At 47.2% G+C, this 144,179-nt stretch overlaps 4 protein-coding genes and 1 long non-coding RNA gene across 8 annotated transcripts; 3 read left to right on the top strand and 2 right to left on the bottom strand.

Moving 5' to 3' along the window:
* Positions 1-17,014: 17,014 nt before the first annotated feature.
* On the top strand, positions 17,015-18,002 carry LOC142456624 (olfactory receptor-like protein OLF3). Its single transcript, XM_075557775.1, has one exon. It carries the CDS (start codon positions 17,049-17,051, stop codon positions 18,000-18,002), a length of 954 nt encoding a protein of 317 aa, XP_075413890.1. The 5' UTR covers positions 17,015-17,048.
* Positions 18,003-30,714: 12,712 nt separating this feature from the next.
* Positions 30,715-31,721, bottom strand: LOC142456623 (olfactory receptor-like protein OLF3). Its single transcript, XM_075557774.1, has one exon. It carries the CDS (start codon positions 31,666-31,668, stop codon positions 30,715-30,717), a length of 954 nt encoding a protein of 317 aa, XP_075413889.1. The 5' UTR covers positions 31,669-31,721.
* Positions 31,722-49,660: 17,939 nt separating this feature from the next.
* On the top strand, positions 49,661-97,797 carry TCAF1 (TRPM8 channel associated factor 1). 3 transcript variants are annotated; one of them, XM_075558763.1, is made up of 10 exons: positions 49,699-49,816; positions 73,640-73,702; positions 83,030-83,662; positions 85,723-86,720; positions 86,954-87,051; positions 88,225-88,438; positions 88,602-88,841; positions 89,750-90,087; positions 90,545-90,795; positions 95,238-97,797. In XM_075558763.1, the coding sequence occupies exons 3-10, from the start codon at positions 83,043-83,045 to the stop codon at positions 95,245-95,247; spliced, it is 2,769 nt and encodes a 922-aa protein (XP_075414878.1). In that variant the 5' UTR covers positions 49,699-49,816; positions 73,640-73,702; positions 83,030-83,042; the 3' UTR covers positions 95,248-97,797. The 3 variants fall into 3 exon arrangements, with proteins under 3 accessions (XP_075414877.1, XP_075414878.1, XP_075414875.1); XM_075558762.1 differs by lacking the exon at positions 73,640-73,702 and having other exon boundaries at positions 49,661-49,816; XM_075558760.1 differs by lacking the exons at positions 49,699-49,816; positions 73,640-73,702 and adding an exon at positions 76,082-76,224.
* Positions 93,003-104,303, bottom strand: LOC142457366 (uncharacterized). The gene is made up of 3 exons (XR_012786135.1): positions 104,039-104,303; positions 101,519-101,661; positions 93,003-94,849 (listed from the first exon to the last, which is right to left on the bottom strand). It is a non-coding gene; the product is annotated as an uncharacterized LOC142457366 (long non-coding RNA).
* Positions 102,743-116,029, top strand: LOC142457365 (TRPM8 channel-associated factor 2-like). Of its 2 annotated transcripts, none has more exons than XM_075558764.1 (9): positions 102,743-102,895; positions 103,047-103,207; positions 104,950-105,580; positions 108,266-109,233; positions 109,445-109,542; positions 110,719-110,932; positions 111,647-111,886; positions 113,224-113,561; positions 115,085-116,029. In XM_075558764.1, exons 3-9 carry the CDS (start codon positions 104,961-104,963, stop codon positions 115,337-115,339), a joined length of 2,733 nt encoding a protein of 910 aa, XP_075414879.1. In that variant the 5' UTR covers positions 102,743-102,895; positions 103,047-103,207; positions 104,950-104,960; the 3' UTR covers positions 115,340-116,029. The 2 variants fall into 2 exon arrangements, with proteins under 2 accessions (XP_075414879.1, XP_075414880.1); XM_075558765.1 differs by having other exon boundaries at positions 104,947-105,580.
* Positions 116,030-144,179: the final 28,150 nt, after the last annotated feature.

Here is a 144,179-nt window from a genome sequence, read left to right as displayed (position 1 = left end):
CACGGTTCTGCCCATTAACAGAGGGGCCAACAGGCCATTTCCCAGCCTGTCATCAGCTATTACACACAGACAGCCCTGACGGCCAACTGGCACACCGACGTGCAGCAGGTCAATGTCCTGCCTGCCAGCCTGTTGCCCCTAGAAAGAGACACAGGTGTGCTTGGTCCAGTGACATATCAGGATGACTCCCAGGGCAGGCTGGTGTGCCAGTGAAGCAGCCTCTTCCCAGCCAGGACAGAGAAGGGACGGCTGCCGCCAGACACCTGATACACAACAGCTGGGGCAGGCCACAACTGGGGACACTGGTGCCCGTGCAAGCCTCCATGGATGTGACTTGCTCTCTGAGACTGCTCTGGCCGAAGCAGCCACTGGGCCCAACTTGAGGGCTGCATCCGTGATTATAACCCATGAGCCCTTGCCCTGAAAACTTTGTCTAGATACCTGTGTGTAGCCCCTGGATCCCCTGGGCTGGCCAACAGCACGAAGAGCAGTAGAAGAGAATGGACAAGGTTTGGGGGGAATCCTATAATAGGACACCTGGGCTGGCCTCAAACCTCAGAGGCTGATCTGTTTCTCAAGCAGCACCCTGCTTCCCTGCTTGGAAGCCTGGAAGTTGATGTGACAGCTCCCGTCAGAACAGGGTGACCAGAAGAGGAACCTGCTGCTGGATTCACCAGAAAAGCAGACACCGCAGGGCTCAGCTTGGTGGCGAATGAGCTGAGGAGGCAGGCAGGACAGCAAAGGATAGTGACGGGGTGACTCGTGTACAGCATAGCTCAGGATCTCATCAACTCAACGGCCATGGTATCTGCCCTGAGCTCCTGAATGGACACCCAAGGGGGTACAGCCAGTGATGAGCTGGCAGGCAATACTGGGTCAAAGGAATGCAGGGGGCTGCGGTGGATAAATTCACCTCCCCTGGAGCTTTCGTCTCCTCTATCCGATCGGGCCTAGAGCACGGAGGGACCCTCCTACCCCAACAGGAGACAAAGCAGAGACCCTGGAAGCTTATCTGTCCAAACAATGCAGCCCAGCCCCGCCCCAACACCTCAGGAACTGGCCCTGGGGATCAGAACTGTCTATGGGAACTGTGTGCGGGTCACCTGGCTCCCTCAACGCCTCAGGACCTGGCACCGGGAAGCAGAACCTGCTGTGGGCACTTGATGTGGGTAAGCTGGTTCTCGGCTCCTCAGCACCTAGCACCAGGAAGCATAGCCGTGTATAGGAGATTGATGGGGGCACTGCAGGAGTGTGTATTGGTAATGTCAATCCTCTGGGGGCAGAGCAATAGACCAGCTCACCATGGGGCCCACCGTCCTGATGCACGAGGCCCTATTAGTCACATGTCACCTGTCATGGGGTGTTGCCTGCACCTTGAGGCATGGGAATGGGTCTCCTCTATAGGACAGAAAGCTTCCTCTTTCTCCCGAGGAGTGCCTGGTGGTTCCACGCTACTGTCCTAGTGTAAAGTCACCAGATTTTAACATTGGTAAAGCGGGACACCATTGACCGGGAGGCAGGGGGGTTCTTGATTAAAAATTTGGTCTATAGGGAGCAACAAAAATTTTCATAGAATGCTAAAATAGTATTGTAATCTTTTTTTAATTTCAACATAAGTACAATTTACAAATATAATACATTTTTAAATTATGTATAGTATTATTTTATTCTTTGGCATATTTCTCATTTGAGTGAATTTTTTTAGTAGATGGCTGTCATTGTTTAAAAGGTCATGAAATTTTTCACAAAAATTTGTTAAATTATATGTCACACATAAAATGACTTTCAAAGTCTCAACACTTAATTGTGATTTTTCTGATGTCCACACTTTATTTACCATAGAAAAAAACGTGTTCAGTCTCAGCATTAGTTCCTGGTAAGGACAGCACGTATTCCACAATTTTTAGTGCATTATTGTATGGAACATGGTTTGTTTCAAAATGATGAAATAGTTCTAACCATTTGTTCTCTATTGTGATTTTTGTTGATGCCCAAGATTTAACCTTTCCTTATCAATATATATATATAAATAATGATACCTCATTAAATAGATCATTTTCGGAAATATTACTATTTGGGAAATTTTGAGTAATATGATCGAATGATTTTTGCACATCATTTCAATTAAATTATTGTTTTAATGTAACCCAATGAAAATGTTCAATATTATTGTAAAGTACTATCCACTCTTCTAAATAATCTATGCAGTTACTATAAAACTTTTCAACGTGAGTCATGATATCTGTATGATTTATTGCACCATATTCTTCTAGCTGGCTTATACTATCACAGATAGTTAATGGAAGAAAATTATTTTCTAATCGCTCTTGACACTGAAATTTTAAATTATTAACTTCATTTGCTACTTCGGTTACCGAAATTTTGTCACCTTCAATAAGTTTTATAGCATTTTGAAAAAGAGCTGCTTGATTGTGTACAAACTCTAGCCAAGTTTTTGAAGTTTCTTTTTCAAAAAACTCTTCTAAAATTACAGGACATTTATCTTGTGATAGAAAGTAGGATTTCAAAGGCTCGTATATTTTCAAAATTCTTTCGACAGCTGGCAAAAGAGCTAACCAGCCCTTTTTACTGTATCCAAGTATTTTCTGATATTCAACTTCCCCATTTTCACAAAATTCTTTAAGCATTTCAATGCACACAGTGTATATATTGAAATAAGAATATATTTTAATAACAATATTTTCCACATCTATGGGCAACAAATCAGCAGCTGTTTCAATGGCGTTACGTATTATGTGCGCTGCACAACCAACATCAATAATGTTTTGATTAAGGTTTTTGTTTAATTTATAAAAAATATTATTTGTACCTCTTCTCGTTTTTCCTCCAAAATTTGCATTCGTGTTGTCTGCACAATATGCAATCATTTTATGTTTTAAATTGTTTTTTCCAAAATAATAATAATGGAACTTAAAATTATTTCAGAAGTTTTGCTGGGCATAGAAAGGAAATCTAAAATTCTAATATTTATTCCAGTTTCCGAATAAAAAAACTAGTAATTGTTGGAAATAGCTTTATATCCTTATGATTACATGCATCAGAATATATAGATATAAAATTATTTTTTCTAGATTTTTTTTTTATTTCTGAAAATGCATATGGGGAAAGCACATTACACACAATTGCCTCAGATTTTGGTTGATTAACTTTTTGACAACTTGTGATGTACAGTCCATAGATGTGAAGGAAAGATTGTGATTAATAGTGTGAAAAGACATAAGTCCTTCTGCTAATGCTTATTTCTTTTCTTCATTTCCATAAGTTGTTTTCTGAAAAAATTCCTGTATTTTGGAGGAAGATGCAGCAGTATTTAAATATCATTATGTTTCTGTGTCTCCAAGTACTTTTAAATATTATTCTTCCCGCCTTGTGAAACAAAAATTCACCATTACATTTCTCACATTTTACCATGTAGTTGCTTTTGGTTTTTTAATAAAAAGAAATTCACTTCTTAGATCATTGCTGAATTTGCATCCTCTTTTATTACTCATTATGATAAAAATATAAAATGTTTAAAATTATATTATAAATTATTATATACATATTGCTTAAAAACACAGCAAGTAGGAACATAATTACATGAACATATTTTATTGTTAGTTTATAAATTAAATTAATTTGATTGCTATAAAGTAACTATATATTTTAAATTACCTTAATTTTAATCCTATATTTCTTTCTAAATAATAACAATATTAACTTGTATTATTTTTCTCTGAATTTGCCTCCACGTAAGTCATAAGTATCACTTTCAAGGCTGGTGCTAGGCTTTTTGCCACCACTATAAAATATAAATAATATGAGTACTGTCTGAAAAATTCAAGAAAATTTATGTATTTATGAAATAAATAAATAACAAATTATCTGAATAGCTGATTTGTTGACATCACTTGTTTAATTAGCATGCATTACGATGCGTATCGTCTGAGAGAAAGTTACAAAATGTTTTCGTCTTTGCCAATGCCCAAAAATGCCATTGTTCATGAAGTCCAAACAATGGTTGTCGAATTCTAACAACGGATCAACAATGTGAACTTTGATAAACAGTTCTCGATAATCAGTTCTCAACAATTATTTGTTATTACTAAAGTGTAACTTTATAAAATTAACAAAAATAATATAAAACTCATATCCTGGCAAAATAGCCACATGGCAGCCAAAAACCATAAACCATATATTCCCTTCCCGTTCTCCCGCCGGTCCCTAGCTTGTCGTGCATTCTTTCCAAAAATCGGGACTTTTTTAAAACGCCGCAGGATGCAGAACAAATTGTTCAAAAGCGGGACGTCTGGTCACGTTATCCTTGTGGTTAGTTGCCCAGTGTATTCGTCATTCACCACCAGGGCTCCTTAGAGCACATCAGAAGGTTCCAACGTAACAGGGAAGATTTTAGCCTTGTAGGTCTGCTTACACAGGTAAGCTGAGCTTACAAAAAAAAAAAAGTCTTAGTTTACATAGTTAACTCAGGGATATTTTTATTAAAAATAATAACTTTCTGGTGAAACAGTGCACAACGCGTTATAGATGGTCATTTGGGTGCCATCCCCTCAGACAGTACCCCCCACGCAGCCCTCACCACCCCAGGGCGGCCCTTGCTCACATGCAATGCCATCGTTGATCTGATGGTCTTTCACGAATGCCTTCTCCGCGGCTTTGGCGTCTTCCTTCAGGAGCACCACGTCTTGAAACCACGTCTCGATCACAGGTGACCTCTTGAGAGCGGTGACTGCCACCTAGCTCTTTCCACCGCAGGGACTCACTCGGTGCCTGCTCTCCATCCTCTTCTGCTGTTTCCTGCATCGCTCAATATCTTGTTTGTTCGTATTGGAATTTATAGCAGGGGTGTTATGTCATTGGAGGTGACCCTCAGGAAGTAGGGTTAGATATGTTTCTGTGCTTTGGTGTATGAAGCCCAGGATTGGTGAACCAATAGGGACAGCAGGTAGAATAAGGGTTTCAGGGGGCGGGAGGGTACAGTGGTTGGGGGAGGGGTGTAAAAGGGAGCCGATGTCAAGGAGTCCAGAAAGAAAAAGAATGTTTTGAAACTGATTGTGGTAGCAATTGTACAATTCTGCTTCATGTACTGAACTATGGAATGATATAATAGATGTATTTACTCCCAATTAATAATCAATTATGTATGTATATATTGTTCATAGCATCTTTTAATCCTGCAACTTGAGTCTTGAATTGTTTCCTTCGGTGCTTTCCGTCGAAGCTGCGTGTTCTGTTCTTTCCTTGTGGTTTCCTAACCGCGGGGCTTTGCAGGTTTTATGTATTTTACCTCATCTTCTCTAGAGTCCCTTGAAATGGTATTTTCGGCCCTTGACTTCACAATTGCTTCCATTTGCCTAGCTACTCTACAATCAAGAACAAGCTTCAGTCTCTTCTGACATCTACTTTGATCGGTTCTTTCTTTCCTGTCTCTTTAATGACCGCTTGCTTTCTTCGTGAATGTTGTTCTTCATGTCCTCCCATCCAGTCATCTGTCACCAGTGTCCAATGTGGCAAACCTCTTCTTGAGATGTTCTCAAAATCCAGGTAGGATAGGCTCAAGGTCGTGGTTTGAATCTAGTGAACTTACTTTAATTTTCTTCGTCTTCAACCTTAGCTTATGTATGAGGACATATGGGTACATATGTGCTTGCATATTCATGATCTGTTCCATAGTTCCGTAGCTAACCGAGTCAATGAGCAAGAAATCCTAGGGCAGGTTGGTGCCTCCACAGGTAGGCAGGCTATGAACACTGCCCTTCTGGACCTGAGCCCAGGAGGAAATGGAGGGAACCATGTAAGTCATTGGGACTTAGGCAACATTTTACCTGGGTTTAGGTGCTGAGATGGGATTTCTCCATCTTCTCTTTTCCCCACGGAGAATCCCCTTGATTTCTCCATCTAGAGAAGTCCACGTGTATATTGACCCATTGTGTTCTTGAAGAGTATTTTCAGTGAAGGAGTCCCTGGTCCTGCAAAATTCTATTCCGTGAACTTGAACTTCATGTCTTTTACCAGACCATCGTTTCCAGCTACTGCTCCTTCCTCTGTTTCCATCTTTACCATTCCAGGTGCCAATAATTATCAATACACTTTGGCTGCAGCTTTGATCCATTTCAGACTGGAGAAGTTGGTAACTTTCTTTTTTCCCCCATCACTAGCCTTTGTGGTCGGTGCACAAATTTGAATAATAGTTATATTGACTGAATATCTTTGTAGCAGATAGTTATTATCCTATCACATACAGCATTGTACTTCAAGAAAGATCTTGAAATGTCCTTTTTGATGAGGTGTGCAATGCCATTCCTATTGAACTTGTCATCCCTGGTGTAGTAAATCATGACTATCCAATTCAAAATGCCTAATGTCAGTCCATTAGCTCACTCATGCTTAAGGCTATCAATATTTATATGTTCCATTTCATGATTGATTGTTTCCAATTTTCCTAGATTCATACTTGATACATTCCACATTCTGATGATTTATTGAATTTTCCGCTGTTTCTCCTTATTTGGAGTCATGCCCATCAGGAAATGCGGGCCTAAAGGCTTCACTCCGTCCACATCATTGCGGTCAAGCCGACTTTGAGAAGGCAGCTCTTCCTCACTCTTATCGTGTGTGCCTTCCGACATGAAGAGCTCATCTTCCGCTCCTGTCTCTGACATATCCGGGTCCTGTTGATAAGGTGGCCAGTCCCTCCGGAGTGGACAGGCTATGCCTTCTGTTCTTTGTCTGGAGCCTCCACTGTAAACTGTTCACTTTGGGAGAGCCTTCTGGTATTTGAAGTCCTACTGACAGTGGGATTCTCAGGAGGAAACCCTGAGAGGGCGTATCGTTGTCCGTGGGGGCAGCAATTCCATGTTCCTGTGCACAAGCACTCAGCCTTTGCAAATGGAAACTTTTACTTAAATCCCACTGACTTACAGGATTTCCTCCATTTCCTCCTGGGTTCTGGTCCGGAGGGCAGTGCTCATAGCCTGCCTGCCTTGGAGGCACCTAACTGCCCTAAGATTTCTTGCTCATTGGCTTGGTTAGCTGGCCAAGGGGAGATGGTGAGAGTAACAGGTACCCAAATACAAAAGAGAGCTGAAGGCATGCTTCCCCCTGCCTCCCCAGCACACAGGAAGGTGAAGGGCGGATAGAGCACATTGCCTTTACAATGGTAGAGATGGAGATGGTGGAAAGATGTAGGTGGGGCAAGATGGAATGTTCTACATCCCCACGATGGCCGAATTAGAACCCAGCCTGGCGGCAAGGCACAGACTGAATTCTAGGGTTCAGGGTTGCACATACCTAGAAGGGGAGGTACATACACTAAACTACAGAAATCCAGCCTATCACAGAAGAGTCACTGGAAAAACCAGCCCATGGTAGAAGGTCCACCATTAGCACAGTAAAATCTCTAGTGCCTCATTCTGCCATGCCCTCAGATTATTGGGGGACCCTATGATGCATCATGCCAAAATCTCTCTCTCTCCCTCTCTCTCTCTGTCTCTCTCTCTCTCTCAATAAACTCACTCCTTTTAAGTCTTTTCTCTGACTCCTGTCCAAACGCTCTCCCTCGCCGGGATTCATTTTTGTCAGCAGGACAAGATTCAGGAGAGGAGACACTCCAACCCGTGAGTGTCCAGGTACGAGCTTCCACCACGCTCTCTGATGAATTCAAGGACATAGGACATCGCAGATTCTCCAGCTTTCATTTGTTTTAGATGGAAGCAGTGTTCTCTTCTGGATGAAAATGGGCTTAGTAGACAAAGGGTAAGAGGTGGCAACGTGCGTCACTTCTCACTAAGGCAATTCTATCTATGGCCAATAATGCTTTCTTAGACCAAGCAATAATGCTTTCTTAGACCAAAACCAACAAACAAAAAATCCTAATGATCTGAAGGCAGCTTACTCAGTTGTATACATACAGGGGAGGAAATAAAATTTTATATGCATGCTCTTCTTCCAAGCACAAGAACACAAGCCTGGATTGGGTATTTTTACATCTTTCGATGACAGCAGTTACCAACCTGTGGGTCGCAACCCCATTGGGGGTCAAACAACCCTTTAACAGGGATCGCCCAATTCATAACAGTAGCAAAAGTACAGTAATGAAGTATCAACGAAAATAATTTTATTGTTGGGGGGGGTCACAACAATATGAAGAACTGTATTAAAGGCCGTGGCATTCGGAAAGCTGAGAACCACTGTTCTATGCAGCGCTGTTATTTTGGAAGCTCGAGTACCACCAGGAGAAACCTACTACCACGTCCTTATGAACTTGCAACACTGCCAGCAGCCCATGAACTGCAGTTATCTCAAGAGAGAGAAGCACAAATCTGTCCCCAGGTGGAGAAGTAATGGCATCCTTGAAAGAAGCAGGGCATTGGGATGCAATAGCAGGAATGAAAGCAGGGGTACACACTACTCATGAGAACAGAGACACTCAGTGCTACAAGTTGGGTCTGGGCTACAGAAGAGCATCCCCAACCTCAGGACACTGGCTTCTCTGACATTTGAGAAGGGCCCGAGGCAGCAGGGCAGTGTTGGAGGGGAGGGCTGGAGGAGAACAGCTTTCTGCAGGGGAAGGAAGGGCAGCATCAGAGGCCCCACCCCTGAGGGCTGGAGTGGAGACAGCAATTAAGAAGGTAACGCATGAGGCTCCTAAGGGACTCTGCCAGCCCTGTGTTGCCCGTGCAGCCACTGAACACCTGATTAGCTCCGCGTTGGAGTCATTCTCAAGGCTCCTGTGAACTTCCTCCCAGCAGTGCTGCTAGCCATGAGAACTAGCCCACAGGGGTTCCTGAGCCCAGGGGCCCAGAGCCTGGATACCTAATCTCCATGGTCCAGCACTTTGCTGGAGGGGAATAGTCTTCAGAAACCAGTTCAATCCAAGAGTGAAGCAACATGTCCTTTTGTCAGTAATGAGCATTGGAGAGCTCATTGTAGAGGTGTCAGCAACAGGTGGGGGGGGGGGGGCCTCAGAGGGGGCAGAAATGAAACTGACTCAATTCCTTATGAGCTTTGGATCAGGAATGAGAAATATGAGTGGTGAAACCTTCTCACTCATACAAATTATATCAAATGTAGTAAAAATAACTGTTTTTCAGAAGCCTGAGGCTTGGGCTCAATTTTGTTCAGCAGTTTTCTTAATTCCAGGCTTAGTTTTGAGGGAGAAGGGAGGGAGGGAGGGAGACGGAAAACTTAATGATAGGAAGTGGAGCTATTAAGAAATGAATTCTGAATCTTTTTAGGGAAAGGCGCTGATCAGAGAAGTCCAGAATTTGAAAACATTTAGTTAGGTATTGATAAACAGGTACTGGAAGCATACTGCATCGTACAAAATACAAGTTGCCATTAATTTTAAATTTCTTATCTCAACTATTTCTCTAAGAATCTCTCTAGAAAGGATCTTGACACTCCTTTCAATGATATAAAGGTGGATTGGGAGTTGATCAGATGGTGTGCTCAGTCAGAGCAGGCAGGATGTGAAATGGGACGAGGGTTGAGATCTCCTGATTCTCATTTCAATGTTGCACCTCCAGCAGAGACTGTCACCGTTGTGCTGTGGCGAGTTGCCAGACTGAGAGAATCTTACTGCAGAATAAGAGGGGGGCCGTGTCTTACAGCTACAGAGGACAAGAGACATAAAGAAGAGGAGCATTTACAGAATGAAGTCATGATACCAGATGTCACGGAAGTTGGATTTCAAAGCTACGCAAGTGAGAGGAACTGATTCTCAATAATTACACTCCAATTGCATAAACGTCAAATAATCAAATTCAGACAGCAAGCAGATAACAAGACCCCAAAGAGGGAAACTAATTGCCCTCGCGGATAACAAGCCATCTTGGAGGCACCTCCCACCCAGGTGGCCCTAGAGCGTTGTCTCCAAACAGCATCCAGATGATGCAAAAGCTCCTGTGCATGATGGATGCTCTCAGTGTCTAATCGGCCCAGTCTTCCACCTTCAGTCGTTGGGCTTCTTCTCTAAACAAAGTTTCATGTCAATGACCACCTACATGTAAAGGTATGGAGAGGGGTGATTTTCATCTGTTTTCTGTTCCCAGGGTCAAGAGATATATCTGTCCTCCCAAAGGTCTTTGAGGGCCCTAACAAGAAAACTAACTGCGTGAGGTTGGAGGGGGGCTGTTAAAGATGACATACCAATATAGGCAAGCCTAGGCTTCTGTGTTCGTGCCTCTTAGCTGCAGGGTGTCCTCTTGTCACAGACGGTAGATCAGTTGGCAATGGCTTCAGCCTTAGTCAGACAATCAATGAATAGGTTTGCTTTATCTGGGATCATTATAATGATTCACTAAAACTCGGCTTTCAAATTAAATGTCTATGTTAAGTCAAAAGAACTTGTGTGGGAAATCTGAATCCCTATTTTTTTTTTGGTCTTTATTTGTCATAGAAAGAAGACTATTTCAGTCTTGATGATTGCCTTAACTTCTAATTACTAGGTAATCAGAGATGGCACATGGAGGTAGTCTTAACTAGGGCCAAGCAGAGGGGACACGGTTATGGAGAGGTGCTGGTTGTGCACACATCTTCCCTGTCTTCTCCGGAAATTTCAGTGTCATTCCAAACCTCACTCCCTCACAGGCTCTCTGTTCCGGTTCTCCCGTGACCTGTAGTAAAGAACCGGAGGGAGCTGAAAGAGTAGCTCGGAATCACTTTGGAACTTCATGGTTTCTATAGCATTCTTTCTCTCTCTCTTTAATCATTTTATTGGGGTCTCATACAACTCTTATCACAATCCATCCATCCATCCATTGTGTCCAGCGCATTTGTACATTTGTTGCCCTCATTATTCTCAAAACATTTGCTTTCTACTTGAGTCCTTGGTACCAGCTCCTCATTTTTCCCCTCCCTCCCTGCTCCCTACTCCCTCATGAGCCCTTGATAATTAATAAATTGTTATAGCTGACACTGTCTGACATCTCCCTTCACCCTCTTTGCTGTTGTCCATTCCCCCACAGAGGAGGTTATATGTAGATCCTTGTAATCGGTTCCCCCTCTTTCCCCACCTTCCCTCCACCCTCCCGGTAACACCACTCTCAGCACTGGTCCTGAAGGAATCAGTCACCCTGGATTCCCTGTGTTTCCAGCTCTTATCTGTACCAGTCTACATCCTTTGGTGTAGCCAGATATGTAAGGTAGAATTGGGATCATGATAGTAACGGGGAGGAAGCATTTAGGAACTCGAGGAAAGTTGTGTGTTTCATCATTGCTACCCTGCACGCTGACTGGCTCATCTCCTCCCTGCGGCCCTTCTGTAAGGGGGTGCCCGTTCCAATAGCATTATTTCATGTGTAAGCATTTCTCAAAAGGAACAATGAGCCTCAAAGTAGTCACGTAACATAAAAGTAACAAATTAGTCACATTGGAATTTGAGCTGGGCACAAAGAAGGGAGATCATTTTTCGTGGAATGTCCAAAGGCATTTTCCGTGTTGGAGCACAGCCTATTGCATAACTGTTCTGCGTGCACCACCATTCATAAACGCAGCCTGAGGCAGCCCCACCCTGAGTGCTCCTGCTGAGGAGGTGAGCCCCAGGTCGCTGTCTCTCCCCCTAGGATGTTCTGAGAGGGCAGCGTGACTGGTGCTTTTCTGCATGGATCTAGAGCTCTGAAGACAGAGATATAGAAGCGTGGCTTAAAGCGTGTTGAATATGAGAGAAAAGGGAGGGGTGATTGCTCAAAGGACTATGAAGTCTGAGGCAGAAAGATGGAGCCCTGAGGGAAGGGTGCCGACTCAGCTGAGTGCAGGAGGAAGACTCAAACAGGACTGACTCAACTGTTTCCACGACGCAACCACTGGTTGAAGCCTCAGTGGTGTGCCCGACCCTCTGCACCAGGAAGCTTTTGGTACTTGGTTTTGTAGTAGAATGAAGCCATTATGAAGGGATTCAAATGTTCTTGGAAAAATGAAACGAAATGCTCATTTTTCCCACACACTTTGTGAAGCACACTCGTATTCTCAAATAATTCTGAATCGTTTGACTTAGGTGAAGAGCACTGATGGAACAGGAAATGTAGATCTGACAGGTACGGTCGCCAACGCTAGAAAGACCAAGCTCTGACTCCCTAAGACGATGGTTAGACATGATACACGCTTAGTCCTTTCTGCATCCTGAACTCAAAACAGCCCCTCGGCTCAACTGAGCTGAAGCTGCGCGGAAGGTCATATAGAGACTATTCATTGTGGGTGTGGTGTCATCCAGCACACAAATGCTTCCCCTTAGCCTGACTTTGCAAATCCAAAGGCCATTTCTACATTCTCTATGTGCCTCAAAGGAGTCTCAAAGGGCTGTGGGAAAATAAAGCTGTTTTGAGAAAGGGTGGAAACGAATTAACGAACGGTCATCATGAGGAGGTTGACACCAATCACATGGGAGAGGTGCAAATGAAAGGAAGGGGGAATAAGCCAATAAGGAACAGCAAGGTTTCCTTCCCCAAACTGAGGAGTCTGCATATTTTTAATGCAGGAGAGGAAGCTACTCAGAAGCATGAGAGACCAGAGGATGATGGAGAGGGGGATCAAAGAAAGAGCAACATCCTGAAAGAGGAAGGTAACTTGAAATGAAAGGTTGGACGCACCATCGCCACTCCATCATGAGCACCTTCCCTGATCCAGCCGCACCTGTAGGAGAAGTCTTAGGTCTTCCTCTCATTCTATTTCACCGTAACCCTCAAAGGTGTGGCCCGGAGGGAGCCCTGAGGCTGCACACCTTACAGGTGACCAACTGTGAGGCTCTGAGAGAAGGAGCTGACTATGGACCACATGAGGCGGAGGGTGTGTGGTCAGAGCAGAGGCTGTTGGGTTCTGAAGCTCATGTTCCTTCTAGGAGGTGATATTGTCGCTTGTTTCTACTGAGACATGGACTGGCCCAGAGGTCTGTGTGGAGGGTGTGGGGGGAGGGGGAGAGGGATGGTTGTAGATAAGAGGTTAAGAGGGTCCCAGGAGTCATGGGCTTGCATGCTCTCAGGAGGCCTGCACAGTTCAGCAGAACACATGGAGTAGCAGGGATCTGTGCCTGGTTCTTCTTTCCATGAAACAGTGTCAGCTCTTGGAGCACAGGAAAGAGTAATATTCAGCCTGGAGATCTCTGTACACAGGTGGATTACCCAATAACTAAGCACAATCTTATTTCTTTTTACTAATCCAAGGTGAACGATGTCACATGCTTTTCTCCACATGTGCCTAACTTGCTACTGGTTACGCTATTCCTGTCAGGTACTGTCGTTTAAAAGGAGCCGTTAACCTGTTAAAAGGTGCTGTTGGTTTATGAGAGATGTCAAGTCAGCCAGACCTAGAAACAGGATCTTGGATAGGGTGGGAAAATATGGAATTGTTTACAACAGATTAGTAAAAGCAACTCAAGTGAGAACGGGCTTGCTTGCTTATTGAGCAAGCTTCCCTGTGCCCTGCACTTGGCAACAATGGCACCTTGCAGATGTGTGTTAAGGGAATGCAAATGCAATGGGATGTCTACTTTCTGATGCCTGTCTTTGTTCAAGGTTAATGAGTAATTTTATGAGATATTTTATGATGCTTCAGTATTTGAATTGGAGTTCTGCTTTGAGGCTAGTGTGCATTTTCTCAGGAGGGTCTCAGTTAATGGTGAGAAAGTGAGGGGGGGTGGTAGGGCTAGCATGCTCTGGTAGAAAGTGGGGAACTGATGAGAAGGGGGTCCAGCACAGAGGTGGACACTAGGAAAGGGTCCACAGGAAAGGCAGGTCACTATTGGAATCATGTATTAAATGGCCTTTCTGGAAAGAGATATTTTGTTTGGTCCTCATTGGGGCACAAGACGTGAACAACACTCTTCATTCTCCAGCTCAGACCCTCCAGCCTGACCTCTGTGCGGGATTTGGGGTGAACCAGGAAGCTCTAGTTCTGCTCCCTGCCCCAGCTGCCCCCCTTATCTCCCGCTTACCCCATGTGAGAGTTAGTCAGTAGGCAGGCATGGAGTCACCATAGGAATGAATCCTACAGAAAGGTTTGTTTGATGAATGCAAACTATGTCTGTTTATTTTTTATATATTTATTTCCTTTTCCTTTTATGTCTTCACCCTAGTTACTATGTGACCATTCTCTGCTTAGTGAGTCATCTCTGCTCTTCTCCGATCCTGGCACCCGTCTGAGAATGCTTCTGTTAGTGCAAAGACATTTTTTCTTTAAACTTTTTAGATCAGTGTTCTCATACCATATTGGTTCTTTGGTGAGTGATTTACTTCACTCAGCACAATGCCCTCCAGGTTCACCCACGTTATACAGCGTTTCCCAGAGCCAGCATTATTCTCTAAGGTGGCACCCTGCCACCTTGACCATATGCATTATAGTTTCTTCGCCACAGTGTCTGATTTGTGCTCCAAAGTAACAGTCTAACAAAGCTCTGCTGGACAAGCACTTGCTGACTGAGAGAAGACAAAGGGGAAGATACGCTTCAATGTACTCTACATAAACGCTTACCTCTCGCCCACCTGGGCCAATGGAGAAGGATGCGTAAGCATTGGATTTCTCTTCTCCAGTATCTAGAAAAGCTAAAGATTCATAGTTGGGTTGCTTGTTTGAGCCCAGGGTCAAAGAGTAATTTCTTAGCAGTAATGAGCAATAACCCTCTACACTGCTTCAGTGAAGGTTGAAGAAACAAGCAGATATCTAAAAGGCCAAAATTCTCCCCAAACCTGAAATCATTCAAGCTTGTCTCCAAGCCCTCAGGTCTATGAAAAGTAATCTCGAATTTTATTATGTATAAATTTTGGAAAGAAAATGAGGAGAAAGGATCACTCACTACTTGACTGCCAACAGCTTGGAGGTCCTTCCAGTTCTATTATGACCAATAACAGTTTCTCAAATACTTTTCCATAAAATTGCCTATGAGACCCAAGTGTAGTTGGAGTAACGTAAGATCTGGTATAATATAGTATTAACCACTTTACATATAAAGTGCTGTGTTCCTTATCCAAAACTAAGAAGACTTCTGGTGGTATAGTGGTTGCACACTGGACTGCAATCCACAAGGTCAGCAGTTCAAAACCGGCAGGGGCTCTGTGGGAGAAAGACCAGTTTCTACTCCTAGAAACAGTTATAGTCTTGGAAACTCACAGTGCAGTTCTACCCTGCCCTGTTGTGTTGCTAGGAGTTAGAATTGACTCAATGGCAGTGAGTTGACCCAAAACCATAGTGGAGGAGAAAAATCAGTTTGAAATTCAAGACATTTGTTCCAGATATTTTCATAAGACCACCCTCCTTCTCTGTGCCCCCCAAATTTGAAATGAATATTTTGTGTTTCATCATGCAGGTCTAGTTTACATATTTACGTGGTTCTTAACTTTTCAATCACATTTTTCTTTGTTGCATATCATTTTACCTACTATTGTTACTTGCCATCTTCTTCTTACTCTGGATTTTGAGCTAAGTGAATACATAGAGCTAATAACTTTTTAAAGTATTACTGACATATAATTCACACAGCATGCATAACTTAAAGATATTAGAGTTGTGCCTTCATCATTACATCAATGCTAGAACAATTTCTCCATTCCTTTAGCCATTATTATTAACTCCGCATGTCCCCCCAACCTTCCCTGTCATAAACCTAAGAAACTATTAATTTAATTGCTGTTTTGATAGAATTGCTTATTTCATATAAAGAAAATCCTAGAAAACAAACAAAAAACAATTATATAAAAGTGGGTCAAAAGAGAAAATAAATGATAAGAGTATGTTTTAATCTAACTCTATCTGCCATCTTCCATTTTCCAGTGCACTCTGTCTGGGGCAAGATGATTCATATCCTGGGGCCATGGATAGAGAGACATCAATGGAGGTTCAACACATGTGGAGGGTCTGTAAATGAACTTTGGGCTTTCACTGTCACTTATAGCCTCAGGAAAACCAGGTGTTCAGATTCTAAGCTCTAATACAATCTCCCCCTCTGATCTTGGGTTTTATTGTTAATCCTTGGATCACTCTGTGGTGTGTGTCATCCTTCTATGTGAATTTAGCTGCTTGTGAACTTAGCTGCTTGTTTGAAGACAAGCTTTTAAGACACCAGACATTATTCTTTCTGATAGTCATACACCAACTGACTTCTTTACCACACTTTTCTACAGTCCCATATCTTTAGTGATCACTTCATGAGACCAAATACTTAATAGGGCACATAATAAAAACTAATAGGTTAGGGCTTATAATTAAGTGCATAGAAGGTTCTCATTTTTGAAGTTTTATTGACCTATAATTCATGACCCACATAATTCAATGGTTTAAATATTAAATAAGAGTTGTGCAATCTTCACACAATCAACATTAGAATATTTTTTCTGTTTTTTACCCATTATTTTAGCTCACTATTTCCTCACAGTCTCCTCTGTCAAAAGCATAAGGAATTATTAATTTACTTATTGCTTCTATGGATTATCTATCCTAAATTTCATATCAAGAAAATTATACAAAAAGTCCCAGCAATAACAAAAAATAAAACACATAAAACCCTTAGTCTAAAAGAAAACATAAGGTAATAGAACCTATAACAAATTAGAAATAAGGAAAACAAATATTAATATGTTAAATGTTAACTATATCTATAGCAATCCTCTTTCAAATACACTCTGTCTGAGGGTAAGGATTTTCATCGCCCTAATGGGTGGTCTGAGGGAATTCAATGGATGCTTAATTCACTTGGGGACTTTGAAAATAGATTTGGGATTTTTTTCTCTCATATATAACTTTCTGCAAATAGGGTGTTGAGAATGAGCTCAGAAATATTTATTTCATTATCGGTAGGCATTCCCTAAGCCTCTGTAGGCATTCCCTAAGCCTCTCTGAAACCACATTAGGTCATTAGAAAGTCACTGGCCTGCCTCCCTAGTGCAAAGTAGATGAAAAGCATATTGGGAGTGAGCCCATAATCTAGCCCTGAGCCTTTGAATGAAATTAGGCTCTAGATACTCAACATGCATGTACATGATTTTCGGACTCATACCGTCTGTGTTTCTCACTCTCTCTATAGATGAACAATCTTCACATTTTAAATGGGAACGTATAACCAGACATGGGTGAGTGAATTTGTTCTCCTCGGCCTGTCCAGTGACTGGGACACTCAGGTGTCACTCTTTGTCCTGTTCCTGGTCATGTACCTGGTGACAGTGCTGGGGAACATCCTCATTGTTCTTCTGATCAGACTGGACGGCAGACTCCACACACCCATGTATTTCTTCCTCACCAACCTCTCCATCGTAGACGTCTCCTACGCCACCAGCATCGTCCCCCAGCTCTTGGTGCATTTTCTCTCAGAACATAAAGCCATCCCCTACCTGAGCTGTGCAGCCCAGCTCTTTTTCTCCCTGGGCCTGGGTGGGATTGAGTTTGTTTTACTGGCGGCGATGGCATATGACCGCTACGTGGCTGTGTGTGACCCCCTCCGGTACTCGGCCATCATGCACGGAGGCCTGTGCACTGGGCTGGCGGTGTCCTGCTGGATCAGTGGCTCCATCAACTCTATGTTGCAGACTGCCATTACCTTTCAGCTTCCCATGTGCACAAACCAGCTTATTGATCACATATCCTGTGAACTCCTAGCTGTGGTCAGGCTGGCCTGTGTGGACACGTCTTCCAATGAGGTCGCCATCATGGTTTCCAGCATCGTCCTCCTGATGACACCCTTCCTCCTGGTTCTCTTGTCCTACGTCCGGATCATCTCCACTATTCTGAAGATCCAGTCCACGGAGGGAAGGAAGAAGGCCTTCCACACATGTGCCTCTCATCTCACGGTGGTGGTCCTGTGCTATGGCATGGCCATTTTCACTTACATCCGGCCCCACTCCAGCCCCAACACCCTCCAGGAGAAGCTGATCTCACTGTTCTATGCCGTTTTGACACCCATGCTGAACCCCATGATCTACAGCCTGAGGAACAAGGAGGTGAAGGGGGCCTGGCAGAAGCTCTCAGGACAGTTCTCTGGGCTAAGATCAAAACTGGCAACTTGATGAATCACAAGCAGCACACAGAGAAAGGAGCTTTGCCTCTGTGTCCCCACCCAACTCCAACATGACAGTAGAGACTGCATCACCCTGGCAACATGAAGGAGATGACGTAACGGACACTGATGGTGCTTCACGGGAGGTGGAGGGATGGTGCTGGGGTGTGAGATGTGGGGAATGTTGTGTTTGATGCCAGAGCAGCGTGCTCTGTCAAGAAAAACACTGTGTTAGACCTTTGCTCTCTTACTCAAGTATTGAAGCAAATGAAACTCCTTTATTCGTTTGATTTATAATCATGGGTCTATTCAGGAACCTTATCTTGTACCACAAGTTTGTATTCATCCACATTTTGAAAAGATTCATGGCCTTTCCACTGGGAAGAGAATGCTTTCTCTTGTCTGAGACTCACTTAGAATACTCTGATTGCATGTATTCTTACCTGGTAATTGTATGGGTCATAATTTCTGGATAATATAAGGAGAGGGTTGTAAGTGTGGTTGATTAAAACATGTTGTTTTTTATTTTCTACAGGGTCTACTGTATGTACTCTTTTAATGTTATTTTTAACTCGGGTTTAAATTATTCCATCAATTCAATGGAAGACACCAGTGAAATGCCTTATTTGACCATTTGTGTACAACCAGAGATGGTCTGTACACGATGGTGGTGTTGGCCACCTGAGCACTGAGATTCAGTCACCGTTAGTAGCATATGTACAGTCTGAAAAGTAAAATATTGTAGCTAAGAGGTCCCGTCCAAGATGTTAAAGTTGAAAAATCTGTGAAATATCAGTAAACCCTTTTTCTGAATCTCTGGAAACGAAGTAAACAAAGGAACCAAGTCAATAGCATTTCAAAGTCTAGTCATTGAAATACTTGGATATGCTATTTTGAGGAATCAGGATGGAAGAGGCAGTGCACAGATCATCTCAGGTCTCTCTCTGCAGAGCTTTCTCGTGTCTTCTGGAAGCCCCGGTCATGCTGTGGTTAAGTGTTTGGCGGCTGGTCTAAAGTTGGAGGTTCATAACAACCAGCAGCTGATTGGGAGAAAGGCCTGGTGACCTGATCTCACAAAGATCGCAGCCAAGAGAACCCTAAGGAGTAGCTCCATTCTGCTGCAAGACTGGCAGTGATATAAAATCAACTTGATGTGACTTAGAACAATGACAGTATTTTCTATTACTGTCCCCTCCGCCGCCTTCCACACACTCCCTTCCACACTCAACCTATGTAAATCTATTTCTTTTTTTTTAGATTTTTTTAAACAATTTATTGGGGCTCATACAATTCTTATCACAGTTCATACATATACATACATTAATTGTATTAAGCACATCTGTACAGTTTTTGCCCTAATCATTTTTTTCTCCTCTTTTCTTTTTTTACATTTTATTAGGGACTCATACAACTCTTTTTTTTTAAATTTTTTTTTATTTTAACAATTTATTGGGGCTGATACAATTCTTTTCACAGTTCATACATACACATACATCAATTGTATAAAGCACATCTGTACAGTCTTTGCCCTAATCATTTTTTTCTCTTTTCTTCTTTTACATTTTATTAGGGACTCAAACAACTCTTACCACAATCCATACATATACATACATCAATTGTATAAAGCACATCCATACATTCCCTGCCCCAATCATTCTCAAGGCATTTGCTCTCCACTTAAGCCCTTTGCATCAGGTCCTTTTTTTTCCCCTCCCTCCCCTTTCCCCCCTCCCTCATGAGCCCTTGGTAATTTATACATCGTTATTTTGTCATATCTTGCTCTATCCAGAGTCTCCCTTCCCCCCTTCTCTGCTGTCCCTCTCCCAGGGAAGAGGTCACATGTGGATCCTTGTCATCAGTTCCCCCTTTCCAACCCACTCACCCTCCACTCTCCCAGCATCGTCCCTCACACCCTTGGTCCTGAAGGTATCATCCACCTTGGATTCCCTGTACCTTCAGCCCTCATATGTACCAGTGTACAGCCTCTGTCCTATCCAGCCCTGCAAGGTAGAATTCGGATCATGGTAGTTGGGGGGAGGAAGCATCCAGGATCTGGGGGATAGCTGTGTTCATCATCGGTACTACCTCACACCCTAATTAACCCATCTCCTCTCCTAAACCCCTCTATGAGGGGATCTCCATTGGCCGACACTTGGGCCTTGGGTCTCCACTCTGCACTTCCCCCTTCATTTAATATGGTATATATATACATATATACATATACATATATACATATACACATATATACACATACATAAGGCATCATGCAAAAAAAGATATAAGTATGTGTATAATCTATTTCTTTTTTAAGGCTAATTGAGGTACAGATGGAGAAGTAACTGTGGGACAAGGAATAAGTAAGGGAAAGGAGAAGAATAGATACGATACTAGCCCAACTTCTCACCCACTTAGAAAGTCTCTTCTTTAAGTCAACTGATGGGCTGGTTTGCTCTTTCTTAGAAGTCATGGTATCATGAAATATGAGTTCAAATTGACTTGAAGGCTCCTATAAACCAAATCCGTTGGGCAGATAGCTGATTCTAGGAGGCCATAGTCCCAGTCCAGCCAAACCTCTATTTTAGTACAGCTCATGAGTTAAGCATTTAAAAATATATATTTAAATAATCAAAAACAGAAAACGACATTTTCCAGCATGAGTTACCATGTGATAATATTTAAAATGTAGCGCACATGAGTGAAGTTGTATTGGTGCGCGTGCACACTCACTTGTTTACGTGTCATCTCTGCCTATGCTGTGGTCCCTGCGTGACACAGAACCCTTAGTACTCAACTGCAAGTGAAAGTGTTGGCAGTTCAAACACACCCAGGGGTTCCTTGGAAGACAGCTGTGGATCTGCTTCTTGAAGACGCTAAGGAGCACCTCTGGTGTAACGCCCGGGGGAACACCATGACCTGAGGTCAACTCAGCAGCAAGTGTTGCTGTGTTGTGTTGTGTTGTGGTTTACAACTGTCTTCACACTGCAGTGGCTAAACTGAGTGACAAGGACTGCACAGCCATAGACCCTAGAATATTTGTTATCTGATCTGTAACAAAAGCAAATTTCCAATCTTTGCTATCGACGCTGTATGCCCTGTATGCCATCTCTAGATACTGTGATGTTGGAAGCTATTTCCCTAGTATTCCAAATGCCAGAAGGTCACTCCAAAGTAAACAGGTTTCAGTGGAGCTTCCAGACTAAGAACAGACTATGAAGAAGCTATTGAAAACTGTATGATAATGAAGACCTAATGAAGAAATGGAAAACATTGCAAAAGACAGTGCCAGTTCATGGACCCCGAGGTTCAGAATGCACTTGAAATGTAACTGAAGAGGAGCTGGCTTTGGGAAGCAGAGATAACCGTGGTGATGTGAGTGGAGTATATCTTGTGGGAGAAAAGTCTTCAAGATATTCATTTACTGATGGGACAATTCAAAATGAGAAGAAACAGATGCAAAAAAATCTAATAATTGGAACTTAGAATGTGCAAAGCATATATCTAGGAAAACTGAAAGTCATCAAAAATGAAATGGAACATATACAGATCACTATCCTAGGCATTGGTGAGCAGAAATGAACTGGTACTGGCCATTTTGCATCAGAAAATTTTATGGTTTACTATAGGAAATCATACTCTTAAGAGGAATGGCTTGGCATTCATTATCAATCAGGAAATTTCAAGGTATATCTCGAAGAACGATGACAGGATTCTATCAAGGAAATCCAATCTATAAAAACATTATTCAAATTGATATATCAACTATTAAAGCTGTTAATGAAGATATTAAATTCTACAAACATCTTCAGTCTGAAATTGAAAAAAACTTGAATTCAAGATACATTGATAGTTATTGGTAATTGGATTGTGAAAGTGGGAAACAAAGATGAAGGAACGGTAGTTGGAAAATATGGTTTTGGTGATTGAAATGAAACTGTAGATTGTGTGATAGAATTGTATGAGACTATGTCTTGCTCATAGCAAATGCCTTTTTTCAACAACACAAAGGTACATAGGGAGTTCTTCATATGATATACACAGAAATCAAATTGACTACATCTGTGGGAAGAGAAGATAGAGAAGTTCAATCTCAGCAGCTAAAATCAGGCCAGAGGCTGACTATGAAACAGATCTATGTAAGTCCAGGTTGAAAATGAAGAAAATCTAAACAATCCCACGATAGTCAAGATACAATCTTGAGTCTATCCCAAATCAAATTCAAAAACATTTTTGATACGTTGAACATTAATGTCAGAAGACCTGATGAGGTGTGGGAGGACATCAGAAACATCATTCATGAAGAAAGTGAAAGGTCACTAAAAAGGCAAGAAAGAAAGAAAGGATTCCAGTGGATGTCAGAAGAGACTCTGAAACTTGTCCTTGCTTGTAGAGCAGCTGAAACAAATGAAAAAAAAGATGACATGAAAGAGCTGAACAGAAAATTTCAAAGGGAGGCGCAAATATTATGATGAAATATAGTATTAAAAAGTCAAATAGGATAATGAAATCTGCAAAAACCTAGAGTTGTTTTTAGGTGCCATTGAGTCCGTTCTGGCCCATAGAACCTTATGCACAACAGATTGGAATGTTGACCTACAGTTAGAAAAACAAAAAGGAAGAACATACTTATAATATCTTAAACTGAAAGAACTGAAGAGAGAATGTAAACCTTAGTTGAAATGTTGAAAGAACCTTTGGGTAAATTATAGAACTATGCAGGAAGCATCCAAATTAGATAGAAAGAATACACAGAATCACTGTACCAAAAAGAATTAGTCAACATTGCACCATTTAAGGTGGTAGTAAATAAGCAAGGACTAATGGCACTGAAGGAAGAAGTTGTAGCTGTCCTGAAAGCATTCGCCAAAAGCAAGGATCCAGGAAATGATGGAATGCTGATTAAAATGGTTCAACAGCCTGATGAAGCACTAGAAATATTTATGCATGTATGTAAGGTAATTTGGAAGACAGCTACTTGGCAACTGAATGACTGAGGTCCATATTTGTATGAATTCCAAAGACAGATGTCCCAAAAGAATGCCCAAATTATGCAATATCACTGTTACCACATGCAAGTAAATTGTTGGCAAAGATCATTCCTCAAGAGTTGCGGAAATACATTCACAGGGGATTTGCCAGAGGTACCCACGAGGGCGTGGAACAAGGGAGATCATTGCTGATTTCAGATGGAGCTGCTCAAGGCAGAAAATACCAGAAAGGTGTTTACTTCTATTTTATTGGCAATGTCAAGACATTCGTTTATGTGAACCATGAAAAGCTATAGACAGTCTCGAGAAGAATGAGCATCCCAGGACACTTTGTTGTGCTCCTGGGGAACGTGTCCACGCATCAAGAAGGAATTGTCCGGGCAGAACAAGAGCATCCTGCAGGATCTGAACCTCAGGAACGGTGTGCAGCAGGGTTCTACCTTCTCATGATAATTAATTTGTATATGCAGAGCAAATAATATGAGAAGCTGGATTATAAGAAGAATGGGCAACAAGATTAGAGGAAGGTATACTTACAACCCGAGATGTGCAGATGACATAATCTTGCTTCCTGAAAGTGAGGACTTAATCGCAGCCTTCAATACAGATTACGATTCAATGTGAAGAAGACCAAAGTCCTCACAGCTGGATCAATTGCTCCCATGATAAATGAAGAGAAGATTGAAGTTTTCAAGGATTTCACTTGGGTGGGATTGCAAAGTCTCTCTCTCCTGGCTAGATTCCAACCTCGGTCCTTGGCTCCGCACGAGAAAGAATTCATGCTGAAGCCTGGCTCATGATCTAAGTGAATTTAATGAGAGTTAAAAGAAGCTTCAGGTTTTATGCGGCACCCATAGGATTCCTCTGACCATGCAGCCTGGCAGAGACTGCTCAGGGTCACGCAAAGATCTCTCTCCCAAGTTTCCTCAGAAACAAGACGACCAGACCGGACAAGTCCCTCTCCCTCTCGGTTCCTGCCTTTTCAAGGATTCCCGAGGAGGTGTGGTAAACAACCCCAGGTCAATCCCATTGGCTGAGTTGCAATCACCTGGCCCAGGTGGGCTGATCCAGGTGTAATGCCCATCCGTTCCCACAAGGGGGTGGGGTGGGAATCCAGCTTTGTCCTATGCTGGCTCTCCTGGGCATGCGTTAATGGACATCCCAGTACCTAGGCTAAGCTACCTAACAGGATCCACAATCAATGATCACGGAGCAGGCAAATGACTCATAGCATTGGATAAATTTGCTGCACGTGACTGCTTTAAAGTGTTGAAGTACTCTGAGGACTAAGGTGAACCTGAGCATAGCATGGCATTTTCCAGTGCCTCATATGCATGCGTAAGTTGGACACTGAATAAGGAAGGTCAAAGAAGAATCATTATATTTGAACTGTGGTGCTGGAGAAGAATATGGAAAGTGTCATGGGCTTTCAAAAGGACAAAAAGACCTGTTTTGGGAAAAGGTACAACCAGAGTGCCCCTTAGAGGCGGGAATGGCAAGACTTCATCTTACATAGTTTGAATATGTTGTCAGGCAGACCAGTGTCTGGAGAATGGCATCATGCTTGGGAAAGGAGACGGGCAGCGAAAATGAAGAAGCCCTCCATTAGATGACCTGACCGCGGCTGAACACGTGCTCGTGCACAGGGACACTTGTGAGGAGGGCACGGACCGGGCAGGGTTTCCTCTGTTGTGCACAGGGTCGCTGTGGGTGGGAGCCAATTCTAAGACACCTAACAACAACAACAGGCACACAATCCAAAATAATCCTAAACATACAAAGCTAAAAGGACGGTTTTTAAAACCTTAAACCAGTGGAAGTGCATGTTTCCCAAAGACACGAATTCAGAACTGTAATTTCTCCCCAAATTAATTTTTTACATTCAGCAAAATCTCAGCAGATTTCCTCTCCTGAAAAATTTCAGACTAACTCAGTTCAGGCTAATCCAAATGGCCATGAACAGCAAAAATGCTTCTGAAGCAGTAGAGTCGATGTGGAGGCTTCAACCAATGAGGAAACGCTGCTTATTATGATGCTACTGTAATAATGACAATGGAGTATGGATGCAACGAGGGGTGAAATGACCCCTGGGAATCGGGAAACAAGCCACACTTACAAAGCGACCTTGAGTGTCATGGTCAAGGCAGCACACGAGGCCTGTGAGGGAAGAAGAATGGCTTCTCCACGAAACATGCTCAGCCAACTGAAGGTCCACACAGAAAAAAGAAACTAGACCCCTAACAGTGACATCAGACGCAGAACTAAATTCCAGGCAGATCAGATGCAGCAATACATTTCCTGAAAGATGACACTGAAGCCTGTCTCCAGGATTAGAGCTCTCTCACTCAGGACACAGAAAACAGTAACTACAAACGCACGACTGATACGTGGAACACCGTTCATATTAAGGACATCTGTACAATGGTATGTTACTCAGCTGCAGAGATGTGAAGCTCTGACACAGGCGACCACATAGACAAACCATGACAACATGATGTCGAGAGAAAGATCGGTCAGCACAGTGTTTGGGGAATAACGTATAACCCCACTGATAAGAGCTCTCTGGAACAGCCAGCCATATAGAGGTCAGCGGGCACTAGTGGTTATGAAGGGTAGGTGCGAGAAAGGGGAAAGAGGGAGTCAGTCTCCAGGGACATTTGGAATCTGGTAAAGGTTCTTGGACATTCTGGAAATCAATCATGGTGATGGTGGAGCAACATAACTGAACATAATTAATGCCCTGAACTGTACCTGTGAGGAGTGTTGAAATGGAAAATGTTTTCTAATACATATGTATATATAAGTATATATATATATATACATACATATATATCAGAGAAAATAGTTTATTTTCTTCACAGGCACCATTAAAAGAGTAAAATAAGAAGATGGCTCCGAGTTAGCCCCCCTTCACCTCTTCCCTCTCCCAACTCGCCAAACAAGAACTTGAATCTTCCAAGACGTCTCCAAACTGTGCCAGCCCAATTAGCATTGTATCTTGTAAGGCCTTGAATTAGTCTCTGCAGCCGTGCTACCCGACCCCAAACCCCATTATCCTGCCCACCTGATGAGAATGGAACTCCTAGCTGGAGACCCACGTGCAGGCCAGAGATTCTGAGCAGCCCAGAGACCCACGAGCAGGCAGGAGACACGTGAGCAGAGCGCATGTCTTCTCTTGGCTGTGGACACCGAGCTAAGTGAGTTTCTGAGGATATCCTCAGCTGATGGCAGCAGCGCAAACGCCCACTCTCGCATCCCCTTCCAACCCCAAACATCAGAAATACAACCAGTGTGACCCCAAACAAACAAAAAGAAACATACAAATTGTTTATAATTTCTCTCTACTGATCTTGAAAACAGCCAATAAAATATGTTACCAATGGAAAAGAAAAAGAAATAAATAAAAGCGTAAAATGAAAGCTACAGAGTAGGTGACTATATGTGAAACGCACATCTGAAAAATTATTTATTCAAAATACATAAAGAATTAAAATAGGCAAGAAAAAGAGCAGCTGCCCCACTAGAAAAATGGACCAAACTTTGCTCAGATGACCATTCGATGGAAAATGGAATGTCCCAATGGCCAATGGCGATGAGTAAAAAGCAAAGCTTCATCAGTCACCAGGGAAACAGAACCTAGCCTCTCAGTGAGGCTCCAGTACCACCATCATAGGGCTTAGCTAACAGACAGGCAGCACTGCGGAAAGAAAATCGGAGAGGGGGAGGAGCAACAGGGATCCTCAGACACAGGTACAGCTTCTTTGGCAAACTGTTTGACGAGGTCAGCTAAAGCTGAGCATGCCTGCCACCTGTGATGCAGCAATTCCACTCATGGACAGTGCAAGTGGATACATATGTGCTCCAAAGGTGTGTGTGTGTGTGTGTGTGTGTTTTCACAGCACTGCTGTTTTTAAAACCCCAAACTAGAAACAGCTCGGCTCTCTATTAACAGAGCACCAACAATGTGCGGTACATTTGCATAATGGGCCATTATGATGCTCATGAGCAAGACACGAGGTTGGTATTACATGATCCCATTCATATCAGAGTGGGAAGCAGAACAAAGGTAGTTAGCATTGTTAGAACTGAGCCTTCATGACTTGGTGTGAGGTTCTCTAGTGGGCAAAGGGCTGAATGAGCAGCTTCGGTGGATAGGATATTTCTGTGCTATCTGCAGTGTCTGAGGACAGACAGCAAGATGCCAAAAAGTAGCTAGGTGACTTGGCACACCCAGTTAGAAGTTAGTCTTCCCATAGTGAGACCGAAAGGAGGAAGGTGCTACAAACTCGGTGCATCAACCGGATGTTTGATAATAGCTCTCCTAGCTTGGCCACCATATTATCTGAGATGCTCCTCGAAGGTTTCCACAGGGAGCTGCTGATTTGTTGGGTACTTTGGGTCAAATAGGAGCCCTGGTGGCATAGTGATTACTCACTGGGCTACAATCTTCAAGGTCAGCAGTTTAAAACCACAGAGAAAGAGGAATTTGTATGCCCTTTAAGCGTTAAAGTCTCGGAAACTCACAAGGGAACTTTGACCCTGTCCTGTAGGCTCACTGTGAGTCGGCATGGACTCGACAGCAGTGTGGTTCTTTGCATTTGCGTCAAATAAAGAAACAGTGGTGCTGCTGGGTACGTGTTTGACTGCCACCTGCCAGGGCAAACAGAGCAGCAGCTTCAGCGGGAAAGAGGGCTCTCCGTTCCCATAAAGATTCTCTGCTCCAGAAACCCTGAGCGCTTTGAATCGGAATCAGCTCAGTGGAAGGAGGTTTGGGGTCAGACATTATCAATGAAGAGGTCATAAACTGAAAGTTGTGAACGAAGTTAAAACTCCCTTAAAGTGGAAAGTCCACCAAGATCTAAGAGGATCTCCTGGACAGGATGTCCAGCAAAAGGACGGCAGGGTTGGTAAATAGAGGGCAGCAAAACAGAGGAAACCCTTGACAAGATGGACACAGTGGCCGCAATGATGGACTCAAACATAAGAACAACTGTGAGGATGGCCCGGGTCCAGTTGCTGCTTCTCTGTGTTGTGCATGAGGTCACTGTGAGTTGGAACTGACTCAACAGCACCTGACAAACAACAGTTCAAGCCCTGTCTACAGCCCGCCTCGTCCACCTTCTGACCGGCGTGGTGAAATGCACCCATTGTGTCATGGCCAAGTTCTCGCTCACCTTTGCTTCTTTGCATAGATGGTTCTCCAGTTGTGGTGTTCCTCTTGGGGGAGAACAAGTTCTCCCCTTTCAGGTCTCGACGGCAGGGTCCCTTCCTATGGGAAGTCTTCTGCCTTCTCTCCGGGGCACTCTCTCCGGAAGCATCTCCCACTGTGCAGAGTGCACTGCTCATTGAGCAGACTCTCTCTGGACAGGGAACATGCCACACCTGAGACAGTCTCACACTCGGCGTCCTGCTGTGTGGTCCCATCCTGGATTGCCATGACCGCCTCTTACTAGATGTCATGTCCCATGACCAGTCATTGTCACTGACATGTAATAAAAACTTCCTGGGTGTTTCATGAATTAACACCAGCAGGAATGTAGTCCACTGTTATGGACTGACTGTGTCCCCCAAAATAGGTGTTGAGGGGACAAAGAAGAACTGAGAAAAGACTCAGCATGAGCTCTTGAGAGTACTCTCTGCACAGCTTACTGAACCATCTGATTCACAAAACTTGACATGAAAATGGTATTACCCCCCATTGGCTTTGCCCAAGGAATGTGTCTTGTCCCACTTAAGTAGGTCATTCACATTTGTACATTGATCTAATAGCATATGCGTGGATCTCTAAAGTTTCAGGGGAAAATGGTGATAATTTTCCAGGGTTGAACAGTTTCAACATTCCAGGTGGAAGCCCTCCTGCAAATTTCCTCTCAAACTGTGTGCTACTGAGCAGAACCAATAGTTTGTTTTTCTTTGGCCAATGAGCGAAGCCTCTGTGTACAATCAACCATTGATTGTGACAATATACAGGAACAACAAGACCAGCAGTTGATGTTCCCATTGAATTAACTCCGCCATTGTTAGTCCGGGCAGACTAGAGAAACAAATTCATAGGCACACTCATATGCAAATAAGAAAGAGGTTTATATACAAGAGCAATTGAATGTTGAGAAAACATCCCAGCCAAGTAGCAATCAAGTCTATAAGTCCGATATTAGCCCCTATGTCCAAGGCTAAGCTATGAAAGACATTTAATGACACTGAATGCAGAAAGATCGCAGGCCAGTGGGTGCAAAGTCCTGTGGATCCAGGGGTGGTAGACACATATCAGCACTGGCAGGGGTCTCCACGTGGCTCCTCCAGCTCAGGACACGGGCTATATCAGCGTAGCACCATGTGCCTTGTCTGTAGAATATTTCTCAGGGAGTGAGGAGAGAGAAAGAAAGTTTCCTGCCTCCGAGGAAGAAATACAGGAGTTCCCAGAATCCCCAGGAGAAGGCCATGCCCACTCAGAGGCCTCATTGGCTATCCCCTGATTGGCAGGCTAGACTCCACCCCTACACTCTTAATCCTCAAATTCATACCAGATTACATAACTACTACAACCGCCCTGCCAAAGCTCTCCTGTCAACTTTCATCAGAGTCAGCCCCAACACTGCGCATGTGACCTCAGAAGAACTACTCACAGGATGGCTAGCTGTGCCTGCCCGCATCACTATTTTAAGTGACTCATCAAATGTGAAAATGCATTTTGTTCCCAATAAAAGCACACTATTTCTTTTTCAAAGTGTGAGTGGATATAAATTAGTGGTCCAAGATCAGATCTGTGAATAGGCCCCCGATGACAAATAACATGACAAAGCAAAATAATGAATGAGTTTCATGTCTTTAAATATTGAGTGAGTGAGGAAATGTCTAACACAAGAGTTTATCTTGACAGAACATGCTGTTCTGACATTAACCAAAAAAGCCCCCACCATGCCACATCCCAACAGCACTTCTGTGCCTCGTCTGACACATCACCAACCAGGCCACTATATGGCATCTCCTTCAAGGTGCCAGGAGCCACTTTGTATATGGTGAGACCTCATAGATACAACACTTTGCTTCCCAGTCTGCTCGTGTGCTGCTGACAGTGACTGGATCTCAGCCGCTCCTTGGCCAACAGGCCACCTCTGGTTGTACACAATGAGTCAATAAAGGTATTTCAATGATGTCCTCCATTGACATGACTGAATAATTTAAAACTTAGATAAAATAAAAATAATATAAAAAGAGCACATATATCCAATAAAAATGAAACACTTTAATCAGTTTCAGTCACAACTCTCTCCTTATATTTTCTAAGAATTGTGAGCCACCAGGTAAGAATACATGCAACCAGAGTATTCTACATGAGTCTCAGACACGAAAAAGCATTCTCTTCCCAGTGGAAAGGCCATGAATCTTTTCAAAATGTGGATGAATACAAACTTGTGGTACAAGATAAGGTCCATGAACAGATCTTTGATTACAAATCAAACGAATAAAGGAGTTTCATTTGCTTCAATACTTGAGTAAGAGATCAAAGGTCTAACACAGTGTTTATCTGGATAGAGCATGCTACTCTGGCATCAAACACAACATCCCCCACATCTCACACCCCAGCACCATCCCTCCACCTCCCGTGAAGCACCATCAGTGTCCGTTACGTCATCTCCTTCTTGTTGCCAGGGTGATGCAGTCTCTACTGTCATGTTGGAGTTGGGTGGGGACACAGAGGCAAAGCTCCTTTCTCTGTGTGCTGCTTGTGATTCATCAACTTGCCAGTTTTGATCTTAGCCCAGAGAACTGTCCTGAGAGCTTCTGCCAGGCCCCCTTCACCTCCTTGTTCCTCAGGCTGTAGATCATGGGGTTCAGCATGGGTGTCAAAACGGCATAGAACAGTGAGATCAGCTTCTCCTGGAGGGTGTTGGGGCTGGAGTGGGGCCGGATGTAAGTGAAAATGGCCATGCCGTAGCACAGGACCACTACCGTGAGATGAGAGGCACATGTGTGGAAGGCCTTCTTCCTTCCCTCCGTGGACTGGATCTTCAGAATAGTGGAGATGATCTGGACGTAGGACAAGAGAACCAGGAGGAAGGGTGTCATCAGGAGGACGATGCTGGAAACCATGATGGCGACCTCATTGGAAGACGTGTCCACACAGGCCAGCCTGACGATAGCCAGGGTTTCACAGGATACGTGATCAATAAGCTGGTTTGTGCACGTGGGAAGCTGAAAGGTGATGGAAGTATGCACGAGGGAGTTGATGGAGCCACTGATCCAACAGGACACCGCCAGCCCAGTGCACAGGCCTCCGTGCATGATGGCCGAGTACCGGAGGGGGTCACACACAGCCACGTAGCGGTCATACGCCATCGCCGCCAGTAGAAGAAACTCAATCCCACCCAGGCCCAGGGAGAAAAAGAGCTGGGCTGCACAGCTCAGGTAGGGGATGGCTTTATGTTCTGAGAGAAAATGCACCAAGAGCTGGGGGACGATGCTGGTGGCGTAGGAGACGTCTACGATGGAGAGGTTGGTGAGGAAGAAATACATGGGTGTGTGGAGTCTGCCGTCCAGTCTGATCAGAAGAACAATGAGGACGTTCCCCAGCACTGTCACCAGGTACATGACCAGGAACAGGACAAAGAGTGACACCTGAGTGTCCCAGTCACTGGACAGGCCGAGCAGAACAAATTCACTCACCCATGTCTGGTTATTTGTTCCCATGTTAAGGTGCGAAGATTATTCATCTGCAGCAGAAGTGAGAAATGACACAGGTTGTTGAGTTAGAGAATAATGCTAAAGCAGGTTTGTGTCAGCCAAGCTTAGCCAGGTGACTCTGTAATTCATGAGGCCTGGATCCTGGGCTTCATCCCAAAATGCATGACATTTATTCTGCACCAGGGGGAAAGGCCAGTGGCTTAAGAACCTTAGGGCCGGGTGAGGGGAGACTCCGGATAGGGCAAGATATGACAAAATATTGATGTATAAATTACCAAGGGCACATGAGGGACGGGGGAGAGGAGTGGGAGGGGGAAAAAAAAGAGGACCTGATGCAAAGGGCTTAAGTGGAGAGCAAATGCTTTGAGAATGATTGGAGCAGGGAATGTATGGATGTGCTTTATACAATTGATGTATGTATATGTATGGATTGTGATAAGAGTTGTATGAGTCCCTAATAAAATGTAAAAAAAGAAAAAAAAAGAACCTTAGGGTCTCAGGCAGGCTCAGTCAGAGTTTCCAAATAATACAATGACATTTGGGGCCATAGGAGACAAGAGACAATGGCACGCACGGTACAAATTATAACCTTACTACTTTTTTTTCATTAGGAAAACATGGTTAAAAATTCCAGGAACTGCCTTGACTGTATCAATTACTCCAAATATAATGAGCTGTGCAAATCCGTGGCCAGGGAAGAAGAGTGATTTAGAAGAGAAATGACATGAGTGTCTTGTTGAAAGATCTGGAGTCCAGGAGCCTGGGCTTAAATTCTCTTTTGGTGACTCGCCATGTGTGTTAGTTGGCTCAGAGATTTAAATGCTTCTTTGAAAATGAGAATATATTTCATGCCCACAAGAACCATCACTCTGAGATGTAGATCATTTATGAGGAAAATGTTTTTTGTGAGTTGTCACTGATTGTAATTACTGGCTGAGTAATGGATAAGGAGTCACATGTTGTCTGCCCTGGGGTCAAGTAGCAAACGTACCTATCCTCCTCTCCCTTCCAGAAATTAAAGATTAAAAAAAGATGGAAAGCTAGATTTTCCTTAACCTCTGGTAGCACATTCCTCTAAGCATTTGACTGCTAATCGGAAGCTGGGTTGTTGTGATCTTCCCCAGAGGCCTTGGGGGAGAAAGACCTGCTGATCTAGCCCTAAAAATGACAGCCCCCAAACTGCCCAAGGGCGGGGCTACTGGGTCACATGAGTTTTCACGAGTCAGAATGTCACTGTCACCTAAGGACATCAGCGGGTCTTGGAGGTGACTTGTGCTGGGGATCTTGGGGTTTTGTTGAGAATTGAGTCTCCTCAGTCTGTTTGGAGAGAGTATGAAGTGGGTTTTCATTTATGTTTTTCTCTTTTCAACCCCCTGATGTTGAGCCATGGGCCCAGAAGAGACAATGGAAACAGCCATGTGATCTTTAAAAGACGGAAGAGAAAGCAAGCGTTGAATGACCTTTTCTGTTTACACAGGGCAACATGCATGAATTTATGCAGATATGATTCAACCAAAGTGTTCTCTCTCTCTCTCTCTCTCTCTCTCTCTCTCTCTCTCTCTCTCTCTCTTTCTTTCTCTCTCATGCTTTATTGAACAACAACAACCAAAGCTGAATTTGAACAGTAAGCAGAAAGAACTTGCTTTTTTACAGAAATTTGCAGAGCTGACCTTTTATGACTCCTTATCTGTCTGACTAGCTTTTACTTTATGGTAATGAGAAAAAATAAGGGGAAGAAGGAAATAAAAAAGAAAGAGAGGTTTCTGGTCAGAAATCAGAAGTCCTAAGCTCATCTCTGAAAAAAAACCACGCAGAGTTGGAGAATGAAGAATGCCTGCCCTTCACATTTTATTGTGGATAAAGAACTAGACAAAATAATGATTTCCAGGAATGCCATTTCATGTACTGTTCAAAGAATTACATCTGCTTCCTATGACTCGCCTTCCCAAGGTCCACCTGAATGCCTGGCCTCTTTATCATCACTTCTTGCTTTTCAGCCTGACTGGGACAGCTCCACCAAGACCCCTCCACTTCTCACCTTGAACAGAGATCCTCTTGAGAACACACCTATCTACCTCAAAGTACAAGCTCACATTCAAATCCTGAAGCATCAGAAAATGTTACATGAAACCATCTGCTAATTTGACCATAAAGCAAATATACATCAGAGTGTAGACATCTGTCTCCACTACATGGATGAATATTTCAGAGGTGTGTGTCACCCTTGCTAATTGCTGTGATTTTAAATGGGGGTATTCCTGAGAGGGAACGACAAAAGTCAAGGTAAATTCATTCTTAGTGACAATTCCTCATGTGGTGATTTATGACCATGTTTGTTGAAAACATCCGTCATTTTGGAATCATGAATATTACCCAGCTCCTAATTTGTTCATTGTCATTTACGTAAGCTCTTGCCAGTTGGTTGACGCTCTAGATGGGCATCCGTTCCTGGCTCCCTACAGCTCTACAGGGTGCCTGAGAAGCAAAGGAATAAATGAAGTAAAAATATGGCTTCTCGACATCAAGCGCCCTTGTAGCCCTTTACCACATCCTTTCCTGACCCCTGCTCCACTCTTACGAGAACACCTTGAAGAACCCATGAGCCATGGGCAGCCTGAAACAGACAAAATCAATGGAACAAATGCAGCTTTCCCTCTGGCCGTCTGCACACTATCGGTTCTCTTACCTTCAGATGTTCCTGGCAGCACAATTGATCAGAGGTAGTATTTAGTTTCCAATGCTACTCTATGCTCCGGCACTCCTAAGCCCTTGCTATACTTGTGCACAGAAGGAAGTATCCAGGATTGATGCACAGGTCCTGTTTCCATTACTCACATCTTATTCTCCTACTGCCGTCAATAACAAGAAAGTGTTGTCTGCCGTGTCCCCCGTCTTGGAAAGGGATAAGGGAACCTTGGGAAGGATGCATACATATCTGGGTCTCACATGTCAAAAATACATTGTACTCCAAAATAGAAATCTCCTCCCCACTTCAACAATGATACCAATGTAATGGGTGCATGCTTGGCCAAGCCTCAGTCCAACCTTAATGCTCCAACACCAAAGACAAGGAAACTTAAGGCTGAGACCATTCATCCATGGCCCAAGTGATCCACTGTCCGCTCCAGACATGCTGCTCTGCAGCCTCTGACGCACCTGCATCATACTGCATCTTTGTCACACTGCATCTTTCCCAGGACTCCACTCACCTCCGGCACCGTGGGCTTCCATGTGGAGGCTCTCAGCGACTCCAGCCGAGACAAGTGTACATCTTAAATATGAAAACTGAGCACAGAGGGATGACCCACAACCTCCTGATTCATTTCTTTCATGACACTATATGCCTGCTTAAATCTCTCCAACACAGTCCCCAGATCCATACCTTTACACAGACAAGCTGCCATTTCCTTTAGAGAAGGCTCCTTCTGACTTAAGTCGGTTGACTTAGGCACTGAGAGCACCTGAATAGGGATATTGGCATCATCCCAGTGTTTGGAGAGGAAAGCTCCAGGACTGCCCGGGTGAGTGATGTTGAGATGGATTTGATGCCTGATGCAGAGGTTAAAGCAACGTCGCCTGGAACCCACCCGCTGCTCCTCAAGAGAAAGACGCAGCTGTCTGTTTCCGTAAAGATTCATGTAAATCCTGTGGGGACAGTTCTGCTCGGTCCGGTTGGGTCAGGAGGAGCCAGAAGCTGCTCGACAGCGGTGGGTTTAATGAGAGTAAGGACAATGCCTCCGTCTTTAGTGGTGTTCCTCTCATCTTCTGCTCGGGTTGTAGCTACCTGGCTTTTTACAGATTTGAATCCAATGATTTAGATTCCACATGGGAAGCCCCCAAATTAGTTCCCTCTGCTTCACATATTTTATCATGGTTTCATTCTGTAGACATATGACTTCTTTGGAGCTCTTGTTCCCTGTAGTTAATCGGTGCTGCTCTTCTGTGAGAAAATTCCCAGTATCATTCCATACAGTCATTTGTAGAGGCAGCGATCCTGGAAGGAAAGTTAGGGAACCTAACTTCTAACCTCACTTCCCTCTGATTGTCAAATGTGTTTTGAAAGAACCGTTATCTGTCTTACATTTCAGATCTTCTAATATTAGGAGGAATAGCACACTACCTGGTGCGCCCAGCTCATGGGACAATAATTAAGATCCGAAGCTTTAAATGAAATGGCAGTTATCTTTTATGGGAATATAATGTACCAACATCCCCACTACCTGCCAATCACTATTAATACCTTCCTAAGCTGTTCTATTTTTGTGCTCCTTCCCTAAGTATCAGCCCAAGAACGCCACTGTAGTATTTTCATTTTGTAACAACATAAAAAAAATCATCTCCTGTCTTATCCTTGCTCAGGCTCTCCTTCCCTCTCTGCCAGTACTACACCTTGGAAATGACAAGCCTGTTAGACAAAATTGTCCCTGAGCCTGAAGACTCTGGAAAGCAGTCATTTCATTGCATTTGTCTTGGCAGGGAGAGGATTTCAGCATGCATGCTTCACATTCCTGATACAAGATCCCTAATGCGTCAGATCACTCAGTTTCCGCCCCCACACCCACCCTCTGCTGACACCTTACAGTGAGCTCTCAAGCCCTGACGAGAGTCTGACAGAAAGGACCTGGTGCTGGACTCTTGGTTCGAGCTGGTTTCGGAAGAACACTCCCTCCTCTGCAAAGCCGTGGACCATGGAGACTAGGTATCGAAGCTCGGTGGGCCCCGGGGCTCAGGAGTCCCCTGGGACCAGTTCACATGCTGGAAGCACTGCTGGGAGCAGGTTCACTGGAGCCTTGAGAATGACTCCGACGCGGAGCTAATCAAGCATGCCGCCGTCTGCATTGGCAACATGGGGCTGATAGATTCCCCTTAGGATAACCGTGCATTTGACACTCAATTGCTGTCGCCGCTCCAACCCTCGAGGACAAGGCCGCTGGTGCTGTCCTTCATCCCCTGCAGAAGGCTTGTCTCCTCCTGCCCTTTCCCGCCCTCACCCTCACTGTCCCGCCTGCAGTTCTAGGTGTCTCACACCTAGAGCATCTTATTGAGTTTAGGGGTGTTCTCTGTAGCCCAAAGTCAACTATATATAAGTCTTCAGTGCCCATTTCTGATGAGCAGTGAGTGGGCCTGCCTACATCCTGCTGAAGGACTCAACTTCCCTCTTTGCTTCCAGCACACCCTTCCCTCTACCCCAGAGATACACAGCCTATTGGCTGTAGAGATACTGTAGTCTATTGGCTGCCGTAAGCATCACGCACACTGGTCTACATGTGGTGCATTACACTCCGAAAACAATGGCATTGGCTGGCGCAAGACACAGTAAATGAAAGAAATAATAATATTTGATATAATAACAAGGTTCCTAGGGGGTTGGGTGGAGAATAAAGGAGAGCTGATACCAAAGAGTGCAAGGAGAAAGACAATGTTTTGAAAATGATGGTGGCAGCAATTATGCAATCATGCTTGATCTAATTGATCTATGAATTGTTATAATATCTGTAAGAGCTCCCAGTAAAACAGAAAAATAATAATAATGGCCTAAAAGACAGACTTAAAGGTTCACATCTATAGAGTCGATATAGAGAGTCTTAATGGTGGCGAGGAGAGAGGGAAGAAAATGAACAAGGTCATACAAATTCTGAAGACAAAAGTTGAAATCTTTACCACTTCCACTGTTTTCAGAGTAAACGTTTTATTATGAGATAACTTCGGAGTCAGATGAAGCGAGCTCCCTTGTACTTTTGACAGCAGCAGCATCCTGCAAAGCTCTAGAATGCCATCACGATATTGAGACGGACGCAGACATGATACTGAGCGTTTACAAAGCCACAAGATGTCCATGTTGACTTTACAAGCCATCCCTGCTTCCTTCCTCCCTCTGTCCTTCTCTGTTCTCCATTCTGTGCCTGGCATTTCAAGAGGGAGGTCTGAATGGAATACCATCGGTAATGATTTGCCATTGGCTTTTAGTTCACTCACTTATTCGCTGGATCCACCTTGTTTGATGAGTGTATCATTTGCTGTTGTAGCCTAAATGCCCATCAGTAGAAGAGTGGATAAAAACTTGGTACACGCACACATTGGAAGACTACACATCTCTGAAAAACAGCAATGAAACACCTCGGCGCTTGGAGAGTCTGGAAGACGTTACGCTGAGTGAAGTTAGTCAAGCACAAAAGGACAGCTGCTGTCTGAGGCCACTGTGATAGGAACAAGCAGCAAAATAGGCACAAGCTCAAGCTTGCAGGGCATCCTGTCTTCTGGCCCAGGACCAGACAGTCTGGTGAAGCGCTGGGCCAGTGCCAGTGACACACACGTCATCTGCTCCAGGGAAGCATAGTGTAAGTCACTTGACCAGAGGGCACCTCACAACTGGGATCAAATGGATGGGGGACAGGAGGGGCATGCTGAGGGGTAGCCATGTGGATCTGGGCTGAGGTCTCCTGGAGATGGAGGTGGCCCTGTCAGAGGGACGAGGCTTACTGATGGGGGGAGGAGTGCGGAAGTTGGGGGAGAGAATGGTCAAGTTTGAGGGGAACATGGGTGCTTGTCTGTAGAGGGAAGGGGAAGGAGGGCTAACCTCCAGATGGGGGGTAGGAGAAACTGAGAATGCTCTTAGGAACATAAGGTGGGAAGCGTCTGCAGTAGCATGCCGCAGGTGGGCAAAATTGACCTAGGGCATCTGGGGGTATCCTGGGAACCCAGAGCAGATGCTGTAGAATGCTGGGACACTGAATCCTGGATCTTTGGGGTGATGGCATGTTCCGGAAGCTGTATCCTTGAGACCCCACACACAGGAACACTACTTGGTGGACTGGACTCTACCTCAGACACACCTGTAATCGAAGGACTTAAGCCCCAAACACATGGTGTCTGAGCAAACAGAAGACAGCTGTGCCAGGAGCGAAGCACTGTTGGTTGACGGGCAAACAGGACCTTGCTATGTCAATGTGTGTGCGCCAGATTAAGAGATGCACTCTTTCGGAAATCCTGTGGCAGCCATTCTCTTAGAGTTTGCTTATGCTTGCGTATATTATGGTGTGTATATTGTGTATCTCAGAGGTGTGCTGCCATTGGGGGGTCACCCTCTTGAAGCTGTGTAAATGCTTCTCTGTTTTTCAATAAAGGAAGCACAGGAACATTGAGCCTCTAGGAAAGAAAACATAATAAGGGTTTGGGGGAAGGGACAATAAAGACGAGTGGAGAAGATACGAAGGAGATGATGTCAAAGAGTCCAGGAAGGAAAAGCATGTTTGGAGATGTGCTTACGGAAGCAGTTGTGCAATTATGTTTGACATGATTGAGCTATGGAATGATATGACATATGAATTAACCCCCAAGTTCCAGCAAATTAAAAAAAAAAGCATAGATCCAGGAATAAGTTCTTGGTTCACACTGAATCCTACATCCAACTTAAGAACAATTAGTTCTTACATCACGGCGTTGCTCAATACTCACTTTCATGATATGATCACTGAAGATAAGGGTGCTATAGCAAAGGGTGGTGAAGAAAGTAGATGGTGCCTAGCTATCAATCAGAAATTCCCATTCCCACTGGTGATAAGTAAGTGATCCCCTTCTCTACTTCCTCACCAGATCTTGTTTTGTCTCTATTTTGTTGTTATTATTTTTAAGCTTTCTGATAGGTGTGTGGTGATAGCTCATTGTGGTTGCATATATGATCCCTAAAGGTTATTTATGTTGAGTATCTTTTCAGGTGCTTCTTTCTCATTTCTTTATGTTCTTTGGTTAAATGTCTCTTTGTGTCTTTTGTCTGTGCCCTACGGAGTTTGTCTGTCTTGTTTTGTTATTGTGGTCTTATTATTGCTGAGCTTTGGAAGTTCTTTTATTGTTCTAGTTCTTCGTTCGTTATGGAATGTCCCCCTTGCCTATAGTTTATATTTTCACAAAGTAGAGGTTCTTAATCTTGATAAGAACCAAATTCGTTATTTCTTCATTGTCTAGGTGATAGTTTTTGTGTAAACTCTAAGAACTCATTGCCTAACCCTACTCCCAAAGTTTCTGTTAACTTTACATTTAATCAATGATCTATTTGATATATAATAAGCAAGACTTATTGAAGTTCCACTTTATTTAATTTTATTTGCCTATGTCCAATTTCTCCAGAAGTATTTTTTAAAGAAATACATTCTCTATTAATTTTTTTGGATTTTGAGAAAAAAAAGCAAGAGGGAAAGTATGTGGGGTTTTCTTCCAGATTATTTATTGTGTTAATTTATCTGTGTGTGTGTCTCTATACCAATATCACATAATCTATTACTTCCTGAGAACTAATTCTGCCCACTTTATCCTTTAAATTTTTTGACTGTTCTTTTGCTTTTCAATTATCAATTTTAAAAGAATCCTCTACTCATGCACACAATCCTACTAGGGTTTTGATAAGATTTGTATTAAACCTAAATATACATTTATAAATAATTGATGTCTTCACTATGCTGTGTCTTTTAATCCATGTAGACTCTTTGAAGACTCATTTATTTAGACCTTGTTCATTTCATCAGCATTGTGGAATTTTCAGCATATATACCAGGTACATATTTTGTCCTATGTCCACCATATGAGTTTAGTTTTCGAACAATTATAAACAGTAGTGTAATGTTAGTGTTCATGTATGCAATGCTGTGGTTAAGTGCCATACTGTTGGTTCTGACTCACAGTGACCCCGACTACACAGAATGTAGCAGTTATAAGACACTTTGTGAACTAGGGTTAGGCAATGGGTTCTTAGAGTTGACACAAAAACTATCACCTCTAGAATGAAAAAGTAATGAATTTGTCTTTATCAAGATTAAGAAGCCAGTCATGAGCCGTGCTCACAGCTATTGCCATGTGGGCTTCATTGTTGCAACCCTGGGATCCCATCTTACTGAGGGCCTTCCTCTTTTTCTCCGACTCTCCACTTTACCAAACCCGCGTCCTTCTCCAGGGCCTCTTCTTCCTGATAACATGTCCAAATTACCCAAGACCAAGTCTTACCATCAGCACCTCCAAAGACCAGTCTAGCTGTACTTCCTCTCAAACAGGGTTGCTTGCTCTTCTCGCCGTCTATGGTTCATTCAGTCTTCTTTGCAACACCATGATGCAAACACGTTGATTCTTTTTGAATCTTCTTTATTCATCATGCAGTGTTTGCATGTGTATGAAGTGGCGTCAAAGTGGATTATGAGCTGGGATGCTAAGTACAAAGTCAACAGTTCAAACCCACCTACAGTTCCATAAGAAAAAGATGAGGCTTTCTGCTCCCAAAAAGATTTCTAGCTAGAAATCTACAGAGGCGATTCTACCCTGTCCTATAGGGTGGCTATGAATAGTAATCTACTGGACAGCAGTGATCTTGGGCTGTTTTTGATCAGGCACACTTTAGTCCACAAAATGACATCTTTGCCTTTGGACACTTTAAAGAAGTCTTTTACAGTAGGCACCAGATTGACCCAATACACTGCTTGCTGGATGAAGTGCCCCTCAGTTTGGGAGTCAATCAATCTACCGCTGAGAAAGAAGTGCCTGCTCACAGTAGAATTGATATTAGTGACTTGAATAGCCTAAAACTGTGTGTGCGGTTGTGGAATGACTCAAAATAAGAACAGCCACAGCACGCATCAATCAATAGAATGGGAATATATAAGTTATGATTCTAGGAAAAATATGAATCATCCAAAATGAAATGGAAGGCACAAAACTCAATACCTTAGGCATTAGTGAAATTAACTATTATTAGCCATTTTGAGTTGGACATTCATATAGTTTCCTGGGAAGGACAACTCCAAGAGGAATGATGTCACATTCATCTTCAAAAAGAGCGCTATGAGTCTTTCTTGAAGTACAATGCTGTGATAGGCTAATATCTGTATGCTTCCAAGGAAATCCAGTTAATGCAACTATTATTCAAATTTACACATGAATAAAGCTAGTACTAAAAAAATTGAGGAATTCTACCATGTCATTCATGCTGAAATTGATCAAATATGCCATCCAGATGCATTGATAATTATGTGGTGATCTGAATGCAAAAGTTGGGAGCAGATGATCCTTATTTGGGAAGTATGGCCTTGGTGATAGAAATGAAGCTAGAAGATTGCATGCTAGAAAATTTCAAATTTCATTGCAAATACCTTTTTCAATAACACAAACATGACTATGGGCATGGACTTGGTTAGGTGGGATACACAAGAGTCAAAGTGACAACATCTGTTGGGAAAGACTATGGAGAAGTTCAATATCAGCTGCCAAAACAGAGCCAGGGCAGACTGTGTAACAGACTATAAATTGCTCATACACAATGCAGTTTGAAGAAGAAAAATAAAACAAGTCCACAAGAGTCAAAATACAACTGTAATCATAAGCCACCTGAGTGCAAAGAATATCTGAGGAACAGACTTGACACAATGACCACTCATGACAGATGACCTGGTGAATTGCAGTATGACACCAAGGACATCATACATGAAGAAAAGCAATGGTCATTGAAAACACAGGGGAAAAAGACATCATGGATTTCAGAAGAGACTCTGAACTTGCTCTTGAACATATTGTAGCAGCTAAAGCAAGTGGAAGAAATGAAAAAGTAAAAAAACACTGAGCAGAAAGCTTCAAAAGGCAGCATGAGAAGCCAAAGTAGGGTATTAGAATGACATGTTCAAAGACCTGGGCATCTCAAACGGAAGGGGATGAAAGCATTCAAACGCAGAGTTGAAAAATTGAAAAATTCATGAACAAAATATTGAATGATTTAGGAAACAGGAAAAGGCAACGAGGGAAGGCCAAGTCACTATACCAAAAAGAACTGGTCGGCATGCAACCAGTTTCAAGAGGTAGCATATGAGCAAGAATCAATGGTACTGGGGGAAGAAACCCAAGCTGCACTAACAGCTTTCCTGAAAATGAACCTCCAGGGATTGATGGAATACCGATTGAAATGTTTGAACAATTTGATGAAACACTGGTAGCACTCACTCATTTATGCCAAGAATTTGGAAAACAGTTACCTGGTCAACCAAACTGGAAGAAATCTTATATGTTGCCCTTCCAAAGAAAAGTGACTCAACAGAACATGGAAACTATTGACAATGTCACTAACATCACATGCAAATAAAATCTTGCTGAAGATATTTCAAAAATAATAGCAGAGATGCATCTACAGAGAGCAGCCAGAATTCAAGCCAGATTCAGAAGATGAACATGAGAATTTGATGCTGACTTCAGAGAGATCTTGGCTGAAAGCAGAAACTACCAGAAAGACATTTACTTGTATTTCTGCAAAGGCATTCAATTATGTGGATCTATTGTGTTTATTATGCAAAAATAATCCATTGTGCTTATTATGAAAAGGTATCCAGCTGCGTGGACCTTAGCAAGCTATGAATAACTTCGATGAGGATGGGAATTCCAGAACATTCCCTCGTGCTCAGGTGGCAGCTGCACACAGACCAAAAGGCAGATGTTGGAACAGAACAAGGGGATAGAGTATGGCTTAAAATCAGGAAAGCTGCGTGTCAGGGTTGCATCCTTTCACCATTTTATTCCATCTGTATGCTGAGTAAATATCCGAGAAGGTGAGGTTGATGAAGAGGAACACAGCGTAAGGACTGGAGGCAGATGTACTAGCAATGTGACAGATGCAGCTGATACAACCTTGCTTGCTGAAAGTGAGGTCTTGAAGAACTTGCTGATAAAAATGAAAGATTACAGCCTTAAGTATGGATTATAACTCCATGTAAAGAAACAAAAATCCTCACAACTGGGCAATAGACAACATTATGACAAGTGGAGAAGAGATTGAATCTGTCGGGGATTTTATTTTGCTTGGCTCTACAATCAGTGCTCATGGAAACAGCGGTCTAGAAATCAAATGACATATTGCATTGGGCAAACTTGATGCACAAGACCTAGTTAAGATGTGGAAGTGCAAATATACCCCTTTGAGGTAAAATGAGGTATGATCATTAGGTGAATGATGTTAGATTGTATTGATGTATTTTCAAATATTAAAGTAATCTTTTTGTAAACTCTACTTTGCTGTTTTTCTCCAAAGCATTTCATTAGGCCCTAATGCCATTCCAAAGCTCAATCATATCAAGCAGTGTAGTACAATTGTTACCTAAATCAGATTCGAACATGTTCTTCCTTCTCGAGCTCCTTGATATCAGTCTCCCTCACCCTTCCACCTCCCCTGGCATGCCCCCAGGGACCCCATTCTAGCTGTCTCTATAGATCCAGGATCCAGGGATTGTAAATTATAGAATCCAAATCCAAAGGAGGGAATAGTATCAGCGTTGGACTTGTGGGATTCTGGTGTTCAGAAGGCTATGGGTGACAGTGGAAGCCTGAGATACACTTGCAGGAACTACACAGAGAGTTGGCCTCCGCTGATTTCCCTCTGGCCCTAATTGAGCGATGGAAGTAAGCCGATTATCAGACAAGTATATGACTGTAGCGGAGTAAAATGATAAATATGACTGAGACAGTTAAAATCGTGTCACTTTATCTCCCTTCCGACACACGTTGAGCTTGATCTGGTTTTTAATATTTTTGTGGGGTTTTTTTGTTGTCATATTTGGGTTTATCTCTGTTCTAGTTTGGCATTGTTGGTAGCCTTCTAAATCCCAATTTTATCATGGATTATAAGAGGGAGCTTATAAAATCACATGGAAAATTTCCATTTTCTTTTCATTCCATTTCCACTAACTTTTCAATGTCCTTTCATTAAATAATTTATATGAGCTAATATTTCATAAATAACATTTGTAAAGAACATTTGCATCTATATCCAAGGTCTCTAATTTTCTGTTTTATATCATATTTTTTCTTTCAAGGTAATATTATATTCATCAAGTCCTCCATCTCCTATTATCTGGAGAACATGTGTAAAATTGTTATTAATTCTTTTAAAAATAATATCTTATCTAATAATATCTTATCAAGAAGCTGACACAAGCAAACAACGTTTCCATTTAACAAGGAGTACACAAATTGTTCAGAGACATTGATTATACTGTATACAATGTATTGATATTCTCATTGACTCCTTGCTATATATTATGCTTCCAGTCAGCTGGCTTTTTGTTTATTTCCCTTTTCATCTCTGGTTTACAGTAATTATTGACCATTGAGTCTCATATGGATTTTTTAGAGGTACACAGTGCTTACTGGTAATGTTCTTTATTAAGCTAGATGATAGATTGGTTCACGGTAGTTCCGTTTGCAGTTTGCAGGATCAATATCCAGGCAAGAATTGTAACTTCCTGGAGGAGGAAAGGGCTCCGCGCAGGAATTCCGATCTTGGAGGATTTGACAAGAGAACGAGTGCATTCTGGGTGCACCGTGTAAAATGAGGACATCTTAAGTGGAGAGAGCTGCTGAAAACGAGGAATAGAAAACACACAGATTCGGGGAAGTCACTTGGTGTAGTCAAAGTTGTAGACGGTAAACATCCGTGACAATTACTTTCCCACCAGCATCTGGATGTTCTCAAAGTGGGGTCTCCACCCTAGGGAGACGGTAACATGCTCTTGGACTCATCCGGGACTGAGGCTGTGCCGCTCAGGGGCAAGGACCAGCGGTACCAAGATGGAGAAAACAGCCCAGTATGGAATTTGATGAGACGGGCCCTAGAGGCAGTAGTGAGTCCAGTTTCCTGAATCTGGGATGCAAACATTTCTAGAAGCTTCTGGCACCCTGTGGTGAGTCAGCAGCACAGACTCTGTCTGGGTCCCTAACAAATGCAGTGAACCCCTCATGGCACCAGTTCCATAGAATGATGGTTGAACATTATCTTGACCCTGTGAATGCCATGTCTGCGTCTCAGAGGCTGGGGGGGTGAACGGGGAGTGGGGGGAATGAATTCGGTTGTTGTTACATCAGCCCCAATCCATGGTCTTCTGCCGTACCTGTGACCCATGTGAATCAGACTAAGAGCTCTCTTGGATTTTCTTGGACTGGTTTCGGGAAGTACATGGTTTACCAGAGCTTTCTTTCTAGTCTGGAAACTCTACTGAAACCCATCCAACATCAGAACACCCAGGAGTCCACTGACGAAGAGTGAGGTTGTGCAAGAGCCGCACTAGCCCAGAATCAAGTCCAGGTCTTCCCTGTAGAAGGCAAAATTTCTGCCACTGAACCACCACGGCCTTGAACTAATTGGTATCCCTTAATAAATGCATTTTCTGCTTAAACTAGCCATCTCATGCTTCTGTTGCTTGCAATGTCAACACTGGGTGACGCCATATGGAAGCTTGGTAAGTAACAGGAGCAAGAAAAAGAGGGATTTCCCTTTTGCTTCCTTGTTTCTGCATAGCTATCATCACACATGCCGGGGGTTGGGGGGCAGGGGGAGAGGATCAGATATCCTTTTAAGTTCATCCATCTGGTTTTTCTTTTAAAGTCTTGGCCCAGGATGTCATTTTAGTAAGACCTTCAAAGAAGTTGTGAAGATCAACCTTTGAAACGTGAAGGCATCTGCCTCACTCTCTCCCTGGATGCATCCTGGCTTGCAGCAGCAGGTAGCTTCTCCTTGTAAAGGGTGACGCACCACAGATCATCAGGACAAGGACTCTGAGGCTGCTGCAAGTTAACCTTCTGTCCCTGCCAGTCAATGACCCTAGCTTATGCACCCAGCGCTCATTCAAAGTTCCCATTTGGTTTACTTTTCTAGCTATCTTTATTTGCTGGGGAAATTCTTAATAATCGGTTCTCTCAATTCCCAAGGTCTCTTCATTACAGCTCCAGAAACGCAGAGAAAGGCCGTTAGGTGCCTTGAGTCGGTTTGGACTCATAGCAACCCTGTTTACAACAGGAAAGGACGCCAACACCATCCTGTCCCAGGATATCCTCATAACCGTGGTCACGTCAGAGCCCGCTGCTGCGGCCTCCAGGTCCACCCATCTTGCCGTGGCCCTTCCTCTTTATCGCTGTCTTGCCACTTCACCAAGCATGGTGTCCTTCTCCGGGGACTGGTCTCTCCTGACCACACGTCCAAAGCACCAGAGATGGAGCCTCCCCATCCTTGCCTCTAAGAAGCATTCTGGCTGTACATCTTCCAAAACGAATCTGTTTGGGATGGTTTGTCTCTGGGGTTGTTTGTTTGTTTGTTTGCTGGCTGTCCGTGGTGGTTTCAATATTCTTCAACAGCACCATAATTCAAATGCACGTATTCTTCTTCAGTCTTACTTCTGCAATGTCCGACTTTCCCATGCAGATGAGGTGACTGAAAATGCCATGGACTCCTTAGTCTCCAAAGCAACCTCCTTGCTCTTCAGCATCTTAAAGATGTCTTGTACAGCAGATTTACCCCCCTGCAAGACATCATTTGATTGCTGCTTTCCGGAACGTTGATTGTAGATCCAAGTAAAATGAAATCCTTGGCAACGTCAATCTTTTCTCCATTTGTCTTCGTGTCACTAACAGACCCGTGGTGAGGATTTGGATCTTCCTTGCATGGAGTTGTAGTCCATACTGGAGGCTGCGATCCGTGACCTCCATCAGCAAGTGCTTCAAGTCCTGCTCACTTTCAGAAAGCATGGTTGTGTCATCTGCATGTCGAAACTTATTAGTACGGCTTTCCCCAATCCTGGTGCCACATTCTTCTTCATATAGTGCAGCTTCTTGGATGATGAGATGATAAAAACCCTGATTCCCCACCTTCCCTTGTTCTCTTTGAATGACCGCCTCATGATCCATATACAGGTTCCACGTTAGTGCCTACGGATGCCAAAATCTATCAAATTGTACAATTTAAATACAAGTAATTAACTGCATAGGCCAGTTATACCTGTACAATGCTGTTAGAAAACAAACAAAAAAGATAAATGCTTGAAAACAAGTTCAGTTTCGTCAATTGAAGAAATCCAAATTAAAGTCACAGTGCAGCTGCTGCCTATGTGCTCTCTGTTATCTGCCTGGGTTTATGATATTGATGACCATTGAAAGTTTCATGTTCTAGTAAAAAATAGCACAGTTCATTGACCGCCCCCCAGGCAACCAAAACTGTTTCTAAAACAATGTGGAAGTCTCAGGATTTTAAAATAGCTACCTATTTGAATAGTCAGTTCTACTTCTGGTCACCGATACTAAGGGTCTCAAATTAATAAAATATTTCATCCACAATCAGTTTTCAACAGTTTTATTGGCATATAAATCGCATATCATGCAATATAACAGTGCAAGCACATCAAGAAGAGCCATGCCGTCATCACCGGAGTCCGTCTTAGAGCACCGTCTCCTTTCTCGTACTCATTTTTAACTCCCCGCTTGCCCGCGGCACCTCGCGACATGCAGGGACCTGGAAACCACTACGCTGAGTGACGGTAGTCCATCTCAATCATCTGAATGCAGTGTTTCATAAATAGGAATATTTCCTCAGAAGGCCACGTTACATAGCCTGTGCCCTGGACAGGATAATTAACTCGGGGTGACACTGTGGGAATAACATGATGACCAACACAACAGAACATGGAGTAGATTCCACCTCACTTAGCCCCAGCCCACACCAGGGCTGGCTGCTTTTTCAAACCCTGCAGGTACCCTGCTGGGCTATGAACTGCATGGTCAGCAGTTCAAAACCACAGCTCCTCTTTGGAAGAACGATGCGGCTGTCTGCTCTCAGAAGGAGTTGTAGTCTCAAGAACTAGAGGAAAATTGAATTTTCTGCTAGTTCCTGAATGCTTCCCTCCCCCCACTACCATGACCCCAATCCTACCTGACAAATCTGACTGGACCAGAGTATGTACACTGGTACAGATAGTAGCTGGAAACAGTGGGAATCCAGGACACATGATCCCCCCAGAACCAGTGGTGAGAATGGCAATACCTGGAGGGTGGAGGGAAGGTGAGGGAGAAAGGGGGAACAGATTACAAGGATCTACATATAATCTCCTCCCTGGGAGATGGACAGCGGAGAAGTGGGTGAAAGGCGACGCTGGGCAATGTAAGATATGACAAAATAATTATAATTATAAATTATCAAGGGTTCATGGGGGAGGGGGAAGCAGGGAGGAAGGGGATAAAATGAGCTGCTATCAAGGGCTCAAGTAGAAAGCAAATGTTTTGACAATGATGAGAGAAACAAATGTACAAAAGTGCTTGACACAATGGATGTGGGTACGGATTGTGATAAGAGTTGAACGGACCTCCAATAAAATTATTTTTAAAAAACAGAGTTATAGTCTCAATTGGAATCCACTGAGTTTGATTTGGAGTTCGGAGGCTCTGCACCGGGGAAAAGTCATTGCCAGAGTCCATTCCGACTCAAAGTGACCTATAGAAGGCAGTCGGACGACCGAGTTCAAACTGCTGACCGCGTGGTTAGCAGCCCAGCCTACTCACTCTGAAAGGAAACCCACGGGGCAGTTCGACTTTGTCCTAGACGGTCGTTGTGGGTCTGACTCCACCCGATGGCAGGGAGTTATTTGAGGGTTTTCGGGGGCCACAGGTGAGTTTCCGGGAGCAACAGACCCCATTAGGCACAGTGTACACTCCCTTTATAACGCACCGTTCTGTGGAACTCATCCATGGGAGGAGCTATTGGTGGATATAAAAATCTATCACCCTGACTCACTCGCTCCCTTGATCATCAATTATCTCTAGGGGGTTGGTTGCAGCAAATTGTCCCTGTGCACTCCACGGTGGGCACCTGAATCACCCTCAAAGACTCATAGCACCCCAGGCCAGATTGGCCTTGCAGGGTGAAACCGAGCAGTGGCCGGTCAAAGACCACCGGGGAGGGGTGGAGACTGAGAAGGGAGGGGCAGAGGTTGACCAGAGGAAGGTGAACACTGACCAGGGAGGGACGGACACTAACCAAGTGGAATGGGATTTAGCAAGTAGGGGCGAGACTAACCAAGGCAGGGCGGAGACTGGCCGGAGCAGGGCTGCGGAGACCCGTGGGGGGAGGGGGCGGAGACTCAGAGAGGAGGGCCGGACTTTAAACAAGGAGGGGCGGGGACTGAGCAGGGCTGCCTGGCGGGCGGGCACCGCCCAGCCAGCATCGCCCCTGCCTCTGTCACTCAGCCGAGGGGACCGCCTCCGCTCGTCCTGTGCCCCTCCCGCCCGGACTCCCCTGGCCGTCCCTGCAGAGTGAGCAGGTCACTGCCGTTCCCTCCCTCGGCAGCCACAGCCGGACGACAGGAGCAGCGGGCAGACGGTCAGTGGACTCAAACTGGGCCCAGGGAAGGGCAGGGGTCCATGGTGGCGCAGGCCGCCAAGGGAGGGGGCCCGGGTGGAGGACGGGCCTCCTGTGCCTCCCTGGCTGTGCGCGGGGCAGATAGAGGTGACACTGACCACCAGAAAGGAAGGTGTGTGGTTGAGGGTCGCGCAGGCCTGTCGGTGGGTGGCCGGGTGCTCCGCGGCGCCTGGCGAGCTAGCCAGCACTGGCCTCTCAGGGGTCCTGGGTCCTCCAGACTGTCAGGGCCTCCTCGTGCAGTCCCATTGTTCCCCTTGCCTGGAGAGGACGCACCCCCACCCTTTTGTGCCGCCGCGGGCATTCAGCTTGGAGCCTCCAAGACCGGAGGTAGGTAGGGCTTGACCCGGGGGTGGGGTGGGGTGGGGGGGCTCTGTGTCCCTAAAGCGGACGTCCTCTGAGGCCCGGCCCGGGCCACATCGGTAGGGTAAAGGGAGCGCAGAGGGCCCAGTGTCTCTGGCAGAGAAACTAGGCAAGTAGACAGTTCTCCCTGCACTGGAAGGCCAAGGCCTGCATGCATAACCAGAGGGACCTTCACTGTTGGATGAATGTGGTCCCATCTGGAGGCAGGGCTGCCAGAGAGGACAGGCTCTCTGTAAAGCTGATGATTCGTCCTTTCATCTACGGTCATTTCAAAGTATCATGTGTCCAGTTTTTTAGTTTATTATTATTTCGCTTTTTAAATATGTATGTATATGATGGATTATGTGTAGAGACCAGTTGTGTAACATCTAAGAATGGTTTCATAACCATGGAAGGAACAGCTGGGATAATAGATAAATCGACAGGATGTTGCTTAGCAGCCACCTGTGAATATGGCTCATCTCTAAGACTGCCCCTGTCTGGTAGGAGTCCTGAGGGAACCATGGTTGAAGCCATTCCTCAGCTAACCAGGCAGTGATTTGACGCCACCAATTGCTCCAGTTGGCAAAGATGTGACCTTGTGCTTTTGCACAGACTTACCATCTTGAAAACCCTGCAGGGCAGTTCGGCTGTGCCCCCCAGGGTCACTTTGAGTTGGACAGGGGCCAGCAGTGCCCGTGAGCCCTGAGAAGTGAGGACCACAATGATTTTTGCATCAATCATGTCCTTGCATTTCTTTCCAGGGTTACCATTCATGTATGCATCTCTAAGCAATGCTTTTCCCTAGTTTTAAATTTTGAATTAGTGGATTTATCTGTACAGGTCCATACGTGTTTTTTTACTTTTAATTCAGTCATATTTCTGCATCTTTCATGTTCACTGTTTAAGAAAACATTAGGTTGTCAAGCGCCATCGAGTCTACTTCAACCCACAGCGATCCTGTGTGCATCAGAATGAAATACTGCCTGGTCCTGCCCCATCCTCACAGTTCCTATGTCTGAGCCCATCATTGCAGCCACTGTGTCCATCCATCTTGTCATGGGCCTTCTTTTTTGCTGCCCCTCCACTTTACCAGCATAATGTCCTTCTCCAGAGACTGGTCTCTCCTGACAACACGTCCAAGGTACGTGAGACAAAGTCTCACCATCCTTGCTTCTAAGGAGCATTCTGGCTGGACTTCTTCCAAGAGAGATTTGCTTGTTTTGGCAGTTCCCCAGTACCATCATTCAAAATGCATCCATTCTTATTTGCTAATAAATGTCCAACTTTCACAAGCCTATGAGGCTTTTAAAAATGATGACGGCAACATATGCACGTATGTGATTGATAAAATTGATGTATCAGTTGTTCTAAGAGCTGCAAGAGCCCCCAATAAAATGATTAAAAATAGAAAAAAAGAAAGAAAAAGAAAATACCATGGTTTGGGCCAGGCTCACCTAAAAGTAAAAACATCCTTGCTTTCCCCCTTGTGCTGTGTTCATACGTATTTTAGCTCTTCTGATCACGGACATTTGGGTTGCGTCTAGTTTGAAAGCCGCATTAGTCAACTACTGATGGGAGTAAACCCCTCAGCACTTAGAAGCCTGAAACAAACTGCACCACGGCAAGACACTCCTGATGATCTCACAGTTTCTGTACAGCCCACCTGGTGTCCCGTCAGTTCCTTCCCAAGCTTAATCAATGTATTGATTAGGGGAAAGGTCATCTCAGGAGTCCCCCGGTGATGTAAGTGGTGAACACACAAAATGGCTAATCTAAAGGTTGGAGGTTCAAGTCTATCCAAAGGTGTCTTGGAAGAAATTTTACCTACTCCACAAAAACCAAGCCACTGAAAACCCTACGTACTAAGCACAGTTCTATCCTGACACACCTGCGCCCCCATGAAGGGAGGTCACCATGAGTGAATCAACTCAATAGGAAGTGATACTGTCATGTCATGGGTCAGGGCCAGGGAGAACCACTGAGAAACTCATTCAGGTGACTGCTGGTGAACCCATGGGCTTCACTGGCTTTAGCTGGACTCTGTCCTTTGCCACCTGGGCCACCATGTGGCCGCTAGTTACAGATGGCCGCTCGCTTCCCCCGGCAAAGATGCCTTGAGAAAAGGGAAGGGAAAGCTGGAATCAAGATTCTCTTTGTAATGTCATCTCAGAAGTGACATCTGTCCTAGCTTGTTAGAAGGCGACACCCTGCCCCCTCCCACCCCAGGCAGGCTCCTTTAGTGTCTCACATTGCAAGAAGAGAGTGGGTCTTTTGATCAAGTGGAGTAAGCAAAGGGTTGTGTGCCAACGGCAGAAGGGGCTAGAAGACCAAGAGTCACCTTGTGGTTGTTAAACTACAGCACTGAGCATGACCAGTTCTATCCTCTAACTTCTGCAATGTGTTGACCAAGGCCTTCCTCTTGAATGATTCCACAGCGAGCAAACATCCTTGAGCAAGTTCACTTGGACCCTGATCTGGTTTTCAGTTGCCTTTCAGATGGCTCTTTGAGTTGGCACACCAGGACAAAACAGGGTGTGGCTGCACGATCCGCACAATTGTTGGTGTGTCTGAACCATTGTTGAAGCAAGTGGGGCAATGCATTTCAATGAAGATCTTCTTTACCAACCCTCTGCCAAGCACCACACCCTTATTCAGGGACTGGCCCCTAAGGGTGACAAGTCCAAAGGACATAAGACAAAATCTCTCCATCCCCTTCTTGGTTGTACTTGGCCCAGGAAAGATTTGGTCATTCTTCCGCCTGTTATGTCTGGTGCTCTTTAGTTACTATCCAGCCCTCTAAGGCCCGTGCCATGATTGAAATAACCTGGCTTAACTCCGGCACAACTGAATCCTCAAAATCGCATCTTTGGTTGTTTTTTTTTCTTTCGAACACTTTTAAAAAGGACTTTTGTTTCAGGTTTTCCTAGTGCAAATACATTGATCCTACCCACCACCCACCCCGATTGCTGCTTCAAAGAGTGGTGACTGCAGATCAAATGAAACGTATGTTGACAGCCTCAGTCTGTCCTCTGTTTGCCATGATGTTATCAGGTAGTCCAGTTGTGAGGGTTTTTGTTTTCTGGATGCTGAAGAGTTAAGTCCTACTGAAGCCTCTAGTCTTTGGCCTTCATCACTGTGTGCTTCAAATCCTCTCTGCTTTCAGCAAGCAAGATTACGTTGAAAGAATTTAGTAGGAGCTCTTCTGTCAAGTTCTTAAAACATGTTTCAGTTGATACCTTTCCAATAAACATAATTTTGTGTGATAATATTAAGTAGAGGAAGAGAGATTTTGCTCGTCAAACACTTTTCAAATTTGTAATATGTATTTCTTTTTTTTCAGTTTTTTTTAATTAAATAATTTTATTGGAGGCTCTTACATCTTTTATCATAATCCATACATTCATCCATGGTGTCAAGCACATTTGTACATATTTCTGCCACCATCATTTTCAAAGCATTTTCTTTCTACTTGAGCACTTGATATCAGCTGCTTATTTTTCACCCTCCCTCATGAACCCTTGGTAAGTTATAGATTATTATTTTCATATCTTGCTTTGTCCTCTGTTTCCCTTCACCCACTTTTCTGTCATTCATCCCCCTGGGAGGGGGTTATATGTTGATCCTTGTGATCGATCCTTTCTCCCGACACCTTCCCCTTATCCTCCTGGTATCTCTATTCTCATTGTTGGCTCTGAGGGGTTTATCTATCCTGGATTCCCTGTGTTTCAGGCTCTCTTATCTGTAGCAGTGTGCATGTTCTGATCTAATCTGATTTGTAAGGTAGAATTGAGGTCATGATAGTGGAGTGAAGGAAGCATTAAGGAACTAGAGGAAAGTTGTGTGTTTCATCAGTGCTATAGAGCACCCTGACTGGCTCATCTCTTCTTTGTGGCTCTTCTGTGAGGGGATGTCCAATTGTCTACGGATGGGCTTTGGGTCTCCACTCCATGCCCCACCCCGCCCCCATTCACATTGGGTATGATTTTGTTTTGAGTCTTAGATGCCTGATATCTGATCCCATTGACACCTCATGATCACACAGGCTGACATGATTCTTTAATGTGGGCTTTGGTGCTTCTGAGCTAGATGGCCACTTTTTTATCTTCAAGCATTTAAGACCCCAGACGCGATCTCTTTTGATAGCAGGGCACCATCAGCTTTCTTCACCACATTTGCTTATGCACCCTCTTTGTCTTTGGCAATCGTATAGGGAAGGTGGCCATCTCAGAATGCCAGAATATTAGAACAAAGCATTCTTGTGTTGAGGGAGGAATTGAGTCAAGGCCCAATGTCCATCTGCAACCTTAATTCTTAAAATATATATATAAATACATAGATCAATTCCCCTCTTGTTATAGATAAATATATTTACATGTGTACATACCTGTATTTAAACCTCTATAAATGCCCTTTGCCTCCTGCTTCTTTCCTCTATTTCCTTTTACTTCCCTCTTGTCCCACCATCATGGTCAGCCTTCATTTGGGTTTAGTAATTCCTCACTGCTACATTGCCCCACTAGGCATCCTGTGCCCTTCTCTCCTTTGATTTTAGTTCACTTATTGTTCCCTTGTCCCTGGGTTTCCCCCACTTCCTTTCTCCCACTGCCCCTTCTCCTACATCCCCGTCCCCCCACCCGAACCATCGGTCCTGTTCTTATTGTCTCCAAATTGTTTATCCCAACTATCTTATCTAAATAGACATGCAGACACATTAATAAGTGCAAAAACCAGGCAAAACAGCAAAGGAAGTCAAACCCAACAAAGCATCAACAACAAACAAAACAAAATAACTACAACAAAAAGAAAGCGACTGACAAAAATGGAAAAGCCTATAAATATTCAAGGTCTGTTGGCTTTTACCAGTGTTTTCCAGTCGAGTTTGATGGGGTGCCACACTCTGTCTCCCAAGTCTATTTTTGGTATTCCTGGAGATTTTATCACTTTGCTCTCCTTGCTGCACTGTTGCATGCCCTTAGTGTTTCACCTCAGTGGGACGGGGTCAGATTGGGCACAGTTCCTGCACTATCTGCAGTGTTGTCCCCCATAGTGGTATGGTTCAGTGAGGGACATTGGGTCTCATGGTGAGGCTGACTCTATGATCCTCTCTGTACATTGTCTGCTCTGAGCAGGAATATCGTCCTCGGGACTTGATGGGCCAGGATGTGTTCCCTTCCCTCTCCACCCCTTTTCATTTCTCCTGTGTGCTCTAATCAGACATGCCCCTCTCCCCTAGCTGTAGCTTCAGTGCTATCCTCTGGAATGCAGTGTGAAATCCTGCAAAATATCACAAAAATGAATGTCTACCATTCGAAGCTGGAAGCAGCAGAAAATCTTATGGCCATTCAAACATAAGGCTATTGCCCAGGTAGAGTCTTAACCTGACCTAACATAATGTAATCACAGCCAATCAGGTAAACATCCAGAATGGGATAAGATTCCCGTAGAATGCAACATCTTCGCTCAGGTGACGGCTCTGATGTAATCAGCTGAAAGGGCATTTCCTTGAGAGCATGGCCTGCTTCCATTATAGAGGCACACTGTGGAAAAGTTTGTTTGTATTTCACTGGGTTTGGATACTACATCTGGCTCATTGACCCCTGATTCTTTGGACTTGAACCAATGGCCCGTCTTATTGCCTGCCAATCCTGGAAGTCATCAGTGGCCATCATCTGACCTGATGACCATGGTTAAATTCACCACTACATCCACGAGCCTGGCCTGCTGACATTGGACCCATTTGTCTCCAAAGTCACCAGCCTGCTAAATTTTTCCTGCTCTTGGGTCCAGCATCCCCTGAAGCTACTCGAATCAGGAGAAATCTCCAACCTAGAATCTCACCCATGGACTTGGAATCTGCCTGGATTTAGACTTGCCCATTTCTAAAATTGTGTGTGCCACTATCTTGTTATAAATTGTTATAACTTCCATCTGCGTGTATCTACTTAAGCTTCACTGTCTTTGCTTCTCTGGAGAACCCAGCCTAAGGCACATTCTTTTACCTCATCATTTCTTCCACCATTGCTTTACCTTCTCTATATTCAAGAAGAAATTTCACACTCTTCTGACATCCACATTGGTCTCTTCTTTATTTCCTCTTTAATGACCTTTGCTTTCTTCACATAGTCACAGTCATGTTGCTGAAAGGGATATCTTCTTTTGTTTTTCAATGAATATGTGTTGGTACCACCTCATTCTATTATGTGATCACTGGCATAATTGCTATCCATAAGGCTGTGTATTTCAATTACTGATCTTCCCTCTTTGTTTTCAACATTTGTGGTCTAAGTACCAGAAGTGGACAATGAATCTTGATTGCATCTAATTTTGTGGACGCCTTCAGATTTCTCCAGGTTTTAAAAGAGTGGTAGACTGGTGAGTAATGGCTATCTTAGCTGGTCGACCTGGTAGGCAAATGGATGTTATTCTGGCTGTGTTGACCTTCGAGGTAGACCTTGAAATCTTTTTGATGATGATTGTGATGCAAACCAGATTCAAATCAGAGCAATATGCTCACCTCATTGAACTGAACTGATTTTGGAAAGTGGATGGCTTTCAAGGACTTCAGACAAAGTTGTACATGGCATAACCAGTCTGATCACAAGAGTCGGGAGTTAGTTTTAAATAATAGCCATATACAAATATTGCCATACCCGAGTTGGTCAGAAGCACTTCCTTTAGTTTACTGTGGGGAGTCAGAACCTGCTCAGTTTGAGCTAATCAAGCACGGAAAGGTCAAGAAGAAGAGTGACCCGGTTTAGAGCAGCACTGCCTGTACCTTAATATTTGAACTCTCCAGAAAGGATGGGCCTCCTGGGCGGTGCGTCTGCCAACACACTGGGTGACAGCAGAGTTAAGTCAGGCAGAAACAGTACAGGGTGCACACATATAGAACGTTCTCTAACATTATATTTGCAGTAATTTCTACCAGTTTTTCAGTCGCAACTTTAACCCTGAGACAAGATGGGTAAGGTACAGATGCAGGCTGTAATAACCTATGGGCCTGTTTTGTGTTCCATGCGTCTGTGTAAAATCACTTCAGACTTTGTGTGCTACTAAAGAGAAGTTTGAATACTAGTAAACCCTAAAGCAGGGGGGTTATTTAAAGCTGTTTTTAAATGAGTTATCATGCCTTGATCTGGGGTAAGATATTATATAGATCATGCCCAAAAGTCATTAATTTTTGAATAAAATTGAAGCCCTGAGAGAACCAAGTTAAGAAGCCATGCTTATGAGGGCAATAAATGTACAGACGTGCTTCACACAATTGATGTATGTATGGATTGTGATAGGAGTTGTATGAGCCCCTAATAAAACAATTAAAAAATAGTGCAAAAAAAAGAATCCATGTTTGGCAGTAGGCACAGAATCTTAGAAAATCTCCCTTATTTTTTCATTGTTTTAGTAAAAGGCAGTTGCAATAACTTCTTTGCTCTTGGGTTCAATCAACATTCCTCCTGCAGAGATTAAATTACTTAGTATTTGACAAAGGCTGTGATATTTCAACTTTTCTATAGATATGTTATTTCTCCCAACAGCTAGATGTGTTAACCAAGTGACACTCTATTCTAGGAAGAATTACGAAGAGAGAATTACTGAGAGGTGAAGCACATCACTAAATCATCAACATACTGTAATATGGAAGGCTCATTTGGAAATTCTGAAGGTTGTAAATATGCTTGTAAAATTTGGTAAAAATACACTTAAACAAAACAACTCAGAAAAGTGGGTGAAGGAGACATTGGACAGGGCAAGATATGACAAAATAATAATTTGTAAATTATCAAGGGTTCATGAGGGAGTGGGAAGTGGGGAGGGAGGGGTAAAAATGAGGAGCTAATGCCAGGGGCCTGGGTGGAGAGCGATGTTTTGAGAATGATGAGGGAAATGAATGTACAAATGTGTTTTACACAATTGACGTGTGTATGGATTGTGGTAAGCGTTGTATGGACCCCTAATAAAATGGGTTTTTTTAAAACCTCAATGTCATAGAGTCCACTTGATTCCCTGTGACCCTGTGGAGCAGGGTAGAACTTCCCGTGTGGAATCCCTTGAGTATCACTCTATAGGAGTAGAAAGTCTTATCTTTCTCCTGAAGAGTGGCTGGTGATTTTGAACTGCTGACCTCACAGTTAGTCACCCAACATGTGGCTCATCGGCTGTAAAATTTGAAGCATGACAGTGCAAGTGAGTTGTTGGTTGTCCCAAATAAAGACAAGTGTATACTGGCTTGCCAAGTCTACAGGACTACTGAAAAGGTACTGCAGAGATCACATATGGTGTCAGCAGGGAGATTTGAAAGTAACAAATGTGGATTAGGAACAACAGAAAATGGTTAAAGACATGTCGATCCTGAGTTAATCTCCAACTTTATTGTGTGACTTTTAATCTGAAAGGACAAGCGTATTGCGAAGGCTAGTGAAGAAATGATTCTCAACATTTTCGTGATAAAATCCTGAATTATAGGAGTTATTTTCCTCATTAATTCTCACTTATGTTGGCTACGGTGATTCTGTGCAAGGGCTTAGATATGTCCTTGTACATTTTCATAGGCTCAGTAAATAACACTGTGCTAATGTCATGGGTCCTGTGGCCGATAAAATATTTGCAGATCCTCAGGGCAAAAGAAGCCTGCAGAGCAGATTTCTGAAAGAGCACAGCTAGCTTGCAAAGGCCCTGGACTTTAAAACAGTATCAGTCTTTTAAGTTCTGGTTTCCAGGCACCATTAATACGATTCCTCTTTTCCACTACATTGTAAATGGATATTTTATTTAGATCTACACTTTAATCCTTATTTTGTGTGCAAAAATCGATTTTTTTTTTTCAAACCGTTATTTCAGGAAAGACCTTAGAGATTACTTTATGTAAGTGTTTGCTCCTGTTCAAGCTTCTTCGAGAAAGGCTTTGGCTATGTTCTCTGCATGCAAGGCTAAATTATCTTGGGGAATTTTCCATTCAACATTTTCTCACCATAATCCGGTTCCCCCAGGACCAACTACCATATGGAATGATTTATGCAAATCAGTCAATAAGATAATATAAATGCTTCAAAGTTTTACTGAAGTCGCAAGGATCCTCACATGATTTTGAAAATCTTTACCAATGCTGCCTCATCCTGTGTGCTTCCCTGGAGCGAAAATAATAATATTATCCTTTGATTTCCATTGATAACCACTCCAAATTCCTTGGGGTAAATCTTTCAAGCCATTTCAGGAGTAGATTTAGGATACTTTGTCTTTGAGGCTTTTTCGGATCCTTCAGGGAAGATAAGAAGTTAGAGAAGCTTGTTTTCCAAAGGGTAGGAAGGTCGAGGAGGGTACAGAGGAGCAATTGCCCTCATAGAAGCAAGGAGTGGCTACACTGAAGGTGTAAGCACAACAGAGGTTTGACTTTGTAATTCCTCATTTTGATTAGTCATTTCAGAAACTATATTCTGTGATTCTTTATTGTACTCAGTCAAGTTAGAGGCAGTACGAGGCGTCTTGCAAAGAGGTTACTTTTCTATTTTGATGTCATTAAGAAACCTCAAAATATAAATCTAAAATGATGTTTCACTGAAATTTACTATGAAATCAGAAACCTTTATTTCTCAATTTAATATGCAGAAAATTTAACTTAGAATGATTTAATGTTCCTCAGAGAAGCCATTGATATGAACTGCCTGTGGTTAAGTCAAACTCAGCAGACAGAAACAAGCATGCAAAGAACCAAAATGCTTGTTCATGGAAGGCGTTCTGTAAGGAAATTCAACAGTGCTCTTTAGATTGGGCATTTCCATGCTCCCCAAGGCAGAATAAAATCAACTCCTAAAGCTTTTCAGAAGGCTAGAACCGGCCGATATCTCTAAGATCCTGATACTCTGAAGCCACAACTGTGTGGAACCTAAAAACCAAAGGTGCTTATATTCCATTTTTTAAAAACTGAAAAGAAAAAGAAAGGCAAATCTTACAATAAAGCCTGAGAATCTTTTATGCTCAAAGAGTAGAGTTCGATACCTGAAATTCACATAGCCTCAACTCCTCAGTCTGCCAAGGAAATGAAGGGGCCCCAAACGCCCAGCCTACTCCCGTCTCTGGTGCCGTGGCGGTTGCAATAGAAAAGTCACCTTTTGGTTTCCCTTCATGGTCGCCAAAAATCGTCACAGCAAAGCACCAGACTTACACACGGTTAGAAGTGAAAGAAAAGAGCTTTATTGAAAGGTAGATTGATTCGTGACACACAAGGCACCCTGGAAACCAGGCAGGGAGTTTTAGTGTTCCCAATGGCAAGTTAGAGCGGTCTGACTAGGTAAACAAAGAGCTGTGTCCACAGCAGGAACATTTAGATGAAAAAAGTTACTTAGGGACTTTAAAAAATTTGCATTTTCTAACCTCCCCGAGAATGTTGACTAAGTCCTTTTTCCTAGAGCTAGCAATGCAGACACTCTTGACAAACAGCTTTTAAACAAACAACCCCTCCCCACCCCCCCCACACACACACAAGCTAAACCTTGCCCCTTACTCCCTTTAGGCTACAGGCAGTTAAACTGTTACAAGAAGCTGAATTGTCTCTTGAAAGCATCAGGAGAAAGATTTGGGGGGGAGGGCAGGGGGGCGGAAGAGGGCAACTGCAATTCGATTCAAAACAGGCTTCTGTTATGATCTCAAGCAGTGGTTTAATCGGGCCATTTGCATCCGTTTTGGCGTTCCCTTGCTCACAGTGCATCATTGTCACCATCAACTGTGTGCTGTCACTAGATCTACACAAGATCCCATCTATAGATCTAGCACACACTGACGGGAAGCGGTTGCACAGGCTGTGGAGACCAGGAAAGGGAGGACACGGAGGACCATGTTGTGGCTTCTGTTGCTGCTGCTGGGAGCCATGGAGCGGGTTCCAGCCCACAGCGACCCGGTGTGCAGCAGAAGAAAGCCCCTGCCGTGCACAGTCCTCACTGTTGTGCTTGCCTTGGAGCCCATCTTGGTGAGGGCCCTCCGCTTGGTCACTGCGCCTCTGCTTTACCGAGCATGATGTCCTTCTCCAGGGTACGCTCTCCTGACAACATTGCCAAATCTCCCCGTCCTCGCCTCTCAGGGCACTCTGACTCTACTTATTCCAACACACATTCCTTTCTTCTTCCTGCAGTCTGTGTCTCTCTCTTTCAATAGCCTTTGCTAGCACCGCAGTTCAAATACATCAAATGTCCAACTTCCACCTGCATATGACGTCATTGAAAAATACCGTGGCTTGGTTCAGGCCCAAGGTAACAGCCTTCCTTTTTCAACACTTTTTTTTTTTCTGGAAAGACTTTATTTTGGGGGTGGGGAGATGGGGGCACGGCACTCAGTCCTTCTTGGCAGCGGCCTTCCTCATGGCGGCCAGCACGTTGCTCAGCTCCTCTCTCTTCCTCTTGGCCCGGATATGTGTCCCCACGGGCTTCTTGATGAACTTCAGTGCCCGCTTGTCCTTGGAGACCTTGAGCAGCTCCATGGCCCTCCGCTCGTAGGGTGCGAAGCCGCACACCTCCCGGATCATGTCCCGCACGAACTTGGTGTGCTTGGTGAGGCGCCCGCGGCGGCGGCGGCTCGCTCACATTCTTGGTCACCTTGTGGCCCTTGTCGAGGCCCACGGCCATAGGGGAGCGCACAGCCATGGCGCCGACTCTTCGATGGGTGCCGCGGCTGAAGGGCTCAACACTTTAAAAGAAATCTTGTGCAGCAGACTTAACTAATGCAGTGCATTGTCTGAGCTCTTGACCGCTGCTTCCACGAGCTTTGATTGTGGATCGAAGCAAGGCAAAATTCTTGACAATGTCAATCTTTTTTCATTTATCATGATGTTCCTATTGGCCCAGTTATGAGGGGCTTTTTTCCTTTATACCGAGTTGTAATGCTTACTGAAGGCTAAAATCCTTGATCTTCATCAGCAAGTGCTTCAAGTCCTCCTCACTTTCAGCAAGCAGGGTTGTGTCCTCTGCATATCACAGGTTGTTAATGAGCCTTCTTCTGGTCTCTATAGAATCCATCTTCTCTGATGATATGCTTAGCGTACACACTGAATAAGTATGGTAAAAGGGTGAAACCCTGACGCACACCTTTCCTGATTTTAAACCATGAACTGTCCCCTTATTCTATTCACACGACTGCCTCTTGATCCATGTACATGTTCTACAGGCACCCAATGAAGTGTTCTGGATTTCCCACTCTTATCGTGGTTTTCCTAGATTGTTATGATCCACAGGGTTGAATACCTTTGCATAGTGAATAACACATCTTTCCAGGATTCTCTGCTTTTATCCAAGATCCATCTGACATCATCAAGGGTATCCTTTGTTCCCCGTCATCTCCTGAATCCAGCCGGAATCTCTGGCAGCGCCCTGCAACCATTGTTGGATGATCTTCAGCACAAAGCATAGTGGTTACTGTTGGGCTGCAGTCCACAAGCTCAGCTATTCAAAACCACCAGAATCCGAGGGGGGAATGGGTTTCTCTACTTCCGTCAACGGAGTCTCTGGGCAGTTCTACCCTGTCCTGTAGAGTCTCTAAGAGTCAGTATTGACTCAATAGCAGTAAGCGACAGTGCTATTAATGATACAATTATGTAATGGATGCATTTTCCTGGATCACTTTTCTTTGCAATGCATACAAATATGGCTGTTTCAGTCACTTAGCCAAGTAGCTGTCTTCCAAATTTCCTGGCATAAATAAGTAAGTGCCTCCAGTGCTCCATCAGCTGGTTGACCCATTTCCTCTGTTAATCTACCAGGTCCTGCAGCCTTGTTTGGGGCTAATGCTTTCAGTGCAGCTTGGACTTCTTCCTTCTGTACTGTTGGTTCTTGAACATATGCTACTTCTTGAGATGGTTTGATGTAGACTAGTTCTTGTTTGGTGCGGCACATCTGTGTTTTCTTTCCATTTCATGCAATATTAGCTAATAATGTCCTTGATTTTTTTTTTTTGCGGAGTTCCTACGTGGTGAAAAATATTAGTGGTCAGCTGTTAACTGAAATGTTGGAGGTTTGAGTTCACCCAAAGGCTCCTTGGATGAAACTCACCATGCTCATGGCCATCAAGTCAAGGCCAGTCCATAGTGACCCTACTGGGCAGGGCAGAACTTCAGAGATGGTAAATCTTTATGGGACTAGAAAGCCTCATCTTTCTTACAGAGAAGCTGGCAGTTTCAAATGACTAACCTGGCACTCAAGGAGCCCAAAACGCAACCCAGTTAAATCACCAGGGATTCTGCTTGGAAGGGAGGTCTGGAGTTCTACTCCTTAAAAATTAGCCACTGAAAGCTCCATGCACTGCAGTTAGACACTGAGGTACGTGAAGTCCCTGAGTCGGACTAAACTCCATCGCTTCTCACTGGAGTCTTGGTTTAGAACATTGTTGCACGTGACTGCTGGGACACATGTATGAGACTTTCCCTGGAGTATACATGTCGTAGAATTGTTGGTGTAAAGGATTTGTGTGTGTTCAGCTTTATTGGGTACCACCCAGCTGTTTTCCTAAGTGTTGAACCAGTGTTCACTCCCTCCAGCAAGGGAAGAGTCTCCTCGTTGCTCCACATTTTTACTACATCCTGTCATTGTCCTCCTTCATGATCAATTTGGTTCATATGAAATAACATTCTATTGCAATTTTAATAACATTTCATCGATAGGTTGACCTTCGTTTCTTTCATGTGCTGCTGAACTGTGGTTCTTGCAGTCTCCCTATGAAACTCTGATTTTCTGTTACTTGTTTTCTTATTGGGCTCTTTGTCTTTCTCTTATGGAGTGGTTGGAACGCTTTATTCCTACAATCTGGATACAAGTCCCTCTGTTCTTAGCTGTCTTTGCCACAGCGGCCAAGTTGCAGTTTGGCACTTACATTTTCTCTCTCTCTTTAGCTTTCAATGAATTCAAGTTTAAAATTTTAATTTATTAATAGCACTATTTTATAAATTGTCTCTTTTTTTAAAAACTGTCCCCTCAAAATTATAAAATTATTTTACTATATTGTGGTCATAAAATTTTTACTGTGGTATATACCAAGTTTTCCCATTAGTTAGTTTTAAGGCACCTGGAAATTGATGCTTATTTTGTCATTTATTCCATATGGATGATTAATTGTCTCACTATTGATACTATAGATGAATTTGTGTTCCATAAATTCATGAACTTGTTGTAACTGCCCTACTCTCTTATCTATTTATCTAATTCTAAACTGTAATAATTTTTATACTTTTGTACTGTTAAATTTTATACTTTTGTAATGTCTTGAATTCTCATAGGACAATACTAAAATATTTGGGGAGTATTTTAGCTATTCATAGGCATTTTTTTCTCATCCATACAAAACAGTTAAGTAAACATGTCAAGGTCGACCTTGTCAAGACAGGAAACAAGCCTGCTGGTTGATTAATGTTCCACTAAAGCTTGCTCCTAATTGGAACAACCACAAAATATACCTCTCTAAGACATTATGTACTATCCTGGTACTTGATATTACTGATCTGAATCATCTGTATTGTTTTTCAGTGTTTCACAATTGTTTTTCTTTCCCTCACTTTTGCTTAAAATTATTTATCTGAGTATATTTTTGGAGGAGGCTTGGTGGCGCCATCCGGTAAACATTGGACTACTTATCACAGGATCAGTTCAAATCCACCCAGTTTCTCCAGGGGATGTAAGTAAGTCTGTCTGCTCCCATAAAGATTGATAACCTCAGGAACTCATAGGTTCTTTATACGTCAGAATAAACTCATTGGCTTTGGATTTGCTAAGTATATTTTTACTACTACTGTAAATATTTTTTAAGATATGACAAAATAATAAGAGTTTATTAATTATGAAGGGTTCGTGAGGGAGGGTGAGTAGGGAGGGTGGGGGGAAATGAGGAGCTAATATTAAGGGCTCAAGTAGAAAGCAAATATTTTGAGAATAACGATGGCAACAAATGTACAAATCCTTGACACATGGATGGATGTATGGGCTGTGATAAGAGCTGCATTAGGCCCCAACAAAATGATTTTTTTTTAAAAAAAGACCTTCTCCTTTTTATCTTTCCACAAATGAGTGTATTTGATTTCTGTGTATGCCATTTGGGAATTCATGTGCATATTAAGCATTTATGCTGCTGACAAAATGCACTTTCAATGAATATATCTGCAGTCTTATAGGAATCTTTTTTTAGGTGTCTTATAGTATTTATATGCCCTTTTAGTTGTATACTTGACCAAAAATGTTTGAACTCCACACTTCTACTTCTTTTTTTTATTATTCATTTCACTTTATTTTAAATATTTCTTCTTTTTTTTTTTTTACATTTTATTAGGGACCCATACAACTCCTATCACAATCCACACATATACATTCATCAATTGTATAAAGCACATCCATACATTCCCCGCCCCAATCACTCCCAAAGCACTCGCCCTCCACTCAAGCCCCCTGCATCAGGTCCTCTTTTTTCCCCTCCCTCCCCTTTCCCCCCTCCCTCATGTGCCCTTGGTAATTTTTACATCGTTATTTTGTCATATCTTGCCCTATCCGGAGTCTCCCTTCACCCCCTTCTCTGCCGTCCCTCTCCCAGGGAGGAGGTCACATGTGGATCCTTGTAATCAGTTCCCCCTTTCCAACCCACTCACCCTCCACTCTCCCAGCATCGCCCCTCACACCCTTGGTCCTGAAGGTATCATCCACCCTGGATTCCCTGTGCCTCCAGCCCTCATATGTACCAGTGTACAGCCTCTGCCCTATCTATTGTAAATATTTTTATGTAAATACGAGTTGACTCTTGCTGGCATACAGAAATGGAACAAACTCCACGTTGCCTGTTGATTGTGCTTGCATCAAATGTATCAACTCTATTAATAGTTGTATCCTTTCTTTATATTTCCCGGTACCACTGCTTTCCAGCCACAGCTCTGGCTTTAATATTAATATATTTGTTAGAATTTAGTTTTAAGTATTTTGAAGTTTTTGTTATGCTTTCTATTTTACCAATGCATTCCCTACAAGTATATCCTTTCATTTTTAATCAGACATATAGCCATTTGGAAATTATTGGTTCATATTAACTGTTGGTTTACTCGTTGATATTGTTGTCAGGGAATGTTTGGTACCAAGTCCTGTATACTTGTTAAAGCTGGCTTTCTAACTTGGCACATGGTCACTTTTTGGCGAGTGAGCTTGGGGAAAAAAAACATGCAGCCTTTAGATATATAATATTCAATGTATGCCTTTAAAACAAACATGTTCATTATACAATCTATCAATTGCTATCGTCTTGAATGATCAGTTCTGTGGTTGCTGTTAGCTGGCCTTGAGTTGGCTCAGACGCACGGTGACCTTCTGTCTGAGAGAACCTGCCAGGACCCGCACACCCTCGTGTCCACCGTTTGATCCATGAACTTCAGGATCTATGGTTAATGTGTCAACGCATCTCTGTGAGCGCTCCATTGTTTACACCGGTCTATTTGCTGACGTGGTGTCCTTTTTAGTGATTGGTCCTCTCTTGCTACATGTCCAAGGTAAGTGAGCCAAAGTCTCACCACCCTCACGTCCAAGGAACACTTTGATGATACTTTTCCGAAGATGGATTTGTTCACACTTTTGCCACTCCACGGTAGAGTCAGTATTCTTCACCAACACCGCCCTTAGACCGGTCAATACCTTGATATGAGGCACATGATGCCGATGAAAACACCACGGCTTGTGCACACACACCTTGACCAGCAGAGTGACGGCCTTTCCGCCTACAGCTGTGTGGAGGTCACCTGTGGCATCCTTTGCCAAGGCAGCCCATCGTGTGCCTGGCAGCGCCTCCCTCAACAATATGGTAGGATCACGAAGGAACCAGTTGGCAATCCCTTGCTCCCCATGATCCCTGGCACTTGAAGTTGGATTTTTTTGTTTTGTCTTGTTTTTTTAACATATCAGTCACTGTTCATAGAAATTCCCCGAGAAATTCACTGAGGAGTGCAAACTGCCTTAGACTCCTAACCATAAAGCCAGCAGGTAGAAAGGGCCAGGCATTCCACAGGAGAGAGACCCGGCTTTTGATTCTCATCAAGAGTTACAGTCTGAAAAATCTTACCATAGTGAACGAAGGGGGAAGTGCAGAGTGGAGACCCAAAGCCCATTTGTCGGCCACTGGAGATCCCCTTGCAGAGGGGTCTAGGGGAAGAGATAAGTCAGTCAAAGTGAGATATAGCACCGATGAAAAATACAACTTTCCTCTAGTTCCTAAATGCTTCCTCTCCCCAGCCCTCTCCACCACCACCACTATCATGATCCGAATTCTGCCTTGCAAATCTGGCTAGACCAGAGGATGAACACTGGTGCTGATAGGAACTGGAAACACAGGGAATCCAGGCCAGATGACACCTTCAGAACCAGGGCTGTGAGTGGCGATACTGGGAGGGTAGAGGGAGAGTGGGTTGGAAAGAGGGAACCGATTACAAGGATCTACATGTGACCTCCTCCCTGGGGGATGGACAGCAGAAAAGTGGGTGAAGAGAGACGTCGGACAGGGCAAGATATGACAAAATAATAATTTATAAATTATCAAGGGCTCATGAGGGAGTGGGGAGTGGGGAGGGAGGGGGGAAAAAGCTTAAGTGGAGAGCAAATGTTTTGAAAATGAAAATGATGAGGGCAATGAATGTACAGATGTGCTTTACACAATTGATGTATGTATGGATTCTGATAAGAGCTGTATAAGCCACTAATAAAACGTTTTAAAAAAAAGAGTTCCAGTCTCGGAAACCCACGGACACTGTTCTGCTCTGTCCTTCAGGGTCATTACGACTCGGAATCGATTTAATGGCTGTGAGAGAAGAACTAACCAGTCGTTAGTTCACGCGGTAGAACACATTGTTTCTCTGGATTTCTTGGAAATGTCGTTGGTTTTTTAGCCCCTTCTAATTGTTCGGTGGTTGCAGGAAATCGTGGATGGAAATGTATAGAGGTTCTGGTTAATGTTTTGTTTGGCAGAAAGGAATTGCTGTTGGGGGTGATGAGGACATATATATTAGCCATTGACTTTTGTCCTATGGAAGTTAGTTGCATTCATTGTGACGATTATGGGATCCTTTCCTCTTTGGCTTTTCCTCTTAGAGGTGTTTATTCTGAAGGTGTCACTTTTTTTAAAGCCAACTGCTCAGTCTCATCTGAAAATGCAGCGTGTTTGCAAGGCCCTTCTGCAAGGGTAGGACTTGAACAACGTCCCTTTCTTTTCAGAACACTACAGCTATTGACAGACTAGACTGTACGCTCCTGTTGAATGCAGCCAATATTCTCTGCAAGTTTTCTTGGGGTCTGTCCCGGTACTAAAAGTACTAAAACCACCCCCACCCCCACCCCTGCTCAATCTCTCTCACTGCCAAGGACAGCGTAGAACTGCTTCTGTAGGTTTCCAAGGTCGTAACTCTTTAACAGAATAGAAAGCCTCATCTTTCTCCCTTGGAGTAGCTAGTGGTTTTGATCTGCTGACCTTTGGGTTAGCAGTCCAAAACGTACATACTATGCCGCTTCAGTAAATCCCTCTTCTCTTTTGCCCAACCATCTACTTAGCCTTTTTATTCACCTTTTTTCTATTTCAGCGATTACACCTTCTAATCCTAGGAGTCCTGTTTGGTTTTTTTCCCAGTTTTTCAAAAATCTCCTAGCTTTTCAAAATCTATTAAATATAGTTATCCTAGATCCTGTATCTAATAAATCTAATGTCTGAAATGTGTCTGTTTCTTAATCTCTTCTGTTCATTATTCTCACACATGGTGCTTTCTTTTATTTATGTGTTACATGACTTTTAAAAATATAATTTGCTGAGCTACTTATTTTCTGTGGATTTTGGGTTGTAGTAGTAGGAGGAGTAGGAGTAGCGCTCCCTAGCTGGACTGAAGTCACGTCTCCCCAGACAGAAGGTGTCTTCGTTTCTACTCACTTCGAATACTGCCAAATTGGGACCACCGCACCACTGCAAGCGAAATAACTTTCTGAGTGTCTTTCAATCTGCACAGGTAGCCTGGACTCCGATTGCAAGCATGTGGCACATTGATTTGTAGCTATTAATTCTCAGGGACCTTTCTTTCTTTCAGCATGGATAAGACAAACACGTTGAACTGATAACATTTTTTTTGCGTTGTGCAATCCGATGTTTACCTTGACCCTGTAAAAGGACCCTTGGGGGCCCGAGCTTTGTGTCGGCGTGACCTTTTAAATCACCCCATCATGTGAGAGTAGCTTCAACAGCCCAGAGAGGAGGCTGCACAGTCACCCACATATGTGCTCCAGGACTTTTCAGAAACTCTTGCTTGAAAATTCAGATTATTGTTTTAAATCGTTTTGTTGGTATATAGTTCACATACCATATACTTTAATCATATTATGAAGAGTTTTGCAAACAGTACCACCATCAATTTCAGAGCATCTTCCACTTGTACTCATTGTTGTTCACTCCCTACTCCCCCAACCTGCCCTGCCGTCCCCTTAGGTAATTATTAACCCAGTTAATCTCTCTATAGATGTACCTATCTTGGATTTCATAGGCAGAAAATCATACAAAACACCAACAGCAAGCAAGCAAAACCCAACAGCAATGACAAAACAAAACAGAAAAAACTCAGTCAAAAAGAAAACAGAAAATATTGAAAACTGAAACAACGTTTAAATGAGTAAAACGGAGATCAAATGATAAGGTGTTACATTTTAACCTAACTACATCTACCATAATGGACTTTACAATGCTTTCTGTCTGATAGCAAGGCTGGTCACGTGCCCGGACTATCTTCAGAGGTGATCCACCAGAGGCTTAATTCATGTGAGGGCCCCGAAAGTGGATTTGGAGCATCCACTATTACCCATAACCTGCAAACTGGGTGCGCGGAATGTAAGCACTGGATTATTTCCAATCCTTGGATCCCGCAGGCTTGTGTGCTTCTTCAATGTGGTCTTAGTTGATGCCTCACTTAGATGGCTGCTTGTTTGAAGACGGCTGATAGCTGGGGACCATCTAGCTTCCTCACCACACTTTGCTATAGCACCATCTCTTCAGTGATCCTGTCATGAGGGTCAGTGTTGAGTAGGGCTATGTCCTAAGAACTAATTGCTGTCAGATGGGGACTGGAATTGAATGTGGGTGTAAAATCCATCCATGTGTCTCTGAAGCATGAACTTCTGTGTTTGCTTTTTTGTGTCGCCTAGTTTCCCTTTTGTTGTGAAGCTGCAAGCCTCTTACTTTCACACCATCCCCAGGATGTATTTTCAATATGTTACAATGTTTATATATGTTTTGATATGTTCTCATTGGTTAACTCTGTAGTAACATTCAGGCTAAGCCACACATTTCTGGAGCTAAAGTCTCCTTAATTTTATTACAGTATGGTGTATGTGTGCATTGATACATATAAAAATCATGAGTTTACAGCTCTGTGGGATTTTTATAAACTCAACAGACCCTTAGGCCAGCTCATGTATTTATTAAGAGATCCTTACTGGTCACTCGCAAGCTTTTGTATCAAAGATTAAATCAAACTTTGATAGTTGTATATAAACAGATATGTTATCTGGCTTCTCTGTTTAGATTCAGCCCTACTGGGTATCATGTAAGTCCATCATTTGCATGGTGACACAGGATTTCATTGTGCACATATCACAACTGATGGCAACATTCTACAGCGGACGCTACCCAGCTAACAGGCTGTGGTGAGCCTAGAGCATGGTAACAGGAAGATGGACACGTAGCCCCACCCCAACATTGGGCCATTGTGGACGGTGCTTTTTTGGAGAGTCCTGTCTTTTCGTAGATATGCTTGTGAATTTCTATCCGGGATATAAAAAGCATTGCTGAATAATTCTAGTTCTTATTTCAGAATGATACTTGTAATCTTCTAGAACTACACAGTATCAGGAGGAAAGCAAATTACTGGTTAACTTTCCCCCTCTTACTGTGGTATCCAAATATCTCCTTGTTCAGATAAACATGAACCCTATGGGAATTTCTACTTTGGGGCATTTTACCCCTGAAATTATGGAATCATACATTCCCTTCTCAAGAAACAAATGGAAAGCATTTTGTGCTGTGGATTTTCAATAAATTGCTCATTCACTCCCGTGTTGCTGAATATATATAGTCTAGCATCTCCAAAGCCTTCTTGATGTGTGACTGGATTTCTGAGCTAATCACTCTGGAATGGAAGGGCCGCTCACGGAGGGAAGTTGGAGAGAAGAAGTAACATGCTCCGGACGTGAGAAATAAAACGGGATCTAAGTTTAAACACTGAGCTCAGAGTGTAGCTTGCTGAAAGTGAGGAGGAATCGTAGCCCTTGTTGGTGAAGAGCAAAGATTGGCGCCTTCAGTGTGGATGACAACTCTGGAAAGACGCCAAAGAGCCTCCCAGAAGTAACACCACGACAAATGGAGAAAAGACTGAAGTCGTCGGGGATTTTGTCTTACTTGGATCCACAATCAATGCCCGTGGCAACAGCGGTCAAGAGACCAGATGATGCACTGCATCGGGTCAATCTGCTGCACACGACCTCCTTAAAGTATAGCAAACCAAGGATGTTACCTTGAGGACTAAGGTGCACCTGACACTAGCCATGACGTTTTCCATTGTCTGACATGTATGTGTCACTTCGCCCCTTAATAAGGAAGGCTGAAGAAGAACACATGCATTTGATGCAGGCAATGAATGTGAAAAGTACCACGAACTGCCAAAAGAACAAACAAATCCGACTTGGTCCAGGTACAGCCAGAATGCTCCTCAGAGGTAAAGAAGGGGAGACTTCATCTCGCATTCTCGGGACATATTATGAGATGTGCCCTGCAGAAGGACAACATGCTCGGTAAGCTACAGAGCCGTGAAAGAGAGGAAGTGCCTTGATGGGATGGGTGGACACAGTGGCTGCATCAATGGGCGCAAACATACGAACCCTTGTGAGGACAGTGTGGGAGCAGGCACTGTTTGGTGCTGTTGCACATCAGGTCACTGCGAGTTGGCACCTACCTATAGGGTGGCATCTGGGGCAGGAAGAAATGAGAGGGCACCATCAGCTCACATTTTGAGGAAGGCCTTGAGAGACAGAAAGTCAAAGCTTAAGGGAGAAAAGTAAAAAGGGCGTGGATGTGAGAGGGAGAAACAGGAGTGCAAGAAATGTATGATGTCTCCCACTTCCTGGCCCAGCTGTGCTGTAGGGTGCTGTTGAGCGGCCCTTGGGTCTAGCCAGCCAGCCACCCGTGGACATCCTAGGGCCCCTGCGATGCCCTGGATGCTGTAAGAGGATTGTGGTTGTTGGGTGCTATTGGGTCCGTTCCAACTCATAACGACCCCATGTGACGGAGTGGAACTTCCTAGGCCTTGTAACACATAGCATGGCTGGTCCATGGACAGCCAGAGGAGCAAATGAAGTGTTGGACGAAGTACAGGTGGAACACGAATGCAAGGAGGGGGCAGGTGATCAGAAGGAACCAGTCTCTGGAGAAGGGCGCCACCATAGGATCAGCTGAAAAGAAGACCCTCAATCAAACGATTGACACAGTGGCTGCAACAGCGGGGCTCGGGCATAGCAGTGAGGAGGAGGAGGGTGCAGGGCCAGGCGTGCTTCATCCTGTTGTCCCCGTGTCTCTGGGAATGGGCACAGCCGGTGCCCACCGACGGCGGATCTTGCAAAAGTAGACCGCCTACTCCTTCTACCGCAGAGCCGCTGGGTAGATTCCAAGCTCGGATCTCGGGGTTCAAGACCAAGTGCTTCAGCGCTGCACCCCCAGGAACACTCGAAGCAGGCAGGAAACGACGACGAAGAATAAAGCATGGTTCGTGGCTTCTGCTTCCTCTCGCTCGGGGATTTGTGGTCACGCATGGAGAATACTGTCGCCCACTGTTCCCGACTTTGACACACATCCTCCACAGAATGTTGACATTTATGGAAATATATAAAACACTTTTAGAGTTTTGCTTTGTTTGGGTTTTTTTTTTCAAACAGAAATATAACTTTGCCATTTTACTACCACGTTAAATGTTGATTTTTTATATTTTTAATCTATAGGCCAATAGATTCTTCTTAAATATATACAGATTAAACTCATCCTTGGGAATGGTTGCGTTATTTTTATATAAATATATATGTCTTTACGTATCAATCACAAATTAACTGGCAGGATTACCGAGCACCCAGAGCTCTGGGCGCTGGTCTCCAGCGTGGTGTCTTTGGCTTTGCCCCAAACTGATCAAAGCGGGGGGTAGGGGGCGGGGGGGGGGACTGACCAGGGACAGTCGCAGAGCACCCATAGCAAGGTGCAGAATAGGGTGGGTGGGGGTAAGGGGAGACTGGAGTCTGGACCAAGCACCGCCCTTCCCCGGCCACCAATAGGCTGCTAGAGCCGCCTGCCAGTCCTTTCCACAGCACAGACCCCCATACCCCGCCCACCAGCGCCTTCAGCCCCCATTTTCAGATCCTGGGCCTCCTGCCCCTCTCCTAGGCGCGTCGCTGCGGAGAGTCTTCCAGCACCGAAGAGGCCGCGATCGACGCTGCCGCACCCACGGTGAGTGCGGTCCCCGGGGGGCTTCTGCAGCAGGAGCAGGCGGCGCGCAGCTCCGTGGGCAGGGAGGGCAGTGGGGCCACAGCGCGCTGGGACTTGGGGCTCAGGGGGCCGGCGCTGGGCCCTGAGGCCGCGAGGCCCAGAGGGCGATGACTTTCCGAGGGTCCGCTGCAAGTTCTCCAGCTCCATTTCCGCTCCCCCGGCCCCGCTGCCTTCTCTCTCTCTCTCTCTCTCTCTCTCTCTCTCTCTCTCTCTCTCTCTCTCTCTCTCTCTCTCTCTCTCTCTCTCTCTCTCTCTCGGACTGTGTCCCTGCACCCTGAAAAGCCCCAAGCGCCCCACCTTTAAACCTCGTACATTTCAGATTATGAAATATTTCCAAGCTGCAGATCGGTACAGAGAATTATTCCATTTGTCGAATGCTGACATTTGACCGCCTCCTCGTTTGGAATCGCTCTTTCTGAAAACAAACAAAAATCTAACAAATAAAGCCCCTCCCCCCACCCTCCCCACCCCCACGCCGCCTTTAGAGGTTAAATCCTCCTGTTCTTTCTACGTTTGGGCCTTGGATAATGGACCCGTACGTGTGTAGGCCGTGCTGAAATGTGCCGTTTAGATTTCTTAAAATTCTCCTGGAACTCAAGAAGGATCTCGGCTTTTTAGCTTGTATTGCCGGTGGTCCTAAGCCCTGGCCTGTCCCAGATCAGGGGGGCCATAAGCTGCAGGACACCAGTCTTGCTGGTAGCCCTGAGTTCTGGCGGACCTGAAGGACAGGTCGCTGTCACCTAGGCAGGTTCCTCAATGGCTGCCTGCCCATGCCCCTTGCCTCTGAACCTGCAAGACACAGCCCTGTGCTTCTCAGGGCCCCACTTAGCGCCCCTCGGGTCGGGCCTGCTGTCCATTGTGACTAGGTCTGGAGGCGAGATTTCGGGGGAGGGGAGGCTGCGGGTACGCAGGAAGAAAAGGTTCCGTGTGAAATATGGACTCGGGGCTTCCTGCTCTTTATTTTGCTGAACAGATGTTCATACAGCCCTAGAAATTCTAAGGATATAATAACACCGTTCTATGATCATTAACTCGCTTCCTGAAGGACTAAGGGACAATAACCCGGCGATGCAGAGTCTAATTGCGCCGTCTCCATTTTACAGATCATAGAACAGAGGCACAGGGCCGGTATAAAGTCACAGCGCCCCAAACCCTGCCTCCTGATTCGAGGCCAGGCTGGGGCCCGCTCAAGACCTACATGTGGTGTATTTCATACGCTTGAAAGGTCTGTCTTGGAGGAAAGCCACCTCCGGACAGCCCACAGCCACCCTGCCCCCATGGCGACCCCACAGCGCAGAGCTGGCCCTGTGGGTTTCCAAGGCTACCATCCAAGCGCATCTCCAGGTCTTTCTCCACGGAGGACTGGAACCCGGAGCCCAGGGCTGGAAGCAGTTACTCCTGACCCATCAGCTGTCAGACGGGTCAGAGAAGGCTGGGAGCACTCTACTCAATAGTCTAAGCCCCACCGTGTGTGTGTTTTAAATGTCATATTTTTCTGCGTTTGAGGTTTTGTAAGTGGCACATACGTGGTTTTAAACGAAATAGCTCTCCCTTCCAGCCCGCCCCTTCCCCGCTTCCAAAAGCGCAAACACCGCCCAGGATCACAGAGGTGTTTTTTGGAGGGTGGGGGTGGGGAGGTGTTCTTTTCCTGTTCAAATCGCACTCAGCGTCCCTCCCAGGTCGCCTGGTTCCCTGGGCTGCGGATCCAGGTGCACCTGGGCGAGCTGAGCGCCGCGCCCTGGTGCCCGCGGACTCCATGGAGGACTTGGCCTGTGCTGAGCAGGATGGGGTCCGGCGACCACGGCGCGCACACAAAGAAGCGCTGTCCCCAGCCAAGCTCCGCCCCCAGCTGCTGAGGATGTGGGAGGGTGCTGGGACCCTGGGCCATTCGGCCCCGCCCCCTTCCTAAGCCTTGCAATGGGGACTCAGCAGGGAACCAGTGAGTGGTCCCCGGCTATGGGGCCCATCCTGGGGGTGGGGGCAGGGCAGTTACTCTTTGTGCTATCTCCTCGCATTGTGCGGGGTCACCACCGCCGCTTTGGCGGAGGCATTCGGGACCAGGACCCAGCATCCTTCCATCTGCCACCCTTGGAACTTGGCAAACACAGTCTCTGGGACAGAGTTCACGCGCCCAGGCGCTTCCCTGGAGACCAGGAGGAGGGAGGTGGGGGGGTGGCGGGACCAAGAGAGAGTGTTCCCCCAGCCTGTGGCCGCGGGATCCCCACCCCCTCCCGTCTCCGCCCGGCCCCTAGTCCCCTGACGTCACAGGCAAGCTCTACAGTGCAGGCTCTGGGCCCGGAGGGGCGGAGAAGCAGGACTCACAGACGGCCCTCCTCACACTGTGCTTGCTGGACCGAGGCCACCGAGCAAAGGCTGGCTAGAGACTGCCTGGGGTTTATAAAAATCCTTCCTCCTTCCTGGGCTGAAGCGCCTGGACACTGCCCACCCGAGAGTGACCCAGCCAGAGAGCAGGTCGGACAAGGGTGAGAAAGGGGCGCTGGGGAGGGACCCTGGAAGGAGTTAACACCCTGTTTGGACTTGGTGGGAGTGGGAGAGATGGGGAGGTTTTTCTGCAACTGGATACAGGGACATGGTGGGGTTCACCTCTGTAGCTAAGCCCACATGGAGGTGCTGCCAAAGAAAGGCCTGGCAATGGACTTCCAGAAAGCCAGTCACTCCCAGCCCTTTGGTGCACATTTCTGCACCGACATGAGGAGGGCTGGGGCAACAGCATCTTGAGTGAACCTCCCAGTGTCCAGGAAAAGGGTCTGGGATGTATCTGGGACTTCCGTGTTTTAGTATTGTGTTGCCTTTGGGGATCCTTCCACCGTTTTCTGTATCCATCCATGCGCTCCATGTATCTTTTTAAATATATGAGCGACCTGTTTTAACTGGAAATTAAATAAGACTGAGGGTGCTTGCCTGGGACAGATGCTGGGCCCCCAAGTGACCTATTTCTGTGCCTAGGTTTTGTGTGGCAGGACACATCCTGGCATGGTTATCTGAACGACAGCTGCTCCTATTTCTGTAAAGAGGGTCATTGAAGAAGGGGTGGGGCCAGCTGCAACCCAGCTTGGTAGAGGGTGATGGCCTTGAGAAAGGAAGGAAGGATGTACAAGGAAGGAGAGCAACCAGCCTGTGGAAGACAACTGCATGGCGGGCAAAGACCCAGGGCACCACGTGCTTGTGACTTTGATCAGTTTTCCAGGCCAGGCTGTTTACCCGACAGAGCTGTGGCATGCCCCGTGCCCATCACCCCTTCCAGCCCTCCCCCTTTCCTGTTCCTTAGGATCATGGGAATCCTAAGAATCAAGTATATTCCCAAACCTCTGAGCATCATTCTGCTTTGGGCACTGGGACCGGAGCCATCGTGCCATGCATGGACCCCTTACTGATCTAAACGCCGACACACTCGGAAGCAAGGCCTGTGCGTCCTTCCTTCAAAGTTAACACCCTGTGGATCGATTTCAGCTCAGACAGTGCTGGAAGGCGACCCTCTGGCCTAGGGGACAACCAGAGCACACAGTGGCAAAGGTTCCAAGTGCTGGAATCCCTGGTTTAAGGGGGGGCAGAACCAGGCAGTAGTTGGTTCCTGGCCACAGTGGACGAAAGCGAGCATTTTAAGTAAGGCCACAATGTGACAGAGGAGATTCTCAGGGCCGGTAGGGGAGGAGCAAATCTGATGGCACAGCGTCTACATGCATGACTGCCAACCAGAAGGCCCACCGCCAGCAGCTCTTTGGGAGAAGGATGGGCAGTTTGCTTCTGTGAAGACTGATACCTTGGAAACCCTGTGAGGTACTTTTACTGTCACAGGTTGTCATTGCCATTCGGTGCTGCCAAGTTGGTTCAGACTGAAAACAATGCCGGGTACAACCAGAGAGAAGCCCGCACCTGGTCCTGTGCCATCCTCACCATTGGTCTTAGGTTTGAGCCCATCTGTTGCAGCCATTGTGTCGATCCGTCTTGTCGAGGGCCTTCCTCTCTCTCGCTGCCCCACCACTCTACCAAGCACGATGTCCTTCTCCAGGGACTGATCTCTCCTGAGAGCATCTCCACCGTAGATGAGTGAAGTCTCACCATCCTTGCTTCTAAGGCGCATTCTGGCTGTACTTCTTGCAAGAAAGATTTGGTTGTTCTTTTAACAATCCCATAGCACGTTCCATATTCTTCACCAGCACCATCATGCATTGATTCTTCTTCAGTCTTCTTGATTCAAAGGATAGATTGAAAAGAAAAGATTAAAAATTGCTTTTAAATTTTTGCTTTAAAATAGATGAAAATAATAAAAAAGGTGGAAGTTGTCAAAGATTGTATCTTGCTTGGATCCACAATCAAAGCTCGAGGAAGCAGCAGTCAAGAGATCAAATGACATGTTGTATTGGGTAAATCTGCTGCACAGACCACTGTACAGTGTTGCAAAGCAAGGATGTCACCTTGAGGTGCGCCGGACCCAAGCCATGCTAGTCTCCATTGCATCATCTGCACGTGAAAGGTGCACTTGAATAAGACAGGCTCTGCCATATCAGTCTAACTCGGAGTCTAAATTGACTTCATAGCAATGTTTTCTTTTACGTTGGGGGGAGTGGGGTTTGAGGGCAGGGCCAACCAACCCACCCTGTTGTTGGGTGCTGTGGACTCCGCTCCAACTCATGGGGACCACATGCCCAACAGATCCAAGCGTAGCCCAGTCCTACTTGCTATTAAGGGCACAGGGTCCAACACCCAATGTCATGCGTGAAACCTGGTGTGAATTTGATAATGAAACAAATCCTTTGGGCATCGGTTTCTTTCAACCTAATGGCACAATGGACTAAGTGTTGGATTCGTAAGAGAAAGGTCAGTGGTTTGAACCCACTGGATACTCCTCCAAAGAAAGAGGAGACAGTCTCCTTCCGTAAATATGACAGCCTTAGAAACCACGGGAGATGCGCCTCTAGGGTAGGAATGTTGTGCGTCGGAATCAACTCAAGGGCGGTGGGCTGTGTCAGCACAGAGTTGATGATTAATGGTCAAACTCACTTGTCATCCAATCCCTTCCAATGCAGCGCAACCCTGTAGGACAGAGCAGAACTGCCTCTGGGTTTCTGAGACTGTAACTTTTTACAGGAGCATCACTCCTCATCTTTCTCCAAGTGGCTCGTGATTTCAAACTGCTGACCTTTTGGTTAGCAATAATGATAGCACAAGTGCATATTCCTTCAGTTCAGTTGAGGCTTTAAATCATTTACATAAAACACTTAGAGTACAAAGGCATTTTTTGAAGTTCCTAGCAAAATGGAATTAGAAGACAAAAACTAAACTATAAACCTCATTTCTCAGCAAAAGCTCCATCAAGTCCAAAACGTTGTTGTCAGTGATAACAACCATTTAGTCCATCCCTAAAGAAACAAGGCTCTGGGGAATTTACCTGTTTGTTTCTGATGATATTAACTGAAGAAAAATGGATGGTCTTTAAAGACAATTTAAAATCAGAAACCTTAACAAAGTCAGAAGGAGCCAAATCAAGACTAAAGGTGGATATCTGATCATTTTCCGTCGACACACTCATAGTCTACCCTGTTTGATGAGAGGAATGAGCAGGCGCTTGGTCATGGAGGAGAGGGGCTCTCTGGTGAAGCTTTCCTGGGTGTATTTCTGTTAGAGCTCTGGCTACCTTTCTCCAAACATATTCACAACAAGTAGATGGTATCATTCTTTGGCCCTCTAGAAAGCCAACAAGCAAAATGCCATGAGCATCCCCAAAACGGCTGCCAGGACTTTTGCTTTTGACTTGTCTGCTTCTGCTGTAACTGGACCACTTCTACCTCTTGAAAGCCATCGCTCTGACTGTGCTTTGTCCTGGGGGTCATATCGGGAAATCCAGGTTTCATTGCTTCTGATTCCTCCAGGGAAGGTCTCAAGATCTTGATTTGCTTAAAATCTCTATCGAAAGCTCTGCTCTTGTCTGAGCTCAACAGTTCTGGTGCCCAATGAGAGGAAAGCTTGCTCAACTTTAATTTTTCAGTCAGAATAGTGAAGGCTGAACCCATTGAGATGTCTATAGCGTCCTGGCTGGTTTCTGCTGTCCACCTTGAGTTACAGCTTGGCCAAGATTCATTTATTCCTCATAACTTGATGTGGATGGTCTATAATTTCAGGCTTCATCCCAACAGTGTTCATCTTTTCATAAAATGAGATATCATTTGGAAAAATGCTGATTTCTTGGGGGCATTGTCCCCTAAACTGAACATATAGCATGAATGATTTCACCGTTCCTCCATCCAAGGTTCAGCATTAATTTGATCTTTGTTCTTGCTTCAGTTTGAGCAGGATAGTGTTCTGTACTCTGTGCCTCACACTTCCCCCTTCTGATATCCTATCGCACATGAGTATGAGTTTATTTGAGTGCAAAACAGTTTTCACACCTATGCATAGTGTCCTCCCAATGTGCATTTCCCATGAACTTTTGGAAGACCGTCTTGTGTCTACCACCCAATAAACACCGTATCACTATCCCACCAATGTTACTTCTCTCGCCACCACTGTTATCACCAGGGCCGTTGCCCACACAAAAATAGCTTCGTGCTCTACATATTAAAGCTACGTGCCATTTTCACTTAAAATGCTCCTCTAACCAGGACATCTTTCTAGGCTGATGGCATGCCTCCTCATAGCTAGGGGATGGTGTGCTCTAGGGTGGCAGCCACCCTCTGTGCCACACTGCCAGTACACGGTGTCGTCTTCAGGAAGTGGTAGAAGGAGAAGGCTCACCACACATAGGGCCCCTCCTCTTTGCCTGCTTTTTGGTCCCAAGGCAGCCACTTCCTGAGGGACCCTTCTCTCCAGACAAAGGGTGAAGCCTACTGCAAGTTTGCCTGAGCCGAGAGCCCCTCTGGTACCTGGGCCTGGGGAGACGAGGTGTAAGTGAGGACAGCTCATGTGGGGCTGTGTTACAATGGGGTCAGGAGGATGTCTCGGGGTGTTGGGGTCTATGGAGTTGGATGGGACTGGGTTAGTGGGGTGGGGTGGGGGGGCATTCTACATGCCCTGTCAGCTCAGTCACCCCTTCCATGTCTGGTTCTGGATGGCCGTGCTCACCCTATCTATAGGTCTGTGTTGTGGCTGCCCATTTCCCTCAGGAAGGGGATTAGCAGGGCTAGGTCTAGGCTGAGGTCCTCCCACCACACTCGTCTCCTGAAAGACCCAGGTAATCCCTGGTCCTCCCAGGTGACTCGGGATATGGTCAGCCTCCATTGCCGGCTCCTTTCCTGCTCCACCTGCCACAGTCCTCTCCCTCCAGTGGTGGGGCCACACTCGTGCCTGCTAGTGAGATGGGGCATTGTCACCGGCCAGTGAGCCATATCCATGCCCTCTTTCCTTGCACCTCCTCTGAGCAGCACAGGCGCTCCATAGATGGAAAAACGGAAGAGGAAGGAGAGTCTAAATGTGGGGCAGGGCCAGAGAAGAAGCTGCAAAGGAGGGAGGCCGCAGAACTGAGGCTGGAATTTGGCACTGTCAGCTGGGACTTTCAATACCCTGACAGAGGCCCAGTTGTTCTCCAAGGGCCAAGGTGACAGCACCCAGCACCTTCAGAGTGGAGGCAGAGCAGGCCATGGTTGACTTGGAAATGGTGCCACATTAATCCCCATCCTCCTGGCAACGTTTAAGGACCTGAGCTTAGTTAGAGCCTGTGGCCGGGGGCTGTGTGGTGAGAAGGCGCTGGCCAGACTAATTGAGCACAGGTGGGGACAGTGTGGCCCTGCTCAATGGCCCTTGTGCCTGGCTACTCCTAGGAGCAGAAGCAGGGACAAGACAGGTGTGTGCCGGCCATGGCTTCTTACTCTTCTACTAACTGCAAGGTCAGCAGTGCTCTGAGGGTCTGGGGTGCCGCAGGAGGCCTGCGGGCAGTTTGAGAACGGGTGCCTGGGGGCCCCCTTGGGGGATGTTTGGGGAAGGGACTTAGCAAGGCAATGGTTCTGGGGAGGAGAGAGAAGAAAGGACTCTCCCCATGCCACTCTCCTCTCATTGCTTGGGCTTGCACTTGAGGGACCTTGGCCCCCATGTGTGAGAATTACGGCACTAGAGTCATGAAGCAGTGTCCCTGTATGTGCACAGCCTAGCGAGGGGCTAGCCCTGCTGTCCACGGTGAGGATGCCCTTTTAGCCACACCCTGAAGTGGGTGACTCTTAGTGCAATAATTGCAAGGAAGTGCATGTGTACACGTGTGCAGGGCCGGCACATGCGCACACATGCACATCCGCACACCCACACACATGTGCCTCCATTTATGGTCCACCGCTGGACTGTGCTTCCCAACTGCAGTGTTGGGGAGTGGGGGTGCCAATTGTGCAGCAGCACGTGCTCACTCCCAGCCCCTGTGCCCAACTTGAGCCCCTCGAGATGCTTTGAACCTTTCATCATGGCGCCGATGAGTCCACTTTGGAGGGCCTGGGGGAAAGCCAAAATGGGTGGGGTTCACTTCCTTGCGTTGTTCATTTGACTTAGGGTGGGGGGAGTCAGGGGGGCTGGATTCCGAGACACCTCCCAGGCTGGCTGAGTCAGTGCCTGGAGGCTGGACGCCTGTGTTGTTTACCTACTGTGTGAGCCAGGGGGCCGGGTCTGACAGGCGGCCAGCGCCCAGGCAGCCTGACTCCAGCATGTGGGCGTGTGTCATGGCAGGTACTAACTGTGGCCAGGGCAGGGAAGGACAGCAAGCAAGTGTCCCCAGAGACTGAGGACAGCGAGGCCGTGGGTGCTGGGGCTGGTGGGAGCAGTGCCAGCGTGCGGTGGCTAGTGGTGATAAGAAGCCCGGGCCCGCTCATTCTGGAGATGCTCTGTCCTTGCAGAGAATGAGGTATACTTACATACTGGGGTCGGGGCTCGTGGCAAAGAACAGGGGCTTAATGGGTGCACGCCCACCCCATCCCAGGGCAGGAACAGACTGACACTGCTGTGTTGGCGGCTACCCTCCACTCCTGGTGCTCAGGGGCCCTGACCCAGCCCAGATGACTTCTCCTTCTCTGCACCCTGAGTCCAGACTTCTTGGACTCCCCAAGGCAGGAGTAACGCAAGCAACATAGAGACAAAGTGGGCGGGGTGGGGAAGCAAGCTTCTCGTCCGTGATGGAAACATCTCACAGGCAGGAATCGGGGGTCCCCTGGGTTGCAGACACCCTGGCCAATGCTGAGTCACACTCTAGGTTAGTGTCACCTGCCAGGTGGGAAGACTCCCCTCACCACGCAGGAGAGGGTGTCTCTGCTTGTCCCTCTTCTACCGTCTAATCTGACTCTCCCCTTCCCCCCACAGAAGCCTCAGAGCCATGTCGACTCCCACTGCTGCCTTCGAGGCCCTCATGAATGGGGTGACAAGCTGGGATGTCCCTGAAGATGCCGTACCCTGCGAACTGCTTCTCGTTGGGGAGGCCGCCTTCCCCGTGATGGTGAATGACGCGGGCCAGGTCCTCATCGCTGCCTCCTCCTACGGCCGGGGCCGCCTGGTGGTGGTGGCCCACGAGGACTACCTGGTAGAGGCACAGCTGGCACCCTTCCTCCTTAATGCAGTGGGCTGGCTGTGCGCCTCGCCCGGAGCCCCCGTTGGCATCCACCCATCCCTGGCAGCTTTGGCCCAAATCCTTGGGGGCTCCAATGTGGAGAGCAAGATAGAGCCGGAGGTCAAAGACTCCCTGGGGGTTTACTGCATCGATGCCTACAACGAGACCATGACGGAGAAGCTGATCCAGTTTGTGAAGCGGGGAGGGGGCCTGCTCATCGGGGGCCAAGCCTGGGACTGGGCCAACCAGGGCGAGGATGAGAGGGTCCTGTTCACCTTCCCTGGGAACCTGGTCACCAGTGTCGCAGGCGTGTACTTCACCGACAACAAGGGCGATACCAGTTTCTTCAAGGTCTCCAAGAAGATGCCCAAGACCCCTGTCTTAGTCAGGTGAGTTCTGGGGAGCGGCCTTACTTGCAGTTTTCTCTCGGGCCAGTGTAGGGCTTGTAAATGGCCCACTGTTGCTGTCATTGGGATCCATTGAGTCTGTTCCAACACAGCAGTCCTGGGGAAACAAAACAAAACATGGCCTGGCCCTGCCCAGTCTCACGATGTTTGAGCCACTGGGTGACTCCGTCCTGCAGAAGGTTGGTCTTCCTTTGTCCCCACTGGACATCTCTCCTGAGCCTGTGGTCCTGCTCCACACCTGGACATCTCCTGATGACATGTCTAAGTATGTGAAACAGTCTCCCCTTCCTGGCTTCTAAGGAGCATTCTGGCTGGGCCTCTCTCCCAAGACTGATTGGCTCATCAGTTCTTAGGGTAGTCCCAGGGCCACTTCCTATTCCGCACCTGCTCGAGAATTCAAAAATGTCAATTCTCTGTTCTCCCTGCCGGGTTGGCCAGCTCTCACGTGCATGTGAGGTGACTGAAGATACCGTGGCGTGGGCCAGGTGCATCTTCGTCTTTGAAGGGACATCTTTCAACCCTTAAAAGTGGTTTTCTTCAGGGCCTGTGCCCAAGGCAAGATGCCCTTTGATTTCTTGTCTGCTGCTTCCATGGGTGAATGGGGAACTTGTTTCTGCTTTGATGCTTTCACTGCGGAGCATGATGTCATTTATGGGGCCACTTGTGAGGATCAGCTCAAACAAACATACAGAAAAATGAACTCACTGCCACGGAGTCAGCTTCAATTCATAGCGATCCTAAAGGACGAGTAGACCTGTCCTTATGGGTCTCTAGACCTGCGAATCTTTACGGGAGCAGAAAGCCTCCTCTTCCTCAAGCAAAGCAACAGTGGGTTCAAACCTCTGGCCTTAAAGCTCACAGCCCAGTGCATCACCCACCATGTCACCAGGACTCCTTGAAGATCCGCTAGGTTTTTAAGATCGCTCCCAGGCACAGGAGCAGGGACAAGGTTCTCATGGAGGCCACCACCTTGGAGTCGAATATGCTTGGTGATCCTGCACAAGCTTCCCCATGGCGTCCGATGCATTGCAGGGACTGTCCTTGGGTGCTGACTGAGGCTGAGTGGATTCCTGGTGGCCCCTGCATGCAGAGTGGACACACGGCCCGGGATGTTTAAGGCTTGGACATTTCAGATGTGAATCACCAGGCCTGTGCTCTGAGAGAACTCTGGGCAGGTGTGATCTACTTGTGCACACAGTTACCCACACAGCCATCCATTCTCCCCTGGCATTCCCAACTGCTGGGTGTTTCCTTAATCACCAGCCTTCGGCTGAGCCATTGAAGGCATCTCCATGCTGGCTGGCACCAGTGGTGCTGTAGGAAGCACTGTCGGCATGAGTGTTCTCTAATGATTCCAAACACCCCCCCACGCCCATCACCCCAGTTCGACCTTACAGTCCCAGCTAGACCAGAGCATTTACACAGGCACAGATAAGAGCTCCTGACACATGGAATCAAGGACAGATTAAACCCCTCACGAACAGTAATGGGAATAGTGTTACCGTGAGGGTAGGGGAAAGGTGGGGGGGGGGGGAAGGAACTGATTGCAATGATGGACATATAGCACCGCCCCCCCAAGAGGGACAGACAACAGAAGTGTGGGTGAAGGGAGACAGCCTATGGTGTAAGATATGAAAATAATAATAATTTATAAATCATCAAGGGTTCATGAGGGAGGGAGGGGAAAATGAGCTGAAAATAAGGGCTCAAGTAGAAAGAAAATGTTTTGGAAAGGATGATAGCAACCTATTTACAAATGTGCCTGACACAACGGACGTATGGATTGTTAAAAGAGTTGTAAGAGCCCCCCGATAAAATCATTTCAAATAAAGAATGCCCGCCACCTGGATGTTTCTAGGAGAGCCCATCACACAGGGCAGGTGAGAGAGGTGCACCGTCAGACCCCTAGGGGTTTGGTGACAGCCAAAGTGTCTTATTTATGTGCTCTACCTGGGACAGGTAACGCGCCCTCCCCCCCCCATCCTGATGGCATGTGGGTGTGGGGGTGTTTACCTGACCCTGAGGGACGCATGTCTTTCCAGCTGTGAGGACGACCTCTCCGAAGACAGGGAGGAGCTCTTGCGAGGCATCTCAGAGCTGGACATCACCAACACGGACTGCTTCCCATCGCAGCTGCTGGTGCACGGGGCGCTGGCCTTCCCGCTGGGGCTGGACTCCTACCACGGCTGCGTCATCGCAGCTGCCCGCTACGGCCAGGGCCGCGTGGTGGTGGCCGGGCACAAGGCGCTGCTCGGCGCCAGCAAGCTGAGCCCCTTCCTGCTCAACTCTGTGCGCTGGCTAGACGCGAACCGCCGGGGCAAGATCCTGGTGCACCCGGAGCTGCGCGCGCTCAGCGTCCAGCTGGCGGCGGGGGGCGTGGACACCACCTTGGAGCCGCAGCTGAGCAGCGACGCCAGCGTCTACTGCTTCGAGGCCGGGAACAGCGATGTGGACGTCAAGGAGGTGCAGGAGTTCGTGGCCGAGGGCGGGGGCCTCTTTGTGGGTGCCCAGGCCTGGTGGTGGGCCTTCAAGAACCCGGGCGTGTCCCCGATGGCCAAGTTCCCCGGGAACCTGCTCCTCAACCCCTTCGGCATCAGCATCACCAGCCAGAGCCTGAACCCGGGGCCATTCCGCACCCCTAAAGCCAGCATCCGGACCTACCACTTCCGGTCCACACTGGCCGAATTCCAGGTCATCATGGGCCGCAAGCGGGGCAACGTGGAGAAGGGCTGGCTGGCCAAGCTGGGCCCCGACGGTGCCGCCTTCCTGCAGATCCCGGCCGACGATGTCCCCACCTACACCTCAGTGCACCGGCTCCTGCGGAAGCTGCTCAGCCGCTACCGCCTACCCGTGGCCACGCGCGAGAACCCGGTCATCAATGACTGCTGCCGGGGTGCCATGCTTTCCCTGGCCACTGGGCTGGCCCACTCAGGCTGTGACCTGGCCCTACTCATCCCGGAAATCGATGACGTCTACAGCTGCTCCTACCTGCGCCCCTCAGAGTCCCCCATCACCGTGGAGGTCAACTGCACTAACCCGGGTGAGCTGGGCAGGGACAGCAGCAGGCCGTGTCAGGGCCATCCCAGGCACTGCCTGCTGCTTTCATGAGGTCGGGGTGGGAACCCGGGTGACGTTGGTTTCTGGGATATGGAAAGCCCTGAGACCCTGGAGGAGAGAGTGAGGTCTCTCGGCCTTGGGGAGCAAGGGGCACCTATCACCCCTCCCCTCCCCCAGCCCACCTGTGTGCTAACCAGACCTGTGTCCTCTTGGCAGGCACCAGGTATTGCTGGGTCAGCACCGGACTCTACATCCCGTCCCGGCAGATCATCGAGGTCTCCCTGCCTGAGGCGGCCACCTCCTCCGACCTGAAGGTGAGGCCAGGCCTGTCGCAGCCAGGTGGCCACAGGGAATGCAGGACTGGTCTCTAGCCCCACCTCACAGACGGGCAGCACAAGTGCTCCTGGGGTGACACTCCTCAGGGTCCATGACTCACCTTGGCGGAGGCAGCCCGGAGTTTTCAGCCTGTGTATGTCCCAGCCCCGACACTCAGAGGTCCCTGTGCAGAGCACTGTGGCTCAGGCAGGGGCTCAACACCCTAACCCACTCTCGGGCCACCTATACCTCCTGCTATAACTGTCACACATGTGCAATCGCACACATGCATGTACACACAGTTGCATATCCCCTCACATGCACATGCAGGCACACATATCCTGCATTTATGCACCCATGTGTAAACGTGTGTCTGCAAACATGCACCTCTGCGTGCACATGCATACCAGAGCATATCTACACATATGCACACATTCATGCATGCACGCGTGAATTCATAGACAGAGTGGGCGCTGCGCCTCCTGGTGGTCAGTCTCTCCCTGTGTGGACCTCTCCCAGTGCTTGTTGAGCAGACGGGCGTCACAGGACTCTGAGGAGCTCGGGGTCCTTCCTCTGACCAGGAGGGGCCCAGGAAGACAGGGAGGAATATTGGCCCTGGGCCCCAACAGCCTTTACGCCTCCCAAGGCCTCTCCCAGATCAAAACCAGGCAGGGCCTCTCCACCCACCCCTGGCTGGAGTCGGAGCAGCAGAATAGACCCCAAGGTGTCTCTTCTCCAGAGCCCTGTGGGGCTGCCCTCCTCAGGATTAGCCTCAGGGAGACGACTCCCGGTGCATACACGTGGGTGTCTTGTCAAGACTCACCAGGGGCGCTGGCAGCAGGCTCTCCAGCCCAGTGGCCTTGTGCATGGATGCCATTCCCATGTCCACACATGGCCCGTGGGGGGAGGGGACAGTCCTGTCCTTCCTGGGTGCCCACTTCTCAGGTGCCCACCTGTACCCCCACATGGCCCACAAGATGGGGGGATGCCCTGCGCTTCCTGCGTGCCCACTGTCCAGGTGCCCACTTCTACCTGCACACAGTCCATTGGCTGAAGGGACAGCCTTGCTCTTCCTGGGTGCCCATCTCCCGGGTGCTCACCACCAGGCAGCCTCTCCCCTCCCCAGTCCCCATGGTGATCCACTCCTCCAGCGTTGGGCTCTCTACTCTCAGTTCCAGATCGGCTGCCACACGGATGACCTGACCAGGGCCAGCAAGCTGTTCCGCGCCCCCCTTGTCATCAACCGCTGCTGCCTGGACAAGCCGACCAAGTCCACCACCTGCCTGTGGGGCGGACTGCTCTACATCATTGTGCCCCAGAGCTGCAAGTTGGGCCCGGTGCCCATCACTGTCAAGGGTGCCGTGCACGCCCCCTGCTACAAGCTGGGTGAGCAGTGCAGCAGGCTGGGGAGGAAGGCAGGCATCCTGACACAGGGGAGAGAGAACTGGGTGACCACAGTAGCCGGACCCCATGCTCTTGTCCTGAGTGCCCGCCGCGTGTTCGCTGCTGGGTCTGGGGTGTGATTGCAAGTCCGTGGCTTTTGTTCTAGGGGAGACAACCCAAGAGGAATGGAAGAGGCGCCTGCAGGAGAACCCAGGGCCCTGGGGGGAGCTGGCGACGGACAACATCATCCTGACCTTGCCGACAGCCAACCTGCGCACCCTGGAGAACCCCGAACCCCTGCTGCGCCTCTGGGATGAGGTGATGGCGGCCGTGGCCAGGCTGGGTGCCGAGCCCTTCCCCCTCCGCCTGCCGCAGAGGATTGTGGCTGACGTACAGATCTCAGTGGGTGGGTGTCCTGTGCTTCCTCTGCCTGGACCCTTGGACCAGGCCATGTGGGGGTGCCCTGCCAGGTCTTTCCTTAGGTGACTCCATGTAGTGGGTGTCCCACTGGGACTTCACATAGGGGGTGCTTTGCTGGGACCCTTGGTGCATACCACATAGGTGGGTTTCCCTCCGGTGTTCTGTGCCTGCTGCTTGAAGGCTTTTCCTGAATCCACACCATGTGGGTGGGGTTCCAATGCACCCTGCCCATGGGCTGCCCCTTCACCCACAGCCAGGCAGTGAGTGGCCAGTAGGGTCAGCAGCGTACCAGACAGCCCTGGCACCTGACATGGACAGGGAAGAGATTTACATTTAAAGAAAGAAAGATCCACATTATGTAAGCTTGCAGGGTGGGCAACATCGGGGAGTCCCAGGCAAGAATGGGGGGTGGGGGTGTCTGTGCTCCGGAGGGGCATCCCTAGGTGGGCGTGGGTATGAGATGCCGCAGAATGCTTCTAAGCAGAGGTCCTCAAACTACAGCCTGCAGGCCACATGCAGCCCACCGAGGACATTTATCTGCAGCGCCACCCCCCCACACACCGGTGTTTTTGCACATTTTAGTTTTTTAGTTCAAAATAAGGTATGTACAGTGTGCATAGGAATTTGTTCATAGTTGTTTGTTTGTTTTTTAACTATAGTCCAGCCCTCCAACGGTCTGAGGGACAGTGAACTGGCCCCCTGTTTTAAAAGTTTGAGGACACCTGTAACTCTGGTGTTCTTGCCCACATGGCTGGTCCCTATCAAGCAGTGTGGATGTAGCAGCTGTCCATCAGGGCCCCCAGGGTAGCCTCGGCCCACAGTCAGAGAGCCCAAGTGAGGAGCTGCTGGCGCCCCAAGGTCAAGCGGGGCACCCTGACTCCGGCTTCTCCACAGGCTGGATGCACGCCGGATACCCCATCATGTGCCACCTGGAGTCGGTGCAGGAGCTCATTAGTGAGAAGCTCATCCGGACCAAGGGGCTGTGGGGTCCGGTGCACGAGCTGGGCCGCAACCAGCAGAAGCAGGAGTGGGACTTGCCCCCGCACACCACGGAGGCCGCCTGCAACCTGTGGTGCGTGTACGTTCACGAGACCGTGCTGGGCATCCCCCGGGCCCGGGCCAACATCGCCCTGTGGCCCCCCGTCCGCGAGAAGAGGGTCCGGATCTACCTGAGCAAGGGACCCAACTTGAAGAACTGGAATGGCTGGACAGCTCTGGAGACTTACCTGCAGGTACCGGGGATGGTGCGGGGAGGCGGGGACATCCCTGGAGACATCTCTTCAGGTTCAGGGCAGATGTACCTCCAGGTACTGGGGGAGGATGGGAGAAGGTATGGATAGTCCTGGAGGCGTACTTCTGGGTACTGAGGGAGGGTGGGTCATCAATTTCACCCTGCCCCTCGTGTCCTCTCCAGCTACCCAAAACGCACACCCCTGTGTCGATTCGGACTCGTAGCAATCTTATAGGGCACAGCAGGGCTGCCCCACAGACTGTTGGGGGCTATGCACCTTCATGGCAAAGGAGACGGACGCACCTTTATCCCACAGCTGCTGGTGGTCAGCGGCCCAGTGCTCGCTGGGCAGCTCCGCCCTGAGGCTGCAGGAGAGCACAGTGCGCGTGCGCATGTAGCACCTGGGTCTCCTGCTGCAGCGCAGGCATCTCACCCAATCCCGCGTCCTCTCCCCACAGCTGCAGGAGGCCTTCGGTTGGGAGCCGTTCATCCGCCTGTTCACCGAGTACAGGAACCAGACCGACCTGCCCACAGACAACGTGGGCAAGATGAGCCTGTGGGTGAAGACGTTCTCCCAGCAAGTGCAGAAGAACCTGGTGCCGTTCTTCGAGGCATGGGCCTGGCCCATCCAGAAGGAAGTGGCCACCAGCCTGGCCTACCTGCCCGAGTGGAAGGAAAATATAATGAAATTGTACCTGCTCACCCAGATGTAAGGAGTACCCATGAGGTGGCAGGCAGCCCACGAGGTCATGGGTAGGGGTGGAGGGGGACCCACTGGGCTCTGCCCCCAGCAGTGGGGCCTGGTCCTCCAGCCCACTACGTGCCATCAGAACAGACACCTGCGTCCAAATCTCGGCCCTCCACTCTTCAGCCCATCGACCCCAGGCCCACCCTGGAGCGAGCTCTTGCACCCACTTCTGAACCGGCCAAGGCGGCTTCTTACCCTCACAGCCTGAGCATTCTCTCCCCGCTTTGCATTCTGGCCAAAGCTTGACCGTAGAAGCAGTGGGCTGATCACAGGTTCACCGTAGTGCCTGACCGCTCTGACGACTCCCACGCCTGGAGTCTGGGGTGCTTCCCAACAGAGAGCTATAGGGAAAGGACCTAGGTGAGGGTCCGCTTTGGGGAAAGCCATTCATCTCAGAGCCCATTGCTTGTGTGTGAAGGGGAATGTACCCCCACCTCACGGGGCACCTAGAAGGTTCCGAGGGTGAGTCTCAAGGAGGCGGCCCCTGTGGCAGGTTCCCCAGGTCACCAGTGCTGGCAGCCAGATCCTGGTTCTGTTCTCCTAGTAGTTGTGCAACACTGGACAAGTCCCTTAACTGCTCTGTGACTCGGTTTCCTCATCTGTAAAATGGGATCAATGAGGCCCCAGGGAGGGGGCGAGTCCTGGATCTTGCAGCCCATAGAAAAGCAAACGTGGCAGTTGTCAGATGCTGGTAAGTCCGTCCAGCTCATAGTGGCACTGCCCCGCACTGTCCCCACAGTGGTTCTGATGTCTGAGCCCATCGTGGCGACCAGTGTCCGTGAGGACCTTCCTCTTTTCCACTGCCCCTCTACTTACCGGCATGATGTCCTTCTCCAGGGACTGGTCTCTTCTGACATATCCAAAGTACGTGAGACTCTCCATCCTTACTTCTTCCAGGACAGATGTGTTTGTTCGTTCCTCTGGCTGTCTGCAGTATTTTCGGTCTCCTTCACCAGTTCCCTCCTTCAATTCATTGATTCTTCTTCAGTCTTCCTAGTCAATATCTGTACCAATGTGCATACCCTGGTCTAACAGTGGTCATGACAGTGGCCGGGTAGGGGGAGGAAGTGTTCAAGAATGCTGCATGTTTCGTTGGTGCTATCCCGCACCCTGGCAGGCTCATCCCTTCCTCGTGACCCTGCTGTGTGCTTGGAGATTCTTCAGCTCGCACCTCAGGGTGTGGAACCTCCACCCTCCCAGTGAGCAGCTGAGTGTGTACACATGTGTAACCGCACGTCGCGCTGCGGGAACACACCAGCTCTTCCTCTTCCTGGCAGTGCCGAGTAGGCACCTTCTGTTGGGCAGATTGCTTCACGTAGATGGTCTCATTTCAGCTCGATAATCAGTCATTTTACGCAGTAGAAATCGCCTACCTCCTGTTTTATGAACGAGAGAGCCGACGTGGATCACGATGACGGAAAAGCCCCAAGGTCGAGTTCCTCGTAGACGCTCGGTCTTGGATTTGGGCCCAGGCCGTCTGGTTTGAAGATGAGCAGCCTTAGCAACTGCTTAAGAGCCCTGGGGTTTGAGTGCTCATAGAGCATCAGCAGTTCTTAACCAGGAGGAAAAAGGGGGTGTTCTACTCCTGTCAAGAATGACAGCCTGGGAAACCCGCAGGGACAGTTCTGCCCTGTCCTATGGAGTCTCCAGGAGTCGGCATCCACTCGGTGACAGGCAGTGAGTGAGTTAACTACTGTGCTTCCAGTGACCAAAGAAGCCTGCTGGTTACTGCGAGACCAGCCAGAAAGCAGAGGGACCTGTGTGTGGTCTTGACAGCCTCCCTCTTGTACTTGACTCTCAGAGAGTTTGAGGCCAAAGATGCATCCAGAGGATGAATGTGAGGGGGGACCCTAACGTGCCCTCCCTCGTTGGCTGCACTGTGGGGAGCCATTTAGCATCACCCAAGCTGTTAGAGACCATCCTCCCTGGGCACCACAAAGCCTTCTACTAGTTTCTGGGATTTTTTTTTTTTTTTTTTAGTTTTTTTATTGGGGGCTCATACAACTCTTAGCACAATCCATACATCCATCCGTTGTGTAAAGCACATTTGTTCATTCATCGCCCTCATCATTCTCAAAACATTTGCTCTCCACCTAAGCCCCTGGCATCAGCTTCTCATTTCCCCCTCCCTCCCCACTCCCCCCACGCACATGAACCCTTGATAATTTATAAATTATTATTTTGTCATATCTTGCCCTTTCCTATGTCTCCCTTCACCCACTTTTCTGTTGTCCATCCCTCAGGGAGGAGGTTATATGTAGATCCTTGTCACTGGTTCCTCTTTTCCAACCCACCCCCCCTCTACCCTCCCAGTATCGCCACTCATACCACTGGTCCTGGAGGGATCATCCGCCCTGGATTCCCTGTGCTTCCAGTTCCTATCTGTACCAGTCAGTGTATATCCTCTGGTCTAGCCAGATTTATAAGGTAGAATTGGGATCATGATAGTGGGGGTGGGGAGTAGCATTTAGGAACTAGAGGAAAGTTGTATGTTTCATTATTGCTACATTGCACCCTGACTGACTCATTTCCTCCCCCGCGACCCTTCTTTAAGGGGCTGTCCAGTGACCTACAATTGGGCTTTGGGTCTCCACTCCGCACTCCCCACCTCATTCACAATGATATGTTTTTTTGTTCTGATGATGCCTGATACCTGATCCCTTCGGCACTTCATGATCGCCCAGGCTGATGTGCTTCTTCCATGTGGGCTTTTTGCTTCTGAGCTAGATGGTCGCTTGTTTACTTTCAAGCCTTTAAGACCCCAGACGCTATATCTTTTTATAGCCAGGCACCATCACCTTTCTTCACCACATTTGCTTATGCACCCATTTGTCTTCAGCGATTGTGTCGGAAAGGTGAGCATCATAGAATGCCTATGTAATAGAAGAAAGTATTCTTGCATTGAGGGAGTACTTGAGTGGAGACCCAATGCCCTTCTGCTACCTTAATACTAAACCTACAAATATATGCACATTGCACATAAATCTATTTCCCCATCCTCATATATAAATATATTTACATATATACATGCCTGTATTTAGAGCTCTATAAATGACCTTTGCCTCCTAGCTCTTTGACTTTCCTCTTGTCCCACTATCACGCTCAGTCTTCATTTGGGTTTCAGTAATTCCTCTTGGTTACATTACCCTAGATTACACCCTACCAGGCCTACACCCTCCTCACCACCTTATTTGTATCACCTGTTGTTCCCTTATGCCTGGGTTTGTTAATACCACTACCTTTCCACCGATGTCCCCCCCAGAACTGTCGGTCCCATTGTTTTCTCCTCCAGATTGTTCATCCAGCCTATCTTATTTAGACCGACCTGTGGAGATAATAACATGCACAAAAACAAGACAGCAAAACCAAGCAACAATATACAACAAAACAACAACAAACCAATGCCCCCCCCAAAAAAAAACACAACAAGAAAGAAAAGCTTGTAGTTCGTTTAAGGACTGTTTGTTGGCCTTTAGGAGTGTTTTCCAGTCCAGTGTGTTGGGGCACTGAGCCCTGGCACCAAAGTCCACCTTCAGCATTCCCTGAGGACCTCACCACTCTGTACCCTTGCTGTTCTGTTGCACCCCCTTAGTGTTTTGCGGTATCAGATCGGGCACAATTCCCACACTGTGCCTCTGGTGTTGTTCCCTGTAGGGCTATGGATCAGTGAGGGACGTCGTGTCTCATAGTGGGGCCGGCCACGTGGTCCTCTCTGTTGACTGGCTGCTCTAATCAGGAATATTGTCCTCAAGGCCTGGTGGGCCAGGATGTGCTCCACTCTCTCCTCTTCCCCTTCATCTGCTCCCGTGTGTTCTGATCAGATATGTCCCTCTCCTGGAGCTGCAGATTCAGTGCTGTCCTTTGAAATAAATTCTTCTCAGGGGAGGGGGCAGATGTCCACGTAGAAGTTGGGATTGGGGCTGGCCCCTCAGACCTCTCTACTGGTTCCCTACTCCACGCCGGCATGTTGCATTCTCATCTCGGAGCACTGGGTTGAAGTCTGGCCCCTCTTTCCCTGTGGAGACATAAATAATGCCCTCCACTTGTGTGGTTTAGTGCCCTGTACTACCGCTCCCCATTTCTTTTCTTTTTTTTCCTTTCCCCACCTCCTTTTTAGTTGGCTACCATGTGTATCCTGGTTGTGGGCTTTTCACGATGGCTCTTTTTGCCAAAGCAGCCTGACTCCCTAAAATCCCACCACTGTGTGTTCTCACACGGGAAGGTAGACCCTCGACCTATCGGAAGAATAACCTGGTCCCATCCCGGCCCTCTTAGATCTCTGCCCAAACAGTGTAGACAAATGTAAAGCTGTCCCTGCCGCACCCCTGCTAAGAGCCTCGAGGAGGTCTTTTAATGTAAGATGATGGACTAGAAATTTGAGGTTGCCTCTCCTTCCTCCACAGGCCCCACTGAAATGGAAGTCAACACAGCCCAGCACAAACACAAGTGTCTCAGCAAAGAAAACGGAAGCGATTTGGATACACTCGGAGAAGTTCTCACCACATTTCCAGAGAAGAGCGCGTGGGCGGGGTAGGATGGCCGGTGAACCGGAGGAGATGTCTTTCAGCCAGAATCTTAGCTCATCTGAACACTGTTACCCAGACAGCCTTGCGATCCCCAAAACTCTGTCCTCTGAAGAGATGTGCCAGTTGGTCATTGGCACCTGACCCCATTGTTCCCCTCTCGTGTGCGCACAGGACCGGCAGCCTGCTATCGGTGCCCGTCAACGTGTTCTTGTTTCCTAACAACAGAATGGAATGAAGAGCCTGGGAAGAGGTAGGAGTTGGCACTGTAGAATAAAAGTCCTATTTTTTTCATGATGTTAACCACCACCCCCCTTGAGCCCCTCAGTCCATCATCTGCCGACAGCGGACCGCCCCCCCCCCCCCCAGTGTGTGCCCAGCACTTTTGTCCGAAGAGGGAGCTCACACAGACTCAGTGATGGCGACAACCCCACACCAGCCGCCTCCTACAGCCACACGTTCCGGTGAATCTTAAATGTGAATGGTCACCCTGACATTCCTGGGCATGGGAGTAGGGTCAGGAGAAAAATGGGGGTGGGGGGGTGTCAGGGGTTTGAAGACTTTGATAAACTCTGCAGCACATGGGATTAACAAAGAGACCAAATAACTGAAAATGCCAACTCTGCCTTCGGAGGGATCTTCGAGGCGTGCTTGCAAAACGCAAACAGATGCTGCAAAGAAGGGGCAGACGCTCAGGATAAGAAGAACTCTGGAGGGCAAAAGGGTTTCAGTAGGCCGGCTGGAACATAGCATCAGGGACCCTCCCACAATCTAGAGCAGCGGTTCTCAGCCTGTGGGTCCTGACCCTTTCACAGGGATCACCCGATTCATAACAGTAGCAAAATCACAGTGATGAAGTAGCAATGAAAATAATTTTATGGTTGCGGGGGGGTGTCACCACAACATGAGGAACCGTATTCAAGGGTTGCAGCATTAGGAAGGTTGAGAACCACTGCTCTAGAACAAAACGAAATAGAAAGTAAGAAGAAGGAACAGAGACATCGGTTATGGAACTTTAAAGACAGAGTAAAGATATAACAAGCGCCCAAAAAGGGCGGGGGGCGATGAGGAGGGTAGCAACGAAAACGTCATCCTGGTGAGCTCCCTTACAAAACAAACGAGAAATAAGGCTGACGGCAGATGTTCCACCAGCAGCACGCGTGCTAAAAGCCTATGGAGCAGAATCTTAAAAATATGGTATGGGAGATGTTCTTGTACCCAGAATTCCAGAACGAGCCAAAACACAGAGGGGAGAAAGTGAAAACAAATGCTTTTTCGGGCATGCTGATTCTCAGACGGCGCCTCCGCCACACCCTCATTGAGAAAGAACCTTGAGGAAGGCTCCCAGCAAAATGAGGAAGGGGACCCAACAGACAGTGGCGTTCACATAGGATGCCTCACTCCAGAAGGGCCATCGTCTAGCGGACCCATCCCAGATGGAGAACGCACAAGCTCCAAGGCTCTGGGGAGAGTTTGTGTCCTCGGCCTTAGATGGGATCATTGGGAAGCAGGATTGCCGGGGACTGTGGATGGCACACACCATCCCTCAGCCAACAAAAGACAAAGACAAGATTCAGATGCGGTCACGAAGCAGGAACAGAAGGAGACATCGTTTTGAGGGGTGTGAGGAGACACTTGATTTGACCTTGGTAGTGGGCGCCTTCTCTTTCCAGTCGGGTGTGAGAAGAGACTCTAGTCTAGCCGTGGATTTCAGTAAACAGGATTTGCATCGCCTTGACCGTGTGCGTAGTATCTGTTGATACCAAAGCCTGCCCGCATCTCACCAGGTATCTCCTGATCCAGGGTTCTGATCTGCCTACAGGCAGAGTGAAGGCCTAGCTGTCGGATCAGAGCAGACCGGGGAAGCCATGAATGCTGACAAGATACGGGAAAACAAGGCAGAATGTGGTTAAGAATGAGTCGGGGAAAGAGAGGCGAGAGTAGGGCTACTTGTTTCTTCAAAGGGGGATGACAAGATAAGGCCTAACGGGGAATTGGGACAAGAACTCCAGGATCCAAATAACACATGAAGCCAACGGAAGGTTTAGAAAAAATTAGGACACGTCTGTTACGACCGCCGAGAAGGAGGTGCCGAGGAGAGGGGGCTAGAGTGTGAGTGATTTCCATCCTTGTCTTCTGTCACTGGGGAATCGTGAAGGATCATTGAGTTCTGATCACCAAGAAAGGACCGCTGCACACACACGACTGGAAGTTAGGCCGTTAGTTCCCAGAAGATCCAAAAACAGACACGGTGAAAAGGCATTACCTCTAGGAAATAGAGTGAAAGGTTTAAGAAGGAAAAAAAAAAAGAATTGGGTGGGAACCTGTGCTTTTCATTTAACCCTCTGTACTATTTAATTTTTTTTACCTTGTGCATGTATGACTTTGAAAAAATTTTTAATAAACTCAAATAAAAAGGTCTTTGGTGTCTTCCCATTGACTGAGAGGCAGTCTAACCAAAGCCCCTCGTGTGACTCACCAGACCTTAGTGTGTTCAGATCCACGTGACGGGTCCCATCTCAACAAACCACCCCACGAGGTGGGGGGGGGGGAGTCTCATTTCTTCCGGAAGGCGGAAGGGACATCTGCTGTGGCGGTGGTAGCATTCAAAGCTGTGGAATGTCACTAGCTCCCCCTCAATTATGACCCAAAAAGAGAAAATAGGTTTATGGGTGGTGGGGAGGGAGGAGGAGAAGCAGGCGCAGGTGATTCATAAATGCATCCGAGGAGACTGAATACTGCTAGTGCCCCCCTACCCCCACCCCCCTGTCATGAGAAGCAGCAAGAGCTAGATCCATCCCTTCAGATGGAGAAGCAGGCAAGACCCTGCCCCTTGAGAAAAAACATGCTGGGGCATGAATGGAGGTGCCTTGAGTGCAGGACAGAAGCATAAATGCTTGCAAGCTCCTTGCCCCACTACAACAAGCTTGATAAATAAACATGAGTGTTGGGTGTTAGGAGAGAAACTAGAACAGTGCTTGGGTTAGTCTGGGTCCTCCTCCCAGAGGCAGAAGCCAAGATAGGATTCAATGTTCCCAGAATGCAACAGGGGAAGGAGCTGTGAGGCCAACTGGAGAAGCCCCAGGGGGCTGGGAGAGTGCAGGAGGGAGAGAGGGAGGAAGGACAGGAAGGAGTCTACCTTACAGGGCAGGTCTAAGATAGCTTTAGTAACACGGGGGGGGGGGGGGGGGGCTGGAGCCACTATCGCCCACCAGAAGACCCCCTGCCTCCCAGGGACAGTCTGCCTGGGGACCCTCTGGGCACCATGCAGTTGGGTTTCAGACTCCAGCCGCAGGGACTGGCTGTCAACACACCAGCTCCCCGAGGTTGGAGTTGGTCGCCCAGTGCTTCCACGGCCACCACAGCTGTGGACACCTGCTCTGGATCATCGTCGCACATAATAAATCTGGAACCCATTCCTGTGACTCATACCCCGGAATACCCGGAGAAGGGCTCATCCCAGATTAGTGTGTGGGTAGTTCTTTCCAGGACTCCTGTGTGGGAAAGCAGACCACGACGGAAGGAGCCTAGGGGGTTACACTGAGTTAAAGTTAGGGCGCAACACCAGCAGAGAAGGGGATCAGAGGGGACGGATGCTGGCCCCCGATGGGAACACAAATGTGGGAACAGCCAGCCAACCTGAGTGACTGCAGGGCCTGGCCTCTGCTTTCATGAGACTCGTGTTTCTAACATACAATCAGCCCATACCCACGTGAAGCTCCATGTCCTGTCTCCTCTAAGCTCTGCATGCAGTCCCTCTCAGGATTAAACTGCCACCAAGCCCTGTTACCTGCTTCCTAAAGATCTAAGTGCAAGGTCAGCAGTTCAAAACCTCCAACAGCTCTGCAGGAGACCAACAAGGATTTCGCCTTCCTGAAGAGCTAAGTCTGTCCCCTTCTGTCCATCTCCAAGACCCTCCCATCCATTAATCCACGGGCACGTGTCTTAGGTGGGCTGCACTGGTCTAACTGAGCAGCCCCAGCCCCTATGGCTAGGAAAGGGTTACCTCAGCAGGCCTCCCCTTTGCTCCAGTCCTGTGAATTCCAAAGGCAGACCCTGGCCAGCTTCCAGGAGCTATGACTCAGTCCTTGGAATGTTCTGCTGCTCCTGCATGCCTCAGGCCTCAGGCCTCTGAGAAGGTTAGCCTGAGTGTACTTTCCAGGGAGAGCCTGTGTTTCCTTTGGGAATGGGACATGGGTCCTGAGATAAAGGTCAGCCCCATGCTGCTCCCCAGTCAAAGCCAGACACCCAGGTGCCCTTCTGATGGCCATTCCACCCGACTTCTCACAGGATGCCTGCCTCCACTGCTTCTCCCCCGCCCCGGCCCCCACACCCCTTCCCATCCCTGAACTGTGTGTGGTAACCCTGAGGTTCTACATCATAATGGAACCATGAGGGTGACTGTTTCGGACCCCTGTGCATCCTGCTGGCCTGAGGGTGGGACCTCACCTCCCATCACAACTAACCCATTTTCACTGATGCTTGTTCAATTCTGACCAGCACAGCCCCTGCACAGAGTGGTCAGAGGGCCCCAAGGCCCCACAACATGGACCTGTACTGATGGGACTCCGCTGAATTTCCATCGAGGGCCCTGCCCCCCAGGTGACAGCCTGGGCTTGCTGGGTATTTCCTGAATGTGCAACCCTCTCCTACCTCGGTGGCAGTTCCTTCTCCTGTGTTCAGTCGTCTCATCTACGCATCAGAGTTGGACATTGAATAAGGAGACCAAGGGAGGCTGGGTGCCCTTGAACGATGGTGCTGGGGAAGACGATCGAAAGTGCCACGGAGCACCAGAGGAGCAGGCAAACCTGCCTTGGAAGAAGTCCATCCAGTGCTCCTTAGAGGCATGGATGGTGAGGTTTTGCCTCACGTGTCTGGGACACGGTGTCAGCAGAGGCCAGTCCCAGGAGAAGGACATCGTGTTTGGGAAAGCAGAGGAGAGAAGCCATCGGCCAGGTGAACTGATCCAGTGGCGGCAGCCCTGGGCTCGAGCACATGCAATAGGGACGCTGACACAGGCCCGGGCGGCGTTTCATCCAGCTGTTCATGGGGTCCCTGTGCATGGGAACTGACTCGACAGCACCTGACAACCACGGGGACCCCCCCAACCCTACCCCCTATCTCAGCTGGGGCCTCACATCCTGCAAGAATATGAGAACTTCCTGGTTGCATCAAACCCTTCTCCTAACACTCCTTCCCACGGCCGTGCGTCCTGATTGGTTCCCTCAAGAGATCAGAGTGGATCTCCCTCCTGGGGCCTCAGGGACGATGGGCCTGTCTGTGGTCCCCCCATGCCGTCCACAGTACTTGGCTGACTTTGAGGCATGGGGGAGACTCCAGGCTATGGACCAGTAGATGAACATATCTTGGGAATACGCACCTATCAAGGACTCAGTGCCCGAGAAAGGAAGCTTTGGAGCAGCGGCTTTAACCTGTGGGTTGCGACCCCTTTGGGGGTCGAATGACCCTTTTACAGGGGTCACCTGATTCATAGCAGTAGCAAAATAGCAGTGATGAAGTAGCAACAAAAATGTTATGGTTGGGGGTCACCACAACCTGAGGAACTGTAATAAAGGGTCGCGGCGTGAGGAAGGTTGAGAACCACTGTTTGAAGGAAATCTTGCCTGCTGACCAAATGTGGCCAGGTCTCTGTGAGGAACAGCTAGAAGCCCATGCAAGGAAGGGGAGTTGTACAACTGCCCATATTTTTATGTCACTCTGTAGAAGGATGCCTACCCAGGGTCCAAGCAACGGGAGCCAGGAGGTGGAAAGATAGGTTTGCATTTGAGAACTAGCCCCCAGTTAGTTGGTAGGTGCCATCAAATCTGTTCAAACTCAAACAGAGAAACTGCCTGGTCCTGCACCATCCTCTCGACTGTCCCTGTGCCCGAGCCCACTGTTGCAGCCACTGCGTCCATCCATCTCCTCGAGGGCCTTCTGCGTTGTCCCTCCCCCTCGACTTTACCAAGCATGATATCCTTCTCCGGGGACTGGTCTCTCCTTGTTTAGCCTCCCCAAATGGAACATCCGGGCAAGCCCTCTCCACCAAAGCTTGAGAATGCTTGTGTCCTCCCATTACACCACGGAGTCCTGCAAACAGTTCCAACCTCGGAACGTCCCGAGCCATGAAATGCAACCAGTCCCACCTGGCAACCACTCACCTTGTTGTGAAAGTGGGCATCCTCAAATGAATTGGCACCCCAACAGAGGAGCCAGTGGGCACACATTTCTGTACGTTCCCATGTCTTCCTGCCAGTTTCTGGGTCCAGTGTAACAGAAATGCCTATAGCAGTTCCTTGTAGGGCTGCAAGATTCAATGCATGAAGGAAGGAGTCGATGTGTTAGTGAAGTCAGTGTGTTAGTGCCCATGAAGCCACTCGCAAGCAGAACCTCAACAGGGCTTGAAAGTGAGGAACTGCCCGCTGGGTGAAGCACACTGGGTTGGCTCAGGAGACGCATGAGAAAGGAAGGGCTGTCAGGGTCTCTGAATCTACACTGGAGGAAGTCAGGAAAGCTCCCTCTGGGGTGGCTGGGGGCTGGGTCACTGAGCTGGGGGCTGGGTCACTGAGCTAGGGGCACTAGGCTGGGGATGAGTCACTGAGCTCGGATGGGTCACTGGGTTGGAGGCGGGGTCACTGAGCTGTGGTTGGGTCACTGAGCTGGGGGGTCGGGCTGTGGCCAGGTGGAGAGGAAGAAGCTGCATGCTGTACTAGACCAAACACCCAAACTCACAGCCGTCCAGCGACCCTGTAGGACAGGGAGAACTGCCCGGGGGGCTTCTGAGACTGTGGCTCTTTAAGAGTAAAGAGGCCCGGCCTGTCTCCCAAGGAGCAGCTGGTGGTTTCTAGCGGCTGGCCTTGCAGTGAGCAGCTTAAGCTGGGGTTTAGTCTAGGAAAGAGACCAGAGGGAGCTAACATATGAGAATGACCGGGCGCCTGCCTCTGAGACATCCCTCCCCTCCAGAGTGCTTCAGGGAGGAGGATGGTTTTAAATGTTGCTGAAAAGCCAGCAGGACTTGGGTTCAGACATCTGGCAACTGTACAGACGGTGAGATGATGCAGGTGCTGCCTCAATGGGGACCTGGGACGAAGGGGACCAGAGCCCCCCCTCTGTAGTCACCACCCACCTGCCTGTCCTCTCCCTGACTACCAACCACCTCACCACCACCCCTCCGCCCCAGATGAGCAAAGGCTCTTCTCCCTGCTTAGCGGAGCTGGGCGGATGCTGGCCATGCCCCAGGGCCCAGTCACCAGACGGCACAGCCACCACCCCAGAGCCTGCTGTCCTGGCACGGGCCGGGCAGGTCTGGGCGGAGACCTCACAGGCCAACTTCCTGCAGGAAGATCCGGGGCAGGACTTCCACGTAGCCTGGTCCTGGCCCTATCCCCTCTGTCCCTGGCCCGTCGTGCCTGGCCTGGCGCTGACCACCAGGTGGCACTCGCGACCGAGCGTCAGCCCCACTCGCTCAGGATACAGCTCAGCAGGTCCAGGGCAGCCTGGCTTTGGTAAAGCTCAGGTGTGGCCCAGACACCGCCCAGGTACAGCTGGCAGGAAGGAGAGACTGAGGAGAAGCGGAGGGGGAGGTGGGAGAGGGAAGAGGGAGGGGCAGGGGAAAGAAGCAGGAGGGAGGGGGATGGGAGGGATGTGGCTGTTGCCCCGCCTCTCCAGCGACTCCACCCCTCCACCCAGTCCTTCCCTGGTGGCCCAGTCCCAGAAGAGGACCTTGGCCTCGCCCAGGTGGGAGAGTCCTGGCGGCAGCCATAAGTAGGAGACTTCCGGCCCCACCTCGCCTCTGTCCCCAGCTGATCACTACCAATCCTGGAAGCCCCGCGGAGTGCCACCAATCCCAGGTGACAGAAAGCCTGTTGGCCCTCAGGGGTCCGGCCTTGGGGGACCCGGCCAGGCCGGCAATCCGCCTGGCTCCTCTTTGTGAGGGTGTCTTTCGCCCTGTCTCCAGCTCAGGCCTAAAGACTGAGAGACAGGGGCAAGGGATATGGGGGGGGGGGGGGGCGGGGGGGGGGCAGCTGCTTAGGTGGCCCAATCTGGACTGGAAGCCAGGCTGCCTCAGGATTTGCACGTGGGAGGGGCTCTGGGAGGAGGGGCACACCTGAACTAGCTGAATGGTCACTGCAGGTTGGGGGGGTGGGGACTTACCCCTTGGTGGAGGTTGGGAAAGGCAGCATGGCTGGCAAGGGGTCACAGCTGGCAGGGGGTCGTGGTTGGCAGGGCCATGGCTGGCAGGGGACACCAATGACAGGGAGGGCATGGCTGGCAGAGGGTCATAGTTGGCAGGGGTGGGGGTGGCGCGGAGAAACAGGGTAGTCACCACTGGCCAGAGTCTCATTCTCTCCAGGTGATGTTGGTCAGGGAGTCCTTTAGAGAGGGGACCTCTGGTTGGGTGTGTGGCAGGGTCAGCTCCCGTAGCCCCCGGCCTCTTCGCTCCATGAGACCTGGGTGCTGGGTGCTGGGGGGGGGGGGGTTGGTCAGGATCTCGCCCCCAGCTTGTTCCTCTCAGAGCTCCAGAGCACCAGGAGGATGGGCCGAGAACAGGGACACAGCACCCGAGAAGTGGGGACAAGAAGGACAGGGAGAACACAGGTGTCCGAGTCCCTCAGGCCTGGCTTGCTGTACCAGACCCCAGCCAGCGCCCTCCCCTGTGACCCTCCGAGGACCATGCTCACCTGTGTGGACAGGAAAACGGAGGCCAGCAGTTGTGTAGAGAGCTGCTTTGAAGAGGCCAGAGAGGCCAGCGTGGGCACTGAGGTCTCAAAGACCCCTGGAAGCCCCAGGCTTCTCTCCTAAGGTGGGGGAAAAGCCTCCCCAGCTCCCTGGAGAGGCTGTGGACACCTTCAAGCAGCTGGCCAGACTCCAACAGTCCACCAAAGACACACTGCTGTCACTTCATCAAATCAACAACGAGCCGGATTAGGCAAGCCAGAGCCTGCCCTATGCTTCTATTCTGGGTTCCCTCCCTGCCCCACCACCATCTCCCCACCCCCTCCAGCCACTTCCTCTAACAAAGCCCTGCTTGTCTGGGGAGCTGGCAGGAAGGCCCTTCTGCCCAGCAGTGCAGGTTTCAATCTGAGCTCTCCTGTTCTCAAAAGCCTCTCGTCCCCCAGCCTGCCACGTGGCCCCTCTCACCTCACCCCTGGCATTCTTTCCATCCTCACAGTGATCACTTGGTGGCAGCGTGGTTACCAGTTGGACTGCTAGTTGCCACGTCAGCAGTTTAAAACCACCAGCCGCTCCATGGGAAAAAGACAGGTCTTTCTACGCCCATAAAGAGTGACAGTCTCAGAAAGCCACAGGGGGAAGGGGATTCCCTTGCCTCCATAGGACCACTGTGAGTCAACACTGACTCATGGGAGTGAATTTGGGTCCCGGTGTTGCTTCCCTACGGACTAGTCCAACATTCTGCCCTCTGAAATGCTCAACCACTGAGGACAGGGGCCTGCTCTTCTTCTGCCTGTAGCACCCTGTGTTGGAACAATGTTGCCTGTGCCGGGTGTATGCTGAGTACTTGTTGGGGGTGATGTAAGCTGACCCTCCCCTGTACACGTCCAGCAGACTGACTGTCTGTTTCTCGCAGCAGAAACCGGAGCCATGGCAACTCCTGCAGCTGCCTTCCAGGAGCTCATGAACGGAGTGACAAGCTGGGATGTCCCCCAAACACCCGTGCCCTGTGAACTGCTGCTGATCGGCGAGGCCGCCTTCCCCGTGATGGTGAACGGCCAGGGCCAGGTCCTCATTGCCGCCTCTTCCTACGGCCGGGGCCGCCTGGTGGTGGTGGCCCACGAGGGCTACCTGGTGGCCTCCGGTTTGGCTCCATTCCTGGTCAACGCGGTGCACTGGCTGTGCCTCAGCCCTGGGGCTCCTGTCGGGGTGCACCCGTCCCTGGCACCCCTGGTCAGCATCCTTCAGGAGGCTGGGGTCCAGGCCCAGGCAGAAGCAGAACCAGGAGAGGCCATGGGAGTTTACTGCACCAACGCCTACAGCAGCACCCTGGCTGAGACGCTGCTCCCGTTTGTGAAGCGTGGAGGGGGCTTGCTCATCGGGGGCCAGGCCTGGTACTGGGCCACCCAGCACAGCCATGACAAGGTCCTGTCCGAGTTCCCTGGGAATCTAGTGACAAGTGTGGCTGGGGTGTACTTCACCGACATGTATGGGGACAAAGGCCGGTTCAAGGTCTCGAAGAAGGTGCCCAAGATCCCTCTGCACAGCAGGTGAGTGAAGGTTTCCTGGATGGGGAGTCAAACTGCAGCCGAGCCAAAGATTGGACCCCTACCCATGCATACATTGTATGGGATACGTCTCAGCCCTGCCAATGGCCTACCCTACTTACTTTGCTACGGTCCCTGGGCCATAGCCCTGTCACTCCGTCCCTCAGCCCTGCCTCTACCTGCCCAAGCCCATAGCCCTGAGCTGAGGGTGCCGGACGTGCTCCCCACTGTAGAGGTTGGGAGGTAAAGTGACTCACTGGGAGATAGTTGGGTGAATCTGATTCAAGCTGGGTTGCCTTTACCGGGCACACCAAAGGACTGATTCCACATGGCTGATTCCTGTGACCTACCAAAGGGTGCCTGCCCCTGGCCGGCCAACAAAGCGGTTCCTTTCCACGCATGACACCGACATTTCCCCCATCTCCGCCACTGCATCTGTGTTGGATTTGTTATTAGAAGCTTTCACCACAGGGAGTTTGAAACACATGCAGAAGGACAGAGGTGAGCGTTACGAAGGCCCAGCGGTCATGCCAACCCGCCCCAGTCAGCACAGTCTGATAGCAGCCCCGGGCCCTCATCCAAGGATTTCATGATGAACCTCGGGGAACAGGAACCCTTTTTTCAAACATAACCACAGGGCACCATTTTCACAGATCAAGGGAGGGGGGCGGGGGATAACCGCAGTGGGCATTTCAGTGGTCGTCTAGGAGTGGACGAGGATCTCATGGCCCTGCCTGCAGTCGATGCTGACTCGTAGTCAGCCTGTAGGACAGGGTGGAACCCCATGAGTTTCTGAGACGGTAACTGCTTACAGGAAGAAATAACGGAATGCTAAGAGCAGGCTTCCTCTCCCAGCTGGCTTTGGCTCTTCTACGCCGGTGGGAAGCTGGACTCGGGCTGGACAGCCAGCTGCAGAGCCCACACAGGGACCCTCTCCACCGCTCGACCGTGTCCAGGCGTGTTAATAAACACACCTCCGGTCTAGTAAGCGCAGGAGTGGGCCCCTCCATACTGAGTGCTCCCTACCACTACCGAGGCCCTTTCCAAAACTTTCTTTTAAATATTGTTATTAAATTTGGGGGAAGGCTTATACAGAAGGTTAGTTTCCTTTCCGCAATTTCTGCGCTCATTGTACACTGGAACGGACGACTGTCTGCAGGACACGTGGCCCTTCACGCCTGGGCATTCCGGTGGTCCCTCGTCCTTCCTTTAGTGTCCTGCCCCTGGCTGCTCAGCTGTGTCTTCAGGTTGTTGTTGGCTCTTTGGTTGTAGACCAGGTTTGCTTCCTTTCTTTCTGAGGTGACCCGGTTTGTCATTAAAGACACCAAGTCCGTCTCGCTGTTGCTTTTCCTCCTCTGTTTATAAGACTCTCTGACTACTATTCCGGTTTGAGGGATGAGGAATCCGGAGGGATTTTTTGGTGGGGAGGGGGGGAGACGGGGAGTGGTTAAAGAAACATACGGTCTATAATGTAGACTCTATACTTACACAGCCCATCTTAAGAAATGACATCAACAACAATATCTTGTTTGTTTGTTTTTTAATCATTTTATTGGGGACTTTCACAGTTCTTATCCATCCATCCATTGTGTCAAGCACATTTGTACGTATGTTGCCATCATCATTTTCAAAACATTTTCTTTCTACTTGATCCCTTGGTATCAGCTCATGTCCCCCACCCCTCACCCTCCTTTTCTTATGAACCCTTGATAATTTATCATTATTTTCATGTCTTACACCGACCACTCTCTCACTTCACCCACTCTTCTGTTCATCCCCCTGGGGAAGTGGGGGGTTATATGTCGATCCCCTCTCTCCCACTACCCTCCTGGTATCAATATTCTTAGCAATAGCTTGTTAAACCTTCCACCTGTGGGGTTCTTTCCCCGCTCCCAGGTGATTGCTTTCTTTTTTTTTTTTTAATTTTTTTTATTTTAACAATTTATTGGGGCTGATACAATTCTTTTCACAGTTCATACATATACATACATCAATTGTATAAAGCACATCTGTACAGTCTTTGCCCTAATCATTTTTTTCTCTTTTCTTCTTTTACATTTTATTAGGGACTCAAACAACTCTTACCACAATCCATACATATACATACATCAATTGTATAAAGCACATCCATACATTCCCCAGGTGATTGCTTTCAAAGCAGCACAATTCTCAGGAGTCAGGGGGGTTGGGGGGACTGGGGAGAGATCCAGTCAATTAGGGTTGACAGTGTCTATCGACTCAGCAGGAGAGCCCTGGTGGAGCAGCGGATTCAGCATGGGGCTTAATCCCAAAGGTCGGTGCTCAGAACCCACTAGATGCTCCTCTGGAAAGAGGCTGTCCGTCTGCTCCCAATAAGATTACCAGCCTCATGCCCTGCCTCAGACACTGACTCAGAACTGACTCCGGGGCAAGCAGGTCCTCCACCTGCAAGTTGATTTTGACTAAAAGAGACCCTGTAGGACAGGAAAGAGCTGCCCCATAGAGTTTTCCAGACTGTAGCACCTTACTGGAGCAGACAGCCTCATCTTTCTCCTGAAGAGCCATTGGTGGGTTTGAACTGCTGGCCTTGTAACTAGCAGCCCAATGTTTAACCCAGTGTGCCACTGGGGACTTGATAAGACACAGTACTGGGTGCTAAAACCCAAGTCAACCCAGTCCCCTCTGTCCCGCCTCCCTCCCTCCCTCCAGGTGCAGTGAGGACTTCGATGGTGACCAGCAAAAGCTCCTGGAAGGGCTGCTGGAGCTGGACATCCGGACTGGAGGAGTCCCCTCCCAGCTGCTGGTGCACGGAGCGCTGGCCTTCCCCGTGGGGCTGGACCCCAACCTCGGCTGCTTCCTGGCGGCCGCCCGCTATGGCCGAGGCCGGGTGGTGCTGGCTGCCCACGAGGGCTTACTCTGCGCTCCCACAATGGGGCCCTTCCTGCTCAACGCCATGCGCTGGCTGGCCAGGGACCAGCCGGGCAAGGTGGGGGTGAACACAGATCTGAAGAACCTGCGTCCCCTGCTGTCGGCGGGGGGCCTGGACTGCAACCTGGTGTCCCGGCTGTCTGGGGAGATGATTGTCTACTGCTGTAAAGCCTATGGGGGCCAGGAGCCCCGAGAACTTCAGGAGTTTGTAGCCGAGGGTGGGGGGCTGCTGATTGGGGGGCAGAGCTGGTGGTGGGCCTCCCAGCACCCAGGCCGCTCTGCTCTGGCCAGTTTCCCTGGGAACCTCATCCTCAACACCATGGGTCTCAGCATCATGCCGCAGACGCTCCCACAGGGCTGTTTCCCGACACCCACCCCCAAGACGAGGGGCTACCACTTCCGCAGGGCACTGTCCGCCTTCCAGGAGGCCTCCAGCATGGACAAGAGCTGGTTGGCTCGGCTGGACCTGGATGTTAAGGGCTTTCTGCAGATCCCTGCCGGGGGCATCCCGGCCTACGCCTCCCTGCACCGCCTGCTCCGGAAGATGCTACGCCAGGCCAGCCTCCCAGCCGTGAGCAAAAGCAACCCCGTGGCCAGGGACTCCCGAGAGGCCTCCTTGCTCTGCCTGGCCACTGTGCTGGCCCACTCAGGCACAGACTGCTCCCAGCTGACCCAGGGGCTGGGCAATGGCACCTGCCAGTGCCCGGTGGAGCACCCCATAACCGTGGAAATCAATGGGACCAACCCAGGTGTGTGGGAGGGCAGGGGCCAGGGCCCTGCAGCTGGACGGGGCCAGGCAGGTGGCAAGGAGGCCAGCAGTGCTCCTCCACAAGGGATGGAGGGGTGAGTCAGTACTCTTGGATGAATGTGGGGGGGCAGGGAGAAGCTCTCCGTCCTGGGCGCAGGGGGAAAGCAGGCCTCACCGATATGGGAGCTTAACCTTCCTTTGGTCTCTGGCAGGCAGCGGCGAGTCCTGGCTGAGCACGGGGCTGTACCTCCCAGAAGGACATAGCGTGGAGGTCTCTCTCTCAGAAGCAGCCACGTCTGCCGGCCTGAGGGTAAGGCCAGAGCCCCACCCCCACCCTGGGCATCTCCCAAAGCCATAAGACTGCATCCTCCTGCAGATGACCTGCTCCAGGACCCAGCAGTGCCATCTGGGATCCCCAGACCCATCCCCAGTGAACCCCAGGCGGGTCAGCGTCAAGTCAGAGGGATGCAAAGCAGTCTTCAAAGACTGAACTTTCAGAAGTGGATCATCAGGCCTTTCTTCTGAGGCACCTGTGGTCAGATCCCCACTGTGTGCCTGCCAAAAACCAAACTCCCTGCCATCAGCCCTTCTGGACTGGGTAGAACCTCCCCTGCGGGTTTCTGAGACAGTCCATGTTGACAAGAGTACAAGGCCTCATTTTTCTCCTTTGGAGAAGCTGGTGGTTTTGAACTGCTGTCCTTGTGGTTCACAGCCCAATCTGTGCCTCCTGGGTTCCCACTAGCAGCCGTACTGTTACCAGCAACCAAAAGGGTCCTGGTGGCTCTGCGGATTGGAGGTTCGGCCACTGAGCGCAAGGCAGGTGGTTCCAACCCACCAGGAACTCCTCGGGAGAAAGAGGAGGCTGCCTGCTTCTGTAAAGATGTACTGGCTCAGAAACCCCTCCAGGCTCGCTAAGTCAGGAGCGTCCTGATGGCAGCAGACTTGGTTGATTGCGAGCCCAAACCCACTGCCACCAAGTCAGTTCCATTCCACAGGATGCTGTGGGACGGGGGGAACAGCTAGCAGCCGGGCAGGAAGCCCCGAGCACGGTGAGGTGGTGACATCCTGCCCACCATATGGGTTTTACAAACCATGCAGCTAAGTTTCAGAGGACCAAGACCCTAGCCAGGAAGCAGGACTCCGGGAAGGTTGAAAGGGACCCCGTCCTCCATCTCTCAGGCCAGGGGCACATCTTCTGCTGGTTGCTCCTCTGTCCAGTGAGACAACAGTCTCTTCAGACTCACACCCTCTTAGTACCACTGCATGGCTCAGGCCCAGGGCCAGTGCCCAACAAAGGGCCACTTCACCCCTGGTCCCCTCACTCAGACAGCAATCCTGCCTGGACCTGGGGAAGCCCCAGAAACAGCTGGTGGGGACTTGGGGCACTACCATAAACAATCCTACTCCCAGTGCAAGGACTGCGGATCCCACACAGCACAGCCCCCAGGCCCATCCTTGCTGCCCTCTCAGGTGGATCTCCCTGCAGGTGCAGGTGGGCTGCCACACGGACGACCTGAGCCATGCCATGAAGCTGTGCCGTGCACCCGTGGTGACCCAGCACTGCTGTGTGGACCAGCCCCAGCTCACCATCCCCTGCCTCTGGGGAGGCCTGCTCTATGTCATCGTGCCCAGGGGCAGCTCTCTGGGGCCTGTGCCCATCAACTTCAGAGGGGTTGTGCCAGCTCCTCACTACAGGCGGGGTGAGTGGGGACTAGGGCTGAGCTGAGGCACACGGGAGTGGGGTCTCCACAGGAATGAACTAGCTGTGGAGCAGGGAAGGGCCTGGCTGTGGGCAGAAGGAAGATGACCTGTCAGGGCAGAAATGCAGGACCTACTGCCAGGGATGAAAGTTGCCTTGTAACCAGGGATACAGGACAACCTGTAACCAGGGATACAGGACAACCTGTAACCAGGGATACAGGGACAGCCTGTGACCAGGGATACAGGGACAGCCTGTGACCAGGAATACAAGACAGCCTGTGACCAGGGGTATTGGACACTGTGTCCCTCGATATGGGACACCCTGTCCTTGGACAGGGATATGGGATACTTCGTGATCAGAGAGACAAGGGCATCTTATGTCCATGGATATAGAAGGCCTATTTTGAGGGACATGGGACTCTGGCCTTGTATATGGGTACCCTGCATTCAGGGATACAGGACACTGTGCCCATGGATAAAGATGCCTTGTGTTCACAGATGTGGGGCACTGTGTCTAGGAATATAGGGCTCCATGCATCCAGGGGTGTGGGGTGCTCTGTGACCAGGGATGTGGGATGTCCCATGAACAGGGATACACGACTCCCTATGACCATAGATATGAGAACTGATCCAGGGAGACTTCAGAACATGGGTGAGAGAAGGGTGTGGAGTCCCAGCTTCACTGCACAGCCCATTCGTGGTACAATTTCCAGGTCAGACTTCGCAGGAGGAGTGGAGGAGGTGCCTTCAGGAGAGCCCTGCACCCTGGGGGGAGCTGGTGACGGACAACATCATCCTAACAGTGCCCACCACGAGCCTGCGCTCCCTGGAGGACCCTGAATCCCTGCTACACCTCTGGGACGACATGCTGGCCGCAGTGGCTACGCTGGGTGCCCAGCCCTTCCCCTTCCACCGGCCGGAGAGGATCGTGGCTGATGTGCAGATCTCCACGGGTGTGTGCCTGGGGGAGGCGCTCGGTCCATGCTGGGCACTGCCATTAGGCTTTGCCTTTTCCGGATGCCAATAGGAGAAAAACAGTTGTTCTGGGAAAGTGGGCAAAGGAACTAAAGGCATGTTTCTACTGCCCTGAGGCAAGCACAACTAAAGGACACTCAGACACCACTCCCCAAGACATGGCACCTTCCAAGGGCCTGGCAAGAGGGAGGGCGAGAGAGGGGATATGGATGGGAACTCCTTAAAAAGGCCTGGCTTGCTGATCCATTAGGGACTGGTAGTGCCTAGGGCCCTTAGTCACGCTCCCAGCTGGAAACTGCACTCTTCCATTGGACCCACCAGCCCAACCACGGATAAGTCTATACGGGGACAATGCCACCCAGGTGGGGACCCGCACAGCTCCTTGGCACCAGCTACAATCCAGCTCCCAGGGCAGCATTTCTCCGGACACAGTAGAAAAGGCAGGAAGCAGGGATGGGAAAGGAGGCTGGCTGGGGCAGAGAACACAGGGAGAAGGTGGGGCAGGTGTTGTTGCATTGTGGGAATTGCAGTCTGTGTCAGGAAACAGATTGTCCGGCTTCTTCCATGGAAGAGGGGTGTGCTCTGCCAAGCTTCACCCAGAGAGCAGTGAAAGGGAGGGAGAGAAAGGGAAGGCAGAAAGGAAGAGAGAGAGAAAGAAAGAGACCTTGCTGAGGATAAAAGGGGACTAGCATAAGAGAAGGGGAGTCTTGCCAACATGCCAGCTGAGATTTCCCAGGGTGGGAGAACTAGCTAAGCTGCTAGACATAATAGTATTAATGCTGATAATAAAAGGCTCATGGATGACAATGAAGGGTTGGAGGGGAGGAGACCGAGGGGTCATCCCTCTAGACCTCAGCCAGTGTAGCCGAGGGAGAGGGCGTGAGGAGACCCTGGGAGTGCGTCCAGGGGCCTCCCCTGAGCAGAGTGGTTTCCAGGGACGGGAAGCATCAGCAAATCATAAGGAACTCGGGTTTCAATGTGGAGGTCTTTGCTCTGGACCCCAGATGAACAGGGCCGAAGGGAGAGCCCCGCCCTGCGGCCCCAGACCCAGGGCGTAAGAGCAAGAAAGACTGACAGGGAGAGAGACTAGCTGAGAGCAAGAAAGGCTGCTGGGGGTGTGCGCACAGGGTTCCAGGCCAGAGCGAGTCGTGGAGAGTGTCTCCGTTCCTGGCCGAGCCATGGAGCGTGTCCACCTTCCAGTCAGCCAGGCAACACTGGAAGATGACTTGGGCTGTCACCCAGTGGGGAGAAGTCAGATGGGCTCGGGTGGGCCTCTCGCTTCAGCTCTTCCCTGTTCTCTCCCCTCCTCCCCCAGGCTGGATGCACTCGGGGTACCCCATCATGTGCCACCTGGAGTCGGTGCAGGAGCTCACCAGTGAGAAGCTCATCCGGACCAAGGGCCTGTGGGGTCCAGTGCACGAGCTGGGCCATAACCAGCAGCGGCCAGGCTGGGAGTTCCCCCCGCACACCACGGAGGCCACCTGCAACCTGTGGTCAGTCTATGTGCATGAGACCGTGCTGGGCATCCCCAGGGCCCACGCCCACCCGGCGCTGAAACCATCGGAGCGAAAGAAGAGGATCGAGGCTCACCTGCGCATGGGCGCCCCTCTCAGCAACTGGAATGTGTGGACGGCCCTGGAGACCTACCTGCAGGTACTGGGTAGAGGAGGGCTGGGGCCCCACACCCCACAGTTGCGTAGCACCCACGGACCCCAGTTCCTCCTAACGCCTTCACCCCGCACGTGTCTCTCTGGTTCTACTTCTTTAAAATGAAGACGGTGCCACCAGGAGCAAGCTTCCCAATTCTGAGTAAGAGGAAATGGGGAGCGATGAATTAAAGTAAGGATGACAGACACGGCCAAGGTCAAGAATGGCTCAGAGTCAGGCGCCTTGTGACTGCGTGGCAGCCCCGGCCCGCTCCCCCTGACGTGTCCTATTCCCTGAACAGTCATGTCTGGTCATCGTTGACTTTGTCTAGTGGTTTGTCCTCCCCCCTGTTTTATGAGTCCAGTGAGAGCCGCGCCATATCTTGGCAGCTGTGTCCCCGAGTGAGACGTTGGTTTACCGTGGGCAGTTTCAGAGACCAGCCTGGTCACGAATCTCTCAGATGACTAGTACCCGAATGAGCGCATGGATCAATGAGCAGGCAGCCCCGTGGGAGGCGATAAGGTCATGAAGCAGGGCTGTTGCCGTTTGCTGCTGTCGAGGCAACCCCAGACCCAGAGCGGCGGACCCCACACGATAGAGCAGAGCGCATCCAGTCCAGCGTGCCCGCAGTTGGAATCGACAGTTTTCCTTGGCTGGTTTTTGCAAGAGCACTGTCGAGCTCCCTTCTCAGGTGGCTCTGGGTGGGCCTGAACCTCCCACCTTTGGTTAGCAGCCGAGCACCTGAACCATTGCCCCAACAGGCACTTCAGCACTGACAGGTCCCTGCTCATTCCAGAACTCTCAAACCTCAGCTCTGAAGGGTCTCCTGCCAGAGGCTCCTCGGGGCTGAGCATCTATCTGATCCGGCTCGAGGTCATGGCGACACCACGGCATGTGCCTTGCTTCTTCCTCTTTACACCCCAAGGCAGTGGTCCACGGGGCAGCCTGGTCGCTTGGCAGGTACTCACGGGTCATCGGTGGCCATAAAAAAATTTTTTAAAAATAAAAAAGTGAGGTTTTAATTGTTCGAAGCTCCCAACTTCAGACTCGTAATACAGCAGCTGCTGAGCTCAGTCAGGCTCAAAATGGACCATATGATGCCTAAGGGACCACCTGGAGGAGCCACACTGGTAAACTCAGTGATGCCATTGGCTCTGTTCACACCTCAGCTCTGTTCACACCTCAGCTCTGTTCACACCTCAGCTCTGGTCACACCTCAGCTCTGTTCACACCTCAGCTATGCTCACACCTCAGCTCTGCTCACACCTCAGCTCTGGTCCGGCATTTGACACCCCTGGTCTTGTGCTAACCCACAGGGGAGTGGGGTCCGCACATCAGAAGGGGGCTGAGAAGGTGAGCTTGTGCTTCTGTACAGCAGCAGAACGGAGCTCAGCCCGAAGAGCGCCTCCCTGCAATACACTGAGGGGGTCTCTTTGGCCAAGGCCTGTCTCCCTCTGCCCAGGGTTGCCGTGCTAACGTGGGGGTGGTGGGTTCGATGCCTCACTCTGCCTTTTCGCGCCCTCTCCCAGCTGCAGGAGGCCTTTGGGTGGGAGCCCTTCATCCAGCTCTTTGCTGACTACCAGACCTTCACCGCCCTGCCCACCGACAAAGTGAGCAAGATGAACCTGTGGGTGACGCAGTTCTCTCAGCAAGTGCAGAAGAACCTGGTGCCCTTCTTCCGGGCTTGGGGCTGGCCGGTGCAGAAGGAAGTGGCCGAGAGCTTGGCCCGCCTGCCTGAGTGGCAGGAGAACCCCATGGGATCGCACCTCCTTTCTCAGGCATGAAGGATGTCTGTCCCCCAGCGCCTGGAGCCGTGCCTTCCTCCCCAGCCCGCCTTAGGGGAGGTCAGGAGGTCACAGGGCAACCAGGTCCTCCCTTTCTCTGAAGAGCGCCTCCCACCGTCTGCATGGAACACTGTTCCGCCCTGAGCCCCTCTGGTCACTGGAAGCTTAGCTCCAAGAGAGACAAAGACTCCGGGGACCGCTGTCACCAGTGACTCTTACTTTAAACCACGCTGCGAAAGGTCAGGGCTCCGACTGGCAGCGTGTTTCCTCGATCCTTGAAGCTGCTGTTCCTGGCCAGGCTCCGTGATTTCCTGCCTCAAGGAGCTTGCTCAGAGCACGGTGCCATGCAGGGGTCCTCAGTCAGCTCTGGGAGTCTGAGGAAGAACCACAGAAGCCCTGTGTGCTGTGTCCTGACCCATGACCTGGGTGGACTAAGAGCCTCTGCCTTCAGGGATTCCCTGACCACCCAGGTCAGTAATTGTGAGCACAAAGCAAGGACATCCCTGGGCTTCTGCTTGCTCCCGGGGTGCCCAGCCCAGGTGCCCACCTGGAAATTGGTTCTCCACGGTGTCTGCCACCCTGAGGGCAGCCCTCCGTCCCTTCCTGCTGTCCTTGCTTTTAGATAACTATTTTTTTTAAAGATCAATTTTATTTAGGTAATTTTCCATCAATAAACATGTACAGTTCATATATCAGGGCCCAGTCCTGAGCCTGTTTGTTTGTTTTTTATTAAAAGATTTTTATCAGGGGCTCATACCGCTCTTATAGCAATCCGCACATCAGTTGTAGCAGCATGCGTGTATATATGTGGCATCATTCTTTACTAAACCTTTACTTTCTGTTTGAGCCCTTGGTGTCAGCTCCTCTTTTCACCCTCTCTCCCCACCCCCACGACTGCTTGATAAACTATTGTTTTCATATCTTACACTGATGGCTGTCTCCCTTCCCCCACAGATTCTGCTGTTCGTCCCCCTGTGGGGAGGGGTGTGTGTGAGGTGTGGTTAGGTGTGAGCGTTGGGATCGGTAGCCCTTCCTCCCCTCCCCTCCTCCCCTTCCCCCTACGCTCCTGGTAGCGCCACTCTCATCCCTGATCCTGGATTCCATGTGTCAGGAGCTCTTTTTTTTTTTAAATGAAACAATACATTACAATTCTTTTTTCTTTTAAACATTTTATTGGAGGCTCATATAAGTCTTATCACAATCCATACATCCATCCATTGTGTCGAGCACATTTGTACATTTGTTGCCATCATTTTCAAAAAAGTTTCTTTCTACTTGAGCCCTTGGTATCAGCTCCTCATTTTCCCCCTCCTAACCCCCTTCCTCCCTCCCTCCCCGCCTCATGAATCCTTGATAATTTATAAATTATTATTATTTTTTCTTGTCTTCACAGACAGATGTCTCCCTTTACCACTTTTCTGTTGTCCATCCCCCGGGGAAGGGGTTATATGTAGATCATGGTGATTTGTTCTCTCTTTCTCCCCCCATCTTCCCCAATGATATCGATACTCTCATTATTGGTCCTAAGGGGGTTATCTGTCCTGAATGTCCTGTGTTTCCAGCTCTCACCTGTACCCATATACATCCTCTGGTCTAGCCAGATTTGTAAGGTAGAATTGGGGTCATGATAATGGGGGGGAGCATTAAAGAACTAGAGGAAAGTTGTATGTTTCATCAGTGCTATACTGCACCTTCACTGACTCGTCTCTTCCTTGTGACCCTTCTGTAAGGGGAATTCCAGTTACCTACAGATGGGCTTTGGGTCTCCACTCCACAGTCCCCCTCATTCACATTAATATGATTTTTTTGTTCTTTGATGCCTGATACCTGATCCCTTCAGCACCTTATGATCACACAAGCTAGTGTGCCTCTTCCCTGTGGGCTTTGTTGCTTCTGAGCTAGATGGCTGCTTGTTAATCTTCAAGCCTTTAAGACCCCAGGTACTATATCTTTTGATAGCCAGGCACCATCAGCTTTCTTCACCGCATTTGCCAGGTTATTAGATCAAAGCATTGTTGTGTTGAGGGAGTACTTGAGTAGAGGCCCAATGACAGTCTGCTACCTTAATACTTAACATATAAATATATGTACATAGATCTATTTTGCTATCATTACATAGAAATATATTTACATATGTACATGCCTGTATTTAGACCTCTATAAATACCCTCTGCCTCCCTCCTAGTTATTTCCTCTATTTTCCTTTTACTTTCCTTTTGTCCCACTCTCAAGTTCAGCCTTCATTCAGGTTTCAGTAATTCCTCTTGGTTACATGCCCTTGATCAAGCCCTACCAACCTCCTATGTCCTCCTCGCCATCGATTTTAGATCACTTGTTCCCTTGTTCCTGGGTTTGTTCACAAACACATCCTTTCCCCCTGCCTCCCCTTCTCCCTTGTTCCCCGAACCGTCAGTCCCATTGTTTTCTCCACCAGATTGTTTATCCCGCCTATTTCATCTAGATAGACATGCAGAGACAATAATAAGCACAAAACAAGACAATAAAACATAACAACAAAAGAAAACAAAACAACATAAAAAAACATCAAAAAAAGAAAAGCCTGTACATAGTGCCAGGTCTGTTTCTTGACCATTAGGAGAGTTGTCCAGTGGAGCTTGAGGAGGTGCCACACCCTGACCCCGCAGTCCATTTTTGGTGTTCCCTGGGGATTTCATTGCTCTGCCTGCCTTGCTGCTCTGTTGCATACCCTTAGTGTTTTGCCCTGGTGTGGTGGGGTCAGATCTGGCACAATTCCCACACTCTGCCTCCAGTGTTGTCCCTCATAGTGCTATGGGCCAGTGGGGGACATCTAATGACATTTTTAATTGTAAATGAGGTGGAGGTTTACCTTTCAAATTGCCAGTTGTGGCTTTTTGGTGGCATCCTCTTGTATTCAAGGTGAGCGTTCACACAGCATATTGGGTTTCCACTGAGCAATCGCTACACAGTTTCTTCCACGATATGGGCCACCTGTTCCACAAAGGGCCATCATTCACATTCTTTCAATTCTGCTGGTACCATTTCCAAGAATCTAGTCTCCCTGCCCGCTTACCTGCTCCTCTTTGTTTGAAGGTCATTTATGGGTTTCCAAACTTAGCCATCTCCCCCTTTCCAGGAAGGAAAATAAAACACTCATCACCCCCTGTCAATTGAAGGCTTTTGTACTCCAGCCCGTAATCTAGGAGAAATTGTAGCCACCTGCTTTTGCAGCCCACCCCCATCAGTCCCCTGACCCCAGGGGGTGGCTCAGCTGGGGTAATTGTTGACTCTTTGGTCTCCTGCACCTCAGTCAGGGGTTGTCATGAGTCAGGAATGAGTATTAATTTTTCATTTGGACCTTCAGTGGTTCCTTGTTGGGTTGTAAACCACAAGGTCAGTAATTTGAAACCACCAGCCATTATGTAGGAGGAAGGCTTTCTACTCCCATGGAGAGTTACAGTCTCACTCCCCCACGAAGGACAGTTCCAGCCTGCCCTGCCCCATCCAAGTGAGTGAGACTCGCCTCAGTGGCAATGCATGGAGACCTTCACTGCCTTCTGTCAGAGAATCTAACACGATTAGTAACACATAAAGACCTGAATAGTAAGGGGATGAAATCTTAAAGGACTAGAGCAGCTGTTCTCAACCTGTGGGCTGACCTTTAGGGGTTCAATGACCCTCTCAGAGGGATTGCCTAAGACCATTGGAAACATGTGTCTTAGGCACCGAGACACCGCTCCTCTATCCCTTGCCAGCAAAGTCCGTCCACATGCAGATACATCCGCATATGAGTACCCAGTGTGATACCCATGCTACACCATGTTTCAAGACAAAATTTCATTTATTTGTAATTAGAAATAAACATTTCACAATTTATAATTACCTATTCTTTTGTGATTCATCATTGTGCTTTATGTTCAATTTGTAACAATGAAAATACAACCTACTTATCAGCTATTTACATTATAATCCATAACAGTGGCAAAATTACAGTTATGAAGTAGCAACGGAAGCAATTTTATGGTTGGGGGGTCACCACAACTGTATTAAAGGGTTGCAGCATTAGGAAGGTTGAGAACCACTGGACTAGAGGATAGTCATGCTGCTCATCAGTGCCACCCTGCACCCTGTATTTATCATCCATTCCATGAGACCCTCCTAAGAGGGACTGTCCAATTATTTTGCAGGTGGATTTTGCATCTCTATGACATCCAAGCCCCTTCACATCAATCCAGTTGCTTTTCTTTGAACTTCTGATACCTCTTCCCATCAACACCTCTTGATCACACAGGGTGGTGCGCTTCTTCCATGTGGGCTTTGGTGCTTCCCTGCTAGATTGTCACTTGTTTAACTACAAGCCTTTAAGACCCCAGATCTTTTTAATAGGTGGGCAACATCAACTTTTTTCACCACATTTGCTTATGCATTTTGTCTTCAGCGATTGTGTCGGGAAGGTGAGTATCATACAGTGCCACATTATTAGAACAAACTGTTCTTGTACTGTGGCAAGATTAAGTAGAGGTCAAAATTTCATATATATATATGTGTATATATATATACATACATACATATGTTGTATACTTCATTTTTTTCTTCCTCGTTTTTTTCCTCCTACCCCACTATTATGTTGACCCAATGTTCACCTCTCAGTAATTCCCCTCAAATATAATCTATTGTTCAAATATGACCAGAAAGGCTACACCCTCCTCACCATCAATTATAGCACACTTATTCCTCCCCTGTACCTGTCATTGTTGGCACCCTGCTCGCCCACCATCCCCCTCCACCTCAGGAACCTTAGCTCCAGTAGCCGTCTCAGTAAGATTGCCTATCCACATATCTTGCGTAGATAAACACACACACACACACACACACAGCCATGCAGATAGTCACAGTCTAACAGGGGTCATAGCACAGACCAGGTGAGCACCTCTCTGTTGAAGAGAGAGAAGGACGCATTGTAAACCACTGTTCCAGGCCCCGTTTCTTTCCAGGTCACCCACTCCAGCTCCTTCTGGTCGTCAGCATTCATGTCCGAAAGGCCAGCACCCTGTAAGTCCACATTCCTATTCCCATAGTCAGGGGTGGAGTGGTCTAGTGCCGCCCCATCACTCGGTTAGACTTTCAGTGGAATCAGAAAAGATTGAGAACAAACAAATTCTATGAATAAGAAATGAAATGGATGATATTCCAAATGAGAACCAGGTGAGATGAAAATGTAATCACGCAATAGTATGAAAAACAGTATTCTAACAAATTTGAAAATCCAGAAGAAATGGGTCAATTTCTGGACGTGAGTGTATTATTTACCTAAATCACCACAGAATGATGTCGAAAACCTCAACAAGCCTCTAGCACAAGAAGAAATAGATTGAGCAAAACTAAACCCCACCCCCTGACATCATTGGTCTCACTGGGGAATTCTATAAACATGTAAAGAAGGCTTAAACCAGGTTTATATAAACAACTCCACAATATACAGATAGACAATATACTACCAAACTCATTGTATGTATGAAGCAAGGGTCACTCTGATACCTAAGCCAGGCAAAGATGGCAGACTCGAAAATGACAGACCAATATCTCTAATGAATGTAGATCTTCAATGAACTACTAGCTGACAGAATTCAACTAAGCCTCAAAAAAAAATACATCCTGACTGCGTGGGATTCATGCCAAATATGCAAGGATGGTTCTTATTAGGAAAACACTCGTAATCCATCACACGAACAAAATAAAGGAGAAGAACCATATGATTACATCCAGCGACGCAGAAAAGGCATTTGATAAAATTCAACATCCGTTCCTGATTAAAAACACACCCAATAGAATAGGTGTAGAAGGGAAATTTCTCAATGAAGCAACAGTCATCGCTGCAAAACCAAAAGCCTGCACTCACTGAATGGAGAAGAATTGAAATCATTCCCTCTTCCAACAGGAAATGGAGGGGGTTGCCCTTTACCGTCCCTTCTATTTAATACAGCCCTGGGAATTTTAACCAGAGCCACCAGACATCAAATAGATGTTAAAGAAATAAAAATATCTTTATTTGTAGATGACATAATCCTATATACAGAAAACCCCAAAGACCCAATTAAGTACTTGCTCAAACTGAGTAGAAAATGTAGCCGCCATCCTGAAAACCAGCTAGTCTTTGATCTTCATCAGTGGGGGCTTCAAGCCCTCCTTCTTTGGCAAACAAAGCTGTGGCATCTCTATAACACGTTCCAATGCCCGCTCCTCTGATCTTGGTGCCGCCTTCTGCTTTACGGCCCCGCTCGAATACATATGGTGAAAGGATACCACCCTGACACACACCTTTCCTTATTTCAAACCGTGAAATACATATTGATCCTGCTCAAATGATGGCATATTGGTCTATTTATAGGCTCCATGTGAGCACAATGAAAAATCCTGGACTTTCCATTCTCTGCAATGTTATCAATATTTTATGACCCATAGTGTCGAATGCCTTGCAGAGTCAATAAAACATAGGTAAACATATTTTGGGCACTTTGCTTTAAGCTAAAATCCATCTGACACCAGCCATGATATCCTTTTCCACATCCTCTTCTGAATCCAATTAGGTTTGCTGGCTATTCCATGTCATTGTACTGCTGCCGCCCTTATTGCCACAAAGACCTTACAAATTCAATATAATTCCAATCCCAATCCCACCACAATTTTCCAATGAAGTGGAAAAACTCATCACCAGCTTTATATGGAAAAGGAAGAAATCCAGCATAAACAAAGCACTAATATAAAGGGATAACAAAGTAGGAGCCCTTTCACCCCCAGACCTTAAAACCTACGATAAAGCCACAGTAAACCAAACAGGCTGGTACTGGAACAATGATAGATGTGACAACCAATGGATTAGACTGAGAACCCAGAAATACAGCCACATACCTGCAGACACATCATTTTAATAAAGAACTAAATCACATTAAATAGACAAGAGATAGTCTTTTAACAAATAGTGCTGGAGAAGCAATCCTTACCTGCAAAAGAATGAAAGAAGACCCATACCTCACACCATGCACCAAAACAGACTCAAGATGGACCAAACCCTAAATATAAATCACACAATGATTAAGACCTTCGATGGAAAAACAGGGACAAATTTGAGGACCCTAATACAAGGTATAAACATGCTACGGACCATATGAATAATACTCACACTACAGAAGATTGAGACCTATGACGTGTACACAGCAAAAGATTTCCTCAAGAGACCCCAGAGATTGGGGGAAATATTCAGTCATAATACATCAGATAAAGGGCTAATCTCCAAAATCTATGGAAAACTGCAACATCTTAACAAGAAAAATACAAGCAACTCAATCAAAAAAGGGCACAAAATGTGAATAGACAATTCACCTGAGACAACATCTAGGTGGCCAACAACCCTATAAAGAAATGTTCTTGACAGCTTTCCCCCAGATCCTGGATGCTTCCTCCCCCCAACTACCATGATCCGAATTCTACCTTGCAGGGCTGGATAGGACAGAGGCTGTACACTGGTACATATGAGGGTTGGAGGTACAGGGAATCCAGGGTGGATGATACCTTCAGGACCAAGGGTGTGAGGGGCGATGCTGGGAGAGTGGAGGGTGAGTGGGTTGGAAAGGGGGAACTGATTACAAGGATCCACATGCGACCTCTTCCCTGGGAGAGGGACAGCAGAGAAGGGGGGAAGGGAGACTCCGGATAGGGCAACATATGACAAAATAACGATGTATAAATTACCAAGGGCATATGAGGGAGGGGGGAATGGGGAGGGAGGGGGAAAAAAAGAGGACCTGATGCAAGGGGCTTAAGTGGAGAGCAAATGCCTTGAGAATGATTGGGGCAGGGAATGTATGGATGTGCTTTATACAATTGATGTATGTATATGTATGGATTGTGGTAAGAGTTGTTTGAGTCCCTAATAAAATGTAAAAGAAGAAAAAAAAAAGAAATGTTCTTGATCATTAGCTATAAGAGAAATACAAATTAAAACAGCAATAAGATATCACATTACACAATGCTTTGGGCAGAATTCAATAAAGCAGAAAATCATAAATACTGGAGAGGATGTGGAGAGCTAGAACGCTTTTGCATTGCTGGTGGGATGGAGGATTGTAGAACCATTATGGAAATCAGTATGGTATTTCCTTCACAAATGCAAATACAAGTACCTTATGATCCAGCAAGCTCGCTACTGCATTTATACCTTCAAGAAATAAAAAGTACAACAAGAACAGATATGTGACCACCTGTCTTTATGGCAGAAATTCCTACAATCACAAAAACTTGGAAACAAGCAAAACCCCACCTACAGAGGAATGGATAAATGAACTCTGGTACACTCATACTGCATGATTTCCTGCATCAGTACAAAACAAGAGTGACTCTCTTCAACACCACAAGACATGGACGAAGCCAGAGAGCATTATGCTTAGCAAGCTCGGTCATCTTACAAAGATAAATATTTAATATCACCACTGTTGCAAGGAAAACAAATAAGAACTCGTGGTTTAGACACCAATAGATAAAACTTTGATGACTAAGAGGAGGCCCAGGAGGTGGAGCAGGAACACGGGGAGGGGAGGGGCCGTGAACACCCACACATCTATGGGGCGTTCCATAGACTATCGTTGTCGATTCCAGATGCCTTCTCTCTCACCCGTAAAGAGTGGATTTAATGTCTTAAAAAATAGAAGGAAACATGAATTTTAAATAGACTTGAAGTCTTTAGTGACAAATAGCTTCAATCAAATAGATAAATAAATAGAAAATGAAAGTAGGAAGATATTTAGCAAAATGTGAAGCAACGTGCTCCTGGGTGGATCTAATCCATTTCCTACCACCAGAGGGAGCATTAGGCTGACATTGGCAATTTCTTTTTGTTTCTATAACCTTGAACAAGAGTTTAGTTTTTTACGTGGAGAGCAAATAAAATGTTTTGAGAATGATGAGGATGACGAGTGTACAAATGTGCTTTATACACCTGATGTATGTATGCATTGTGATAAGAGTTGTATGAGCCCCCAATAAAATGATTTTTTTAAAAAAAGAAGAATAAAGGGAAAAAATAGTTTAGGTTTAACTGACTTTGAACTTGCTGTAAATATTTCATATTTTCCCACTTCTTTCTTTCATAACCATGTCATGCTTATGAAGTTCATGGCTGTTGATGTGTATATCTCTAGTTTAGTACATCTTTAATTCTACTGAATTAGTGCAGTGTATTTAATTAATATACATTGTAGAGATTGTATTAATAAAGCTCATTGTATTGATATAACTCAATAGCTCAACTTCCTGCCATTGAGTCAATTCTGACTCACATAATAATCCTATAGGCCAGGATTGAGTGGCCCTTATGGGTTTATGAGACAATAACTCTTTACAGGAGTAGAAAGCCTCATCTTTCTCCCAAGGGGTGGCTGGTGTATCCAAACTGCTGACCTCATGGTGAGTAGGCCAATGCATAACCATTATACCACCAGGGCTCCACTGTGTATGAATCTACTTCCCTCGATTTTCTTTTCCAGGGAACAGCTCAATGAGACCAACTGCCCCAACCATGGTGTTTAACCATCACCAGTATCCATTTTGCAATTTTTATCTACCCCTCTGTCCCGACTTCAAAAAAAGTAAAACAAAGCCAAGCCATTTGCTGTCGAGTGCATTCATCTCCCAGGGACCTGATAGGAGAGCATGAAATAGAACCAAGGGGGTTCCGAGAGGGTCATCTTATGGAAGCCCCTGCCATCCCTCTCTCCTGCAGAGCAGCTGATATTGAGGGGAACAGACAGAAGCTTCACCACTGCACAACACAGGGCTCTATTTGAAAGAAACGCAGTGCTCACCAAACCGTGACTCCTCCTATCCGCTCCCTCCCACTCCTGGTTGCCCTTGAGTGCTCTCAAGCCTTTGATAGCCCCTACAGGCCCTGTGTATGTACAAGAGCATGAAGCATGGTCCAGCCCGGACCAGCTTCATAGTATTTGTGGAGTCTGAGCCCATTGTGGGATCCACTGTATCAACCCATCTCTTTGAGAGTCTTCCTCTTTACTACAGACCAACCAGAACCAACTAAAGTGAAGGGACTTGTTACCAAGGGAGAGGGGCTGCTGATAGGTGGCCATGCTTAGTATTGGACCCCAGAACCCTGGTCAAAATGGCCCAGCCCATTGCCCAACCAAAATGCTCCTCAAGAGCTTGGGCCTGGCTATTTCAAATGAGAGCATCAGTCCAGGCCACTGCACAGTCTCCAGGTCAGGTAGGAGCTGCCACATGTGTAGGGCCATCTGGGCACTCAAGGCCACAAGGAAGGAGACTTGGAGAGCACATGGAGGAAGAACGGCCTGAGAGACAACTCCTTCTTTCAGATCCCACACAAGGGCATTCCTGTGTTGGAGTCTGTGCCCAAGAATGTCCTGAGAATGGTCCAGGAGAAGCATCTCCCCACCATGACACAGAAACACCTTGTCCAGAAATCCAGCTCCTCAGGCTGTCCTCATCCCCTTGGTGGAAAAACCTGGCCCAGATAACTGTCATTGGGTAAAAACAGGCCTATCCTGTATCCCAGGGAGAACCTGGCCACCATCCCTGTCAGCCAAGGGCCAGGCATGGACTGTTGGGGTCAGAAATAAGCCCATGACTGTCCTTACAAGAAGGCACCTGCACCCCTTCTGGGAGCTCTCAAGGCAGACCATGTGGCATGTCAGCAGATGCATGGAGGCTTTGGGATCTCTGGGAAGGGAGGGGAGCCTCCAGTGTCTCGGGGTGCATTTAGAGGACAGTAATTCTTAAATGAGCACCAGCCATTCATTACCTGCCTGAAGGACAGGTGGAGCAGTCACCCTGCAGGAGACAAACAGGAATGCTGGAGGAGACCGGTATGAAGACCACCCTCGCCGGTCCCTGTATGTCCATTTGAGGAGCACTGGAGTTCCCTCACAACCTGTCCACGTGAGTCGTGTTTGGGCTTTCTCAGTAAGGGCCCCAGGAGCCCGGGCAGACACCACCCTCTATCTACACACAGCACAGCACCTGAAGGAGCCCAGTTGGTCCTGAGCGGTCAATGGTATTGGGAGGGAGGAAAGGGGAGGGCGTCAGTAGGATGGGGGGTGGGGGCAGGGTTGACACATGGTGTTGGGGTCTCCTGAGCATGTCTGTCATGCTCAAGGAAATTAGAACAGATGCTCAAGGAAATTAGACCTTTGCTGCCCACTGTCTACCCAATAGAAACCCACCTGGTGTCATCCTTTTTTGCTCATCAAAACCCAGACCCACCTTGGGGTTGACCCCTCTCCATACACCATGGAGCAGAAACACCTTCCTGCTGAGAAAGGGCAGGGAACTGAGTGCCTTCCCTGAGCCAGCATTTGCCTGGGCTGTTGGAATGTAAATCAAAGGAAACACTCCATGGAAGAGTCTCTCTCACTCCCTCTCTCGCTCTCTCCCTCTCACTCTTTCTCTATATATATTTCTTTTGGATGTGTGTTGTGTGTCTAAAATGCACACTAACACCATACACAGATATACAGACACTGAGATACAAGATGCATGCACACTAAGCAAATGTGGTGAAGAAAGATGATGGTGCCCGGCTATCAAAAGATATGTGTCTGGGGTCTTAAAGGCTTGAAGGTAAACAAGCGGCCATCTAGCTCAGAAGCAACAAAGCCCACATGGAATAAACACACCAGCCTGTGTCAAAGGGATCAGGTATCAAGCATCATCAGAACAAAAATATCACATCATTGTGAATCGGGGTGGGGTGGGGTGGGGAGTGCAGAGTGGAGACCCAAAGCCCATTTGTAGGCCACTGGACATCCCCTTACAGAGGTCACGGGGAGGAGACGAGCCAGTCAGGAAGCAATGATAAAACATACAACTTTCCTCTAGTTCCTAAATGCTTCCTTCACCCCCACCTGCCCCCCACTATCATGATCCCAATTCTACTTTACAAATCTGGCTAGACCAGAGGATGTACACTGGTACAGATAGGAACTGGAAACATAGGGAATGCAGGGAAGATGATCCCTTCAGGACCAGTGGTGTGAGTGGCGATACTGGGAGGGTGGAAGGAGGGTGGGTTGGAAAGGGGGAACCAATTACAAGGATCTACATATAACCTCCTCCCTGGGACAGACAACAGAAAAGTGGGTGAAGGGAAGCGTCAGACAGTGCAAGGTATTACAAAATAATAATTTTTAAATTATCAAGGGTTCATGAGGGAGAGGGGAGCGGGTAGGCAGGGGAAAAAATGAGGAGCTGATGCCAGGGGCTTAGGTGGAGAGCAAATGTTATGAGAATGATGAGGGAAATGAATGTACAACATGTGCCTTACGCCATTGATGTATGTATGGATTGTGATAAGAGTTGTATGACCCCCTAATAAAATGATTAAAAAAAACAGGATGCATGCATGCACCACACACAAACACTTACACACAACACATACATACCCACATAGCCAAACACATAATTCACACACCAGACACTCACACCACATCACACATCTGTAAACATACTACACTCAGATATACACACAGTATGTGTGTACACACACCACACACTCAACTGTACCCATAGACACACACCAGCTAGCTCACACATACCACACAGAGGAAATCTACACCCCCCCCTACAAAGACCACGCAATCCACCTGTGCACACACAGAGAGAGAAATTCCACACACCACAGTCCGCATGCGCACTCACAGAGATGCAAAGACATGCACACACATTGATCCTCCCACCCACAGCCAGCACATACAGGCACACCAGACAGACCACACATGCACACACCACCCATGTGCAAACACAAGCATATGTCCACATGCATCCACACTTGGGTACATGGGGTCATCTTGGTCATCTTGATCCCTCCATGATGGTCCGGGAGTCTGGCCTTTCAAGACCTAAAGCTTACACTCCAGGCCCACACAGTGCGTTTCCCCGAGGTCTCCAGGACCCCCTTCTGAGTGACATCCTCTCGTGTGGAGTCCATCCTAACGCCCGTCACAAAGGGCACATTGTCTGTCTCCCCTTTCTCTGCACGTTCTAGTCCATGAAACAATCTCATGGGTTTATGAAGAGCCAAGCCTTCAACAATGAGGCACAATGTCAGTGTACTTGGTGGTGTGGAGGGTAGACGGGTGTCAATCCAATGCAAATGTTAGGTTGGGGTTAGAATCCACCCAGGGAACCATAGAAGAAAGTGCTGGTGAGCTGGTTCTGTACAGATGACAGACAGAAAAGCCCATTGGAAGAGTTCTGCTTTGTTCATGCATGGCTTCAACAGAAGTGACTTTCCTGTGGGTTTTCCATTGTCGGATTCTAACTGTCCAGCTGCAAAAGGGAAGAGCTCATCCTCAGCTGAGTTACCTTCATGTCCTCATCAGCTGCTAAGCTGAAAATGGAAAGAAATTGTCAGGACAAACCTAGCTGCCATTTCGTCTTGAGAGCATACTGGGATCCAAGCCCGGGGAAGCACAGATTCAACATGGGAGTTGGATAGGGGCAGAGTCTGGAGAGATCAGGCAAATGGGAGGGTGCGGAAGGAGAGGGCCCCTTATCAAGCTCCATCAGTGGTAGCTTTGGTAGACCAGATACCTCACTTTGCCCCTCTTCTCTCTCTCCCAGCTCCAGGAGGGCCTTGGATGGGAGTCTTTCATCCAACTCTTTGCTGAATACATGACCCTCTCGCCCCTGCCCACAGATAACACTGACAAGATGAACCTGTGGGTGAAGAAGTTCTCTGGAAAACAGAGAACAGGTCTGGGAAGGAAGTGACCGACAACAGGGCCTCACTATCCCAATGCAGGCAAACCCCACGAGATTAAACGCAGCTTCTGCAAGAATGCAGTTGGTGAAATACTCGTTCTAGAGCAAGATCATTAGATGCAATGGAACCAACCTTCACTTAATAGTCCCTAACTTCAGCTCTAGCTCTTCCACAATCACATTTAGAATCACCTTAATGCTTTGGCAAGGAAGAGATTAGAGAGTCATCTACAAAATACACCATTTCTTTCATCCAGTTGAAATTCTGGTACATGAGGGATCAAACATCGGTTGAATGTAGGCTTACAAGCTCTCTGTGGACATCGTTGTTATTGTTAGGAGCCATCAATTTGGGTCCAACTCACAAAGACCCTATGTGCAACAAAACAAACACAGGACCCCTGCCTGGTCCTGCACCATCCTCGCCACCATTCCTGTTTGACCCCATTGCTGCAGCCACCATGTCCATACATCCTGTCACGGAACTTCCTCCTTTGGGCCACCCCTACACTTTATCAAGCATGAGATCCTTCTCCCGGGGCTCATCTCTCCTGAAAATATGTCCAAAGCACGTGAGATGAAGTCTCGCCGTCCTTACCTCTAAAGAATACTCTGGCTGTACTTCTTCCAAGACAGATATGTTGGCTTTGGGGCGGTACTTTCCATGTTCTTCTCCAGCACCGCAATTCAAATGCACTCATTCTTCTTCTGCTTCCTTATTCAGTGTCCAACTTCCACGGGCATATGTGGCTGTTGAAAACACCGTGACTTGGGTACTTTCGTCCGCAAAGTAACAACGTTGCTTTTCAACACTTTAAAGAGGTCTATGCAGCAGATTACTCAATGCAATGTGCTGTTTGATCTCTTGACTGCTGCTCCCATGAGCACTGATTGTGGATCCAGACAAGGTAAAATCTTCAACACCTTCCATCTTTTCTCCATTAAGCATGAGGTAACTTATTGTTCCAGTGTGAAGATTTTTGTCTTCTTTACATTGGGTTGTAATCCATATTGACAACTGACATACTTCATCTTCCTCAGCAAGTGTTTTAAGTCCTCCTCAGTTTCATCAAACAAGGAAGTGAGATAGTTTATTGTGTCAACCTGGCCAATAAACACATGTGGGTTAATTGAAGGGCGGAGGGATAAATGGCTCAGTGAGCCTCACCTTTCTAGTTCTTGGGTCTCTTGCTTTCTTATGATCAGACCAGGGTGCAACTGCCTTAGCCAGTTCCCTGCTTCAGCTTGCAAGGCTCACTTCCTGCAAGACATCCCTGAGGAGAAGCCACATGGACCTACTCGGATGCCACCCTCGGTGCTGGAGCAGACATGTGGAGACCCATGCCAGAGTGGAGATGCTTACACATTCACTGACTTGGCTTTCCTCTGCAGTTGGCATCATTGCATGTGTTTTTGGAGATGGAGGAGGGCTTTATAGATTGGTGTCAGACAAATAGGCTAATGTTGGACTTGTGGGCTTGAGCAGCACTGGATTGGGATGTTTTCTTGATGTGCACTTATGCTTTATATAAAACTCTCACTTATACATATGAGTTTCTGTGGATTTGTTTCTCTAATGTACCCAGACCAACACAATAAGCCTTCCTCAGATCTTGATGGCACATTCTTCTTCATATACAGCTTCTCTAATGATTCATCAGCAGACAGAGAGAATTATACGGTGATAGAACACAACGCTGGCCCACAGCTTTCCTGATTTTTAAACCATGCACTGTTCTCTTGCTGTTTGTTTGTTTGTTTTGTTTAGTTTTTGCCTAATGCCTCCAGTGAAGCTTGGAGTTCTCCCTTCAGTACCATTGGTTCTGCAACATGTGCTAAGCCTCCCATCTCCTGAAATGCAGAAAGGGCCGCTAGTTTGGTTTGTTGGCTTCTCTGTAATTGTCCATCTTCTTCTGATGCTTCCTGCATCAGTCAACATTTTCCCCACAGAATTTTTCAATATTGCAATTCTGTGCATCCATCCTCAAAAAGAACATTGGAAAATTAATCTTTAAATACAATGCTGTCTGTAATAGGATAATATCTATCCACATCCAAGAAAATCCAATGACTACAACTATAATTCAAATTTATGGACCAACCACTAAAGCTGGTCATGAAGAGGCTGAAGAATTTTAACGATGTCTTCCATCTGGAATTTGATCAAACATAGAAACAAGATGCATTGATAATTACTGACAAATGGAATGCAAAAGTTGGAAACAAAGAGAAAGGAAGCATAGTTGGAAAATGTACCCTTGGTGATAGAAAGGAAGGTGGAGATTGTGTGACAAAATTTTGAAAGACCAAAGACCTCATCTCAAATACCCTTTTTCAACAACACAATATCAGCACCTAAAACCAGGACAGAACCTGACATGAGAGAGGCCATTAATCACTCACATCTAAACTCATGTTGAAGTCAGAAAAATGAAAGGAAAAAAAAATCCATGAGGCCCCAACTAAACCTTGAAAATATCCCATATGAATTTCAAGAATATCTCAAGAAAAGATTTGAGTCATTGAACACAAGTGACAGAGAACTTAATGAGCTTAATGTGGGAAGATATAAAGAGCATCATAAGTGAAGAATCGAAAGGTCATTTACAAGGTAGGAGAGAAAGAACATTGGTAGGAATTGGGTTAAGTGATGACCCTTCGAGAGGATTGCAATGAATGCGATGAGGCAAAATGCGCATGAATTATTGACTGTAAAACCGATTCTCCCCTCTGTTTAAGTCTTTACCCAATACACAGGATAAGGTTTGCAAAGAAAAACAAATTTTCAAAAAGGAGATTTGTGCAGCAGATTTGCCACATAAAGAATGTTGTTTGATTTAGTGGCTGCTACAGCCTTGAGCACTGACTGGATCCAAGGACAACAGATCCTGAACAGCTTCAATCTTCTCTTCATTTCTCAAGATGCTGACTCTCGGTCTACTTGTGAGGATTTGGGTTTTCTTTACACTAAGTTGTAAGCTATACTGAAGGCTGCAGTCCTTGATCTGCATCAGCAAGTGCTTCAAATCCTCCTTAGTTTCAGCAGGCAAGATTATGTCAAAGATGGTTAATAAACCTTTCTTGAATCCTGATATCACATTTCCATACGATCAATATTTGAGGGTTATTCGCTCAGCATACATATTGAATAAGTATGGTGAAAGGATGCAACCATGACACTTACATCTTCTGGCTTTAAACCATGCAGTATTCCCACAATATGTTCCTGTGACTGTCTCCTGGGCGGTGCACATCAGCATGATCAGCTGTTCTGAAATTCCCATTCTTCTCACTGCTGCTCATAGTCTTTAATGATCCACACAGTCAGACACCTTTCAGCTACGATCCATCTGACGTCAGCAGTGGGAGCTCTCGTTCCACATCCTCTTCTGCATCCAGAGAGAATCTCTGGAGCTCTTTGTTGATATACTGAAGCTACCATTTTGAATGATCAGGGTTTCTGGGGTGGGTACAGTAGACTGAGATGATGAATTGGAAGTGATAGGGAGTGTGTTAGTCTGGGTAGACTAGAAAAAAACAAATCCAGGGACACTCATGTGTGTGTAAGAGAGAACTTTAAATCAAAGAGCAATTGTACATTAAGAAAACATCCAACCCCAGTCCAGTTCGAAACCATAATCTGATATTAAGGCGCACTCTAGCAGTACTCCTTTCAAGGACAGGGTCATTGAAAAAGAGAAAGAACCTTGATGAGATAGATTAATGCAATGGCTACAACAGTGGCTTCGAGCATGATCACCATTGTGCGGCTGACCCAGGACCAGCCAGTGTTTCTCTCCGTTCTTGATGGGGTTGCTATGGCTTGGGACTAATTCGGTGGCACCTAACATCAATAGCAACATGTGGCTCATTAATCTTATTCTTTACCAGGAGGTAGAATGACAGAGGGGGTAAGTAGAGCATGGGAGCACTAATGTTCACAGTTTAAAGTCTGGACAGACTGAATTCGCATCCTTTTCACCTGCATGTGCATGCCGTTCTCCCCAATGTAGCGAACTCAGTCCAAATATAAAATTCTCTGTGACCACAGAGAAAACAGATAAATCCAGAAGGAGGTGGGGAGCTAATAACCAGTCCTGAAGAGTGGAGAGTGAGCTGGCATGAGGATGGGGGAGGAGAGACTTCTCACACTTTCTCTGATACCTACATCCACTCAGTGCTCAGCATCCTCTTGAGTGCTAACGGAAAAAACCAGAGTGAAGTGTCTTCAATCCCAGACATTGTTGGGCTGGAGGACTCTGGATTCTTCAATATTTTGTGTTGTTTTGATGTTTGGTTTCACTGTTTGTTTTGAATTTTTTCTTGGGCAAGAGAAAATGAAGTTTGTCATACTGATTTGTCCCAGTGGGCAACACAATACAGGAGCTTTCGTTAATTAGTACAGTGTAAATGTCAACGGGTCACGCTTGAGGATCAGGAAGCTGCTAAGCATCTGCCAGGAGCTGTAAGCCAACATCGTGTGCGTGCCACTGAGCCAATCCACAGTGACTGGGATTCCCCTGCTGTTGGTAAGGCTTTTCTTGCCTTCTCCGGGTTAAACTCACGGATGCAAATTACCCTACTGGGTTTTAATTAGAGCTCTGTCCTCACTTTCTCTTGAGCTTTTCTGTCATAGGCACTTCCCCCACCCACCCCCATCCCACACTGTCCCTCTCCTGGTTCCCTTAACTCCCTCCTCATGGGCCCAGGGTGGGGAGAACTGAAAATAATGAGGCCCCAGGAACTGGTTCAAAGCTGCACTCGAAAAATTTTAAATTAAGCCCCTGAGGTTTTAAGAGCGGTAATTAGAACACATAGTTAGAAGTGAACTAATGTAACCCCATTGCCTGACTGGCCAATGCCTGTGTGCTCAAGTCTGCAGGGCTCTGGGCAGGAAAGGTGGACGGGGACAGCTCATTCCAGCCCTGGAGCAGTCCTCCCCCAAGATGGACCATGCCCTTCCTCTCTTTGGGCCTATTGCAAAGTGGCCCGAACACGCCGCATTTTGACATGCATTAAATTAGCATGCATTAACTTTTGAATATTAGCATCAACGCTTTGATGAATATGTATAGGGATAAGAGTGTTGACTCGTGGTTATGTGTTTTTCTATGTTTCTTGGTAAATGAAACCCAGGAAGGGTGAAACTATGGAGACAATAGCTAGATAGGCTCCTAGGGGCACAAGGGAGGTGTGTGTGTGGAGGGGATAATGGGAGCTAAATTCAAGGAGGACAAGAAGAAAGAAATATTTTGAAACTTATTGTGGTGGTGATTGTAAAACACTCTGGTGTGAATGCACTATTGAATGGTATGGTGTCTGAATGATGTCCTAATAAAATGGTTTGAAAAAAATTACACCCAAAAAAATAAAAAACAGAGTGTTAATTGTTTGAAATTAATTCATAAACAGGAATATAACACCAGAAAAATGGGGAGGGAAACGATAAGACAGAATCAATGAATAAAAATGTGTTCTTTGGAAAGGAACTGAAACTAAATCATTAAACAACCAGTTAGGCCAGGCTGGCCAAGTTTTAAAAAGAGAAGATGTAAATGACCCCTTTTATGAATGAAAGAGGGGACCTCATTAATGAGCCTCCAGGTAGCCATGCATGCAAGAATAGCAACTTCGATGGAACAGCTTGGTCCTTGCCAAACACAACCTAGCAGAACTCACTAAAGAAGAAACAGCCGGCCTAGTCCGTGTTAGAGAAATTGGATCTGTGGTTAAAAGCCTTCCAAGAAAGAAATGCACCACAGCATTTGATCAAACATGCATGATGTGCGAACAAGGCTATACAAAGTTTTCCAGAAAATAAAACAAGAGGTAACTGCATAAGTTATTTTATGGGGCTAGCCTTACCTGACACTGAAAACAAAAGTATTTCAAGAAAACTGTAGATCAAGTGTCGTAGTTACATAATCTGATGTCAATTTGGTACTTGAGAGGATTAAGAGTGAGGGGGTAGAGCCCAGTCTGTTAAATGGATCATAGCCAATGAGGCCTCTGTGTGGGTGTGGCCTTCTGAGAATCCTGGGAAGTCCTGTTTTTCTTGCTTGGAGGCAGGAGACAGCTCTCTCTCTCTCTCTCTCTCTCTCTCTCTCTCTCTCTCTCTCTCTCTCTCTCTCTCTCTCCTCACTTCCTTGAAGACTTTCTACTGACAAGGCTGACTCCCTGTGAGACATCCCTGAAAGAAGTCACATGGACCTACCCTGATGCAGCCAGAACCCTGCACCCGGAGAAGCCACATGGAGACCCCTGCCAGCGCTGAGATGCTTACAATGTCACTGAATCTGCAAGACTTCCCATCCACTGACCTGTGATCTTCCTACATTCTGTATCATTGCATGTGTTTGATGAGTCTGAAGAGGACTTTATATATTGGTGTCAGACATAGGGGCTAATATCAGACTTATGGACATTATTTGGACTGGGCTGGGATGTTTTCTCAAAATTCAACTGTTCTTGTATATAAACCTTTTTTCTCTTTTTAAAATTTTAATCATTTTATTGGGGGCTCATACAACTTTTATCACAATCCATACATACATCCATGGTGTCAAGCACATTTGTGCATATGTTGGAATCAATCATTCTCAAAACATTTTCTTTCTACTTGAGCCCTGGACATCAGCTCCTCATTTTTCCCCTCCCTCCCCAGTCCCCGCTCCCTCATGAACCCTTGATAATTTATAAATTATTATTTTGTCATGTCTTACACTGTCCGGTGTCTCCCTTCACCCACTTTTCTTTTGTCCATCACCCAGGGAGGAGATTATATGTAGATCCTTGTAATCGGATCCCCATTTCTACGGCACCTTCCATCCACCCTTCCTCCAGGTATCGCCACTCTCACCACTGGTCCTGAAGGGATCATTTTTCCTGGATTCCCTGTGTTTCCAGTTCCTACCTGTACCAATGTACATCCTCTGGTCTAGCCAGATTTGTAAGGTAGAATTGGGATCATGATAGTAGGGGAGTAGGAAGCATTTAAGAACTAGAAGAAAATTGTATGTTTCATTGTTGATACCCTACACACTGACTGGCTCGTCTCCTCCCCACGACCTTTCTGTAAGGGGGTGTCCAGTGCCTACAGATGGGCTTTAGGTCTCCACTCTGCACTCACACTCATTTACAATGATATGATATTTTGTTTGTTGATAACTGATACCTGATCCCTTCGACATCTTGTGATCACACAGACTGGTGTGCTTCTTCCATGTGGGCTTTGTTACTTCTGAGCTAGATGACTGCTTGTTTATCTTCAAGCTTTTAAGACCTCAGGTGCTATATCTTTTGATAGGCGGGCCAAATGAAGGCTGACCATGATAGTGGGACAAGAGGAAAGAAAATTAAATACAGAAAAGAACTATGAGGCAAAGGGCATTTGTAGAAATCTAAATACAGGCATGTACATATGTAAATATATTTATATATGAGGATGGGGAAATAGATCTATGTGCATATATTTATAGGTAGCAGATGGACATTGGGCCTTCACTCAAGTACTTCCTCAACACAAGAACACTTTGTTCTATTAAACTGGTATTCCATGATGCTCACCTTCCCAACATGATCGCTGAAGACAAATGTGTGCATAAGCAAGTGTGGTGAAGAAAGCTGGTGGTGCCTGGCTGTCAAAAGAGATAGCATCTGAGGTCTTAAAGTCTTGAAGATAAACAACTGGCCACCTAGCTCAGAAGCAACAAAGCCCACATGGAAGAAACACACCAGCCTGTGTGATCATGAGGTGTTGAGGGCTCAGGTATCAGACATCAAAGAAAAAAAATCACATCATTGTGTGCTCACCTTCCTGATACCAGGAATCAAGCTTCAAAGAACAAAAAAAATCATATCATTGTGAATGGGGTGTGTGTGCAGAGTAGAGACACAAAGCCCATCTGTAGGAAACTGGACATCCCCTTATGGAAGGGTTGCGGGGAGGATACGAGCCAGTCAGGGTGCAGTGTAGCAACGATGGTACACACAACTTTCCTCTAGTTCTTACATGCTTCCTCCCCCATCCTCGCCACTATCATGACCCCAGTTCTACCTTACAAATCTGGCTAGACCAGAGGATGTACAGTGGTAGAGATAGAGAACTGGAAACACAGGGAATCCAGGACAGATGATCCTTTCAGGACCAGTGGTGAGAGTGGTGTTACAGGAAGGGTGGAGGGAAGATGGAGTAGATAGGGGGAACCTATTACAGGGATCTACATATAGCCTCCTCCATGGGGGATGGACAACACAAAAGTGGGTGAAGGGTGACATCAGGCAACATAAGATATGACAAAATAATAATTCATGATTTATCAAGGGTTCCTGATGGGGAATCGGGTGGGAAGGACAAAATGAGGAGCTGCATCCAGGAGCTCAAGTAGAAAGCAGATGTTTTGAGAATGATGATGACAAGAAATGTACAAATGTCCTTGACACATGGATGTCTCTATGGATTGTGATAAGAGTTGTAAGAGACCCCACTAAAATGATTTTAAAAACAAAGACACTAGTAATTGCTCTCCAACAGCCATGATCAACTAAGACTTATCTTAGACCACGCAAGATGGCTAACCATGTAAAAGTTACACAAATACATTCACCACAGCGTTAGACAAAATAATTTTTAAAGCATGCTCATACCAAGAGAAGCAATAATAACACGACAAAATTTAACATTCATTCAAAATAAAAACTCCCAGAGTACTTTCTCAAACTGAAGAAACGATGCTGAGATGGGGAACAGGTGTTACCCTTATTTGACATTTTGCTGAAAGAATCTTGCTTGGAGAAATAGGTCAAGAAAAAGAAATATGAGATGTAGCCTTTGGAGTTGAAGAAACAAAACAAATTTTCTTTGTATGGGAAATAATTGCATTTGGGAAACCCCAAAGAGTCCACAGGAAAGTTATTAAAATATAGGATGGTTAGCAAGTTATTGGTTGTCACTTCAATATACAAAATTAATTGTATATTTAATATATTTGAACACACATTTTATGTGCCACTCTAAGGCACAGCATAGGAAATAGTTTGTTATAGATTTAATATATACGTTTATAACCAATGTATTGAAAATTCTAAAACATTGATTAAAATAAAATCAAAGACTTGAATAAAAAGATAAATCTTCTTCATAAGCTGTAAGTCTCAAAATTTTCTGATTTCTATAAATTTATGAAAATCAATGCAAAAGTCCTCGTTGTTAGGTGCCATCGAGTCTCCTCTGACCCACAGTGGCCCTGTGCACAGCAGAATGAAACAGTGCCCGGTCCTGGGCCATCTTCACAGTCATTCCTATGCTTTAGTTTGTTGTTGCAGCCACTGCACCAAGCTGTTTCCTTAAGAATGTCTCCTCTTCCCTCATTGTTGGCCCTGAGGGTTTTCTCTATCCTAGGTTCCCTGTGTCGTAGTCTCTTATCTGTAGCAGTGTGCTTGCTTGGGTCTAATCCAGTCTGTAAGGTAGAACTGAGCTCATGACAGTAGAGGGAAGGAGGCACCAAAGAACTAGAAGAAAATTGTGCGTTTCATCAGTGCTATACTGCACCCTGACTGGCTCAGCATTTCTCTGTGACCCCTCTGTGAGGAGATGTCCAACTGTCTACAGATGGGCATTGGGTCTCCACTCCATGTCCCCCCACTGCCTCCACATTCACCTTGAGTATGGTTTTGTTCTGGGTCTTAGATGCCTGATACCTGATACCATTGACACTTCATGATCACACAGGCTGGTGTGCTTCTTCCATGTGGGCTTTGTTGCTTCTGAGCTAGATGGCCGCTTGTTTATCATCAAGCCTTTAAGACCCCAGATGTTATATCTTTTGATAGCCAGGCATCATCAGCTTTCTTCACCACATTTGCTCATGCACCCATTTGTCTTCAGTGATCCTGTTGGGAAGGTGAGCATCACAGAATGCCGGATTGTTAGAACAATCTGTTCTTGTGCTAAGGGAGTACTGTCGAGGCCCAATGTTTATCTGCAACCTTAATTCTTAACATATAGATATGAGTACATAGTTCTATTCCCATCTCTTTATATATGTGTTTACATATGTACATGCCAGTAGGATTAGGGGATAAAGGGGATATTGATCACAAGGATCATTCTAGAACCCCCTCCCAGAGGGACGAATAATGAAGTGGGTGAGGGGTGACAGAGGTCAATTTAAGATATGAAAATAATTATCTATAATTTATCAAGAGTTCGTGAGGGAGAGTGGGCCAGGGATGGAGCGGGGAAAAATGAGTAGCTGATATCAGGGTCTTGAATGGAAAGAGAATGCTTTGAAAATGATGATGGCTAGTATGTGCAAATGTGCTTGACACACTGGATGAATGTATGGATTGTGATAAGAGCTGTAAGAGCCCCCAATAAAATGATTATTAAAAGGCGTCCTCTCTGTGTCCCTGCCCCTCCACTGTACCAAACATGATGTCCTCCTGGGATTGGTCTCTCCTGACAACATGTCCAAAGTAAGTGAAACAATGTCTTACCCTCTCTGCCTCTAAGGAGCACTCTGGCTGTACTTCTTCCAAGACAGGTTGGAATTTACTTTTAGCAGTACATGTTGCTTTAAATATTCTTCTCCACCACCACAATTCAAGTGTATCGATACTTCTTTGGTCTCCTTTATTCAGTGTCCAACTTTCACATATATATGAGACAACTGAACAAACCATGGCTTGGGTTAGGGTCACGTTAGTCCTCAAAGTAACATCCATGATTTACAATACTAAAGTGCTGTGCAGATTTACCTAATGCAACCCATCTTTTAATCTCTGGACTGCAACTTCCAGGAGCATTGATTGAGGATCCAGGCAAGACAAGATCCTTGACAACTTCAACCTTTTCTCCATTTATATTATCATGATGTAACCTATTGGTTCAGTGAACTTAGTCAATCACAAAAGGACAAGTTAAAGGCAGCAGAGGTAAATACTATTATTTACACAATCCTGAGTCAGAATGGACTTGAAGACAGTGAGTTTGCTTCTCCCCCCCCACCCCTTTTGTTTGTCATGTGCTATCTATGAATAAATGCATGGATACATATGTAGCCTGAACAGGTGTAGGCATGAGAGTAGGAGTATACTCATGGACATATAAAGGTTTGATATAGAATATTTATGCATGTGTATTTACTTTTTCTGAAAATACATCCATGAATAAGGCAGAGCATGCAGTTATGAAAATTTCTTAGACATACTCAAACTTAAGGGAATGAATCACTAAGTCTAGAGGATCAGGAAATAGTCTCATCGAACACCAAGGTCTATTGGTAGAACACCATTAACAAACATAATGTTCTACATCATTGGTCAGTGAGCAGTGGCTGGGGCCCCCAAAGCTCTTGAGTAGCCATTTAAGGTACAATTATTGGTTTCTCCCTGTCCAGAGGGAAAAGTGATGAAAATAGGAAAACGTGGAAAGAGTCCAATGCACTAATGGACACCATAGACAGCAGTCTCCACATCGCTGAGACCAGAAGAACTAGACGGTGCCCAACTACCACTACCAACTCTCAGAAGGGGATCACATTCGAAGGTCCTAGATAAAGCACACTCCACTGCACTTCCACTTTGTGGAAGCAAAATTTGGAACCAAACTCAAAATTATAAACCGATCGGGTATTTTGGGTCAGATAGAAACTGGTGGAATCCATAAAACTGTGGCCTTTATTCACCCTTCAGATCTGAAAATGAACTCAGCCAGTGACTCAATTTTCAATCAAACAATAGACATGTCTGTAATGAGGAACAATGAGACTTAGAATAATTAACCATTCGAGATAAAAGGTGTGTTAGTCTGGGTAGACTACAGAAACAAATTCATAGACATGCATATGTGTATAAGAGAGAGCTTTATATACAAGAGCAATTGTATATTGAGAAAACATCCCAGCCCAGTCCAGATCAAGTCCATAAGTCCAATATTAACCCATATGTCCAATAATAATCTATCAATTCCTCTTCAGACTCACGCAACACATACAATGATGCCAAATACAGGAAGATCACAGGCCAGTGGGGGAAATTTTTGTGGATCTAGTTGAGGTGGAAGCATCTCAGCGCTGGCAGGGATCTCCACATGGCTCCTCCAGCTCCAGGGCTCTTGTTCCATCAGCATAACTCCATGTTTCTTGTCCACAGGAAGACGAAGCAGAGTCTCTATGTATCTGGCCTACAGTGAGCTATTACTCTCCATAACACCTCCAAATGAGGTGATCAAGCTGCAACCTGATGGCCAGGCTAGAATCCACCCTTTCGCTCAAGTTGACAGGAGATCATGTAACTGCCACAAAAGGGCAGGCTTTACTCAAGAGCAAAGTTCAGAGGGTTGGAAAAGAAGAACCAATGGAGACAGGAAATGGGGAAAGTGCAATATGGGAAGGATCTGAGTCAGTAAGGGGGTGCAAGGGATGTGTTGAAGCAAATGTGTATGAGTTGTTTCATGTAAATCACAACCTGCTCTGTGAAACTTTACCTAATGCACAACAAAACATTAATGAGAATATTTTTAAATGGAGCTGTTTTCAGGAAGAAAATGTCAAAGAATTTAAATTACCAAAGAGGGGGGCGGGTGGGACCTGCCCTCCATAACTGGTGACCTGCACAAGGCCTATGCAAGAGAGAGACCTCTCAAGTAATTTCTTTTTGCACATGAGATGGTCACATGCACTTCCTCCTACTTCTTCCAGGTTTCACTAAAAGGACAGCTAGAGTTACAACAGGTAGACATCTTCCTGGATCAAGGAAGAAAGACAGATGGGTGAGGACAAGAACAAAATTTTAGATTTTGAAAATCAGATAGATGAATACCAAGCCTAGCAGAAACCTATTCACGGTGGTCAAAAGCTCAGATCCACGCTGAAGATAACTAAAAAGGCTTGCTATCCCTGTAGTCAACGGACTTCGCTGATTCCACTGCACAGAAGATGGGAGAGGAAGAACTATAGGAATTCTATTCAGGAACACCATCCAAATATCCAAGAACCATGGGACTGTGCTGGAGACTCCTTCCCCATCCCACCCTCCGATCCCTGTCCAAAGGAAATTCCAAGGGTGTAGGCAGTCAAGTTTATGCTCTTCCAGCTACAGACTTGGCACATTGCTTTCAGAATCAATTGACAAAGTCAACAGAAGAAACATTCAGAAACTGATATCCAGAATTCCCCCAATGAAGTACATAAGTCAGCTCCCCAGTGCTGAAGTCCAGCCACCAACAAGTCTGTTTATACTTGTTTTTCATGAACTTTCTTGACTCATTCATTGTTATGCACAAAAAGTCAAGAAACACCATGATTCTTAATAACTTCTAATATTAGGAAATGTACACAAAAGAGAGATATTACAGAATACATATACTTTCTCAGATAAATTTGAATAGCTACTGCATCTATAAAATATGAACAACTCTTATCAGGTAAGAAAAAGAAACTTCAAAGGGGCAGGGGGGTAGGAAGCAGTTCTTTCCATTTAGAAGTTTGAGAACCACATGATCATTTGCATAATTGGCATTTGACACATTTGAACAAGCACGCTTGATAGAAACAGCAAAATAAGAACAGAAGGGAAGTTCCTCAACATAATTCAGGACATGCCCTGGTGACGTAGTGGGTTACATGTCTGACTGCTCAACCACCAGCTGCTCCAGGAAAGAAAAATGAGGCATTCCACCCTGATACAGACTGACCATCTCAGAGAAGACAGAGATGCAGCTCTTCATCCTACCAGGTTGCTACGAGCTGGAATCAACTCAGTAGCAAGGAATTGAGACAAAGAAAACCAGCTGGTTACTCCTTGTGGTCAGAGACTAATAATATCCCCCCTTTCATACAGGAAACAGACAAGGATTCCCTTTATCACTATTAGTATTTAATGTTTGTATTTAATATGGGAAGTTTTAGCCAGAGCAAGAAGGCAAGAAGGGGAAATAAAAGACATCTAAGTTGGGGTAGAAGTGAAACTATCTCTATTTGCAGATGACATGACGCTATACATGGAAAATCCTGAAGTCTCAGGAAGAAAACTTCTTCAACGAATCGAAGGATTCAAAGACGTGATCAGGCAAAAGATCACCCTACAAGTATCAGTCAGATTCCTCCTATCCGTCCTGATTCATTTAGCCTACTTCCCCTTTTGAGGAAAAAAATTTCTCTGTACCCCCTGGCAATTAAAAACTTATCTGCTATAGCCCAAAATTTAGGATAAAATGTCGGGATCTGGTTTTGCAGCCCCCTTCCCCTCCCCCTCCCCCCAGCTTGATCACTGGAGTGCCCTCCAGGGGCTGTTTTCATTCACTCCCTAGTCCACGCGAACATAAACAGCTCAGAAAAGAAAATCAGGACAATTATATCATTAACAGTTGTCACTGCAAAGATTAAACACCTGGGAATAATTCTTACCAGAGAAACAGAATATCTATATGAAGAAAACGACAAAACACTACTACGAGAAGCCAAAAACACCTGCCTAAAAGCAAGAATATACCTGTTCACAGATAGGAAGACTTAACATTGTGAAAATGTCAATATGACCCAAAGTGACATAATGCAACCCTGGTCCAGATCCCATCTTAATTTTGTAAAGAGATTAAAGCAAATCACCAACCTTCTATGGAAAGTAGAGATCCTGAAGAAGCTTAGCAGTGCTACCGAAGGACAAGACAGGAAGCTCACTATCTCTGATCCCTAAACCACTCAACAGACACAGGGGTCCAACAATCGAGTGCCGGTAAAATGGCAGACACAAAGAACAATGGAATAGAACTAAAAATGTATCCATCCACTACAGAGAGCTGATCTTTGACAAAGGGTCAAAACTCATTAAATGGGTTGAGATAGTCTCTTTGATAGACAGTGCTTGAAAAACTCAGTATTTGGTAAACAAGCGGATACCTAACCCAGAAGCAACAAAGCCCACACAGAGGAAGTACACCCGCCTGTGTGATCATGAGATGTCGAAGGGATGAGGTATCAGCCATCAAAGAACAAAAAAATCGTATTATTGTGAATGAGGAGGAGTGTGGAATGGGGACCCAACACCCACCTCCTTACAGAAGGGTCATGGGGGA

Source organism: Tenrec ecaudatus, chromosome 9 (assembly GCF_050624435.1).
Source record: "Tenrec ecaudatus isolate mTenEca1 chromosome 9, mTenEca1.hap1, whole genome shotgun sequence".
Taxonomy (NCBI): domain Eukaryota; kingdom Metazoa; phylum Chordata; class Mammalia; order Afrosoricida; family Tenrecidae; genus Tenrec; species Tenrec ecaudatus.
The sequence above is the reverse complement of the archived record's forward strand: the minus strand, read 5'-3'. Positions and strand labels throughout refer to the sequence as shown.

Coding starts and splice junctions, on each gene's coding strand:
- LOC142456624 (XM_075557775.1), top strand. CDS start 17,049: ATGGGAACGTATAACCAGACATGGGTGAGTGAATTTGTTCTCCTCGGC.
- LOC142456623 (XM_075557774.1), bottom strand. CDS start 31,668: ATGGGAACAAATAACCAGACATGGGTGAGTGAATTTGTTCTGCTCGGC.
- TCAF1 (XM_075558762.1), top strand. CDS start 83,043: ATGTCGACTCCCACTGCTGCCTTCGAGGCCCTCATGAATGGGGTGACA. Junction 87,052..88,224: donor CCACCTCCTCCGACCTGAAG/GTGAGGCCAGGC, acceptor CTCTACTCTCAG/TTCCAGATCGGCTGCCACAC. Junction 88,842..89,749: donor TGACGTACAGATCTCAGTGG/GTGGGTGTCCTG, acceptor GCTTCTCCACAG/GCTGGATGCACGCCGGATAC.
- LOC142457365 (XM_075558764.1), top strand. CDS start 104,961: ATGGCAACTCCTGCAGCTGCCTTCCAGGAGCTCATGAACGGAGTGACA. Junction 110,933..111,646: donor AGCTCCTCACTACAGGCGGG/GTGAGTGGGGAC, acceptor TACAATTTCCAG/GTCAGACTTCGCAGGAGGAG. Junction 111,887..113,223: donor TGATGTGCAGATCTCCACGG/GTGTGTGCCTGG, acceptor CTCCTCCCCCAG/GCTGGATGCACTCGGGGTAC.